We start from the raw sequence: 123,171 nt of genomic DNA, 5'->3' as shown, positions 1-123,171 counted from the left end.
ACTGCTGTAAAGCTATGGGAATGGAGATGTTGGGGCCAGAATTTTTCTTTTTTCTTTTTTGAGACTGAGTTTTGCTCTTGTTGCCCAGGCTGGAGTGCAATGGCGCGATCTTGGCTCACCGCAACTTCCGCCTCCTGGGTTCAAGCAATTCTCCTGCCTCAGCCTCCTGAGTAGCTGGGATTACAAGCATGTGCCACCACGCTCCGTTAATTTTGTATTTTTAGTGGAGACGGGGTTCTCCATGTTGGCCAGACTGGTCTCAACTCCTGACCTCAGGTGATCCACCCGCCTCGGCCTCCCAAAGTGCTGGGATTACAGGCGTGAGCCACTGTGCCTGGCCAATTTTATTTTATTTTTTTTGAGACAGAGTCTCACTCTGTTGCCCAGACTGGAGTGCAGTGGCGCGATCTCGGCTCACTGCAAGCTCCGCCTCCTGGGTTCACACCATTCTCCTGCCTCAGCCTCCCGAGTAGCTGGGACCACAGGTGCCCACCACCATGCCCGGCTAATTTTTTGTATTTTTTTTAGTAGAGACAGTGTTTCACCATGTTAGCCAGGATGGTCTCTATCTCCTGACCTCATGATCCACCCACCTCGGCCTCCCAAAGTGCTGGGATTACAGGCGTCAGCCACCGCGCCCGGCCAATTTTTTTGTTTTGTTTTGAGACAGAGTCTCAGTCTGTCACCCAGGCTGGAGTGCATTGGCACGATCTCGGCTCACTGCAACCTCCGCCTCCCGAGATCAAGTGATTTTCCTGTCTCAGCCTCTGGAGTAGCTGGGATTACAGGTGTGTGCCACCACACCCAGCTAATTTTTTGTATTTTTAGTAGAGATGAGGTTTCATCGTGTTGGCCAGGTTTGTCTCGAACTCCTGACCTCACATGATCTGCCTACTTGTGCCTCCCAAAGTGCTGGGATTACAGGTGTGAGCCACTGCGCCCGGCCTGGGGACAGAAATTTTATTTTTTTTGAGACAGAGTCTTGTTGTGTTGCCCAGGCTGGAGTGCAGTGGAGCTCATGGCTCACCACAGCTTCAACCTCCCAGGCTCAAACGTTCTGTAAAATGGGAAGGGGGCTGGTCCCAAATGGATGATGGACCTCAGGTAGTCCCAAGTTTCTGCATACCTTCAGTCTGGAAGGGACCCTGGGAAAGGTTGTTTTTATGGAATCCTGGCATTCTTAGTAATTCAGAATATCAGGGTTCACACACACACATCAGCACCATCAGTACAGATGAGGAAACGCAGGTCCTTCAGTGCCAGGAGCTTGACAAAGGACACTCAGAGAGTCAGAGTGGATACCAAAGAAGTCCAGAGCCCCGATTCTGTGTCCTGAGTGTATGTTTCCTCCTACACACCACTCCTCTGTTCCTGTTTTCTTTTCTTTTTTTTTTTTTGAGACAGAGTCTCGCTCTGTCGCCAAGACTGGAGTGCAGTGGTGTGATCTCGGCTCACTGCAACCTCTACCTCCCAGGTTCAAGCGATTCTCCTGCCTCAGCTTCCGGCGTACCTGGGATTACAGGTGCCTGCCACCATGCCCGGCTAAATATATATATATATTTTTTTAGTGGAGATGGGATTTCACCGTGTTGGCCAGGTTGGTCTCAAACTCCTGACCTCAAGTGATCCACCCTCCTCAGCCTCCCAAAGTGCTGGGATTACAGGCGTGAGCCATGGCAGCCAGTCCTCTGTTCCTGTTTTCTTCTGTCCCTCTGCCTCCCAGAATCTCTCAATTACCCATCAGCACTCCATCATCCAGGAATTTCTCTCAACCCCTTCCTGACATTGTTTATATGATTTTACTCCCTGCTGGGTAAGAAAGGACAGTCTGGGACATGTCCTTAAATTTATTTCTGAACTAGCTCCCTGGGGACCCTACCTCCTAATGAAGGAAGTTGGGTTGCTTGAGAACGGGTATGGTTTTATTGGCCAAGATGCCAGGCTATCAACCTCTACAGGAACCTTGTGCCACCCCCTGCCCCGCTCTGGGCCTCAGTTTCCTTGTCAGTTACTTGGGAAAGGGTTGGATTCGCTGCTTCTGGGGGTGAAATGCACCCTCAGGCTGGAGTTAGCAATAATAATGCAATCATTACCTGTATAGTAAGAAGGGCTATTTACTGAGCGCTTAACTATATGAATGGCACCATTCTAACCACTTCCCACGGTCCACTGTTTTACACTCAAGATTAGCATAGAAGCCTCACAACAACCCAAAGAGGCAAGTGCTATTAGGATTCCCATTTGGTAGACGGTAATACTGAAGTCCAGAGAGGTTATGCCACTCATCTAATATTACACAGCGAAGCAATGGCAGAGCTGGGATCCCAACTAAAGTCTACATGACCACGCGGCTTCCTCTTAATCCCAATGAGCGCCCTAGCTTGCAGAGGAAGGTGTATTTGGGGCTCATAGGACTAATTAGGACTAATTGGGGCTCACAGGACTAATTAAGACTAATTAAGAGCCTCCTTTGGGTGGGGACGCCAACTCGGAACGTGACATCACGAAGGAGCACAGTGACGTTGGCCAAGGCGGGCGTGGGAATCCACACGCCTTCCAGCATCCGTTTAACGGCACCACCCCGACCCGCCTCACTTCCGTGTATATTTGCATATTCAGCGAACGGACGTCGGCACGTCAGCGTCGACGGGGTGACGTCAGGATGTGCCTCTGAAGTTTCCCTCGAGCGTACGTACATACGTACTGACGCACGCATGGCCACGAGAGGGCGGGGGAGGAGTGAAGAGGTTGAGGCGCCCCGCCCAGTCAGCAGGGTTGCGCGTGCCCTGTGAGACCGCCAAGATGGTGGTGGGCGCGTTCCCTATGGCGAAGCTGCTATACTTGGGCATCCGGCAGGTCAGCAAGCCGCTTGCCAACCGTATTAAGGAGGCCGCCCGCCGAAGCGAGTTCTTCAAGACCTATATCTGCCTCCCGCCGGCTCAACGTGAGTCTGACCCGAATTCCCTCCAACCTTTTTCCTTTCTCCAACCCCTGTCAAGTGGTTGCTCAGGGGATGGACTTCTGTCTACGACCAATCACAGCCCGAACCGGCAAAGTCCAGTGGCCAATAGTGGGGGGCTTCTGATAGAGGGGCGTGCGGGTGGCCCAATAGTGAGGGTGGGGCGTGGCGTAAGGGGCGGGTCAAGGCGCCACCGCGCGAGTAGGAAATGCCAACCAATAAAGGAAGAGAGCGCTTGGAGACTGATGCCCTGTTAAACCAATAGTGTGAGGGATGGGAGAAATTTGGACGGGGCTTTCCAGGATAGAGGAGCTAGGGGAGGGGCTGAGGAGAAACCGGACGGGATCCTTTGCCCGGCCGTCCTTGGGCAACTTCATTTCAAAAGCGGCACCGTGTGCCTCAATTTCCCCACTGATCTAGGAGGTGCTTGTATACCCTCCGTTTAGGACGTCGACGTTCCTCAGTTTTACTATAGTCAATAAGTCTGGATTAGGGGCATGGTTCGGGGGTGAAGTCTGGGTTCTGGAGGCATGGCCTGGGAATCTGGAAAAGGACTTTGAACCAGAGAGGACATTCATCTGTGTACTCATTAATGCGCTCATACGCCGTCCTTTCATTCGGTTGACAGACTATGCGGCCTTTTTGCTCAGCACTGGGAGATACACTCCTGATCCATCACTGTCACCCCAGAGTGGTTGGGAAAGTGGGAGCCCCGGAGCTCAGAGGAGCTGGCTGACCCAGGGACCTGAGGCCAGCAGGGCTGCCTAGAGGGGGCCGCCTGAGCTCAGATCTAAAGGGCATAGTAAGATCCGGCGCGGTGGCTCACACCTGTAATACCAGCACTTTGGGAGGCCGAGGCGGGCGGATCACATGAGGCCAGGAGTTCGAGACCAGCCTGGCCAACATAGTGAAACCCCGTCTGTACTAAAAATACAAGAATTAGCTGGGTGTGGTGGCGCACACCTGTAATCCCAGCTACTTGGGAGGCTGAGGCAGGGGAATCACTTGAACCCGGTGGAGGCTGCAATGAGCCTAGATTGTGCCATTGCACTCCAGCCTGGGCGACACAGCAAGACTGTCTCAAAAAATAATAAATAGAAATAAAGGGCATAGTAAACACCCAAAATATAAACTACTTTAAAAAGGTGATCTTGCCGGGCGTGGTGGCTCACGCCTGTAATCCCAGCACTTTGGGAGGCCGAGGTGGGCAGATCACGAGGTCATGAGATGGAGACCATCCTGGCTAACACGGTGAAACGCCATCTCTACTAAAAATACAAAAAATTAGCCGGGCGTGGTGGCGGGCGCCTGTGGTCCCAGCTACTCAGGAGGCTGAGGCAGGAGAATGGCGTGAACCCAGGAGGCGGAGCTTGCAGTGAGCCGAGATTGTGCCACTGCATGCACTCCAGCCTGGGTGACAGAGCAAGACTCCGTCTCAAAAAAAAAAAAAAAAAAAAAAAAAGGTGATCTGTGTGCTACATGGGACATAAAATAAGGGAATTTAGCATAATTGGCTGGGTCAGAGAACCACTGAAACCGCCTTTGTAAAATTATGACTGACACAGTGAAACAGATCTAACTTAACTGACTCCATCTTGCTTCTAACCTCCAAGCTATCCTTGTTCATTCCTGGGCGAAGGCTGAACTAACTTTGGGAGAGATTTAGTTTGTAGTTTATAGTTTAAACAAACATGGTAACAGCCCTTTCCCAAAGCAGACCTCCTTCTTGTCTGGCGACTTAGATTGCCTTTGTAGGACTAACATTAGCCACAAGATTAGAAATTATGGTTTAGGAGTCATGCAGCTGGAGGATACAAGATTCTGACGCTCCCTAAACTGCTCCTAAGATCAGTGCTTGAGATATTTCACAGACCCTGCACTTGATGGATCAGCTGGCCTTACCCAGATCAATAAACTGGCTTATCTGATCTTGTGGCCCCCCCAACCCAGGAACTGACTGAGCGCAAGAAGACAGCTCCGACCCCCTATGATTTCATCTCTGACCAATCAGCCCTCCTGGCTCACTGACTTCCCCTCACCCATCAAGTTATCCTTAAAAACTCTGCTCCACCGAGATCGCGCCACTACACTCCAGCCTGGGTGACAGAGTGAGACTCCATCTCAAAACAAAAACAAAAACAAAAAACAAAAAAACTCTGCTCCAGCTGGGCCCATTGGCTCGCGCCTGTAATCCTAGCACTTTGGAAGGCTGAGGGAGGTGGATCACCTGAGGTCAGGAGTTTGTGACCAGCCTGACCAACATGGGGAAACCCCGTCTCTACTAAAAATAAAAAAGTTAGGCGGGCTTGGTGGCAGGCGCCTATAATCCCAGCTACTCGGGAGGCTGGGGCATGAGAATCGCTTGAACCTGGGGATGGAGGTTGCAGTGAGCCAAGATTGCGTCACTTCACTCCAGCCCAGGCGAAAGAGTGAAACTCCACCTCAAAAAAAAAATAAAATAAAAAATAAAATAAAAATAAAATCTCCCTGAATGCTCAGGGAGACTGATTTGAGTAATAGTAAGATTCCTGGCTGGGTGCGGTGGCTCACGCCTGTAATTCCTGCACTTTGGGAGGCCGAGGTGGGTGGATCATGAGGTCAGGAGTTCAAGACCAGCCTGACCAACATGGTGAAACCCCGTGTCTACTAAAAATACAAAAATTAGCCGGGTGTGGTGGCGCACATCTGTAATCTCATCTACTCAGGAGGCTGAGGCAGGAGAATTGCTTGAACTTGGGAGGCAGAGGTTGCAGTGAGCCGAGATTGTGTCACTGCCCTCCAGTCTGGACAACAGAGCAAGACTGTCTCAAACAAACAAACAAAAAACACTCCCGCACAGCCAGCTCTGCGTGAATTACTCTTTGTCTTGCAGTTCTCCTGTCTTGATGAATCAGCTCTGTCTAGGCAGTGGGCAAGGTGAACCCCTTGGGCGGTTACACACCATTCATCCCTCCATCCATTCATTACTTCCTTTAGCTGGTATTTTGTGAGCCTCTGCCCTGTGCCAGGCCTTGTGCTGGCAATGCTGGCGAAACAGCAGGGACCAAACCAGCACCAAACTGTGCCCTCAAGGAATTCCTAGTCCTGCGGGGGACAGATGTATCTCCCAACAGTGGGCAGAGCTGAGATGGGGGAGCCCACTGGGCACCTGACGTGGCATGGGGTTCAGGGAGGGCTTCCTGGCAGAGGAGACATCTGAATTGGGACCTGAAGGGTGAGGACAACACCGGGACAAGGAGCAACGAAAGTACTGGGGCAGAGGGAAGAGCACACACAAAGCCCACATGGTTAAGGGAGTGCACCATTTTTCCCCCTCTGTAAGTTTGGATGCTTAAAGTTTGCTTTCAAGGGCCCAGAATTCTTGGTTGTTCGGTGTTTGGTGGGGTCTTTGTTGGGGCTGCAGCTCTTAGAATGGGAAAGTATTAGATTTCACAGTTACCAAAGTGCTTTCCTGTTAGCCATCTCATTTGACCCCCACAACTGTTTTGTCCCCATGTCCGGAAAGAGGAATGACTTCCTCTGGTTTATAGAAGGGAAAATGGAGGCCTTGAGGGCAGCAGTTAATTGCTCAGGTCATACGCAGAGATTTGTGCCAGAGGCGAGACTTTGGACACTGAATTCCTAGACCCAGTTTGTTTCCTGTCTCTGCCTGTCTTCCAAACACTGTGACATTCTTAGCATTGTGGTTTAGAAAATGGCTTCTGGGGCTGGGCGCAGTGGTTCCTGACTGTAATCCCAGCACTTTGGAAGGCGGAGGTGGGTGGATCATGAGGTCAGGAGTTCAAGACCAGCCCGGACAACATGGTGAAACCCTGTCTCTACTCAACATACAAAATTAGGCAGGTGTGGTGGCACACACCTGTAGTCCCAGCTACTTGGGAGGCTGAGGTAGGAGAATTGCTTGAACCCGGGAGGCAGAGGTTGCAGTGAGCCAAGATCACGCCACTACACTCCAGCTTGGGTGACAGAGCGAGACTCTGTCTCAATAAATAAATAAATAAATAGGCTTCTGTGCCGGGCGTGGTGCCTCCCACCTATAATCCCAGCACTTTGGGAGGCTGAGGCGGGCGGATCACCTGAGGTCGGGAATTAGAGACCAGCCTGACCAACATGGAGAAACCCCGTCTCTACTAAAAATACAAAATTAGCCAGACGTGGTGCATGCCTGTAATCCCAGCTACTCGGGAAGCTGAGGCAGGAGAATCGCTTGAACCCAAGAGGCAGAGGTTGCAGTGAGCGGAGATTGCACCACTGCACTCCAGCCTGGGTGACAGAGTGAGACTCCATCTCAAAAAACAGTTAAAAGATGAAGTATATTAGATAGCAATAATTGCTCTAGGAAAAAAATCAGGGTTGTAGAACAAGGAGTATTTAAAGGAAGGCTATAAGCCTAGATAGGATTATCAGGGAGAACTCACTGAAAATATGCAAAGGAGGGAGGGAATGAGCAGCGTTGGTATCTGGGGGAAGAGACGTTCCAGTCCAGAGGATCCCACATGCACACAGGACCTGAGGCATGAGCGTGCCTGGCACACAGGACAGAGGAAACTGATGACGGGAAAGGGGGACAGTTTGTATGGGGCCTGTGGGTCACTGCAAATGCCTTGGCTTTACTCTGAGTGGAACAGGACTTACTGGAGGGTTCTGTGCAGCAGAGGGACAATATCAGAGTTCTGTTTTATTTTATTATTATTATTACTTTTTTTTTTTTTGAGACAGAGTCTCACTCCGACACCCAGGCTGGAGTGCAATGGTGTGATCTTGGCTCACCACAACCTCCGCCTCCCAGGTTCAAGTGATTCTCCTGCCTCGGCCTCCCGAGTAGCTGGGATTACAGGCATGCGCCACCACTCCTGGCTAATTTTGTATTTTAAGTAGAGGTGGGGTTTCTCCGTGTTGGTCAGGCTGGTCTCTAACTCCCAACCTCAGGAGATCTGCCCGCCTTGGCCTCCCAAAGTGCTGGGATTACAGGCATGAGCCACCGCACCTGGCCCGGGGAGCAGAGTTTTTAAGGATAACTTGGTGGGTGAGGGGAAGCCAGTGAGCCAGGAGTGCTGATTGGTCAGAGATGAAATCATAGGGAGTCAGAGCTGTCTTGTGCTCAGTTAGTTCCTGGGTGGCGGCGGGGGAGGGGGAGGGCGGGCACAAGATCAGATGAGCCAATTTATTGATCTGGGTGGGGCCAGGTGATCCATCAAGTGCAGAGTCTGCAGAATATCTCAAGCACTGATCTTAGGAGCAGTTTAGGGAGGGTCAGAATCTTGTATCCTCCAGCTGCATGACTCCTAAACCATAATTTCTAATCTTGTGGCTAATGTTAGTCCTACAAAGGCAATCTAGTCACCAGGCAAGAAGGAGGTCTGCTTTGGGAAAGGGCTGTTACCATGTTTGTTTAAACTATAAACTAAGTTTTTCCCAAAGTTAGTTCAGCCTTCACTCAGGAATGAACAAGGACAGCTTGGAGGTTGGAAGTAAGATGGAGTCAGTCAAGTTAGATCTCTTTCACTGTGTCAGTCATAATTTTGCAAAGGCAGTTTCAGGATTACAGGCGTGAGCCACCACGCCTGGCCTCAAAATCTAAAATATTTACTCTCTGCCCCTTTACAGGAAGAGTTTGCTGACCCTGCTCTAGAATAGTATCCCTGCCCTTGTTTTTTATGACATTGACATTGGAGCCAGTCCTCTGATGGATAGTGTGTCCCGCTGTCTGGAGTCTCCTGATTGCTTCCCCTGACTGGATTCATGTTGAACATGTTTGGCGGGAACACCACAGACTCGAGGTGCCTCCTAAGGACATCCCTTCAGGGGGCTCCTGAGGTCTATTTGTTCCGTCATTTGTGATGGTAATTTGGATCGCTTGGTTAAGGCGTAACCATGTCAAGAACCTTTCCTTTTCCTCTTAGTAATGAATAACCAGTAGATTTGTTTACAAGGTAGAGCCAGCAGGATTTCCCATGGATTGGGTGTGAGACAGCTGACTGGAGGAGGTGCAGGTTGGACAGAAAGACCTGGAGCTCCGTTAGGGACAGGTCGAGTTGGAGATGCTACCGGATATTGCAATGTACTGGCTTCTTACATTTACACCTTTTAATTACATCATTAGTGACTTCACACTGCTAATTGCCCTTTGCTCTGGCCCCCAGCCATGGCGATTGGAATTTCCCAGGGTGCACTGGTGGCCCTGCGTTCTCTCAGGTCAGGCTTCCTGAGCTGACCAATAAATCCAGTATCTGTACCTTTGGCTGAGATACTTTTGACTCAGCAGGCTGCGCCCAGCTGTCTCACAGGAGAGGCTGGAGCAGTAGCTGTGACTGCCTGAGGAGAGAACAGTACATGCTAGAAGCATAAATCATCGATGATGCACCCTGCTGGGGAGGCAAAGATCTTTTTAAACACAGAATTCCTTTGTTTAAATTATTTTAACCCAAAAGTAAAGGAGGTTGGTGATGCTAGGCAGGTTGAGGCCATGCCTGCAAAGTGCACTTTTGGTGCTCCCAGGGAGGCTGTGAGTTATCTCTGGGCAGTGGGAAAATTCCAGCTCATCTGTGTTTATTCCTTTGGAGTGCACTGGTCCTTTTTCTGGTTTATCACACATAGTAGGCAGTAGTGACTGGTCCCCCAAAGATGTGCACATCCTTATCCCAAGAACCTGTTGAATATGTTACCATGTACAGCAAAGGTGACTTTGCAGATGTGATCAAGTGAAGGATTTGGGGATGGGGAGATGATCCTGAATTATGCAGGTCAGGTCAGTGTGATCACCTTATAAGGGAAAGACGGAGGCAGGAGAGGGAATGATTTGAGGGATGCTGCCCCGCTGACCTTGAAGATGGAGGAAGGGAGGCATGAGCCAAGGAATGTGGGCAGCCTCTGGAAGCTGGAAAAGCCGAGGAGATGGATTCTCCATTGGAGACTTCAGAAAGGAACACAGCCCTGCGGACACCTTGAGATTAGCCTAGTGAAAGTCATTTTGGACTTTTTTTGGGGGGCGGGGGATGGAGTTTCACTTTTGTTACCCAGATTGCAGTGCAGTGGCACGATCTCAACTCACTGCAATCTCTGCCTCCTGGGTTCAAGCGATTCTCCTGCCTCAGTCCCCCGAGTAGCTGGGATTACAGGCACCCGCCACCACACCTGGCTAATTTTTTGTATTTTTAGTAGAGATAGGGTTTCACCATGTTGGCTAGGCTGGTCTTGAACTCCTGACCTCAGGTGATCCACCTGCCTTGGCCTCCCAAAGTGCTGGGATTACAGGCGTGAGCCACCGCGCCCAGTTTTTTGTTTTGTTTTGTTTTTTGAGAGGGGGTCTCACACGGTCGCCCAGGCTGGATTACAGTGGCGTGATCTCAGCTTCCTGCAACCTCTGCATCCCGGGTTCAAGAGATTCTCCTGCCTTGGCCTCCTGAGCAGCTGGGATTATAGGCGCCTGCCACCATGCCTGGCTAATTTTTGTATTTTCAGTAGAGACGGGGGTTTCACCATGTTGACCAGCTGGTCTTCAACTCCTGACCTCAGGTGATCCACCCGCCTTGGCCTCCCAAAGTGCTGGGATTACAGGCGTGAGCCACCACACCTGGCCCCCATTTCAGACTTCTGACTTCTGGAACTGTAAAATAATAAATTTAGGGCAGGTGCGGTGGTTCATGCCTGTTATCCCAGCACTTTAGAAGGTCGAGGCAGGAGGATCACTTGAACCCAGGGGTTCAAGACCAGTCTGGGCAACAAAGTGAGACCTTGTCTCTACTAAAAATGACAAACAATTATTGGGGCATGGTGATGCATGCTTATAGTTTTAGCCACTCAGGAGACTGCAGCAGGATTGCTTGAGCCCAGGAGAATGAGGCTGCAGTGAGCTGTGACCGCACCACTGCACTGCAGCCTGGGTGACAGAGCAAGACTCTGTCTCAAATAATAATAATAATAAATTTGTGTTGTTTTAAGCCACTGCATTTGTGGTAGTTTGTTATAGTGGCCATGGGAAATGGATACACCACGATCATTCATTCAGGTTGCTGAGGTCATTTTTTCAGAAGTGCTCAGCTCTGTGGCCATTCTTATGAATTTAGGCCATGGACTTGGTTTCAGTTTCTTTTTCTACATAGAAAAAGTTTTGTTTTTCTACATGTGATCCAAAGCTTGCTGGCTTAACATAGTAACTCTTAGCCAGGTGCAGTAGCTCATGCCTGTAATCTCAGCACTTTGGGAGGTTGAGGTGGGTGGATCACTTCAGGCCAGGAGTTCGCGACCAGCCTGGGCAACATGGCAAAACCCTTTTTTTTTTTTTTTACTGAAAATACAAAAATTTAGCGGGTGCCTGTGGTCCCAGCTTCTCGGGAGGCTGAGGCAGGAGAATCACTTGAACCCGAGAGAGGTGGAGGCTGCAGTGAGCCAAGATCGTGCCACAGCACTCCAGCCTGGGCAACAGAGCAAGACCCTGTCTCAAAAAGACAAACAAACAAAAAACCCATTCACTTTTAGTTTCTGTTACCTTTGTGGCTTGCCTGGGCTCAGCCAGACAGTTCTTTTGCTGGTTGCTGCTTGGCGGGCTCTCATCCAGGTGCAGGCGGAGGTGGCTGGGCTGGAGTCATCTGGAACTGGCGCTGGGACTGGGGAGTTGGTTCCCTCTCAGTGTAGCCTCTGGGTCTCTCTTCTCCACGTGGTCTCTCCTGCAGGGTAGCTGAATATCTCACATGGCTGCTCAGGACTCCCCAACAGCCAGATTTTCATGCGGGAAGAAGCAGAAGCTGCAGGTTATTTAAGGGCAAGGCTTGGAACCTTCCAGCGTCATTTCCACCACACTATTGGTCAAAGCAGCTCCAGGCACAGACCACAGTGAGCGTGGGAAAGAACTGCACAGGGTGTGATACGAAGGGGTCCCTGATGGCACAGTCTGCCACAGAGTAGGCACTCTTGGCTTTAGATCTTGGCACTGCCAATTATTAGCCGTGTGACTTTGAGCAGGCAGCTTGACCTGTATGAGCCTCCATTTCCATATTTATCAAATGGGATAATAATAGAACTTATCTCCCAGGATTCTTGTGAGGATGCAGCAGGATAGTGGATAGGCGAGCCCTGGCCCGGGACCTGCCCGTCTGGTTGCTACTACAGGCTACAGGGGGTATACATGGAATCCGTTTTTTTTTTTTTTGAGACGGAGTCTCGCTCTGTCGCCCAGGCTGGAGTGTAGTGGCACAATTTCGGCTCATTGCAAGGTCCGCCTCCCGGGTTCATGCCATTCTCCTGCCTCAGCCTCCCGAGTAGCTGGGACTACAGGCGCCCGCCACCACGCCCGGCTAATATTTTTTGTATTTTTAGTAGAGACGGGGTTTCACCATCTTAGCCAGGATGGTCTCGATCTCCTGACCTCGTGATCCACCCGCCTCAGCCTCCCAAAGTGCTGGGATTACAGGCGTGAGCCACTGTGCCCGGCCCTTTGTTTTTTTTGAGATGGAGTCTAACTTTGTTGCCCAGGTTTTTACCTTCCTGAGTAGCTGGGACTACAGGCGCCCGCCACCACGCCCAGCTAATTTTTGTATTTTTAGTAGAGATGGGGTTTCACCATGTTGGTCAGGCTGGTCTCCAACTCCTGACCTCAAGTGATCCGCCCGCTGTGGCCTCCCAAAATGCTGGGATTACAGGCGTGAGCCACCGCACCCAGCCGGAATCCCTTCTTGTCATTACTGCCCAAGTGCCAGAACCTCTGCGTCTAGATAAAGACTTCATGCACTCAGATCCTTGCCCTGCTGTTTACGTGGTATGTGTCCTGCATGAGTCCCTCTGCCTTTCTGTACCGAATAGCACTTACCTCATAGGTCTGATGTTCCCTCAGCACCATTCAGTAAACAGTGTTTACTGTTTACTGTTTACAGCCCGGCCTGGAACCAGGCTGCCTGCTTATCTGTCCCCGCTCTGCCACTTTCTGTGTGACCCCAGAGAGAGTTATTTAACCTCTCTGGGCCTCAGTTTTATGCTTGTAATTGGGTTGTTATGTGGATATTAAGATCCATAAAACATAGGACTGTACCTGGCCCTGAAGTACTCTGTACATGTTTATTTACTTATTTATTCATTTTATTTATTTATTTTTTGAGACAGAGTTTCGCTCTTGTTGCCCAGGCTGGAGTGCAATGGCGTGATCTCAGCTCACTGCAACCTCCGCCTCCTGGGTTCAAGTGATTCTCCTGTCTCAGCCTCCCAGGTAGCTGAGATTACAGGCATGTGCCACCATGCCTGGCTAATTTTTTGTATTTTTAGTGAGACGTGTGAATATAAGATGAGATTTGGGTGGGGACACAGCCACACCATATCACTTGGCCTGGGGGATGGGGACTATGCTGTGGGGGAATTGGGCAGGCAACAGCCTTGTGTAGAACCAGGTCTCCGGCAAGGTACCTGGTGAACTAGAAAAAAACCTCCTTCTGAAGGCACACAAGCCTTTGCCCTAGGTAGAGACTGATACATTCTCCTCTGAGAATTTGTAGCCACTGACTGTCCCTCATGTGGGCTTGGAGCCTCTTTGAAAGGTCCTGGAAGTTGCAGGCTGAGAGTGAACCCCTAGGGGTACCTAATTGTGTCTAAGCACCTGGAAAAGGCAAACATAAACTCTTCCTGCCTGTGCTCTCTCTGCCCAGGCCTTGGAGAAATCCTTCAGACAGAGTTCCAGCACATACAAGCTCACAGTAAAAAAAATATATATACATATATATCATATATATGTATGATATATATAGATATATATCTCATATATCAATATATGAGATATATAGATATATATCTCATATATCGATATATCATATATGTCTATATGATATATGTGATATATATCATATATCAATATACATATGATATATATCATATATACTGATATATATCATGATATATATTATATATACTCATATATATCATATATATGAGATATATATCTATATATATGAGATATATATATATCTCATATATATATCAGACCAACCTGACCAACATGGAGAAACCCCATCTCTGCTAAAAATACTAAAAATATATATATATATAAAAATATATATCGATATATATATACACACCACATGAAAAAAAGCAGCCACCATGAGTGAGAGCCAGCAGAAAAACATGGCAGGTCACAACCTGCAAACGTGGAATTATCAAATGTGGATATAAAATACCTAAGCTTATCTGTTAAAAGGATAAAAGAGAAGGATATTAAAACACAAGTAAAATGAAAAATTGCCAGGAAGCTGGAAAAAGAATTAAACAAAACTTCTAGAAAGGACAGCTACAACAGTTGGTGTTCAGCTCTCAATAGAAGGGCTAACTAACCACCAGATTAAACACAACTGCCAAGAGGATTGGGGAGCTGAAAGGTGCACAATATGGAGGAAAACTAGTGAGCTTTGTGGGGCGCTTCCAGTAGATGCCCAGGAGTGCTACCTGCAGGTCCTCATTTGGTGGACGTGGGGAAGGGGTGGACGTGTTTATTTTTAGCAGTCTCTAGAGTGCATTCTCACGCGCACCAGTGTTTGAAAATCACTTTGCTGGAGTCTATTTATAATCACCAGAGTGTCACATCAGTTATATTATATGGCAGCCAGGCTGCTGCTGGTGACCTCCAAACATTTATTATTATTTTCTCCTATCAAGGAAACAATTCTGAGGTTCCTTCCCTAGCATATATGTATGCATGTGTGTACACATATGTAAAATTATTTAGCAGTCAGCCGGGCACGGTGGCTCACGCCTGTAATCCCAGCACTTTGCGAGTCCAAGGCGAGTGGATCCCCTGAGGTGGGGAGTTCGAGACCAACCTGAACAACATGGAGAAACCCCGTCTCTACTAAAAATACAAAAAATTAGCTGGGCGTGGTGGCGCATGCCTGTAATCTCAGCTACTTGGGAGACTGAGGCAAGAGAATCACTTGAACCCGGGAGGTGGAGGTTGCGGTGTGCCAAGATCGCACCATTGCACTCCAGCCTGGGCAACAGAGCAAGACCCTGTCTCAAAAAAAAAAAAAAAAAACATAAATAAATGAAAATATTTAGCAGTCATGTATAGCGCTAACATATAATAGTATGGTTATATTATATGCATTTAAAAACATACACAAAAATTAGAGGGATGAAACGAACATGTAAAAATTTTTAAAATAAACTTATTTATTCATGCCCCCCCCCCCAAATATTTTTGCTCTCACTGAAAACATTTTCCTATGCAGACATTATTAAATAAATTTGGAAACTCTTGGTGAAACCCTCTGTGAGAGTCTGGCTTTGAATTTTTTTTTTTTTTTTTTTTTGAGACAGAGTCTCGCTCTGTCGCCCAGGCTGGAGAGTAGTGGCACAATCTCGGCTCACTACAACCTCCACCTCCCAGGTTCAAGTGATTATCCTGTTTCAGCCTCCCGAGCAGCTGGGATTACAGGCTTCTGCCACCACGCCCGGCTAATTTTGTTTTGTTTTTGTTTTTTTCCCCAAGACGGAGTCTCACTCTGTCGCCCAGGGTGTAGTGCAGTGGTGCAATCTCGGCTCACTGCAACCTCCACCTCCCAGGTTCAAGCAATTCTCCTGCCTCAGCCTCCCAAGTAGCTGGGATTACAGGGGTGTGCCATTATGCCCAGCTAATTTGTTTTTGTATTATTAGTGGAGATAGGGTTTCACCATATTGGCCAGGCTGGTCTCGAACTCCTGACCTCAGGTGATCTGCCCACCTCAGCCTCCCAAAGTGCTGGGATTACAGGCATGAGCCACCGCTCCCAGCCGGCTTTGACATTCTTTGTTTGTGGCTGTCACAGCTGGCAAAGACCTAAGGCACACAGTCTCAGATGGAAGAAGTGTGTCATTGGCTGCATTTAGTCTCGCTGCTCCTTTTTTAGTCCCACCCTTCATTATGCAGAGGCATTTGCTGGAATTTGCTCATGTACTCATGGCTAAATCTTCTGGCCGATTTCTGAACAGGGATCTTTTTCAGAAGCCCCTGTGTAGAGGGCTGGCTGATTTGCAACCTGAGTGCATCCCAGGGAATCTACTTGCCCTGGCCACAAGCAATATGCCAAGTGGACAGGAGAGGGCGCCCGTGTCAGCCTGGGGATGGCGCCTGCTTGAGAAAGCACCAGAGGCCATCTCGGTCATTGACCCCGCTGTATCTCTGTATTAGTTTGTGCTCATCTGTAATTAATTGAAAACCCAGCCAGTAAATGTCAATCAAACCTTAAATCAAAAGGGTGTTTTTTGCTGGCTTTTCAGTAAGGCCTCTTCGTGGTTGGTTTGGTGGCTCAGTGGTGTCATTGGGAACCTGAGGACTCCGTCTCTGCCGTGTTGGTGCTCAGGCAGTCCTCATGGCCTCAGTAGGTCTGTGGCGGCTCCAGGCATTGTGCCTTTATGTTTCATAAGGGAGGAAGTCTGTGCGTGTGTGTATGGAGGGGCGGGTGGTCAGGTAAATGAGGGTAACGCCTCAAGGAGGAAAATCCTTTTCCAGAAGCCCCCAGGAAACTCCCCTCACTGCCAGCTTACCACAACCGGGTCACCTCCCACTCCTTGGTGTATGGGAGGTTGCAGTGGTGAGTATCGGCTTCTAAACTCTAATGGAGGTGGGGAGGGTGGAATTACTAAGACAGTAGAGAATAATATAAAGTAGCACTGGTAATCAGAAGCACTAAAGTTGTTCTGAAATCTTTTTTTTTTAATTTTGAGACGGAGTCTTGCTCTGTCGCCCAGGCTGGAGTGCAGTGGCGCGATCTTGGCTCACTACAACCTCTGCCTCCTGGGTTCAAGTGATTCTCCTGCTTCAGCCTCCTGAGTAGCTGTGACTACAGGCGCCCGCCACCACGCCTGGCTAATTTTTGTATTTTTAGTAGACACGGGGTTTCACCATGTTGGCCAGGGAGATCTTGAACTCCTGACCTCAAGTAATCTGTCTGCCTTGGCCTTCCAAAGTGCTGGGATTACAGGCGTGAGCCACTGCGCTCGGCCCTAGCTTCTCTGTTAATTTCTTCCTCTGAGCCTTAGAAACTCCTGAGTGTCCTCTATACCAAGTTGAGTTGGTCTCTCCAGGCCTGGGAGGAGAGTAGAGGTGGGGATCGTTTTCTGGGGTGTGGCTGTGCTTCAGTCCATTAGGAGGCTGAGTAATTCATTCACTCAACAAATCTTTATTTAGTGCCTGCTGTGTGCCAGGAACTGTCCTAAGAGGCATGACTCAGTAGTCAACAGAACAAAGATCCCTGCTCTCATGGGGCACATTTGAGGGTATTAGTTACCTGCCTAGTGACCCCAGGGCACAGACGGGCGCTTCATCCCGGATTTCCCACCAAATTCCCAGGCTGAATCCAGTGGTCCACCCTGCATCGCATCCCCATCCCAGCACAGTCCCTGTGGCCCAGGGAAAGCAGTGCCCTAATTGGCCAGGCTCAAGAGTGGGGTTACCTCCTCCTGAATCCCTTGAACCAAAAGTTGGGGAGATAGGATCGCCCAAGATGCTGGGCAGATGGAACCAGTTATGCCCCTCTGGTAACTGGAGCACTGTGTGTTACTGCAGTCTCGGGTTGCTGTAATGGAAAGATCAAGCCAGGTCTGTGGGAGGAAGCACTGCCTATTGTGGCCTGCACAATTCTGTTAATACTTGGAGCACTGTTAGGGCAAGCTTAAAACTGGCTGGATTGGGCGGGGCACAGTGGCTCACACCTGTAATCCTAGCAATTTGGGAGGCCGAGATGGGCGGATCACCTGAGGTCAGGAGTTCGAGACCAGCCTGGCCAACATGGTGAAACCCCATCTCTACTAAAAATACAAAAATTAGCCAGGTGTGGTGGGGCATGCCTGTAATCCCAGCTACTCGGGAGGCTGAGGCAGGAGGATGGCTTGAAGCCAGGAGGCGGAGGTTGCAGTGAGCCGAGATCATGCCACTGCTCTCCAGCCTAGGTGGCAGAGCAAGACTCCATCTCAAAAAATAAATAAATAAATAACAAAATAAACTGACTGGATTGCCAGGTGGGGTGGCTAACACCCATAATCCCAGCATTTTGGGAGGCTAAAACTGGAGAATCACTTGACCTCTGGAGGCTCAGGTTGTAGTGAGCTGAGATCGCACCAGTGCACTCCAGCTTGTGTGATAGAGTGAGACCGTGTCTCAAAATAACAATAATAATCATCGTCATCATCATTATCATCTGACTGGATCACATCTGGGGAAGGGCAACCAGGGCAGAGAGTGGCTTGAAGCTATGTTTACCCTGAATAATAATTTATTGACTGATAATAACAGCTTTTATTTAATATGCTTTCCATCATCTCAGCAAATGATCTTAACCACCTTATTAGGGAGTTTATGACCATCCTGGTTTTATGAGTGAGGAAATCTCTCAAAGCGAGAGAAACGGGTTCCCTGAGGCAACACAGGATAAGAAGTCATATCCCACTGGCTCCCAAATTCCTCCTCTTATGTTTAATTATTGGCACTTGATTTTTTTGATATATTTTTTGTTGAGAAATAGTATCTATACAATGCAATGTACAGATCTAAAGGCTACAGTTCAATGAGTATTGGTAAATGCATATACCCATGTAACTAGTACCCAAGATATAAAACATCGTCATCACTCTAGAAAGGTCCCTCCTCCCCTGCTCTGTCGCCTTATCTGACTTCTCTCCTTATTGATTAGTTCTGCTTGTTGTTCAACTTGATGTAAATGGAATCATACACTATGAAATTTATGTTTAGCTTTTGTTCATTTGATACTTTTGAGATACTTGCTGCATGTATCAATAGTTCATTTCTTCTTCTTTTTTTTTTTTTTGACACAGGGTCTCCCTCTGTCACTTAGGCTGGAGGGCAGTGGCACAAACACAGCTCACTGCAGCCTCAACCTCCTGGGCTCAAGCTATCCTCCTACCTCAGCCTCCTGAGTAGCTGGGACCACAGGCACATGCTACCATGCCCGACTAATTTATTTTATTTTTTGTAGAGATGGATCTCACTAAATTGCCGATAGTGGTCTTGAACTCATGGGCTCAGGTGATCCTCACCGCTTGGCCTCCCAAAGTGCTGGGATACAAGTGTGAGCCACCATGCCTGGCCAGTTTATTTTGTTATTTTGTTTATTACTCTTAATAAAAGTGTATTCTTTTCTTGTATTTCATTATATGAATATGCCATGATTTGTTTAATAACTGTCCTAATGATGGGCATTTGGGTTGTTTCCAACTTATTGCAAGTAAAGGTGCTATGAACATTTGTGTACAAGCCTTTATATGGATGTTTTCATTTCTCTTGGTAGAAATGAAATTCTCCCAGTAATTATCTAGGAGTAAAATTTCTGGGATATATGGTAAGGGTATATTTAATTTTATAAGAAACTGGCTGAGCCAGGGGCGGTGGCTCACGCCTGTAATCCCAGCACTTTGGGAGGCTGAGGCAGGTGGATCACAAAGTCAGGATATCTAGACCAGCCTGGCCAACATGGTGAAACCCCATCTCTACTAAAAATACAAAAAAAAATTAGCTGGGCATGGTGGCGCCTGCCTATAGTCCCAGCTATCTGGGAAGCTGAGTCAGGAGAATCACTCGAATCCGGGAGGTGGAGGTTGCAGTGAGTTGAGATCGTGCCACTGCACTCCAGCCTGGGCGACAGAGTGAGACTCCGTCTCAAAAAAAAAAAAAAAAAAAAATCAGGTGGGTGGATCACCTAAGGGAGTGGTGGCTCACTCCTGTAATCCCAGCACATTGGGAGGCCAAGGCGGGTATATCATCTGAGGTCAGGAGTTAGAGACCAGCCTGGCCAACATGGCAAAGCCCTGACTCTACTAAAAATACAAAAATTAGCGGGGCACAGTGGTCTGCACCTGTAATCCCAGATACTCGGGAGGCTGAGGCAGGAGAATCACTTGAACCCTGGCAGCAGAGGTTGCAGTGAGCTGAGATTGCGCCTTTGCACTCCAGCCTGGGCGACAGAGCAAGACTCCGTCTCAAAAAAACAATAATAATAAAAAAAGAATATTAAACCAATCTTACATTCCTGCAGAAATCCCACTTGATTATGCTATATTATCTTTTTTATATATTGCTGGCTTTGGTTTGCTAATATTTTCCTAAAGATTTCATCTGTGGTCATCGGTGACATATTCTGTAATTTTATTTTCTTGTATGTCTTTGTCAGATTTGATTGATTGATTGATTGATTGATTTGATTAAGACCAAGTGTCACTCTGTCACCCAGGCTGGAGTACAGTGGCAGGATCATGGCTCACTGCACCCTTGAACCTGGGGGCTCAAGTGATCCTCCTAACTGAGCCTTCTGAGTAGCTGGGGCCACAGGCACACACCACCACGTACAGCTAATTTAAAAATCTTTTTGTGGCCGGGCGCGGTGGCTCACGGCTGTAATCCCAGCGTCTGGGAGGCCGAGGCAGGTGTATCACCTAAGGTCGGGAGTTCAAGACCAGCCTGACCAATATGGTGAAACCCCGTCTCTACTAGGATTATAAAAATTAGCCATAATTAGACTAAATACAAAAGTTAGTCTCACTCTGTCACCCAGGCTGGAGTGCAATGACATGATCTCAGCTCACTGCAACCTCCGCCTCCCAGGTTCAAGCGATTCTCCTGCCTTGGCCTCCTGAGTAGCTGGGATTACAGGGGCATGCCACCATGCCCAGCTAATTTTTGTATTTTTAGTAGAGATGGGGTTTTACCATGTTGGCCAGGCTGGTCTCGAACTCCTGACCTCAGGTGATCCACCCACCTCGGCCTCCCAAAGTGCTGAGATTACAGGCGTGAGCCACCACGCCCAGCCACTAGACATCAAATTATGTAATGCGTGCTGTTTTGGTCAGTGGTATACTAATAGAAATTGCGTGATAATACAATCCAAGAGAAAAGTTTTTTTTTTTTTTTTTTTTTTTTGAGACGGACTCTTGCTCTATCAGCAGGCTGCAGTGCAGTGGTGCAATCTCGGCTCACTGCAACCTCCGCCTCCCAGGTTCAAGCAATTCTCCTACCTCAGCCTCCCAAGTAGCTGGGACTACAGGCGCGTGCCACCACGCCCAGCTAATTTTTTTTTTTTCTTTATTTTTAGTAGAGATGGGGTTTCACCATGTTGGCCAGGATGGTCTCAATCTCTTGACCTTGTGATCCGCCCACCTCGGTCTCCCAAAGTGCTGGGATTACAGGCGTGAGCCACCACGCCCGGCCAAGAAAAGTTTTAACTAAAATCACAAAGAATGAAATTTTTAATTTTAATTTATAGATACATTTTTGTTTCAGAGACATATGATAGGACATTTGAGCATAAAAAAGTCACATTAGGATAAAACTTTATAGAGAAAGTAAAATGTAGGTGGAACTTCAAAGACAGCAGGGAACAATGCAAACTCTTAAAAAAGAGCTACTTGGTGTATTTTTAAATGGCTTTGGAGGGAGACAGAGAAGCAGGGGTCTGGGAGCCACTGGGATGTCTTTGACCCAGATCCTTCCCATCTTCATCACCTCATGGCCAGGCTCACAGCTAAGCAGAGCCCCTATCTGGACCTCAGTGGCAGGTGTGGTTTTGTCCCCAGCAACACCATGCAGGGTCACTGGAGTTCAAGGCCAAGGCTGAGTGGGCTCTTGACGTCTGCGTTGCCCACCAGGCCCATGCCATAGGAACAGGCTTGTTTTCAGTGTGGCACTTGCCCCCTGGGCTGTTCTCAGAGTCCTCCTGGTTTACCCCCAGTCAAGGAGGGATCCTGGGCTTAACCCCACCCTCAGTCACCTTGCACGTGTGGTCCTAGTCTCCAGTTCCTTCTGCTTCTTGCCACCGCCCTTTCCCTCCTCCTCTTCCTCCCTTACCTGCCCCCTTCCAGGGTGCCTAGGTCTCAGCAGCTTCCCTGCTGGCTCAGTTACCTCTCAGCCATCTGCTCCCGCCTCAAGGCTTGCATTGATTCCCTCCCCTTCTGCCTAGTCGCATACCCTCCCAACCCCCCCACCACCACCCCCACCCTGCTGCTTCCCTTTGTTCTTGTGGCTTCTGCTGTCTTTCCATCCAGGACTGCTATTTTATTGGGTCTTGAGGAGGGAGCAGAGGTGCAGAGGTATAGGCTTAACCTATGGAATTCTGGGGGCCAAGGTGGCTTGTTTGATTTTTTTGAAAAATGTTTTAATTATCTGTTTTCACCGGCACAGTGGCGCACACCGATAATCCCAGCACTTTGGGAGGCCAAGGCAGGCCGATTGCTTGAGCTCAGGAGTTCAAGACCAGCCTGGGCAACATGACAAAATCTCATCTGTATTTAAAAAAAAAAAAAAAAAAAAGACCAGGCACAGTGGCTCACACCTGTAATCCCAGCACTTTGGGAGGCCGAGGCAGGTGGATCATGAGGTCAGAAGTCTGAGACCAGCCTGGCCAACATGGTGAAACCCCGTCTCTACTAAAAGTACAAAAATTAGCAGGGCATGGTGGCGCGCGCCTGTAGTCCCAGCTACTCAGGAGGCTGAGGCAGGAGAATTGCTTGAACCCGGGAGGTGAAGGTTGCAGTGAGCCAAGATTGCATCATTGCACTCCAACTGGGGCAACAAGAGTCTCTGTCTCAAAAAAAAAAAAATTAGCCAGGCATGCTGGTTCTCGCCTGTAGTCCCAGCTACTTGGGAGGCTGAGGTGGGAGGACTGTTTGATCCCTGGGATTCCAGGCCACAGTGAGCCATGATCCTGCTACTGTACTCCAGTCTGGGTGACAGAGTGAAACCCTGTCTCAAAACAAAGACAAAAAACAAGACTTCCTTACTCTATTTCAGTTGCTGACAGAAATGCTGAAATTTGTGAGATTATAGTGTCAGAGGGTCTCTCTTGGCTTTTTAATTGTTATCATAGGCCGGGTGCGGTGGCTCACACCTGTAATCCCAGCACTTTGGGAGGCCGAGGCGGGTGGATCACGAGGTCAGGAGATTGAGACCATCCTGGCTAACACTGTGAAACCCCATCTCTACTAAAAATACAAACATTAGCCAGGTGTGGTGGCGGGCGCCTGTATTCCCAGCTACTCAGGAGGCTGAGGTAGGAGAACGGTGTGGACCTGGGAGGCAGAGCTTGCAGTGAGCCGAGATGGAGCCACTGCACTCCAGCCTGGGCAACAGAGCGAGACTCTGACTCTAAAACAAACAAACAAAAAAGTTGTTATCATACACTATGCTGCAGGATTAGGGAGCCCAGCAAGGCCTTTCGCACCTGGACAGGTGAACCTGGCATAAATGCCCAGAAGCAGAATGACTGACTCCAGGGTGTGCACAGATTTACACTTACACCAGCAAATGGGCGAGAAGGTCCATTTCCTCACAGTCGAGCCACCTGGGGGCTGTTTCTGTTTTTGTTTTTCTACTTTGAACTAATTTTAGAACCACAGAAGAGTTACAATAAAAGTACAGAGAGTTCCCACATACCTTTCACCCAGAGTCTCCGGATGATATGATAACATTTTACATAACCACAATGCAATGAGGCGACCCAGGAAATTAACACTGGTATAAAGCCTGCAGGCCTCATTCCTATCTCAGCAGTGTTTCCACTGGTGTCCTTTTCTGCCTGTTCCAGGATCTTCTCCAGAAACGCACGTTCATTTAGGTGTCATTTCTTTTATTTATTTATATATTTTTTGAGACTGAGTCTCGCTGTGTCACCCAGGCTGGGCAGTGGCGCGATCTCGGCTCACTGCAACCTCTGCCTCCCGGGTTCAAGCGATTCTCCTGCCTCAGCCTCCCGAGTAGCTGAGATTACAGGCATGCGCCATCACACCCAGCTAATTTTTGTATTTTTAGTAGAGATGGGGTTTCACCAGGCTGATCTCAAACTCCCGACCTCAGGTGATCTGTCCACCTAAGCTTCCCAAAGTGTTGGGATTACAGGCGTGAGCCACTGCGCCTGGCCTGGAGTATGGTTTCTACTGAATGCTTATTGCTTTCACACCCTCATAAAGTTGAAAAACTGCAAGTTGAACCATTATAAGTCAGGGACTGTATGTACTTAGGCTAAACAGTCTGATAGTTGTGTAGTTTATGATAGTAGAAAACCCAGCAGCTTCTTTTTCTTTTCTTTTTTTTTTTTTTTTTTTTTTTTTGAGATGGAGTCTTGCTCTGTCGCCCAGGCTGGAGTGCAGTGGCACAATCTTGGCTCACTGCAACCTCCGCCTCCTGGGTCCAGGTGATTCTCCTGCCAGCCTCCCGAGTAGCTGGGATTACAGGCAGGCGTCACCATACCCGGCTAATTTTTGTATTTTTAGTAGAGATGGGGTTTCACCATGCTGGCCAGGCTGGTCTCGAACACCTGACCTCGTGATCTGCCAGCCTCGGCCTCCTAAAGTGCTGGCATTACAGGTGTGAGCCACCGCGCCCGGCCCCCAGCTGCTTCTTTTTCTACCTCAATTTCTGCTTCCCCCAGGTAGCCACTGTAACTCTTTCAGCTATTTTTTTGGTATTTATCATATTTCTTTTTTTTGTTGTTGAGACGGAGTCTCGCCCTGTCACTCAGGCTGGAGTGCAGTGGTGCGATCTCAGCTCACTGCTACCTCCGCCTCCTGGGTTCAAGAGATTCTCCTGCCTCAGCCTCCTGAGTAGCTGGGATTACAGGCGTGCGCCACCACGCCCAGCTAATTTGTTTTTTTGTCTTTAGTAGAGACAGGGTTTCATCATGTTGGCCAGACTGGTCTTGAACTCCTGACCTCATGATCCACCCGCTTTGGCCTCCCAAAGTGCTGGGATTTCAGGTGTGAGCCACCGCCCCCGGCCTATCATATTTCTTAATAAGGGAATTTCTTTTTCCTTTTTCTTTTCTTTTCTTTTTTTTTTTTTTTTTTTTGAGATGGAGTCTCACTGTATCACCCAGGCTGGAGTGCAGCACCATCTCAGCTCACTGCAGCCTCTGCCTCCTGGATTCAAGCGATTCTCCTGCCTCAGCCTCCCGAGTAGCTGGGATTACAGGTGCGCATCACCACTGCCAGCTAATTTTTTATTTTTAGTAGAGATGGAGTTTCGCCATGTTGGCCAGGCTGGTCTTGAACTCCTGACCTCAAATGATCCGCTGCCTCGGCCTCTTAAGTGCTGGGATTATTATAGGCGTGAGCCATCATGCCTGGCTCTAATAAGAGAATTTCTAAACATTCCTCATTTGGAAATTTTTTTCTCATCTTTTATGATTTCTTCCCCATCTTTTATTTTTTTATTTTTATTTTATTTTATTATTTATTTATTTATTTATTTTTGAGATGGAGTGTCGCTCTGTTGCCCAGGCTGGAGTGCATTGGCATGGTCTCAGCTCACTGCAGCCTCTGCCTCCGGGGTTCAAACGATTCTCTTGCCTCAGCCTCCCGGGTAGCTGGGATTACAGACGCCTGCCACCACGCCCAGCTAATTTTTGTATTTTTAGTAGAGACGGGGTTTCACCATATTGGTCAGGCTGGTTGCGAACTCCTGACCTCAGGTGATCTGCCTGCCTCGGCCTCCCAAAGTGCTGGGATCTTCCCCATCTTTTATTATCAGCTGACTTCCTTGTATGGAAGATAAGGATTTGATGTTTTTCCTTTCCCTCTCCCATATTCAATAACCTCTCCCTCCTTACTAGTAAACCGTTCCGGTTACCGGTTCCACGGGATTTAGCCTCTCAGTAGCCTGCATGTTCATCATGGCCCTCTTGCCATCAGGGGCTCTAGCAGTCACTACTGTGTCCTTATGACGATCCTTCACCATCGCGTAGTGGACCCTATGAGGAATACCTTCCCTTCATTTTACGAGGAAGCAGCCATCGTGTGCAGGCGTGTTCCCAATAGTGGGGAAGAGGTGCTTTGTCCTTTTTTTTTTTTTCTTTTTTGAGATGGAGTTTTGCTCTTGTTGCCCAGGCTGGAGTGCAGTGACATGATCTCGGCTCACCGCAACCTCCACCTCCCAGGTTCAAGCGATTCTCCTGCCCCAGCCTCCCGAGTAGCTGGGATTACAGGCATGCGCCACCATGCCTGGCTAATTTTGTATTTTTAGCAGAGACAGGGTTTCTCCATGTTGGTCAGGCTGGTTTTGAACTCCCAACCTCAGGTGATCCACCCACCTCGGCCTCCCAAAGTGCTGGGATTACAGGCGAGAGCCACTGCGCCTGGCCTGTCCTATTTGTCCATAAGCTCCCGAGCCCCGGTCCCCCACCATGGAGGGAGCTGTTTCGTCTTAGCAGCACATTTCCTGAGGAAAGGGTTGCATTCCAGCCACCTGCAGTTTCATGCTCAGAAAAATCTTGAACAATAGTTAACTGTGGCCAAGTACGTCACTTTACTTGACTCCGTGGGTTAAGATATCCCTCCTTTCCCCGGGAAATCTCTCTGGGCTTGGTCAGCCACTGTGTTGTGACCTAGAGTGTCTGAAGTGCCTGTGGCCTGGAGCTCCGGGGCAGAGAGAGATCTGAGCATAGGAGTTTGGGTCCTGAAGTTCTGAGTGGCCCCTGGAAGTAGATGTGACAGTCAAGTGAGAAGAGGGCTTGGGAAATGGTACCCTGAGAAATGACAGCCACTGAGGCCGAGGAAAGGGTCTATATCAGAGACAGACGGGTGGAGGGGGGCTGGAGCCAATCCAGGAAATCCAGGAGGAGGGGCGATGCACAGTGCCACATTCTCGAAGGGACAGATAACACCAAAAGCATCAGGGGAGAGAGAAGGGGGACGGGGGAGCCAGAGACGGGGAGCCATACCCATTGTCCATGGCCACCTCCTGGGCACCTCCACAGATCAGCTTTCTCATTAAGTGCCTGCTCTGTGCCTATCTGGGGCTGGGGACAGTGCAGTGACCAAGTTAGCCTCAGGCTCTGCCTGCATCGGCCTCACAGTCCAGTTGGAGAGACAGACTTGTCACCATGCAGTGAGGACCCAGAGCAGTCAGAGCTTGGATAGAGGAGCTCAGGGGTCTGGAGGTCAGGGAAGGCTTCCTGGAGGAGGGGACATCTGAGTTGGGATTCTCCAGTATGGAAGACAGATGAAAGGGAATGAGTCTGGAGGGAGAGAGTTCAGGGAGGAGACAGAAAATGATTCTATGTAACCCAAGAGTAGATTCAGACCAGTGGGTAGGATGTACTTCCAGGAATAAAATTCCTAACAGGAGTCAGGAAGAGGATATTAGGTTAACATTTACAAACTGAGCATTTTCTCCCTTACTGTGTCATTGCCATTCTCCCAATCCTGCCAGTTGAGTATTTTGATCCCCAGTTTTGCTAAGGAAACACCAAGGCTCAGCTTGCATATCCAGAAAGTGACAGAACCAGGATTTGAGTCCATCCAGGTCTGTGTGACTCCAAAGTTCTTGCTGCCATTTATTAAGGCTGGCCTCGTGTTAAGCCCAGGGAGCTCTGAGAACCTTGAGAATGTGTCTGACGCAGCCTATGGTTCAGGAGGGCTTCCTGGAGGAAGGGACAGTCCAGCTGAGATCTAAAAGAAGAATTGGGAAAAGACAGGAAGAGAGAAATGGAGGGGGCCAGGTACGGTGGCTCACACCTGTAATCCCAGCGCTTTGGGAGGCTGAGGCGGGTGGATCACGTGAGGTCAGGAGTTCGAGACCAGCCTGGTCAACATGGTGAAACCCTGTTTCTACCAAAATATACAAAAATTAGCCAGGTGTGGTGGTATGTGTCTGTAGTCCCAGCTACATGGGAGGCTGAGGTGAGAGAATCACTTGAACCCGGGAAGTGGAGGTTGCAGTGAGCCGAGATCGTGCCACTGCAGTCCACCTGGGACAGCATGGCGAGACTCCATCTCAAAAAAAAAAAGAAAAAGAGGGAAAGGAAGAAAAAGAGAGAAGAGAAAGAAAGAAAAGAAAGAAAGAAAGAAAGACCATTGTCCAAATTCTTTTAAGTAATAGAGAAAGTAGGAATACTGACTTACTCATTTTATGAGTCCAATAGAATACTGATATCAAAGCCTGATAAAGTCATTACAGAAAAGGAAAATTATATTACAGAAAAGGAAAATTATAGGTTAAGATCTCTCATGAAGTTGGAGTTAGGCCAGACACGGTGGCTTATACCTGTAGTCCCAGTACTTTGGGAGGCCAAGGTGGACGGATCACTTGAGGTCAGGAGTTCAAGACCAGCCTGGCCAACATGGCAAAATCCTGTCTCTACTAAAAATACAAAAATTAGTCGGACATGGTGGTGGGCACCTGTAATCCCAGCTACTTGGGAGGCTCAGGCAGGAGAATCACTCGAACCCGGGAGGTGGAGGTTGCAGTGAGCCAAGATCGAGCCACTGCACTCCAGCCTGGGCAACAACAGCAAGACTCTGTATCAAAAAAAAAAAAAAAAGCACCAAAGTCTCATGAAGCAGCACTCAGAGGATCTCCTCTCTGCCTTAGTCACACCACACTGGAGAGTGTTTCCATGGCCACTGCATTGCAGAGCGGAGATCAAGCCACTGCACTCCAGCCTTGGGGACAAAGTGAGACTCCGTCTGAAACAAACAAACAAACAAAAAAACAGAACATAGAATAATAAAAACTGCATACAAATCCCCTGTAGAAATGGGGGAGTGGAGAAAGGGCAGGCCGTGTGGGGGCAGAGTGCTCACCTTTCATAGTGGGGCTGGATTATGAGTAGGTAAGGATGGTGTAGATCTGAACAAGCCTTCAGTTGAAGAGCTCAGAAATGAGTGAGGTATGCTTACTACGGGCTGTCCAGGAGATGGCGCTAGGGGAAAACAGGCTGGCGACCGCAGTAGTTGAGGGTTCCTCTGCGGAGGGAACTTTGACTTTACATTTTATAGTTTGAGTACTTTGTTTTCTTGCAATGTGTTACTTTTATTTGCGGTGGGGGTTGGGGGTGGGACAACCGGTAATGGTAGGTTTGTTGGGATTAAAGGCTTGAGCTACCGCACCCAGCCAGTTTGTTCTTTTCTTCTCACCAATTCCTTTTGATTGCTGCGTGGAGGACAATTACAGAAGGTGAGGCTGGGGCCGGCAGGTGGGAAGGAGGCTGGAGGCAGGACTCACTTATGTGTTAAGCTTAGATCTAATGAGCATCATGCATGTGCCTGGTCTGGCACTGGGCAGTGCTGGGGACACAGCAGTGACCGTGACAGCCCTGGGCCCCGCCCTTGTGAGGCTTACAGGACAGTGGGGAGACTGATTGCAGACAAGTAACTGGATAGCCACTATTCCTGGTTGTGATAGGCACTCAGAAGGGGATAGACAGGCTGTATTCCTCCTATTCAGGAGGTCAGGGAGGGGAACGTTGGTCAGAGCTGGGATGGATCCTGGACCAGGACAGCAGAAGGGAATCCACTGGGAGAGATGTTCAAGATGCAGAATGGACCCAACACGCAGCTGAGAGGCCGTGGGAGAAGGGGAACAGCTGGGATGAGGCCCCCATCTCTAGCCGGGGGACAGGTGTGGGGCCAGGTGCTGGGTTCAGGTTTGGACGTGCTGAGTGTGAGAGGTCTAGGAGACACCTGGAGCATGTTGACCCCCGCAAGTCTGGTAAGTCCTCCAGCTTACCCTGTCCTGGCCCCTCACAGCTATCCCTTCTAGAATCACAGCCCTGTGATTCATCCCCACTTGGGCCTTGTTTCCTGAACCCCACATCTGACCGCTGGCCTGAGGGAGGATGCTGTCGGCCCCTGCTCTGAAAGCCCTGCAAGCCCATGCCTGCGCGTGCATACATACACACACACACACACCCCCTCTTGATTTGATTTCCTGTGGCCTGTGTATGTGCCCACTCCCACTGGCACACGTAGACCCACCTGCTGGCCCAGATCCCCATGCTTGGTCTGCACTGAGACACTTGCATTTCCATGCTGGGAACCTCACCCAGGAAGGCTAGAGGAGCTGGAACCCTCACCCCTCACCACTCTCTGGCCACTGTGCTAGGTGTCCCTGACATGAAGGAGGCAGTGACAGTTACGGGCCTAGCTCTGGGCCACCACCAGGGCTGGCGAGTGTCATTGTCAGGATGATGCTGTCCTTCCTGTGTTACAGAGGGGCCTCGGGGCAGGCTGTCATTGCCCAGGCAGCAGGTGGCGGAGCCCCGGGGGGACCCCAGATCAGCCTGACCCTAAGACCTCAGTGTGGGAGGGGTCTCCACAGCCTGGACCCCAGGAACCCACAAGCCCAGGGCCTAAGCCACAGTCAGCTGTAACAGTCACTGCAGCAGCTGACAGTGACAGTGACTTCTCGGGCCCTAAGCTCGCGCCTCAGGTCTTCCCTCCAGCTCCAGCAGAGCTCCCCAAGCCTTCCTGCCACCCCACCCCTTTGAAGATGAAAAATGTGTAGTGGCTGGGCACAGTGGCTCTCTCCTGTCGTCCCAGTACTTTGGGAGGCTGAGGCGGGATGATTGCTTGAGCCCAGGAGTTCAAGACCCACTTTGGCAACATAGCAAGACCCAGTTTCTACCAAAAAAAAATTTAAAAACAGCCAGGCATGGTGGGGCACCTATAGTTCTAGCTGCTCCAGAGGCTGAGGCGGGAGGATTGCTTGAGTCTAGGTGTTCGAGGTTGCAGTGAACTGTGATGGAGCCGCTGCCTTCCATCCTGGACCACAGAGTGAGAGCCCATCTGTTAAATAAATAAGTAAATAAATAAATAAGATGGAATATGGCAAGACCCCGTCTCCACCCAAAAAAATAAAATTAGCCAGGCATGGTGGCATGCACCTGTTGTCTCAGCTACTCAGGAGGCTGAGGTGGGAAGACGACTCGAGCCTGGGAGGCGGAGGTTGCAGTGAGCCGAGATTGTTCCACGGCACTCCAGCCTGGGCGACAGAACGAGATCCTGTCTCAGAAAAAGAAAAAAAAAATTGTGTGCCCTCTAGTGCATTTTCAAGTTGACAAGTAAAACTTTTCTTCATAACCTTAAGTAGTTGTGAAGGATGGAATTTCTGGTTCTGGTGTGTTATGACACTGACATGTTCAAACAGCTGGTGCCTCCTTCCCTTCATATTTATTACAGTTCACATACAGTAATAATGATTTGATGCCTACCAATGTCTGGTTTAAAGATACATATATATATATAAAGGCCAGGCATAGTGGCTCACGACTGCAATCCCAGCACTTTGGGAGGCCGAGGCAGCCAGATCACTTGAGCCCAGGAGTTCAAGACCAGCCTAGGCAGCATACTGATAACCCCCATCTCTATTTTAAAAAAAATACAAAAATGACCAGGCGCAGTGGCTCACGCCTGTAATCCCAATACTTTGGGAGGCCGAGGTGGGCGGATCACGAGGTCAGGAGATCGAGACCATCCTGGCTAACACGGTGAAACCCCATCTCTACTAAAAATACAAAAAAATTAGCTGGGCGTGGTAGCGGGCGCCTGTAGTCCCAGCTACTCAGGAGGCTGAGGCAGGAGAATGGTGTGAACCCGGGTGCGGAGCTTGCAGTGAGCCGAGATCGCGCCACTGCACTCCAGCCTGGGCGACAGAGTGCGACTCCATCTCAAAAAAAAAAAAAAAAAAAATTAGCCAGGCATACCTGTAGTCCCAGCTACTCAAAGGACTGAGGTGGGAGGATCATTTGAGCCTGGAAGGTCGAGGCTGCAGTGAGCCATGATTGTGCCACTACACTCCAGCCTGGGTGACAAAGCAAGACCCCGTCTCGAAAATAATACAAATAAAAACAAGCTCTTCTTTTTCAGTCAGAAATTTCACATGGTTTCTTTTTGTTCATGTACTTTTGTATTTACAGTCCACATACCCATAGAATTCCATCTAATGATTTATATGTCGGCAACCAAAATACATACACAAATTTACATGTTAATTTCCTGTGAACATAAGGTTCTAAATGCTAAGTTATTTTCTTCTGGATTGAGTTAATTTTGAAATTATTAGTACGCAGTTACTTTAAAATGTTCATCTTTTGGATGGGCATGGTGGCTCACGGCTGTAATCCCAGCAGTTTGAGAGGCCAAGGCAGGTGGATCACGAGGTCAGACGATCGAGACCAGCCTGGCCAACATGGTGAAACCCCTTCTCTACTAAAAATACAAAAAATTAGACGGGCATGGTGGCACATGCCTGTAGTCCCAGCTACTCAGGAGGCTGAGGCAGGGGAATTGCTTGAACCTGGGAGGCGGAGGTTGCAGTGAGCCAAGACTGTGCCACTGCACTCCAGCCTGGCAACAGAGCGAGACTCCGTCTCTAAAACAACAACAACAAAAAGTTCATCTTTTATACATTTTCATGAATAATTTCTAAACCTTAAAAGTAAAAGGAGATGTTGCAAATGAGTCTGCAAAGGCACCAGACAAGGGTTCCCTCTGTGGTTTCATGTGCCCTTGGATGAATATTAATTGTTGCAGGAGTGAGTCAGGGTGCAGCATCAATTCTGCATTGGTTTTAAAGACTCAAGTGCTGAGAATCTTCCTTCATAAAGAAGCAGCTAGGCAAGGAAGGAGTTTTTGTTCCAGCAGCACCACTCACCTCTTGAGCTCCCACCAAGGTATGTGCCCAAAACCTCACTGTGAAGAGCTCGCAGCTCTTAGCTGCACCTTCAGGGCTGATGAAATTCTAGGATTGGAGCCATCAGACTTGCAAAAATGATTGATTATTACAAGTGTATCTAAGTGTTCAGAGGCACTTAGCATCGACTGCCACCTTAAGCTGCCCTTTGGAGCCAGAAGCCCCCTCCCCCACATCTGTAGCCCCAACTTTGCACTTTGGGAAAATAAGGCAAGAAAGGGGGTTGGTCTTTCTCCTGGGAAGTGGGTGGGGCGACAGTGCCCGGGCAGGACAGCCAGGATGGCAGTGGCTTAAGGGAGGAACACAGGGAACTAAGCATCTAGCAACTGGACCTTTACACCGTCCATGAACTTGGCGCTGTGGAAGCTCCTGGTGTCTCTCTTGGGGCGTGGCCCCTCAAGTCCGAGGACCTCCCTTCTGGGGCAGTGTTTCTTATTCCTGGCTGCTCGCTAGAATCGTCTGGTCTTTTAAAAGACCCCTGGGTTACCCAGGCTAGGTGACTGCATTCCCTGGGTGAGAGGGGTGGGGCTTGCAGGGGGCTCCCAGAGCGCAGCCTGACCCCTCTCTTCCCCCGCAGTGTACCACTGGGTGGAGATGCGGACCAAGATGCGCATCATGGGCTTCCGGGGCACGGTCATCAAGCCGCTGAACGAGGAGGCGGCAGCCGAGCTGGGCGCAGAGCTGCTGGGCGAAGCCACCATCTTCATCGTGGGCGGCGGCTGCCTAGTGCTGGAGTACTGGCGCCACCAGGCGCAGCAGCGCCACAAGGAGGAGGAGCAGCGTGCCGCCTGGAACGCGCTGCGGGACGAGGTGGGCCACCTGGCGCTGGCGCTGGAAGCGCTGCAGGCGCAGGTGCAGGCGGCGCCGCCACAGGGCGCCCTGGAGGAACTGCGCACAGAGCTGCAAGAGGTGCGCGCCCAGCTCTGCAGTCCCGGCCGGTCCGCGTCCCAGGCAGTGCCTGCGTCCAAGAAATAGGAGCTTGCTGGAACCTGAATTTGGACATGGCCTATGTACCTAACGTGGCCTTCTTCCCGCACCACCCTTGCCTGCGCTGGCCCAGTGGAAACCACCAGGATCTTGATGCAACTTGGCATTTGGTTACCCCTGCTGATGAGAGCAGCCGTTACCTGCCACTGGAACCAGCAGGTGAAGCGTTGCAACATAGCCCCCTCCATCATCCTTCACCCCCTATCCCCCACTCCAAACCAGGACGACCTGCAAGGTCCCAGCCAGCAGGACACCGTGGGCACTCTGGCAAATGAAAAAATGGAACCTGGTCTTGAGCTGAATCGATGTGTTATTGTTACCCCCACCCCCGGTTTACCTGATCAGTGTTAACCTTTACTGGGACACTCATCTGTTACACTGGAACACCCCCTTCTTTTTGTCAATCGGTAGACCACTGTAAGGAAATGCAGTGTGTTGCAGTGGCCTTTTCTCCCCCTCACCTTCTAAGGTCAGCTGTAGCTGAGCATCAATGCTTTCTTAAGGTGGAAAAAAAAGGTGCGGCTGGGAGCCTTGGCTCACGCCTGTAATCCTAGCACCTTGGGAGGCCGAGGCGGGCAGATCACTTGAGGTCAGGAGTTCCAGACCAGCCTGGCCAACATGGTGAAACCCCATCTCTACTAAAAATACAAAAATTAGCCGGGTGTGGTGGGGTGCGCCTGTAATCCCAGCTATTCGGGAGGCTGAGGCAGGAGAATTGCTTGAACCCATGAGGTGGAGGTTGCAGTGAGCCAAGATGGCACCACTGCACTCTAGCCTGGGCAACAGAGCAAGACACCGTCTTAAAACCAAAAGTTAACCGGGCGTGGTGGTGGGTGCCTGTAATCCTAGCTACTTGGGAGGCTGAGGCAGGAGAATTGCTTGAACTTGGGAGATGGAGGCCGAGATTGTACCACTGTATTCCAGCCCGGGTAACAGAGCAAGACTGTGTCTGAAAAAAAAAAAAAAATCCTGGCTGGGCATGGTGGCTCACACCTGCAATCCCAGCACTTTGGAAGGTCGAGGTGGGCGGGTCACTTGAGATCGGGAGGTCGGGAGCTCGAGACCAGCCTGACCAATATGATGAAACCCCGTCTCTACTAAAAATACAAAAATTAGCTGGGCATGGTGGCATGCACCTGTAATCCCAGCTACTTGGGAGGCTGAGACAGGAGAATTGCTTGAACCCGGGAGGCGGAGGTTGCAGTGAGCCGAGATTGTGCAGTTGCATGCCAGCCTGGGCAACGAGCAAAACTCCATCTTAAAAAAACCCACAAAAGGTCCTGGCCTGCAGTCAATCCATGGAATCATTGTACCTTCCCTTGAGACCCGAAGTGGACTATTCCAACAGAACCCCCTCATCCTTGAGTCTATGGCACAACGCACTGGAATGGCGCTACAGGATCTTTTCTGTGAATGTCCTCCAACCCCCTTTCCGTGGTGGGAAATTTGATCCTAACCAGGGCTAATCTAGCCTGTCCTTCAGCCTCAGCCTCCTATTTTCTTGTCCTCAGAGTCCCTGGAGCTTGTACTGTGTGGCATGTCCTTTCTTGCCTTCCCCACCTTGCCCAGTAGCATTTCTCAGGGCCCCAGTCGAATCCAAGCCCATGGATTCAATTGTCACATCCTTCATCTTCCATCCACGTCTCCTAATCTGTGTGCTTTTGCTTTCTTTCCTCGGAGCTGTGGACTGACCCTACAGCCCGTCTTCATGTAGCAGTACCCTCCCGCCTCCATAGCCCCCGGTCCCACCCCCATCCTACCAATTAGGCCACCAGGTGGCCTTAACTCCTTGATTAATTTCCTCCGGCTGCCATAACAGATCACCACTGGGTGGTGAACTTGATGGCTTAAGTCCAACAGGAATTTAATTCATACGGTTCTGGGGTCCAGAAGTCTGAAACCAAGGTGCTGACAGGGACACGCTCCCTCTTCCAGCTCCTGGTGATTCCAGGCCTTCCTTGGCTCTGCCTGGCCTTTTCCCTCTTCTATTTTGTCTCTTCCAAGAACACCTGTCATTGCATTTAGGGCCTATCTTAAGTTCAGGATGATCCCACCTCAAGACCTTTAATTACATCTTAAAAAACACTTTTTCCAAATAAACTGTCATAAGCACAGGTCCTGGGGGTTAGTATGTGGACTTGTCTGTTGGGGGCACACCATTGAAGCCATTCAGCCCACTATTCCTCATCCCAAGAGTATGCTGGCGTCCAGGTGCAGTGGCTCACACCTGTAATCCCAGCACTTTGGGAGACCAAGGCAGGAGGGATCTCTTTGAGCCCAGGAGCTGAAGACCAGCCTGGGCAACATAGTGAGACCCCATCTCTGCAAAAATAAAATAAAAAATTAGCCAGGTGCGGTGGTGCATGCCTGTAGTCCCAGCTACTTGGGAGGCTGAGGCAGGAGGATCACCTGAGCCCTGGAGGTCGAGGCTGCATCGAGCCGTGATCGCGCCACCACACTCTGGCCTGGATGACAGAGTGAGGCCCTTTCTCAGAAAAAAAGTACCCTGAGACTCCTGCCAACCCCGCGGGCCATTTGGCCTTCCTGCTAGCTGAGAGGAACAGTCTAGGAACCACCCTTTTCTACTGGGTTTCTCTTCCAGGATCTGCCACTTAAGCCGAAGGTGGTTGGGTCCCACTAGCCTGCAGTCTGTCCTTCCGACTATAGCTGTCTCCTCATTAGAGGAGCTGCAAGGTGATGAACAGCTGCTGAGGCTGTATCTGAGAACCATCATGTGGATCTCCACAATGGGTACAGAGCTTATTAAAATCAGGAGGGAAACTGGGAGGGTTCTGATGGGGAGAGGCCCAAGAGTCACCCTATGAGGTGGGGAAACTAAGGCCAGGGATAAGCAAAGGGACTTGCCAGAGATGCCACAGCCAGTGAGGGGCTGACTGCCCAGGGTGGTGAAGTAGTAGGGGCAGAGTGAGGGGCTTGGATTACCCCAGCTGCAGAGTGAGGAGGGAGAGGCGATGGCTGAGCAGAGGCTGGGAGGGTGGCGATCTCTACACAGAGACCCAGACCATCCCAGAGGTGGCGCTGACAGTGGGAGACCCTCTCTATCCCCTCTCAGAGCAGCCCCGAATCACACCTGAGATCATAGCATTGTGTAAACGGGGCGACCATTCCACCTGGGCCGCTCTTGGGAAGCTGCAGGCAAAAGTGGGAGGGCCGGGCTTCCCCCGACTTCCATCCTCACCTCCCTTCTCTAAAGAGGTAAAAATAGCCTGGACCAAGATCCGCCCAGATAGAAAGCCAAGAAACAGGTTCTGAAACCTTTTCTTTTCTTGTCTTCTCTTCTTTTTTCTTTTCTTTTCTTTCGGAGACAGAGTCTAGCTCCGTCACCCAGACTGGAGTGCAGTGGTGCAATCTCGGCTCACTGCAACTTCCACCTCCCAGGCTCAACTAATGCTCCTACCTCAGCTTCCAAAGTAGCTGGGATTACATGCGCCCACCACCCATGCCTGGCTAATTTTTGTATTTTAGTGGAGACGGGGTTTCTCCAGGTTGCCCAGGCTGGTCTTGAACTCCTGACCTCAGGTAATCCGCCCACCTCAGCCTCCCAAAGTTCTGGGAGTACAGGCATGAGCCACTGTGCCTGGCCTGAAACAGCATTTCAGTTCCTTCTGGAAGAGGGGGAGAAGCTGGAGCAGAGGGAACTGACTGAGTGGGTCCTTAGTGGGGCTGTGTTTAAAACTGGGAGTGACCCAGGCCGGCTCACGCCTGTCATCCCAGCACTTTGAGAGGCCAAGGCGGACTGATCGCATGATGTTAGGAGATCGAGACCAGCCTGGTCAACATGGCAAAACCCCGTCTCTACTAAAAATACAAAAATTAGCTAGGCGTGGTGGCACATTCCTGAATCCCAGCTACTCGGGAGGCTGAGGCACGAGAATTGCTTGAACCCAGGGGGCGGAGGTTGCAGTGAGCTGAGATGGTGCCACTGCACTCCAGCCTGGGTGACAGAGTGAGACTCTGTCTCACCAAAAAACAAACAAAAAAACAGGTGGGAATGTGAAGACAGGCAGGAGCTCCAATTCCTGACCCCAGTGCTGTTCTGACCCGGATGGAGTGCTGCTCTCACATCTCAGAGACTTCACACTCAGCCCTGCCCTGCCCTGACAGGCAGCCAGTCCTCGTGGGCAGCAGGGCCATCTACTTCCCCCACTGCGGTGTCGGGGTGGCCAGGGTGTGTGGAAATGGAAAGAACGTCCTCTCAAAATGCAAGAGGCCAGAGGATGGTTCACTGCTCGTGTGTTCTACTAGCTAAAATTCTGTGTACCTTGCAATTTGGGGAGAGGGGTTAGAATAAATTTGTAAATGAAGCTGATTGTCTTCAAGTTGATGCATTCTTTTTTCATATTTAAAAAGTCCTTGGGGCTGGGCGCAGTGGCTCACGCCTGTAATCCCAGCACTTTGGGAGGCCAAGGCGGGTGGATCACCTGAGGTCAGGAGTTCAAGACCAACCTGACCAACATGGTGAAACCTCGTCTCTACTAAAAATACAAAAATTAGGCAGGCATGGTGGTGCGCACCTGTAATCCCACCTACTCGGGAGGCTGAGGCAGGAGAATCGCTTGAACCCGGGAGGCGGAGGTTGCAGTGAGCCGAGATCATGCCATTATACTCCAGCCTGGGCGACAGAGCGAGACTTCGTCTCTAAATAAATAAATAAAGATCCATGTCAACCTTAGGAAAAATATCCTTTATTTATCCTTTCACTCAAAAAACTCACTGAGGTGGTCCCGCACTGGGACATGGACCCAGTGCCTTGGTAGGGCGTCTCCTGCAAAAAACAAACAAACAAAAAAACACTCACTGAGTTACCCACTCTCTGCCCCACCCTATGCTGGGGTCACAGCGGTGACAGAGACAGCCCCAGCCCTGCCCTCACCGGGTCTTACTTACAGATGCTCACACGTACATTTCTTTTCCAGTGTTCCCTACCCCACCCCATAGTTGTTTAGGAAGCAGGGGCTGTGCTGAATCCGGAATCCTCCCCTCTGGAGTGACTCAGGACTATAAACCCATTCATCGCAGCTCACAAAACCCTGGGAGGTGCCCTGAGGGCTGTGCCCTTCCCATCTCCTGGCAGGCCGTGCTGTCCCCCTTGTTGGTTTCTCTGCAGGGCAGGCCGTGCTGTCCCCCTTGTTGGTTTCTCTGTAGGGCAGGCCGTGCTGTCCCCCTTGTTGGTTTCTCTGTAGGGCAGGCCATTGCCTGGAGGGAGGCAAAATGGCTGAGAGCCACCCCAGGAGAAAATGGGCTTTACATAAGCCCCAACCTGATCTATTGGCCCACGGAGCCGCTCCTGGGCCGGTCGCTGTGTTGCTGAGTGGCGGGCTTGGGTCCCCCAGTGGCAATGGCTTGTAGCTGGAGTCGATGTGGATAGAGAGAGGAGAAGCATGGCAACTCTGAGTGTACTGAGGATCAACTGCACCAGGCTCCGTTCTAGTAGCTGGGAACCAGTTGGGAGCAAGCAGAGTCCCTCACTGGAGCTGACATTCTAGTGCAAGAGACCGGCAATAAAGAAGGAAAGAGTGGCCGGGCACAGTGGCTCACACCTATAATCCCAGCACTTTGGGAGGCCGAGGTGGGCTGATCACCTGAGGTTGGGAGTTCGAGACCAGCCTGACCAACATGGAGAAACCCCATCTCTACTAAAAACACAAAATTAGCAGGGCATGGTGGCACATGCCTGTAATCCCAGCCACCCAGGAGGCTGAGGCAGGAGAATCGCTTGATCCCAGGAGGCGGAGGTTGCGGTGAACCAAGATTGCACCATTGCACTCCAGCCTGGGCAACAAGAACGAGACTCCGTCTCAAAAAAAAAGGAAAGAGCTAATCCAGCATGGGGTGATGAGGACTGAGAGGAATGGAGCCAGGGGAGGAGTTCCGGACTTATGTACGGGCACCGCTGATCTAGACACAGGGCAGGGAGGAGGCAGCGCTTCAGATGGAGGGAGATAGAAAGAGAGCTGTCAGTATCTGTGAAAGTCCTAGGACAGATGTGGTGTTGGCCTGTTCCTGGAACAGCAAGAGGTTCTGGCTGTCACAATAGAGCAGAGGCTCACTGACCAAGGCCTTTGGGCCAAATCAAGGGGACCCTTGCTACCTGTCTTTGTAAATAAAGACTTACTGGAACCCAGGCGCTCATTCATTTACGTATTGTCCACAGTTGCTTTTGCAGTACAGTGACAGAGCTGAGTATTTGCACAGAGATCCTAGGGCTCTTGTACTATCTGGCCCTTTACAGAAAAAGTTTACCATCCCCTGGAATAGAGTAAGCGAGGGGAGAAGTTGGGTGATGGGGCCAGGCAAGCAAAGGCTGCCCCTTGCCTTGACTGGCACAACTGTGGAGGTCATCCCAGCTCTGGAGCCCCCGCAGGATCGCTCAGGCCTCTGCTTCCACCGCATTTGGCTTCAGCTTCCCCCTCTGCAGACTCCTCCCTCCCTTCCTCCTTCCCTATAGGAAATATCCCCAGTGCTCAGCAGTAACCCCCACTGCGCGCAGATCTCAGAACCTCCACCTCAATCTACAGCCACGTGCCACAATAAGAAGCAGAGTTTTAGGCCAGGCGCGGTGGCTCACGCCTGTAATCTCAGTACTTTGGAAGACCAAGGTGGGAGGATCACTTGAAGTCAGGAGTTCGAGACCAGCCTGGCCAACATGGTGAAACCCTGTCTCTAATAAGAATACAAAAATTAGCCGGGTGTGGTGGTGCACATCTGTAATCCCAGCTACTTGAGAGGCTGACATAGGAGAATTGCTTGAGCCCAGGAGGTGGACATTGCAGTGAGCCAAGATTGCACCACTGCACTCCAGCCTAGGTGCCAGAGTGAGACTTGGTCTCAAAACAAAACAAAACAAAAAATTAGCTAGGCATGGTGGCACACACCTGTAGTCCCAGCTACTTGGGGGGCTGAGGCAGGAGGATCGCTTGAACCCGGGTGGTTGAGGCTGCAGTAAACTGAGATCAGGCCACAGCACCTCAACTTGGGGGACAAAGTGAGACCCTGTCTCCAAAAAAAAAAAAAAAAAAAGGAAGCAGAGTTTATATAATCCATTGTGTGCATATTTATACAATAATTTACAATTCTATGTATTTTTAAAGTGTATAATTCATATATTATGTGATACAATATATAATGGAATATAAAATATATATTTTGTGTCATGTATAACATAACATCATCTATTATATGTAGTGTATATGCTTATGTACATATCATTGGAATGAAAGTTTCATTAAATAATTACCCTTAATATTTGCAGTCCAGTTTAATATTTCCTATTTTATTGTATTCCATTTCATGAAGAATAACTACAGATATATATGCATTCTATATACTTAATATATATTATAAACATATGAAACCCATTATGTGTGTTCCATAACACATTGGATGATATGTTAATATCATACATTATATATTATATGTCTTGTTAGAACAAGTTTCTCTGAATAATAATTGTTCTTATGTGTGATGGGCAACTTTGTTACTTTTTATTCTCCTTTATTTTATTTCTTAAAGAAAAGCATGGCCTGTCACACCTGTAATCCCAGCACTTAGGGAGGCCGAGGTGGGAGGATTGCTTAATCTCAGGAGTTCAAGACCAGCCTGGGCAACATGGTGAAACCCTGTCTCTACTAAAAATACAAAAAATTAGCTGGGCGTGGTGGCACACACCAGTAGTCCCAGCTCCTTGGGAGGCTGAGGCAGAAGAATTACTTGAACCCAGGAGGCGGAGGTTGCAGTGAGCCAAGATCGCACCACTGCACTCCAGCCTGGGCGACAGAGTGAGACTCCATCTCAAAAAAAAAAAAAAAAGAAAAGCATGTACATATGATGTATGTATTACACAAACCTGTATAATGTGGGCTGCCTTGGGCCAGCATGAAAACTAACTTTTACTCTGGGAAGAGACTTTTAAGCTGGGATTACAGGTGTGAGCCACTGTGCTCAGCCTCTGGTTGTTGTTGTTGTTGTTGTTTTTCCATTTGTTTGTTTCATTTTGGACAGGGTCTTGCTCTGTCACCCAGGCTGGAGTGCGATGGCGCAATCACGGCTCCCTGCAGCCTCAGCCCCCCAGGCTCAAGCAATCCTCCCATGTCAGCCTCCAGAGTAGCTGGGAATATAGGTGTGCCACCACTACACTCAGCTAATTTCTTAATTTTTTGTAGAGATGGGGGTCTCTTTATGTTGCCCAGGCTGGTCATGAACTCCTGGGCTCATGCCATCCACTCGCCTCAGCTCCCAAAGTGCTAGGATTACAGGTGTGAGCCACCACATCCAGCCCCTTTTTTCTCTGTTTTGAAGTAGATGCCCATCCTGCCTTGTCTTGATTTCCTTTTTTTTGTTTTTTTTTTTGAGACGGTGTCTCGCTCTGTCGCCCAGGCTGGAGTGCAGTGGCTCCATCTCAGCTCACTACAACCTCCGCCTCCCAGGTTCAAGTGATTCTCCTGCCTCAGCCTCCTGAGTAGCTGGGATTACAGGCGCCTGCCACCATGCCTGGCTAATTTTTGTTTTTTTTTTTCGTTTTTGTTTTTTTGAGATGGAATTTTCCTCTTGTTGCCCAGGCTGGAGTGCAATGACATGATCTTGGCTCACTACAACCTCTGCCTCCTGGGTTCAAACAATTCTCCTGCCTCAGCCTCCCGAGTAGCTGGGATTACAGGCATGGGCCACCATGCCCAGTTAATTTCCTATTTATTTATTTATTTATTTATTTATTTATTTATTTTGAGACGGAGTTTTGCTCTTGTTGCCCAGGCTGGAGTGCAATGGCACGATCTCAGCTCACTGTAACCTCCAGCTCCCGGGTTCAAGTGATTTTCCTGCCTCAGCCTCCCGAGTAGCTGGGATCACAGGTGTGTGCCACCATGCCTGGCTAATTTTGTATTTTTGGTAGAGACAGGGTTTCTCCATGTTGCTCAGGCTGGTCTCGAACTCCTGACCCCAGGTGATCCGCCCACCTCGGCCTCCCAAAGTGCTGGGATTACAGGCGTGAGCCACTGGGCCCAGCTAAATTTTGTATTTTTAGTAGAGACGGGGTTTCATCGTGTTGGCCAGGCTGGTCTCGAACTCCCGACCTCACGTGATCTGCCTGCCTTGCCCTCCCAAAGTGCTGGGATTACAGGCGTGAGCGACCGTGCCCGGCCCCCATCATCCCTTTTTATGGCTGAATAATAGTCCATTGTGAGGCTAGATCACAATTTGTTTATTCATACATCTGTTGAACGTTGGGGTTGTTTCCTCTGCGTGGTGGCTATGAATAGGGCTGCTATGAAAGTGCATGTAGCTCGCAGTCTTTTTAGGCTTAGATCATTTGTCTCGAGAGCAGCGAAGCATCATGGGAAGGGCATGGGCTCTGATCCCAAAATGCCTGGAGTCAATCCCTAGCTCTGCCTCATACCAGTTGGATGCGCTTGGGCAAGTCACTGGGTATCTTGTGCCTGATAACAGAACTTCCTTTGTAAGTTTATTATGAAAGTGAATCAATTAATACATGCAAAACACTTAGGAAGTTGCTTAGCACAGAGTAAACAGTTGCAAAATGACTCTGCATTGCCAGCAACAGGAACCTTCCTGGGCTAACTGAAGCAGAAAAAGAACTTACTGGAAGGATATCAGGTAGCTCACTGGAGGCTAAGAAAACCAGCAGGAACCTTGAGAGGTTTATAGTTAGAGATGCCGATGCTGTAACAGAGACCCAATATGTGTAATGATATTGAGTGAATGGAGTTTACTTCTTGCTCCTAAAATAGTAACGTCGGCCAGTTGCAGTGCTCATGCCTGTAATCCCAGCGCTTTGGGAGGCTTAGGCAGGAGGATTGCTTGAGCTCAGGAGTTGGAGAACAGCCTGGGCAACATAGCAAGACTCCTCCTCTACAGATAAAAATAAATTATAAAAATTAAAATACAGCTGGGCGCAGTGGCTCACGCCTGTAATCCCAGTACTTTGGGAGGCCAAGGCGGGCAGATCACTTGAGGTCAGGAGTTCGAGACTAGCCTGATCAACATGGTGAAACTCCATCTCTACTAAAAATACAAAAATTAGGCGTGGTAGCGTGTGCCTGTAACTCCAGGTACTCCTGGGGCTGAGGCAGGAGTATCACTTAAACCCAGGAGTTGGAGGCTGCAGTGAGCCAAGATTGCGTCACTGCACTCCAGCCTGGGCAACAGAGTGAGACTCCGTCTCAAAAACAAAAAAAAAAATTAAAAATAAAAATAGGCCAGTCGTGGTTGCTCATGCCTGTATTCCCAGCACTTAGGGAGGCCAAAGCTGGAGGATCGCATGAGCCCAGGAGTTTGAGACCAGCCCCTGGGCAATATACAGAGACGCTATCTCTACAAAAATACAAAAGTTAGTCAGGCGTGGTGGCATGCTCCTGTAGTCCCAGCTACTAGAGAGGCTGAGGTGGGTGGGTTGCTTGAGCCAGAGAGTTGCAGGTTGCAGTGAGCCAAGATCATGCCACTGCACTCCAGCCTGGGCGACAGAGTAAGACCCTGTCTCAAAAATAAATAAATAAACAAACAAACAAAATAAAACAAAACAGTGAAGTCATGGGCCGGGTGCGGTAGCTCACACCTGTAATCCCAGCACTTTGAGAAACCAAGGTGGGCAGATTGCGAGGTCAGGAGATCAAGACCATCCTGGCCAGCATGGTGAAACCTGTCTCTACTAAAAATACTAAAATTAGCCGGGCATGGTGGCAGGCGCCTGTAGTCTCAGCTACTCGGGAGGCTGGGGCAGGAGAATCGCTTGAACCAGGGAGTTGGAGGTTGCAGTGAGCCAGGATCGCACCACTGCCCTCCAGCCTCCTGGCGACAGAGCAAGACTACATCTCAAAAAAAAAAAAAAAAAACCAAAACAGTGAAATAATGTACCACATAATGAGGTTGCTGTCAACAACAAACCGCATATACAACAGTGGTCTTGTAAAATGATACCACTGTATCTTTACTGTACCTTTTCTATGTTTAGATATGTCTAGACACGCAAATACTTACCATTGTGTTATAACTCCCGCAATTTTCAGTACAGTCACATGCTGTTTAGGTTTATGGCCTAGGAGCAGAAAGCTCTACCACATAGCCTAGGTGTGTAGCAGGCTACACTATCTAGGTTCGTGTAAGCCCACTCTGTGATGTTTGCACAATGACGAAATCACCAAACAATGCATTTCTCAGAATGTGTCCCTGTCATTAAGCAATGCACGGCTGTACTAGCTGGGAACAGGTTGGCAGGGCAGCCCTCCTCCTCCACACAGTCATTCAGGGACTCAGGCTGTTGCAGCTCTGCCATCTTCAGTGTGTTTATTTCAAGGTCACCCTGGGGATGGTCTTCATGAGGACCACAGCATGGCTGGTATGGACCAGGGCTGGAAGTAGCCCACTTCACTTGGCTGGCTTATTTTTCCTAGAACTTGGTGCCCTGACCACACCTAACTGCACCTAACTATAGTCCCTGGCTGGGCAGCCACTTCCCAACAAGGAGCCTGTCTGTTGGGTTGCAGTGAGCATGAAGCACTCAGGGACTCCAAGGTCAGAGGGCTGTCAGCACCATGGGTACCACCCCCGACCACTGCCCTGGACCTACCCCACACCATAACATGGATCCTAGGGGTCTCTTCGTATCCTTGAAGCCTTCCCCAAGATTTCAGGTTCAGGCCGGGTGCGGTGGCTCACACCTGTAATATCAGCACTTTGGGAGGCCGAGGTGGGAGGATGGCTTGAGCCCAGGAGTTCAAGACCAGCCTGGGAAACATAGTGAGACCCTGTTTCTATAAAATGTTTTAAAATGCGCCAGGTGTGGTAGTGCGTGCCTATAGTCCCAGCTACTCAGGAGGCTGAGGCCGGAGGTTTGCTTGAGCCCAGGAGGTCAAGGCTGCAATGAACTGTCATTGCACCACTGCACTCTAGCCTGGCTAACAGACTGAGACGCTTTCTCTAAAAAAAAATTATCTTATTTATTTTGTTTTATTTTTTAGTAGAGACCAGGTCTCCCTGTGTTGCCCAGGCTAGTCTCACACTTCTGGACTCAGATGATCCTCCTGCCTCAGCCTCCCAAAGTGCTGGGATTACAAGCCTGAGCCGCTACACCAGGCCCCAATTAAATGAGGGGTGAACTCTGTATCCAGTCAAGAACAATGGACCTCCCAGACCCCCCTATAGTACAGGATGGCTATGTGGCATGCGGATTTTGTAAAATCTAGTGGCTTTTCCATAAAAAGTGACAGATTAGACACATACTTCCTCTGACACCCCCTGCCCCCGCCTCCTGTGTGGAAGGAGGCTGTGATGCCGAGGGGCAGCAGGCATCTTTTGGGCATGTGGCTAAGAGCCCCGTAATGAGAAAGGTAGGGCTGAACGAGAAGGAGCCTGGGTTCCCAGTGACATCGTATGGCAGCCTTCTGGTTGTGGGAGAACAGTCCTCATATGGGGAAGCCATGGGTTTCTCCAGTTTCTGTTGCAGGCTGTTCCTGACTCAGACTCACAGCAATGGCGCTTCCCCAATCCAACAGAGGGGTTTAGATTCTGGAAAATCAAAAACCTCAGAAGTACAGACATTCATTCCCGAGGTCTCTGAGTTTGGTGGGATCCACTTGGGCCCAGCATAGAGACTGTGAACCCCCACCCCGCCGCCTACCATTCATGACAGCATTTGCCAATTCCAGTGAGAGAGGTCCTGGACCCCGGTGTTCTGGCTTTTTTGCTTGTTTGTTTTTTGAGACGGAGTCTCTCTCTGTCACCCAGGCTGGAGTGCAGTGGCACAATCTTGGCTCACTGCAACTTCCGCCTCCCAGGTTCAAGTGATTCTCCTGCCTCAACCTCCCAAGTAGCTGGGACTACAGGCGCCCGTCACCACGCCCACCTGACCTCAGGTGATCCGCCTGCCTTGGCCTCCCAAAGTGCTGGGATTACACGTGTGAGCCACTGTGCCTGGCTTTTTTTTTTCTTTCTGAGACAGGGTCTCACTCAGTCACCCAGGCTGCAGTGCAGTGGTGCAGTCACAGCTCACTGCAGCCTCAACCTCCCAGGCTCAAGCGATCTTCCCACTTCAATCCCCCAAGTAGCTGGGACTACAGGCGTGAGCCACCGTGCCCTGGCCTGTTTTGTTTGTTTAAACAGCTTTATCAAGGTATAATCTACACACCATGAAACTCACCCTTTGTTTTCTTTTATTTTTTTATTTTTTATTTTTTATTTTTTTTTGAGACAGAGTCTTGCTCTGGCACCCAGGCTGGAGTGCAGTGGCGCGATCTCGACTCACTGCAACTTCTGCCTCCTGGGTTCAAGTGATTCTCCTGCCTCAGCCTCCCGAGTAGCTGGGACTACAGGTGCACGCCACCACACCCGGCTAATTTTTGTATTTTTAGTAGAGACACGGTTCCACCATGTTGGCCACGATGGTCTCAATCTCCTGAACTCGTGATCCACCTGCCTTGGCCTCCCAAAGTGCTGGGATTACAGGCATGAGCCACTGCGCCTGGCTGAAACTTACCCATTTTAAGAGTACGATTTGATGATTTTCAGTAACTGACATGGTTATGCAACCATCTCCACATACCAATTTCAGAACATTTCCATCAACTCCAAAAGATCCCTCACGTTCATTTGCAGTGACTCTCCATTCTCCTCCTTCCTTTAGCCCCTAAAAATCACTGATCTACTTTCTGCCTCAATAGATTGCATTATTTGGGACATTTAATATAAATGGAGTCATACAATGCATGGTCCACTTTATTGCATGAATATCTCATTCATTTTTTGTTTTTTTTTGAGACCCGGTCTGGCTCTGTTGCCCAGGCTGGAGTGCAGTGATGTGCTCTCTGCTCACTGCAACCTCAGCCCCACCCCCACCCAGTAGCTGGGACTACAGACATGCGCCACCACACCCGGCTAATTTTTGTGTTTTTTTGGCTGGGTGCAGTGTTCATGCCTGTAATCCCAGCACTTTGGGAGACAGAAATGGGTGAATAGCTTGAGGTCAGGAGTTTGAGACCAGCCTGGGCAACATAGTGAGAACTCATCTCTACAAAACATACAGAAATTAGCTGAGCGTGGCAGAAAATATAAAAATATTAAAATTTTTTTGTGATATTTTTGTACAGAAGAGGTTTCACCATGTTGCCCAGGTTGGTCTTGAACTCCTGGGTTCAAGCGATGAGTAGCCTCCCAGAGTGCTGGGAATACAGGTGTGTAAGCCACTGCACCTGGCCTATGTTTAACTTTTTAAGAAACTGCTAAACTACTTTCCAAAGTGGCTGCACCATTTTACATTTCCGCCAGTGACATGCAAGAGTTTCGTTACCCTACAACTGATATAGTTTGGCTGTGTCCCAACCCAAATCTCATCTCGAGTTGTCATCCTCATGTGTTGAGGGAGGGAAGTGATCATGGGGGTGGTTTCCTCTATGCTGTTCTCCTGATAATGAGTGAATTCTCATGAGATCTAATGAGTTTTAAAGGGGCAGTTTTTTCCTGCCCTTTCACTTCTCCCTCCTGCTGCCTTGTGAGGAGGTGCCTGCTTCCCCTTTGCCTTCTGCCATGATTGTAAGTTTCCTGAGGCCCCCCAGCCATTCAGAACTGTGAGTCAACTAAACCTCTTTCCTTTATAATTACCCATTCTCAGGAATTTCTTTATAGCTATGTGAAAACTGACTAATACAGCAGCTGTGGAAGCATTAGTGGTTGTTCGCTGTTTTGACTATAGCCATTCTAGTGGCTGGGAAATGGCATCTCATTGTGAATTTGACTTGTATTTCTCTGCTAACTAATGTGTTGAGCATCTTTTCTTTTCTTTTTTTTTTTTTTTGAGACGGAGTCTCACTTTTTCGCACAGGCTGGAGTGCAGTGGCACAATTTTGGCTCACTGCAACCTCCGCCTCCCAGGTTCAAGGAATTCTCTTGCCTCAGCCTCCCAAGTAACTGGAATTACAGGCACATGCCACCACACCTGGCTAATTTTTGTATTTTTAGTAGAGACAGGGTTTCACCATGTTGGCCAGCCTGGTCTCGAACTCCTGACCTCAAGTGATCTGCCCACCTCGGCCTCCCACAAATGCTGGGATTACAAGTGTAAGACACTGTGCCTGGCCTCATTTTCTTTTTTCTTGAGATAGGGACTCACTCTTTTGCCCAGGATGTAGTGCAGTAGTGCAATCACAGCTCACTGCAGTTTTGATCTTCCAGGCTCAAGCAATCCTCCCCCATCAGCCTCCTGATGAGCTGGGACCACAGGCATACGCCACCACACCCAGCTATTTTGTGTGCATGTGTGAAGATGGGGTTTCACTATGTTGCCCTCAAATTCCTGGTCTCAAGCAATCCTCTTACCTTGATCTCCCAAAGTGCTGGGATTACAGGTGTGAGACTCCATAGCTAGCTAGAATCTTTTTTTTTTTCAGGTGGCATTTTTTTTTTTTTTTTTTTCGATATGGAGCCTAGCTCTGTCCTCCAGGCTGGAGTGCAGTGGTACCATCTCAGCTCACTGCAACCTGCAACCTGCGCTTCCTGAATTCAAGCAGTCTTCCCGCCTCAGCCTCCTGAGTAGCTGGGACTACAGGCGCACACCACCACACTCAGCTAATTTTTATTGAAAACACATATATTATGAAATATTGCAGACATACAGAAAACAATATAATGAATACCCTTGTACCCACCACTTAGAATTAATAGAAATGAACATTTTGTCCTCTTTGCTTTGGTTTTTAAAGAGAGAAAGCTGAAGCTACAGTTTAGCCTCGTCATTCTCTCTCCCTGCTCTGGCACTCTGGAGGCTGAGGCAGGAGAATCGCTTGAAACCGGAGGGTGGAGGTTGCAGTGAGCCGAGATCGTGCCACTGCACTCCAGCCTGGGCAACAAGAGCGAAACTCCATCTCAAAAAAAGAAAAGAAAAGAAAAAGATACCATCCTCTTTTGTGAGTCAAGTCCTTCTCCACTGGGTTCTCTACCTTTCCCCTTTTGATTGGCAGGAGGTCTCTGTATGTCCTAAATTTGAGTTATTTGTCAGATTGATGTATTGCAAATGGCTTCTTCCAGTCTATGATTTGCCTTTTCCCTCTCTTGCTGGTGTCTTTTGAAGAATGAAAGTTCTTTTCTTGTTTTTTTTTCTTGTTTTTTTTTTTTTTTTTTTGAGACAGAGTCTTGCTCTATCGTCCAGGCTGGAGTGCAGTGGCACCATGACAACTCACTACAGCCTTCAACTCTCAGGCTTAAGTGATCCTCCTAGCTCAGCCTGCTGAGTAGCTGGGAGGAAGAGGTTGCAGTGAGCCGAGGTTGCGCCATTGCACTCCAGCCTGGGCGACAGAGCAAGACTCCATTTCAAAAAACAAACAAACAAAAAACAAGTTCGAGACAAGCCTGACCAACATGGTGAAACCCCATCTCTACTAAAATTTTTTTTTTTAAATTAGCCTGGCATGGTGGCGGGTGCACCACCATACCCGGCTAATTTTTTAATTTTTTGTAGAGATGGGGTTTCACCATGTTGCTCGGTAAGGTCTTGAACCCCTTCTCTGAAGCAGTCCTCCCACCTTGGCCTTCCAAAGCACAGAGTTTATAGGTATGAGCCAGTACACCCAGCCTCCTACTTTTTTTTTCTAAAAGTGTTATTTTTGTGTCTATCATATTTTGATCTACAATCCCTGTGGAATTAATTTTTGTGTATTATGTGAGGTAGATGTTAAGGTTCATTTTTTTCTCTGTGCATATTCAGGTGATCCAACAACGTGTCTTGAAAAGGCCATTCTTTTCCCACTGCACCACAGTGTCACTTTCGTCACAAGTCATATGACTTTGCATGTGTGAATATTTCTGGATTCTCTACACTTTACCATTGGCCTGTCTATTCATGTGGAAATGCCACCCTGTTTTGATGATTATAGCTTTATGATAGCTTTATATCTGGTAGTGTGAGGTCTCCAGTTTTTCTCTTCAGTATTACTATTCTTGGCCCTTTGTGTTTCCATACACTTATTTTTTTTTTTTTTTTTTTGAGACGGAGTTTCACTCTTGTCGCCAAGGCTGGAGTGCAGTGGCACGATCTTGACTTACTGCAACCTCTGCCTCCCAAGTTCAAGCAATTTTCCTGCCTCAGCCTCCCTAGTAGCTGGGATTATAGGCGCCTGTCACCATGCCTGGCTAATTTTTTTTTGTATTTTTAGTAGAGACGGGGTTTTGCCATGTTGGCCAGGCTGGTCTCAAACTCCTGACCTCATGTGATCTGCCTGCCTCAGCCTCCGAAAGTGCTGGGATTACAGGCATGAGCCACTGTGCCCGGCCCACATTTTTTTTAGTTTTTTTTTTAATTTTTTTTTTTTTTTTGAGATAGAGTCTCGCTGTGTCACCCAGCTGGAGTGCAGTGGTGTGATCTCGGCTCACTGCAACCTCCACCTCCTGGGTTCATGCAATTCTCCTTCCTAAGCCTCCTGAGTAGCTGAGATTACAGGTTCATGCCACCACGCCTGGCTAATTTTTTAATTTTTTCTGTAGAGACAGGGTTTCACCATGTTGGCCAGGCTGGTCTCGAACTCCTGACCTCAGATAATCCACCTACCTTGGCCTCTCGACGTACTGGGATTGCAGGTGTAAGCCATCACACCCCGGAAGAAAACCAGTTTCTATCAGGGTGTGGCAGCAGGCACCTTTAGTCCCAGCTACTCAGGAGGCTGAGGTGTGAGAATCTCTTGAGCTCAGGAGATCAAGGCTATAGTGAGCTATAATTTTGCTATTGCAGTCCAGCCTGGGTGACAGGGTGAGACCTCAACTCTTAAAAAGAAAAGAAAAAAACAGTTACTACATTCAAACAATTAAAGTGTAGATGTACAATTAAAATAATTTATAAACAAACTATATGACTGAGAATAAGAACTAATTAGGCTGGGCATGGCGGTTCATGCCTGTAATCCCAGCACTTTGGGAGGCCAAGGCAGGTGGATCGCTTGAGCCCAGGAGTTCAAGACCAGCCTGAACAACATGGTGAAACCCTGTCTTTACAGAAAATTACAAAAATTAGCCAGGCATGGTGTTGCGTCCTTGCAGTCCCAGCTACTCAGGAGGCTGAGGTAGGTTGTTGCGGGAAGTCAGGGACCCCAAACGGAGGGACTGGCTGAAGCCATGGCAGAAGAACATGGGTTGTGAAGATTTCATGGACATTTATTAGTTCCCCAAATTAATACTTTTATGATTTCTTATGCCTCTTTACTGCAGTCTCTAAACATAAATTGTAAAGATTTCGTGGACACTTATCACTTCCCCAATCAATACCCTTGTGATTTCCTATGCCTGTCTTTACTTTAATCTCTCAATCCTGTCAGCTGAGGAGGATGTATATCACCTGAGGACCCTGTAATAGTTGCATTAACTGCACAAATTGTACAGCATGTGTGTTTGAGTAATATGAAATGTGGGCACCTTGAAAAAAGAACAGGATAACAGCAATTGTTCAGGGAATAAGAGGGATAACCTGAAACTCTGACTGCCAGTGAGCCGGGCGGAACAGAGCCATATTTCTCTTCTTTCAAAAGCAAATGGGAGAAATATCACTGAATTCTTTTTCTCAGCATGGAACATCCCTGAGAAAGAGAATGTGCACCTGGGGGTAGGTCTCTAAACTGGCCCCCCTGGGTGTGGTCGTCTCTTATGGGCGAGACTGCAGAGGTGAGATAGACTCCAGTCTCCCATAGCGCTCCCAGGCTTATTAGGAAGAGGAAATTCCCACCTAATAAATTTTGGTCAGACCGGTTGATCTCAAAACCCTGTCTCCTGATAAGATGTTATCAATGACAATGGTGCCCGAAACTTCATTAGCAATTTTAATTTTGGGTCGGTCCTGTGGTCCTGTGATCTCGCCCTGCCTCCACTTGCCTTGTGATATTCTATTACCTTGTAAAGTACTTGATGTCTGTCACCCACACCTATTTGCACACTCCCTCCCCTTTTGAAACTCCCTAATAAAAACTTGCTGGTTTTTGTGGCTTGTGGGGCATCACGGATCCTACCAATGTGTGATGTCTTCCCCGGACGCCCAGCTTTAAAAAATTTATCTCTTTTGCACTCTGTCCCTTTATTTCTCAAGCTGGCTGACGCTTAGGGAAAATAGAAAAGAACCTACGTGAATATCAGGGCAGGTTCCCCGATAGTAGGTGGATCACTTGAGGCTGCAGTAAGCTATGATTGCACCACTGCACTCCAGCCTGGGTGACAGAATGAGATCTTGTCTCAAAAAAAAAAAAAAAAAAAAGTAATAATTTATCAAGATCACTGCATATAAGGTACAGAAATCAATTTATTCCTATCATCAGTACCAGCAACAAACAAATAGAAAATGAAATTTGAAATGTTGTCATCAAAATAGTATCAAAATATCTAATACATAGGAATAAACTGAATTTATATGCAAGATATCTATTCTGTAAACTACAAAACGTTATTGAGATAAATTTCTTAAAGACCTAAATGAAGAGAATACCATGTTCATGGATTGCATTGACAGGAAAATCTTTTCCTCTACCAATCTAGATCCCTGTTGTTGGGAACCTGCAAATTAATTAACAATAGACAGATCAACAGGTGGAAAGAAAAACTTTATTTACACATTAGGCAAAGGGAACTCTGTAATGAGTAACTCATTGAATAGCTGGAAGTAAAGGTTTATTTACCAACTTAAGAAAAAGGGGTTCTTGGTCGGGCGCGGTGGCTCACGCCTGTAATCCCAGCACTTTGGGAGGCCGAGGCGGGCGGATCACAAGGTCAGGAGATCGAGACCATCCTGGCTAACACGGTGAAACTCCGTCTCTACTAAAAAATACAAAAAAATTAGCTGGGCGTCGTGGTAGGCGCCTGTAGTCCCAGCTACTCGGGAGGCTGAGGCAGGAGAATGGCGTGAGCCCGGGAGGCGGAGCTTGCAGTGAGCCGAGATGGCGCCACTGCACTCCAGCCTGGGCGACAGAGCGAGACTCTGCCTCAAAAAAAAAAAAAAAAAAAAAGAAAAAGGGGTTCAGGCTAGATGCAGTGGCTCACACCTGTAATCCCAGCATTTTGAAAGGCCGAGGCTGGGGGATCACGAGGTCAGGAGTTCAAGACCAGCCTGACCAACATAGTGAAACCCCGTCTCTACTAAAAATACAAAAATTAGCCAGGCATGGTGGCGCGTGCCTGTAGTCCCAGCTACTTGGGAGGCTGAGGCAGGAGAATCGCTTGAACCTGGGAGGCAGAGGTTGTGGTGAGCTGAGATCACGCCACTGCACTCCAGCCTGGGCAACAGAGCAAGATTCCATCTCAAAAAAAAAGAAAAAGAAAAAGGGGTTCAGTGGAAAAGTATGGATAGTTCTTTTGTTTTCTTTTTTTTGAGACAGAGTTTCACTCTTGTCACCAAGCTGGAGTGTGATGGCATGATCTCGGCTCACTACAACCTCCACTTCCCAGGTTCAAGCGATTCTCCTGCTTCAGCCTCGCAAGTACTGGGATTACAGGTACCCACCACCATGCCTGGCTAAGTTTTGTATTTTTAGTAGAGATGGGGTTTAATTAGGTTGGCCAGGCTGGTTTGGAACTCCTGACCTCAGGTCATCCATCCCCCTCAGCCTCCCAAAGTGCTGGGATTACAGGCATGAGCCACAGCGCCTCGCCTCTATTGCTTTCCTGTGTGATTTTTAACACTAAAAGAGATGGACAGTCTGTCTCCTCCCTGAAATTCGCAGAAAACTCCCTCGGAGGGGGTTAATGGCAGTTGTATTTTCAGGAGGCTCTCCTTTAGTCCAATAAGAGAAGTGTAGATAACATTTCAAGTGTTTTCACTGTAAAATAATCTTTGTGCCAAAGCTGTGGATTCCTTCAATTGGAAAATTCAATATTGTAAAGATATCGTCTTATAAACTGATTTATAGATTCAAATCAATCCCAATTCTATGCCAAAAGGTGTGTGTTTGTATATTGGTGCATGTGTATGTGCGTGCACACTGACCAGTTGATTCTAGAATTCACATGGACTGAACTGACTTGTCTCCAGGCCAGAGTCAGAGGCGACAACCTGCCCACTGCTTAACGGTGGCTATGGTGCCTTCTTTCAGGGAGAAGCATGGAGCCTGCCCAGCACGGAGCCACTTGTTCAACCTTGTGAAACCAGTTCCTGGGTTTTCACCTTGACCCTGCCCATCCAGGGCCACCAAGAGGGCCCCTCCCACAGGAGACTGAAGTGAATTCACACACCTCACCATGCTTTGCATTCAACCAACAGAAGCTTGGCCTGGCCTGGCCTGGAGTACGGACTTCCTGGTGAACTGACCTCTCCTGGATTAGGATCCGGCTGATGTTTAAGTACTGGCCTCAAGGGTATAGGGTAAAAGGAAACAACGTACATCTGCAGCACAAGGTGTCTCCTGATTATTTAAAAATTAGCTACATTCAGCCGGGTGCGGTGGCTTACGCCTGTAATCCCAGCACTCTGGGAGGCCAAGGCAGGCGGATCATGAGTTCAGGAGATCGAGACCATTCTGGCTAACACGGTGAAACCCCATCTCTACTAAAAATACAAAAAATTAGCCGGGCATAGTGGCGAACGCCTGTAGTCCCAGCTACTCGGGAGACTGAGGCAGGAGAATGGCTTGAACCCAGGAGGCGGAGCTTGTAGTGAGCAGAGATGCGCCACTGCACTCCAGCCTGGGTGTCAGAGCGAGACTCCGCCTTAAAAAAAAAAAAAGAAAAATCATCCTGGCCAGATGCAGTAGCTCATGCCTGTAATCTCAGCACTTTGGGAGGCCAAGGCAGGTGGATCATTTGAGGTTGGGAGTTCGAGACCAGCCTGACCAACATGGTGAAACCCCATGTCTACTAAAAATACAAAAATTATCCGGGCATGGTGGTGCACGCCGGTAATCTCAGCTACTTGGGAGGCTGAGGCAGGAGAATCGCTTGAGCCTGGGAGGCGGAGGTTGCAGTGAGCTGAGATGGTGTCATTGCACTCCAGCCTGGGGGAGAAGAGTAAAACTCCATCTCAAAAAAAATAAAAATAAATAAAAATCATTCTAGGGCTGGGCATAGTGGCTCATGCCTGCAATCAGCACTTTAGGAGGCTGAGGTAGGAGGATTGCTTGAGGCTGGGAGTTTGAGACAAGGCTGGACAACATAGTGAGACCCCATCTCTATTAAAAAATAAAATAAAATAAAAAAATTGTAAAGCCAAATGGACACTAAACTTCCCTGTATGTTTGGATATTTTATAATCAAATTTTAAATAAAGACTGAAAATTAGGGGGAAAAAATAAGTTCTGAAAGTCAACAAAACCTCCCAGTGGTGTAACAAAAAGGAGCAATGAAAAAAACAGGAAGGGAAAGTGAGGAGATCAGTGCAGGGTGGCGTTCCAGACTGGGAAGGAGTAGGAGAAGGGTAGGAGAAAATGGAGAGGAGGCAACAGATAAGACACACATTTAGGGGGTCACCAAGACCACCCTCACTTTTGTCATTGACTGCAAGTTCAGGAGTCTCTAAGACCACCATCAGTTTCAGTAATTTGCTAGAAAGACTCACAGCACTCACTAGGATCAGTTATTCTCATGGTTGTGGCTCATTACAGTGAAAAGAATCAGATTAAAATCAGCCCAGGGAAGAGGTCCATGGGTCCAGGAGAGTTCCAAGTGCCAATTTAATACCTGGTACAGTTGTGGACAGCACTAACTTCTCCCAGCAATGATAAGTGACATGATGTCACCCATCAGGGAAGCCTACCCGAGCCTCAGTGTCCAGGGTTTTTAATAGGGATCAGCATGTGGATAAGGCTGACCACTTGTGTGGCTCCCCTTAGATTCTAGCCCCTCCGGAGGTTAAGCTGATACCACATGGCCCAAAGTCTCCACCATAAATCACCACTGTTAGCACAAACCATTTGGTGTGGCCCAAGGCTCCATGTAAACTCAGGCTGGACATTCCAAGAACTAAAAAATTACCTCCCAGGAGTAAAAGGCAAAGGTCAGATCTCTATTTGGATGAAGTTAATACTTTACTGAGCAGACAAGAAAAATTCGAAGGGCTAAAGAGAGAAATGGGATTTGGACAGAAGATAGAAGAGTTTAAGGGGAATAAGAAAAACATTCATCTTGGTGCAATGTCAGTGTCACAGGGATGACAACAAGCCCCTCTGCCTTTACACATTGTGGAACCAGGCCACCAAACTGCTGAGAAATAGGATTTCGAACTAGTCATTCTGGGGCTAGAATTTATCATCTCATCTAATGTGAAGGTGGAAAAAGATATTTCAGATATTCAAGGATTCAAAACACTGAGATACCAAACACCCTTTCTGCAAAAGGTATCTAGGGATATACTCCAGGAAAACTAGAATGAAATTCAACAAAGAGGATGCAAGTTCCTTAAAAGAGGAGGAGCAGTATGAAGGAGGACAGTCCTGCAGCAGCCCAGAGAACAGCCAGTGTGTCCACGACTATTTATTTAATAAACAGAATAGGAGCAAACATCTGGATGATCTTGGTCCCATGGTAAATTTTTGTGGGTCACATAGTTAGTTTGAGAATCATCATTCTAGGAAAAACTAAAACCTTCATACAGTAACGTCAAAGTTGAAATAAAAGAAAACAAAAATGTGGCATGATACAAAGCAGTGAGTCCAGCTGGCATTTAATGATAATGCTTCACACGCCACTGGTTTAGTGAAATAAAAATACATCTTCATTATGGATCTACAGGATTAATATTTCCATAACCTCCATATTTTACATGGTCTATATTTTCAATTTCAGGCAGCACAAAGCATTGCACAAAGCAATTACATAGGTTACCAATAAACAGTTTAAAAAAATAGGCTGAGTGTGGTAGCTCATGCCTGTAATCCCAGCACTTTGGGAGGCTGAGGCGGGTGGATCACTTGAGGCCAGGAGTTCGAGACCACCCTGACCAACATAGTGAAACCCTGTCTCTACTAAAAATGCAAAAAAAAAAAAAAAAAAAAAGTAGGTGACATGGTGGCACATACCATTGAACCAAGCTACTTGGGAGGCTAAGGCACCAGAATGGCTTGAATCTGGGAGGCAGAGGCTGCAGCGAGCTGAAATCACATCACTGCGCTCCAGCCTGGGGGACAGACCGAGACTCTGTCTCAAAAATAAATAAATAAATAAATAAATAAAGGCTGGGCGTGGTGGCTCAGGCTTGTAATCCTAGCACTTTGGGAGGCTGAGGCAGGCGGATCACTTGAGGTCAGGAGTTCGAGACCAGCCTGGCCAAGATGGTGAAAACCCGTCTCTAGTAAAAATACAAAAATTAATTGGAAATCACTTGAACCTGGGAGGTGGAGGTTGCAGTGAGCTGAGATGGTGTCACTGCACTACAGCCTGGGCAACAGAGCAAGACCCCGTCTCAATAAAAAAAAAAACATACATACATAAATAAAAATAAACAGTAAAAAAATAAAAAACCACTTGTAAAAATTGGGAGAGGAGAGGGAAGGAGATACAATATGTGATGAATTCCATATAGTTCATGGGGTTGAGGGGGAGTGCAGTGAAAAATCAAGTTACTTTTTTTTTTTTTTTTTTTTTTTTGAGATGGAGTCTCGCTCTGTCTCCCAGGCTGGAGTACAGTGGCATGATCTCGGCTCACTGCAGCCTCCGCCTCCCGGTTTCAAGCGATTCTCCTGCTTCAACCTCCAGAGTAGCTGGTATTAGAGGCACGCGCCATCACGCCCGGCTAATTTTTGTATTTTTAGTAAAGACGGGGTTTCACCATCTTGGCCAGGCTGGTCTCAAACTCCTGACCTCAACTGAGCCACCCGCCTCGGCCTCTCAAAGTGCTGGGATTACAGGCGTGAGCCACCGCGCCCAGCGAAGTATGAATTATTGATGGAATTAAAAGTTAGCCTCAGGGCCGGGCACCGTGGCTCACACCTGTAGTCCCAGCACTTTGGGAGGCTTTGGCAGGAGGGTCGCTTGAGCCCAGGAGTTCGAGACCAGCCTGGGCAACGCAAGGAGACCCCATTTCTACAAAAAATTTAAAAATTAGCCAGGCATGATGGCGCGCACACGTTGTCCCACCTACTCTGGAGGCTGAGGCGGGAGGAGGATCGCTTGAGCCCAGGAATTTGAGGCTGCAGTAAGCCGTGATCTCGGCAGTGCACTCCAGCCTGGACGATAGAGCGAAACCCTGGCTCAAAAAAAGAAAAATTAAAGAAAAAAAAAAAGAGCATCAGTATCTTCTGTGTTTATAACGATGCAAAAGCTGACACTCCACCTTCACATGAGTAAGTCATTAGTTAAGGAAGTTTTCCCTACAGGATTCTGGGTGTGAGGCCTGCGCTTGTCTTCGTTAAGGCGCCCCCTCCAGCACGCGTCCGATTGTGGTGACCACATCCCCATTGCTACAACGGGGACATCGAAGCACAGAGGGTCGGGGCTTGCAGGAGGCTGCCCTGCAAAAGATCCCTGACTCCTGTCTTTTCTTGCAGTGTACCACTGGCTGGAGATGCGGACCAAAATGCGCATCATGGGTTTCAATGCCGCTGCCATCAAGCCGCTGAACGAGGGGGCAGCCGCCGAGCTGGGCGCGGAGCTGCTGGGCGAGGGCATCATCTTCATCACCGCTTGCAGCTGCCTGATGCTGGAGTACTGGCGCCACCAGTTGCAGCAGCGCCGCAAGGAAAAGGAGCGACGCGTTGCCAGGGAGGCGCTGCGGGGCGAGGTGGGCCAGTTGGGGCTGGCGCTCGAGGAGTTGCAGGCGCAGGTGCAGGCGACGTCGACGCAGCTCGCCCTGGAGGAGCTGCGCGCTCAGCTGCAAGAGGTGCGAGCCCACCTCTGCCTCCGAGACCTGCCGCCTGCACCCCCAGTTGCGCCGGCGTCGGAGAAATAGGAGGTCTCGGGGCCCTGGTCTTGGACGTGACTGCTGCCTGCACTGCGAAGTCTCTGTTTTGGCCTATTCTCCGCACTGTCCCATCCTGGACCGGCCCAGCTGACACCACCCAGTCCTTCGAGGGCGCCGGAGAGATCCTGGGCTGGAGCTGATCCAACCTCCCTACTAACCTGCCCAGTGGTACCTTCCACTGGGACTCCCCGCCTCCTGCAGGTGGAACGTTCCAAGAAGGACCCCGCCCTATCCCACCCCGCCCCTGCCAGCGCATTGGTTGAGCACTTTGGAAAGACAGCGTCGTTTATCAGACCCCACCTCCCTACCGCGAGGTAGGCCAGCAGGACGTCCACCTCTTTTGGCAAAACAAAATTGGATTCTGCACTTGGATTTAGCCACCTCTCATTCTGTCACCCGCACCCTCACTCACCTGAGTGGACCCTTCCCCTAGGACGCTCATCCTTTGCACCGAACACCACCTACCTCCTCCTCATTGGTACAGACCATTGTAAAGATGCACAAAGTTCCTACGGACTTCCCGACCCACCCCCTTGCATCTACGTCAGTCTTAGGGGGAAAGGTGGGGGTGAATGAATCCTGGACTACGTTAGCTCCAATGAGTCACCACCCTGTGGCTCCTGACCTTAATCCATCTTAGTACCTGTCATTGACATCCTCCCCTCCCTGAGTGGATCGATCCAACAGAACCCCCCTCTTCTTCCACCTATGGCGCACCCCACTGGCATGGCTATGCTGGGTCTTCCAGGGCAACGCCTCCTAGCCCGGCATTCTGTGGGCTGTTCCAGCAGGACGTGGCCTTTTGGGAGGAAAAACTGGTCTTGACCGGGGCTAGTCCATTCTGGCTTTCAGTCTCAGTCACTTGGTCACCAGTCCCCAGTCCTGGACCTACTGCTACTGTCCTTTTATCCGGTCCTCCCTCGCTGTCCTCCTCAGTTGCCTTTGCTAGGGACCGGCCTGTCCCTTTACTACCCGTCATCGTCAGTTCGCCCAACTTCCCTCCAAATCTGCCCCTCACAGTACTCAGGGATCGCCCTTCCTGCCTGCCTTTGGACTGGCCCAGGTCCTCCTCCGCCCTCCTTCACGCAAAGGCCTCCTCCAGGGGTACTACCTGTCCCTCAGCCCAGATGTCCCCCTGTCCAAGCAGGGTATTCCACCAGGCCGTATGACCTACCCACCCGACAACTGAAGGGGGCGTGGATGAGCTCTGTGACTCTGAATGCTACTTTTTAAATAGACCGTCAGCGTTTTATAATTAAAGCAGCTCTGGGGTAAAGATCTTAAGAACGTGTCTGAGAACCATGATGTGCGTCTGCAAAATGTCACTGAAATTAGGAAAAAAGGCCGGACACAGTGGCTCACGCCTGTAATTCCAGCACTTTAGGAGGCCAAAGCAGGAGGACTGCTCGAGGCCAGGAGTTAGAGACCAGCCTGGGCAACATAGCAAGACCGCATCTCTACGAAAAATGAGAATATTAGCTGGGCGTCATAGCAAATGCCTGTAGTCCCAGCTACTTGGGAGGCTGAGGCAGGAGGATCCCTTGAGCCCAGGAGTTCAAGGCTGCAGTGAGCTGTGATCCTGCCACTACACTCCAGCAAGACCCCAACTCATTAAAAAAAAAAAACAAAAGAGGAAAGAAGCTGGGAGAGTGGTAGAGTGGGGGCAGAGAATCATCTTATGAGCCCTTTCCCAAATCAGAAACTGAGGCCTGGGGTAAGCAAATGGACTTGCTCAAGGCTACACAAAGTGAGGCTGCTTCTGGCCTCTCCTAGGGTGCTGAAGGGCAGGGTGGGGTGGGGAGGAAGTGGCCTCCTAAGGGGCATGGGGAGGGAGGCTGGAGGGGGCAGAGATCATCCTGGCTGCGGGCCTGAGGATGAGTGAGCAGGCGCAATGTGCAGAGTGGGAAGATGAGGGGAAGGTGGATTCCTGGGCGGAGGCAGGGGTTCTCAGCAGAGGACCAAATCTTCCTGGAGGGGCACTGGGGGCCGAGCACGCCTCCATCCCCATCAGAACAGGCCTTCAAATCACTCCAGAGATCTTAGCATTTATAAAAACTGGCAGATTTATTCTGCAGGGGCCCATTTTCAAGAAGCTAAAGGTGAAGGTGGGAGGGGAGAAGTTTCCTCCCCTTTTCCTTTCTCCCTCATCTTATTTCCTCCTAGGGGTAAAAAAAAAAAATGGTCTGGACCCCCAAAACCTACCCAAATAAAAAATCAAAAAACTGAGGTTCCAAAAAGTTACAGCATCTTGTTTCCTCATAGAAAAGGGGGAGGAGCCAGAGGGAAGGGGAGTCCCTGGGGTGGGGGGATGTCTCACCCCCAGCCTGGTGAGACATCCCCTCCCCTTAAATAGCTGCCCCAAATGGGGCAAGCCTGGGGCTATAGTATTTAAAAACTCCCACACCCCATTTTATCAAAACCAAAGAGAAAAAAAAATTTCCCTTTTCCCTCAAAACCCAAATATATATATATTTTTTTCTTAAAAAAACAAAACTTTGAAGGCATTAAGCGTTAAAGTGAATCTAGAACAAGGGAATGTGAAATTCCCTCCTTCCTTCCCCCTTCCTGTGGGGTTCATTGGTGCATCCCCAGCAGAGGGACCGGCCCCAAGGGGATGGCAGAGGGGAAGGACCAAAGGGAGAAAGGGGCGGGGGCCTCCCCAGCCAATCAGCAGCCAGTGTGGGTGTGAGCAGGGAAGCCACACCCCCTTGGAGTTTTCCAAGTGGGATGGGGAGTGGGAACGATGCATTCCTGTGTAGTCTTCAGCCAATTCCAAGTCAAGTAGAGGCAGGGAAAGCAGGGTGACAGGCGGGGTGTGCGGAAAGGAGAAGCGGGTCTTCTGGGTCCCTGTGGTCAGGGAGAACCCCGCTTCCTCAGCTCCTGGACGAAGGCTGGAAGGAAACAAGAAGCAGAGGTCAGGGGCAGAGTCTCTGCCTCCTCCCTTCCAAAACAGGGCTCTTGCCCAGGGACATGATGCCTCCGAAATAAGTAAATGTTTAAGAACAAAACCAAACCAAACCAAAACACCTCACCTTCAATGATTTCCTCTTTCACTTTCTGCAATTCCTTCTTCACCTCTTCCAGAAGCTCCTAAAATTAATGGGGTAAAACTAATCAGGAGGGGGTACCGGGACTTGCAGGAAAGAATCCCCCTTCTTTTATTTTTTGAGAAGGGACCTTGCTCTGTTGCCCAGGCTAGGGTGCAATGGCACGATCACAGCTCATTGCAGGAAAGAATCCCCCTTCTTTTATTTTTTGAGAAGGGACCTTGCTCTGTTGCCCAGGCTAGGGTGCAATGGCACGATCACAGCTCATTGCAGCCTCAACTTCCCAGGCTTAGGTAATCCTCCTGCCTTAGCCTCCCAAGTAGCTGGGACCACAGGCATCTACTGCCACAATCAGGTAACTTTTTCTTCTTTTTTTTTTTTAAACAGAGTCTCCCTGTCGCCCAGACTGGAGTGCAGTGGCCCAATCTCAGCTCACTGCAATCTCTGGCTCCCGGGTTCAAGCGATTCTCCTGCCTCAGCCACCCAAATAACTGGATTACAGGTGCCCCCCACAAGGCCCAGCTAATTTTTGTATTTTTAGTAGAGACAGGGTTTTGCCATGTTGGCCAGGCTGGTCTCGAACTTTTGACTTCAGGTGATCCGTCCCCATCAGCCTTCCAAACTGCCGGGATTATGGCTGTGAGCCACCATTCCCGGCCTAATTTTTGTATTTTTAGTAGCGATGGGTTTCACCATGTTGGCCAGGCTGGTCTTGAACCCCTGACCTCAGGTGATCCACCCACTTCGGCCTCCCAAAGTGCTGGGATTACAGGCATAAGCCACCGCACCTGGCCTTCTCAGGTAACTTTTAAAAGTTATTTTTAGAGATGGGGTCTCCCGATGTTGCCCCAGGCTGGTCTCAAACTCCTGGCCTCAAGCAAAGCTCCCACCTCAGCCTCGCAATGTGCTGAAATTACACACATGAGCCACCGTGCCCTGCCAGAGTCCCCTCTTTCTTGTTGATGGAAAAGCCAGAGGGAGTAGGTTTGAGGCCTACCCCTACCTCGACACCATGACATCGCTGTCAAGGTCGCAGAGTGACTGGAGGATTCTAGGGGAGAATTCTGGATCCTTGGAGCCGGAAAAGTACTGGAGAACATCCAGTACCAAGGCTGGCAAGTGCGTTCCAGCCTCCTGCCAACTCCAATTGGTGATGGACAGCTGGGTCAATGTGCGGAAAGAATTCAAGGCACTCATCGGGAATGAGCGCGGTGATAGATTAATAATGTCTGTCACAGGCGCCAGAAAAGGGGGTGTGGAGTCTGGGTCATCCTTGACCCAATCCAGTTTCTCCATTTGTCAGATTGGAAACCTGAGGTTTCTGAGATGTTATCTAGGATCATACAGCATGCCAGTGGCAGGGGCCAGACCTAGATCTCTCTTGCTGTGGTCCCCAACCTCCCCGCCAAGTTACCTGTTTCACCCTCTGTAGGTCCGAGTAATCACTGGAGCTGGGCGTGCAGGGTTGGGTCTCGGAAGTGGTCACCGAAGAAGACGACTTCATCCTGGGGGAGTTGGTGTGGTTTGGGACAGCAACGAGATTAAAGAGAGGACCTGCTTCCCCACCTCCTATTCCAGGGATCACATTGAGCTCTGCCTTATAAATTGGGCAAGTCCAGGTATTTTTGGGGCCCCAGCTTTTTTTCTGTTTTTTTGTTTTGTTTTGTTTTGTTTTGTTTTGAGACAGTCACATTCTGTTTCCCAGGCTGGAGTGCAGGCACGATGATGGCTCGCTGAGGCCTCGACTTCCTGGGCTCAAGTAATCCTCCCACCTCAGCCTCCCGAGTAGCTGGGACCACAGGTAAGTGCCACCATGCCTGGCTAATTTTTGTAGAGATGGGGTGTCGCCATGTTGCCCAGGCTGGTCCTGACCTCCTGGGCTCAAGCGATCTGCCCGCCTTGACCTCCCCAAGGGCCCCAGGACCAATGGCCTACCTTGGCAAGGTTGTGCTGTTCTTCTCCCAGGGTCTCCGCACAGATTCTGGGGATAGGCAAGAAATCAGAAAGATCAGGGACAAAAGACTGCCCCCCAATCAATCTTACTCCCCCAACCTCATCAGCCCCTGGTCAAAGCCCCATCTCAGGAGACTACAATCCCCAGCACCATTCGCCCTGACTCTCCTGTAAGGGTGCTTAACATGTGAGAACAGGGCATTCTGGGATTTGTAGTTCCTGTGGCTGGACTGGGCACTCACTCACCACTCTGAGCCGGGACTCTGGCCTCTGGCTCCTCCTGCTGGTAGGAAATAAAACTGCCATGAGCCAGCCCCTGCCACACCTCTGCCCGTTTCCTCTCTCAGGTTCAAACCCCACACATCCCAGTATCCCTACCCTCATGGTACGGCCTAAGAGGTGTAGGGCAAGAAGAGCCCCTGACTTACATTGGCAGATTCATCCTTGGGGGTTTTCTCCCCAACCTGCGTGGCTTTCCTTCTGCAGGAGAGAAAAGCAAAAACACATGCTTCCGTCACCCAACCCATCCGCTTCCGAGGGGAGTACTAGAAATGTAGATCCTAGCGCATAGAATTCTGGAACTCAGAAAACCTAAGGAAACTCTAGTTTTAGAAATTCAAGAGATTGTGCTGGGCGCAGTGGCTCCTGCCTGTAATGCCAGCACTTTGAGAGGCTGAAGCAGGTGGATCTCTTGAGGTCAAGAGTTCAAGACCAGCCTGGCCAACATGGTGAAACCCTGTGTCTACTAAAAATACAAAAATTAGCCGGGCGTAGTGACTCCTGCCTGTAATCCCAGCTACTCAGGAGGCTGAGGCAGAAGAACTGCTTGAACCCAGGAGGCGGAGGTTGCAGTGGGCCGAGATTGTACCACTGCACTTCAGCCTGGGTGACACAGTGAGACTCCATCTCAAAAAAAAAAATAAAAAAAAAAGAAAGAAAGAAAAAAAAAATTTCAAGAGATTGTGGTTTTAGAATCAGGGTGGAGGAGGTTCTATGATTCTTATATTAGGGAATAGTAAGATTCAGAGGGTGGAGCGGTGCTGTGTTAGAACACTGAGATTGCAGGAACCTGAGTTCCCAGAATTCTGAGGCAGGATCTCCTATGGTTCTAGAATTCTGGGTTTTAGAACATTCTACAGGCTACCTAGGTGGTTGCAAGCCTCAGCCATTTCATGACAAACCCCACCATTATATCCCAAACCTGGTTATCAAAGGGGGAACATTCACCAAAAGAAACAAACTAAACAGGAATTGGAGCCCTCCCCTGACTGGGCCCTACTGAACTGGAACTCTAGGTGACTCGGGGGTCCAGGCCCAGGCTCACCTCCGGGCCAGCATGGCGTTCATCTCTTCCATGAGTCCCCCACCTCCGCTTCGACCGCTCTCAGCTTTGGGGGCTGTGGGCCCCCCTGAGGCCTCCTCCTGCTGGAGAAATTTAAAAGGGGCAAGAGCTTTAGGGGCAGGCCTTTTGGCCTTCCAGCCCTATGACACCGCCGGCAGCCCTGGCCTCATCCCCCATAAAAGCCCTGTTGCCCCCTGCCCACCTCTCCCGGCCCCTCACCTTGCTGACTTTCCTGAGTTTGGCTCCAGCAATAGCTGCGGCCAGGCCTGGGGCCCCAGCTCCCCCACCACCAGGGCCCTGTGCTGCTGGGAGAGGGGGTGCAGGGGGCGGTCCTCCCCCTGCTCCGTGCGCTGCAGCTGGGACCCCCGAGGAGGGCAAACCTGGGGGTGGGGGGGGACCTGGAGGAGGGGGAGGTCCTGGTGGTGGGGGTGGACCCCCAGCGGGGGGAGCAGGTGGGCCTCCTGAAACAAACACGGAAAAGGGGGCAGTTGAGAGAGAGAAGCCTCATTCTTTACTGTCCAGCTGGCTGGCCACTTCCTCCAGGGAGGCCCCCTCCCAACTCCAGAAGCCATCTTAGCATCACCTGCATTGGAGACCCGGCGCTCTATGTGCTCCGACGGGCCAGGCTGCTGCCTGTGGGGGAAGGCGAGGGAGCTGCCGTCAATCAGGGCCCTAAGGATGGCCAGTGAAGGGGCCAGTGACCTCCGTCCCCTCTCTCAGAGGTCTCCAGGGAGGCTGGCTCCTAATCCTCACCCAAGCCTTCCTCCCCTAGGGAACCAAGAAGGGGGCTGGGTGAGAGTAGGGGGAATGGAGGGCAGGGCAGCGACAGGGAGAGATTAGGATGCGAGATCCCAGTCACTGAACTGTCAGGAACACCCGAATTACAAAATGCCCAAGATGCTTTTTTTTTTTTTTTTTTGAGACTCTGTCACCCAGGCTGGAGTGCAGTGGCTCAATCTTGGCTCACTGCAACCTCTGCCTCCCGGGTTCAAGCGATTCTCCTGCCTCAGCCTCCCGAGCTGGGATTACAGGCACGGGCGCCACCATGCCCGGCTAATTTTTGTTATCTTCAGTACAGACGGGATTTCACCATGTTGGTCAGGCTGGTCTCAAACTCCTGACCTCAGGTGATCTGCCTGCCTCGGCCTCCCAGAGTGCTGGGATTACAGGCGTGAGCCACCACGCCCAGCCACAAGATTCTTTCAACCACCGTATCTGATTTCCAGGAATCTGCAGGGACCAGGAGGTTCTGCAACTCTTGAGTGTCAGAAGTTTCTTGAACATTCTGAAAACTGCAAGTTGGCTGGGTTCTGAACTCTAGGAGTCAAGGGTTCCAGCTAAGGTTCCCCACCCAGGGCCCAGCCCCACCTTTTCTGCTGCTCCACCTCCTCCGGGGAGGGGCCGTTCGGGACCGACCAGGTGGGAAGTGCTGGGGGTGGAGGGGGCCCACCTCCTGGAAGGTGAGAGAGAAAGGGCCATGAGTCAGTCGCGGAACTCTCCTCAGTCCTTGGCGCTTCCCTTGCTCTCCCAGGCCTCCCAGGAATCCTGCCCAGAGGCGCTCACTTCCTCTTTCCAGAGGCCCCGAGGCTCCAGGCCCAGGAGGACGCACATTGGGAGGTGAGGCAGCACCAACTTCCCCGGCCTGAGTTGCCCTAAGGTAGGTGCTGTTGTGATATCCCAGTGACAGGAGAAGCTAAGGCCCAGGGGACAGTCACTTGCCCCAAATTTCTCCAGGGTGGAATGTGCAGGAACAAGACTTGAATTCAGGCTGATTCCAGCAGCCAGGCTCTTAACCACTGTTGGTTTGTTTCGAGACAGAGTCTCACTCTGTCACCCAGGCTGGAGTGCAGCGGCGCAATCACGGCTCACCACAGCCTCTGCCTCCCGGGTTCAAGAGATTCTCCTGCCTCAGCCTCCTGAGTAGCTGGGATTACAGGCGCCTGCCACCATGCCTGGCTGATTTTTGTATTTTTAGTAGAGACGGGATTTCACCATGTTGGCTAGGCTGGTCTCAAACTCCTGACCTCAAGTGATCCACTCACCTCGGCCTCCCAAAGTGCTGAGATTACAGGCGTGAGCCACCGCGCCTGGCCCCTGGTTAGCTCTTAACCACTGTTACAGCCACTTGGACCTTACCTAAGAACCTGGAAAGGTAAAGAGCTTCTTCCTCACCTACGTCCAGGCCTCTAGCCCTCGCACCTGAATTGAATTGGTTACGAATTAACAATGAATTAGCCCCAATTTACAGATGACTAAACTGAAGCCCACTGTATTTTTCTGTGTGCCCCAGAGGAGCAAGCCCCTTCCGCACTAGCACAGAAGTTGTCCCACGAAGCAAACACCCCTGCATTTGGTGACTTTCAGTTCTACAGCAGTGATTCCAGGCCAGATGCACGGCAGTCACCTAAAACCTCGCTACTCAGTCACGTCCGCAGACCAGCAGCCTGGGTATCACCAGGGCACTTGTGAGAATGTGGAGTCTGAGTCCGCCCAGCCCACCTGCACCAGAGCCTGCACTTTAACCAGATCCCCAGGTGATTCATGTGCACGTTAAGGTTTAAGAAATAGCAACTGGGCTGGGCGCGTGACTCGCGCCTGTAATCTCAGCACTTTGGGAGGCCGAGGCGAGTGGATCACCTGAGGTCAGGAGTTCGAGACCAGCCTGGCCAACATTGCGAAACCCCGTCTCTACTAAAACTACAACAATTAGACAGGCATGTTGGTGCGCACCTATAGTTCCATCTACTTGGGAGGCTGAGGCAGAATTGCTTAAAGCCAGGAGGCGGAGGCTGCAGTGAACTGAGATCACACCACTGGACTCCAGCCTGAGAGACAGAGTGAGACTCCATATTAAAAAAAAAAAAAAAAAAAAAAGGCCGGGCGCAGTGGCTCACGCCTGTAATCCCAGCACTTTGGGAGGCCGAGGCGGGCAGATCACGAGGTCAGGAGATCAAGACCATCCTGGCTAACACGGTGAAACCCTGTCTCTACTAAAAATACAAAAAATTAGCCGGATGTGGTGGTGGGCGCCTGTAGTCCCAGCTACTCGGGAGGCTGAGGCAGGAGAATGGCATTTACCCGGGAGGCGGAGCTTGCAGTGCGCAGAGATCGCGCCACTGCACTCCAGCCTGGGGACAGAGCGAGACTCCGTCTCCAAAAAAAAAAAAAAAAAAAAGCAACTGGGCTGGGTGTAGTGGCTCATGCCTGTAATCCCAGCACTTTAGGAGGCTGAAGTGGGAGGATCACTTGTGCCCAGGAGTTCAAAACCAGCCTGTAGACCATCTCTACAAAAAGTTAAAAAAAAAGAAAAATTGAAATGATCCAGGTGGCCAGACATGGTGGCTCACACTTATAATCCCAGCACTTTGGGAGGCAGAGGCAGGTGGATCACTTGAGGCCAGGAGTTTGAAACCAGCCTGGCCAATATGGTGAAACCCCTTCTCTACTAAAATACAAGGGCCGGGCATGGTGGCTCATGCCTGTAATCCCAGCACTCTGGGAGGCCTAGGCGGCTGGATCACAAGGTCAAGAGACAGAGACCATCCTGGCTAACACGGTGAAACCTTGTCTCTACTAAAGATACAAAAAATTACCCGGGCATGGTGGCTCATGCCTATAGTCCCAGCTACTCGGGAGGCTAGGGCAGGAGAATCGCTTGAACCCGGGAGGTGGAGGTTGCAGTGAGGCAAGATCGTGCCACTGTACTCCAGCCTGGGCGACAGAGTGAGACTCTGTCTCAAAAAAATAAATAAATAAAAATAAAAACAAAATACAAAAAAATAGCTTGGGCATGGTGGCACATGCCTGTAATCCCAGCTACTCAGGAGGCTGAGGCACGAGAATCACGTGAACCCGGGAGGTGGAGGTTGCAGTGAGCTGAGGTTGCACCACTGCACTCCAGCTTGGGTGACAGAGCAAGACTCTGTCTCAAAAAACAAACAAAAGAGCCAAGTATGGTGGTGCAAATGCAAACCTGTATTCCCAGCTACTTAGGAGGCTGAGGCAAGAGGATCACTTGAGCCCAGGAGGTGAAGGCTGCAGAGAGCCATGATTGTGCCAGTGCACACCAGCCTGGGCAACAGAGCAAGATCCTGTTTCTGGAGCGGGACCTACCTATGTCTTGATCTGGGAGGTGGTTTCCCGGGAGTGTGCCTGTGTAAAGTTCATGGAGTACTGATCCCTGAGTAATCGTGCATTTTTTTGTGTGTTTGTTTTCTTTCTGAGACGGAATCTTGCTCTGTCGCCAGGCTGAAGTGCAGTGATCTCGGCTCACTGCAACCTCCACCTCCTCAGTTCAAGCACTTCTCGTGCCTCAGCCTCCCGAATAGCTGGGATTACAGGCGCGCACCACCACGCCCAGCTGATTTTTGTATTTTAATAGAGACGCAATTTCACCATGTTGGGCATGGTGAAACTCCTGACCTCAGGTAATCCGCCTGCCTCCACCTCCCAAAGTGCTGAGATTACAGGCATGAGCCATGGCGCCGGGCCAATGGTACATTTTATACATAGGTGCACATGGTCACACTGGAATGCACAAAATCCTCGTGATAATTTTCCATGATAACAATGAATTCGCTCCATTTTACCGACGAGTAAACCAAGTCCCAGAGGGGTAAAGCGGCAGCCCCAGGCCACACAGCCGCATTCAGTGGTCCCCTTTGCCCACCCACTGCCGGCCACCATCTCTGACCTTCCAACGCCTCTAGGGCACTGGCCATGCCGGCGGCAAACTGGGCCGCATCCTCCTTGCTGCCGAAGTTGAGGCCCCAGACCTGGCGAGCGTCGCGCCACTGATGGAAGTTGGGGGTGGCCTGGTTATACTTGACGCCCCGGACGATGGCACAGTTGATGACCACCTGGTGGGAGGGGAAAGGGGGGTGAGGGGTGGCGGGCGCGGGGGTGGGGCGGGTAGGGGTTCAGCCCGCAGAGAGGGGGCTGGCGGGAAGCTGCACCTGCTGGTCGGGCTGCATCTTCCGGCCCACGACGCGAAAGGAATTGGCCGTGGGGTTGTGGTAGATCTGGACGCGGCTGAAGGCCTGGGGACCCGTGCCAGCAGGGAGCCATCGCTTGTTGCCATCATCATAAAGCATCACAGTGGCCCGGCTGGAACAGATGACCGTCTCACTGCAAGCGGGAGGAAAAGGGAGAGGGGCCGGTCACCTTCTTATCTGGGTCTCTCCTGGGAGATTCCAAGGGACAAAGACAGAGTGTGGAAGGAAGAGAGTGACACAGAGGGAGGCAGGAGCCAGGTGGACAGAAAGAGACGGGGGAGACAGATCAGGAGAGAAAATCAGATCAGGAGAGACAGGCAAACACACAAACGAGATGCAAGAGACAGACAGGCAGACACGGGGAGGGAGAAACTGGAAGTGGAAGAGACAGACGCAGAGAGAGGTGGGAAAGGGAGAGTCGGGTTGACAAAGGGGAGAGAGACAGACTGAAAGGCAGACAGACAGATGAACAGATGGGGGAGGGGTAGGGAAAAAGGATGGGCAGACAGGGGACCTGGAGGAAGAGGCAGAAAGACACAGAAAGAGATAAAGATGGTCTCGGCGTGGTGTCTCACACCTGTAATCCCAGCACTTTGGAGGTTGAGGCAGGAGGATCACTTGAGCCCAAGCATTTCAGACCAGCCTGGGCAACATAGTGAGATCCCATCTCTAATAATAATAATTACTATTTTATTTTTATTTTTGTTTTTGAGACAGAGTCTTGCTCTGTCACCCAGGTTGGAATGTGGCCTCGACCTCCTGAGCTCAAGCGATCCTCCCACTTCAGCCTCCCAAGTAGCTGGGACTACAAGTATGCACCACCACACCCGACTAATCTTTTTTTTTTTTTTTTTTTGAGACAGAGTCTCACTCTGTCACCCGGGCTATAATAGAGTGGCACGATCTCGGCTCACCGCAACCTCTGCCTCCCAGGTTCAAGCCATTCTCCTGCCTCAGCCTCCTGAGTAGCTGGAATCACAGGCATGCACCACCAAGCCCAGCTAATTTTTTGTATTTTTAGTAGAGACGGGGTTTCACCATGTTGGCCAGACTGGTCTCGAACTCCTGGGCTCAAGTGATCCATTTGCCTCAGCCCCACAAAGTGCTGGGATTACAGGGGTGAGCCACCATACCCAGTCTACAAAAAAACTTTTTAAATGAAAAATAAACACAACAAAACTAACAAGAAGGAAAAGATAAAGATGGAGAGACAGGCTGAGGGGTGTAAGAGGCCAAGGCCAACGCCAGCTGGGGGGATGCAGGTTAGCAGAGCAGAGCAGAGGGCAGAAGGGAAGACAGAGGGGCCAGAAGGAGGCCAAGAGCCCAGAGCTGCACTAGGGACCAGCCCCTGCCTGACCTCAGTTTCCCTATCTCTACCAGAGGCTTGGACACGCACCCCCCACCACCACTGCCTGCTCAGGAAGAAGCTGAAGCTTGGGAGGGGAAGTGTGAGGCCTGCAGCAGGTTGGGGACCCATCCCAGACCTCTGAGCTCTTCCTCCAAAGGGACTTCCCACTGCCCACCCATCGCCTGGCTCCCCAGGGCACTAGCGGCCATTCCCCAGATACTCCCTGCTCTGTATCTGGCCTGTATTGGGTGGGGCTGGGGATGAAGAGACAGCAGTGACCCAGACAGCCCCGGCACCACCCTCCTGGGGCTCACAGTCCAGTGTGGGAGACACAGCTGTCCCCAGACGGTACCAACCCAGGGATAGGACCAAGGAGGCCAGGGTCTGGGGGTGCCCTGAAGGAACGCCTGCCCTAGCCTGGAGAGTCAGGCAGGACTTCCTGGAAAAGGCAACGTCTGACTCAGCCTAGGTGGGAGGTGTCAGTAAACTGGTGCAGAGTTCAGGAGCTGATATCCCCAGACCTGGGTTCAAATCCCTACTGAGCCACCTACTTCATGTGACTCAGGCATGTGACCTTCCCACTCAAGACCTCTTCTTGCCTGTGAACTGGGAAAATGACAGTCCCCACCTCCAGGGCAGTGGGGGAGGGGCACATGAATCTGGGCACCTAAAGGGCTTGGTACAGCCGGGTGTGGTGGCTCACGCCTGTAATTACGGCACTTTGGGAAGCCGAGGTGAATGGATCGCTTGAGCTCAGGTGTTCAAGACCAGCCTGGGCAACATGGTGAAATCCCGTCTCTACAAAAACGTACAAAGATTAGCTGGGCGTGGTGGTGTGCACCTGTAGTCTGAGCTACTCAGGAGGCTGACGCAGGAGAATTGCTTGAACCCAGGAGGTGGAGGTTGCAGTGAGCTGAGATCACGCCATTGCACTCCAGCCTGGGCGACAGAGCGAAACTCTGTTTCAAAAAAAAGAAAAAAAGCTAAGTGCTTGGTACAGCGTCCAGCACACGCCGAGAGTTCAGTAACTGTCTACATCCGTCTCATGGGCACCACTGGGGACTGGGACAGCTACAACCCTCAGGACCCTCCCACCAGCCCCTCTGGGAGGTTCAATCCCCTCTCCCCCAGTGAGGAAACTCAGGCCTAGACAGGAACTCAAACAGGAAGTGACTTGCCCAAGGTCACACAGGGGAAGGGGAAGCACTGGTCTCCTCTCCACCCCACCCACACTGGGCTTTTTCCTGAAATGGGGAAGTTGGTGGTCAGAGGTTTCCGGGGACAGAAATTAGACACCCCCCCCCACAAAGCCTCTGTCTCTAGGAGGGCTGAGGGCTGGGTGTGACACTGACGCTGGGAAGTCAGGGCAGGGAAAGTCCTTAGGCAGACTCAGCTGTGGGTAGGGACCCTCAAATTTACCTAATTGTGCCATCTCCCTCTTACTAGGCATTTCAGGTGGATCAGGGGCCTTAAGCCCCTCCCCCAAAGTCACTCATTTTATTCTCACTGCAGCTTATCCAGAGAGCCACTCTTTCATCCTAATTTTGCAGGTGAGGACTAGAAGCCCAGACAGGTTGAGTGACTTGCCCACAGTCACACAGCTAGTGAGGAACAGAGTGAAGATGTGAATTCAGGCTCCCAAGCCTTAACCACGGGAAACTGTGTGGGCCCCACCCAAACACCAGGTGCCCTTTCCAGACAAGCACAGCCTCGGGGGCTGTTTCTGGCTCCTGCTGCCCCTGGCAGGGCAGGGTTAAGGCCTCGGCCTCACCCACACCTGCCACCCACACCCAGGGCCGACTCTGGCCAGGAGCCCAGGGCTGCTGCTGCCCCGCCCTGGCTGCACTTTGCTCTCCCAGGCAGCCCTGCCCTGCTGAGGCTCTGGACTGGCCGGAGAACAGGGCGCCTGCTGGGTGACCAAGGGGTGGTCTTGCCCCTCTCCAGGGCACACTATCCCCATTGTAACAGAAGGATCCTATTAAAACACAAGGTGGGGTGGGGAACGGTGGCTCGTGCTTGTAATCCCAGCACTTTGAGAGGCCGAGGCGGGAGGATTGCTTGAGTCCAGAAGTGCAAGACCAGCCTGGGCAACATAGCGAGACCCCATCTCTAAAAAACAAAACAAACTAACAAAAACCCACAAGGTGGAATGTCCCTTCCTCTTCTTGAAAGCTCCAGGCTCCTACGGAATCAATGCCAAGTTCTCTCCAGGGCCTCCGTGATCTGTGTGTCCTCAGATCTCATTTCTTCCCGCTCCACTGTCCCTTGGGGACTCTTCCAGACCCTAGGCCTCCTACCCCCACGCTGCTCTTCCCGCAGGCCAGACACATTCCTGCCTCGGGCCTGTGTGCTGCTGCTTCCTCAGGCCTAGCCTCTTCCCACTTTCAGGTCTCTCCTTAGATGTCACCCCTTCCAAGAAGCCGTCCCTCACTCCCTTAGCTGGAAACGCTTCTCTCCTTTTCATCTCCTGCTGCACGTTTCATAGCAGTGACCCCTGCCCAACACAATATTTGTCTGTCTCCACTATCAAAAAGGCAGAAATTTGCGTCCCAATTGTTCACTGCTGTGTCCCCAGAACCTAGAATGGCATCCAACACATAGTAGGGACTCAATAGTTACGAAACATCTGTAAAAAAAGGCAAACTTTGGCCAGGGGAGGTGGCTCATGCCTGTAATCCCAGCACTTTGGGAGGCTGAGGCAGGAGGATCACTTGAGCCCAAGAGTTCGAGATTGGCTTGGGAAGGCTGGGTGTGGTGGCTCATGCCTGCAATCCCAGCACTTTGGGAGGCCGAAGCAGGCGGATCTCTTGAGGTCAAGAGTTTGAGACCAGCCTGGCCAATATGGTGAAACCCTATGCCTACTAAAAATACAAAAATTAGCCAGGCGTGGTGGCTCATGCCTGTAATCCCAGCTACCCGGGAGGCTGAGGCAGGGGAATCACTTGAACCCAGGAGGCGGTTGCAGTGAGCCGATCTCGGACCACTGCACTCCAGCCTGGGAGACAGAGCGAGACTCTGTCTCAAAAAAAAAAAAAAAAAAAGAGAGGAGAGAGACTGGCTTGGGCAAGATGGTGACCTCTGTCTGTACAAAAAATTTTAAAAATTAGCTGGGCGTGGTGGCGCTTGCCTGTAGTCCCAGCTACTCAGGAGGGTGAGGCAGGAGGATCATTTGAGTCCAAGAGGATGAGGCTGCAGTGAGCCATGTTCAGGTCACTTGCACTCCAGCCTAGGCGACAGAGCAAGACTCTCAAAAAAGGGCAAACTTTTACCAAGGGCACCTAACATTTCTCAGTCAGCTTGGGTCCCAGACACTCTTCTTGTTGCTTGACACCAATTTCCCTGCTGCACGACTCTACAACCTCAGGGGATAGGCTCTGACGCTCACCCTTTTGACAAGGGGGACCTGCAGGCACAGAGGAGTGAAGGCACTTGCCCCAGATCACACAGCAAGTAAGCAGAGGGGCTCATAGTTGAAACGAAGTTCCCACAAGTTCTTAATCTCATTTAAAGATGAAGAAGCAGGGCTAACTGAAATTTTTAAAAGCCAAAGTACAAGGTAGTGTTGATCAGAGGCTTTATAAAAAAAAAAAAAAAAGGGTCAAGTGCGGTGGCTCATGCCTGTAATCCCAGCACTTTGGGAGGCCAAGGCGGGCGGATCACAAGGTCAGGAGTTTGAGACCAGTCTGGGCAACACAGTGAAACCCCGTCTCTACTAAAAATACAAAAAATTAGCTAGGCGTGGCGGCGGGCGCCTGTAATCCCAGCTACTTGGGAGGTTGAGGCAGGAGAATCACGTGAACCCGGGAGGCAGAGGTTGCAGTGAGCCAAGATCACGCCACTGCACCCCAGCCTAGGGTACAGAGCAAGACTCTGTCTCAAAAACAAAAACAAACAAACAAAAAAGGTAGGCTAGGCGCAGTGGCTCATGCCTGTAATCCCAGCACTTTGGGAGGCCGAAGCAGGCGGATCTCTTGACGTCAGGAGTTTGAGACCAGCCTGACCAACATGGTGAAACCCCGTCTCTACTAAAAATACAAAAATTTGCTGGGCGTGGTGGCGCGTGCCTGTAATTCCAGCTACTCAGGAGGCTGAGGCAGGAGAATCGCTTGAACCTGGGAGGTGGAGGTTGCAGTGACCTGAGATTGCGCCACTGCACTCCAGCCTGGGCGACAGAGCAAGACTCTATCTCAAAAAAAAAAACAAAAAAACAACAAAAAAAAAAACAGTGAGGCGCATATATAAATATATCTGTACCCAGAGTGGTGATATATGCAGAGACTATTTCCCAAGACACTAACTGTGGCTGCCTCCATTGAGGGGAACTCAGGGACTGGGGAGGGAGGAAACAAATATTTTGTACCATTTATCTTTTGAGACAGAGTCTCTCACTCTGCACCCAGGCTGGCAGTGGCGTAATCTCAGCTTACTGCAGGCTCCACCTCCCAGGTTCAAGCAATTCTCCTGCCTCAGCCTCCCAGCCTCCACTTCCCGGGTTCAGGTGATTCTCCTGCCTCAGCCTCCTGAGTATCTGGGATTACAAACGTGTGCCACCACGCCAGGCTAATGTTTGTATTTTTAGTAGAGATGGGGTTTGGGCATTTGCTACATTGGCCAGGCTGGCCTCAAACTCCTGACCTCAGGTGATCTGCCTGCCTGGACCTCCCAAAGTGCTAGGATTACAGGCATGAGCCACCAGGCCCAGCCACCATTTCAATAATTTCAATAAGTATTTCAAACTGCTTATTTCTTATCATGGGTTGAAATTACCTATAAAAACCTAACTCACTACTTAAGTTCAATAAATAAAACTGTAAACTACACAAAAGCCGGAACAGAAAATCCCATAGCCATAAAACAGGGGTGCGGGGGCTGTGAGATGGAAATGAGGTCTGCCCGTTTCCAGTGTGTTCTCCCGAAGTCTAGAACCCTCCATTGGACATGAGAGCACTTTAATTTTCCAGCCAGCCCAGGACCCACTCCTCCCTGCAAGTCCCCACATTTTGGAAAATTCTAGCACATGGCGGATGAAAAGACGGTTCAAGTTGCCTCCTTGTTGTGTGGCTTTGCCTCTCTGAAACTCAGTTTCCAGCCCTGGAAACAATAGCTCACTGGGTTCATTGTAAGGATTAAAAGAGATAATGGACAAAAAGCCCTAAGGGCAGGAACTGTAACTTGGTACACGCTCCACATGAAGGAGAGAGCTTCCCATCACCAGAGGTAATCAAGCATGGTGAATCCGGTTTTCACAAAACTTCCAGACTACAGTCTTACCATTCCCTTCACTGCCCCCTGAACCCAAGACTTACCCCATACCCTCCTTATACCATAAAACCTATGATACATATACACCACCCTTCCAAATGACAAATCTTTTGTCGGGGAAGGGGCTACTCTAGTCCCTTCCTCCTGGTGGGCCTCAGTTTCCCATAAGTGAACAGGAAGATAAATGTTGCAGCTTCGGTTTCATTTGGCTTATCTAAATTATCTTAAGTGTTTTCACAGTGAAAGCATGTTCCTTTTTTTTTCTCTTTTTCTTCATTGAGAACACGGAAAGCATGTTATCTGTATTTTTTTTTTTTTTTTTGAGACAGGGTCTCACTTTGTCACCTAGGCTGGAGAGCAGTGGCAAGAATATGACTCATTGCGGCCTCAACCTCCCCAGCTCAAGCGATCCTCTCACCTCAGCCTCCAGAGTAGCTGGAACTACAGGCACATGCCACCACACCCAGCTAATTTTTGTATATTTTGTAGAGACGGGGTTACACCATATTGCCCAGGCTGTTCTCAAACTCCTGGGCTCAAGCAATCCTTCTGGCTTGGCCTCCCAAAGTGTTAGGATTACAGGCATAAGCCCCAGTGCCTGGCCCTGTTTGACTTTAATAGGCACCTTGCCTAACTTTCCCGTGCCTCAGTTTCCCCATCTATAAACTGAGTACCGGGGTGGGGAGGCCACAAGGTTGTAATAGTATCATTGTTAGAACTGCCATGAGGGGCCAGGTGTGGTGGCTGACGTCTGTAGTAATAGCACTTTAGGAGGTCGAGGCGGGTGGATCACCTGAGGTTAAGAGTTCGAGACCAGCCTGGCCATCACGGTGAAACCCTATCTCTACTAAAAATATAAAAATTAGCCTGGCATGGTGGCAGGCACCTGTAGTCCCAGCTACTCGGAAGGTTGAGGCAGGAGAATCGCTTGAACCCAGAAGGCGGAGGTTGCAGTGAGCCAAGACCATGCCATTTCACTCCAGCCTGGGCAACAAGAACAAAATTTCTGTCTCCAAAAAAAAAAAAAAGCCAGAATTGCTGTCAGGCACAAAAATGCCCCACATAAAATAGATGCTTGATCAAATGGTCTCTTATTTTTAAAAAATAAAAATAGCTATTATTGGAAGAAGAAAGAAATGGACCCCAGTTCTCCCCAAGTCCCTTCTGCCCTGAGATTCTAGACCTCTGCCTCACTTCTCTGTCTTCCCAGCACCCCAGCTCCAGTCCCGGACACAGCCAACACTCAACAAATATTTGTCAAACTGGGAGAAAAAGAACTATATCTTGTAATTTTCCATCTTAACATCCTCTCTTCCAACTGCCCCCAGGACTGTCCCCAGCCAAACCAGCCAGAAATCAGAGGATCCTAGGCTCCTCCACCCCTCCAACATTGCCTAGGAATTTCTGAGGGATCTTGGCCATGTCTTTTTCTCTTTGAGCCTCAGTTTCCCCAGCTGGGTAATAGGGGCATGGGTTTTGAATCCTGGCTGTCCTTGGAGAAGAGGCACAGCCCAGGAAGTCGGGTGTGACCACCTGCAGGCGAGACTCCCTGGGAAGGTGGGAGTGGCCTTCTGGTGGGACAGGCATCTGGTCACTTCTGCAATGCACCCCACCCCAGCACCCCCACAAGACAGGATGCTTGGCCACCACCACAGCAAGAGGTGGGCCTTGTGGGAGGGCCAGGGCTTCCAGGGCTGGTGCTGGTGGTAGTGGTGGTGGTGGGGAGGACAGGGGGCTGGCCCAGACACCGCTCCTGCCCTTTTACGGTTGCAGTGAGTGAGGCAGCACTAACTCGGACATCCGCCATCCGCCTTCCACCGAGCCTGGGACCGGAAACGCGAGGGGGGGTGGAGGGGCGGGGCTGGGGGGCAAGGGGAGAGAAGAGTCCCGGAGGAAGAGGGCGAAGGAAGAGAGCGACGCTCCCTAAACTGACCCCTCTCCAGGGCGGACTTGGAAGGGATGTTGCTATAATGGGGAGCGGATAGGCAGGAAGTCTTGAGGGTATCTGTGGGTGTCCTCCTTGCTCCAAATTTTCCAGCCATGCCTTTCACATCAGAAGGAACAAACGCGGGAGGGGGATTCTCTAGTGGTCATAAAAAGGAATGCCACGCCACTCCGATGTCAAAGGGCAGGGGTTCAGGAAATGCGGGGGATGTGGGCACCACGGGGTTAATCCCCAGCCGTCCCCAGGGGCCTCCCTGCTCAGGCTGGGGGCTTTGGGGCAGGAAGTCCCAGAGAGAGTGGAGGAAGGGAGATAGTATTGTCAGGCTCTGGCCCCATGGGAGAGATTATGGGGGGCCAGGGGAGGGGAGAATAGGGGGGATGGTTGGGCCCCCCTGCCCACACTGGCCCTGCCCTCAGGTGAGCCCAGGAGTTCGGGGGAGGCCCCGGCCAGACCAAATCCCTGGGTCCCTTGGGCCGCCACCCCCAGGATTAAATTCCTGGGAAGATAGCTGGAATTATCTGGGAAGCCTGGGTCCCTAGGGAAGAGGGCTATGACCTTGAAGCTTTCCAGCTCCCCCTCCTCCAACCCCAAGGCTCCGGATGGATAGGGGGGCGGTGAGCAAAGGGGGAGGGGCCGTGGTGGGGAAGGCAGCCGGCCTACTGCGCTGGGTGCCCGCCCCCCACACCAGCTGTCTCGACAGGTGAGTCAGGAAGACAAAGGCCCCCTTCCCCCAGCTGCCGCGCCCCCTCCCTCCCCAGGGCCGCGCAGGTTGGGGAGCCGGGCCACCCTTATGGCCCGGGGCGGGGAGCCGCCCTCTGCTCCGAGCGCCCGCTCGGTCCTAGGCACGGCCTGTTAAGCAGATTGTGTGCGGAGCGACGGGGAAGGGGGGGTCCCAACAGACTCCGGAGGCTGCGTCCGGGTCCCTGGATCGGTTCACACCAGCCTCCTCCACAGGAAGACCTAAGTGACCCCCAAAATCCAAGGTATTAAGAAGTACCCCCGAAGTTAAGGAGTGCGGTCCCACTTGGGGAGACTTTTTCCAGCACCACGTAAACGGGGGACCTGCACACCCAGGGTCTGAGTCTCAGTCTCTCTTCCAAATACCAGGGTCTCCCAAATCGGTCCCCCACAATCCTTCCCGGACCTCGAGCTGAAGTTTGGGGGGAGGGGGAGGAGAGTCTGAGCCCTGCCTCAATCCTGGCATCCCTGCGGGGAGTCGCTGCCAACTTTGAGGTCCTCTAAAAAAAGTCTTAACAATTCGGGAGTCCTCCGAGCGCCCCCAAATCTTGAGGGCTCCCAGGAGAACCTCACTTCCACCACTCCCCGAGCTTGGGGAGTCAGTCGTGGAGAAGTGATCGACGGTTTTGGAGCTCGTCCAAGGGGATTCAGCCCAAATCCGAGGCTCCCAAGGATCTGTCCCCAAATTCCAGCCCGGAGCTAGCTGGGGGGGAGGGGGACAAAGGCGGGGCGCGGAACCCGCCCGGGCGGGGACGGGTCGGGGGGCAGGTCTGGCTCACCTCATGGCTGCTCGGCGGGCGGGCGGCTCGCCCACGGGCTGGCTGCTCCCGGGGCGCCCCTGGCTGGAGGTTCAGGGGTTCGGGGCTGGCTCCGGGCTCGGCTCAGGCTCCCCCAGGGTCCCGCCCCATAGAGTCCGGCTTTCTGGGGAGAATGTGGACCGGGCCGGGGCGGGTCTCCGGGCGCCGCTTCCCTCAGGCGGTCTGATGAGAGGTCCCTGCGGCAGAAAGGGGATGCAGCGTCCGCTCCCCGGCGCGCACCCCTTGCCGGTGGCGGCTACAGTGTTACTCTTACTACTGTACTTCTCTTCGTTACATTTCGTTCCAAAATTCCACTCCCCGCACCCACAATGCCCCGCGCCTTAAAGGGGCCGCGCGCGCCTCCAGGCGAGGGGGTGGAGGGCGCTTAAAAGGGCAACTCTTCACCCTCCGCTTCCGCGATCTCGCTCCTCTCCCCAACCTTGTAGCCCAGGGGTGCACCCTGGGAGTCACCCCCACCTGGAGGGGCAAGCTTGGTGAAGGGGAAGGGGACCTCCCTTGCTCCCTAGTTCGCTCCCACTGTGGGAATTCTGAGGAGCGTCTTGGAAGGGGCGCGATTTCTTGCCCCATCGACTTCTCCATCTCGTACTCCGCTCAATTTTGGGGGTCGAGGAGGACCCTCAGTTAAGCAAGTGGTCTCAGATTTTCTCCCTGAAATCCCATCTTCGGAACCCCGCCCCTCCCCAGCGTCTCTCTTCTGTCAATTTCGGAGAGGTTACTAAGGGGGCGAGCCCCCCACCCGCACGGGAGTGGAGGTGGGGGCAGTGGGGCCCCACCCCTCTCACCCCACCCCGCCCGCCCCGGGAAGGTGAGGAGGAAGTGGGCCAAGGGGGCGCGGTCGGTCGCTGACTCACAGCCGCAGGGTCGGGGGTGGGGTGGGGGTGGAGGTGGGGACTGGCGAGGAGTGCGGGAGTGGGGGGCCTGGCATTCGCCCGGGGTGGGCAGGAGGCGCCGGCTTCTTGGATGTGTAAAGCCTCCGACCCACGCACGCCCCGCTCTGACTCAATTTCGCCTGCGGAGGACAGCAGGATCATCCCAGCCCTCAGGAGGGCCCGGAGGTGAGGAGACCCTCCCGGCAGCCCCCGCCCCCGCCCCTGCCCCCACACGCCGGCTCCGGGCTGAGCCCAGACACCCTTTGAGGCTTCCGCAGCGTGTCTTGCCGGCCCCGCCCCGAGTGACGTCACTGATGTGGTCGCGCCCCTTGGGTAGAGCGCCACCTGGCCCGGGTGAGGCGCCCGAGTCCTGGGAAATCAGTTAGTTCCACATTCACACATGGGTAAACTGAGGCCTGGAGACAGGGAATGAATCTGGCCTATGGCCCTCTTGCCTGAGCCCCCAGAACCCGGAAAGCCACCAAGGTCTGAGTGTAAAACCAACAATTCTCAGGGCCAGCTGACTATCTGAGAGAATCCACTTTTCCAGCGTATGTCCAAGCCGAGTCCCATGTCCGGATGTTGATGTTGTCCTGACCTCCTTTACCTGGGGAGCACGTCATCCTTCCAGGCCAAGCTTTGACATTAATTCCCCTCCCCTTCTCCACCCCACTCTGGGAGACCTTGAACCCTGTTCCCCGGAGGTTATTGTTTCTCAGTGTGTCTCCTCAGGCTGAGTTGTCTGGGAGAATGGGTAGACTTAATTTCTTTTTTCTTTTCTTTTTTTTTTTTTTTTTTTTTGAGATGTAGTCTCCCTCTGTCACCCAGGCTGGAGGGCACTGGCTCGATCCCTGCTTACTGCAACCTCCCCCTCCTGGGTTCAAACAATTCTCCTGCCTCAGCCTCCTAAGTAGCTGGGATTACAGGCACGGGCCACCAAGCCCAGCTTATTTTTGTATTTTTAGTAGAGATGAGATTTCACCATGTTGGCCAGGCTGGTCTCAAACTTATGACCTCAGGTGATCCGCCTGCCTCAGTCTCCCAAAGTGCTAGGCTTACAGGCATGAGCCACTGCACCCAGTTGACTTAATCAATTTCTGGACCTCACTCACCCCAGCCAGGCCCGGCTCAGCAGCTCAACAAACTTACCTAGTTGAATGAGTTACCAGTTCTGTGTGACCTTAGGTAACTGTGTTCTCCTCTCTGGGTCTCAGCTTTCCCATCTGTAACATAGGAGGGGTGGCATTTCTGGGTGCCACCTACACTACAACAACAGTCGGCAAACATGGTTTTTTGTTTGTTTGTTTGTTTGTTTGTTTGTTTGTTGGAGACAGGGTCTTTCTTTGTTGCCCATGCCGGAGTGCAGTAGCATAACCAGGGCTCATTCGATCCTCCAACCTCAGCCCACTGAGTAGCTGGGACTGTAGGTCCACACCACCATGCCAGGCTAATTTTTTGTAGAGACAGGGTTTAGCTATGTTGCCCAGGCTGGTCTCAAACTCCTGGGCTAAAGTGATCTGCCTGGCTCAGCCTCCCAAAGTGCTGGGATTGGAGGTGTGAGTAACCAAGCCCAGCGGGCAAACATTTTCTGTAAAAGTTCAAATAGGAAATCTTAGATATGCTAGACATAGGGTCTGGTTTACACACTCTTCAGTTTTTGTTTTTTCTTACGATCCTTAAAAACTGTAAAAAAACTCTTCTTAGCTTAAGTGCTGTACAAAACAGTTAGCAAGACCCCTGCATAAGAGAACGCTTGCATATGTACATAACGATCTTTACGGCAGCAGTGATGTGAGAGCAAGAAATTGGAAATAGCTTAAATATCCATCAAGAGGACAGGGGAGGCTGGGCACAGTGGCTCACGCCTGTAATCCCTGCACTTTGGGAGGCCGAGGCGGGTGGATCACTTGAGGTCAGGAGTTCAAGACCAGCCTGGCAACATGGTGAAACCCCGTTTCTACCAAAAACAAAAAATTAACCAGGTGTGGTGGCACACACCTGTAATCCCAGCTACTTGGGTGGCTGAGGGGCTGAGGTGGAAGGATCACTTGAACCCTGGAGGCGGAGGGTGCAGTGAGCCAAGATCGTGACACTACACTCCAGCCTGGGAAACAGAGCAAGACTCCTCAAAAAAAAATTAAACAAAACAAAACAAAAGACGAGGGCAGGGAATAGTGAAACTCTTGGACATCCTTTTCTGAAGCACGGAGTGAGCAGCAACTTAAGGAGGTGTGGACTAGGCAAGGTGTGTCATGCCTGTAATCCCAGTGCTTTGGTGCTTTGAGAAGCCAAGGCGGGAGGATCACTTGAGGTCAGAAGTTTGAGACCAGCCTGGACAACATAGTGAGGCCCATTTCTCTTTTTTTTTGGAGACAGAGTTTCATTCTTGTTTCCCAGGCTACAGTTCAATGGCGCAATCTCAGTTCACTGCAACCTCCACCTCCTGGGTTCAAGGGATTCTCCTGCCTCAGCCTCCCAAGTAGCTGGGATTACAGGCATGCACCACCACGCCCAGCTAATTTTTGCATTTTTTAGTAGAGACGGGGTTTCTCCATGTTGGTCAGGCTGGTCTCGAACTCCTGACCTCAGATGATCTGCCCACCTCGGCCTCCCAAAGTGCTGGGATTACACATGTGAGCCACTGCGCCTGGCCGAGACCCCATCTTTAAAAAAAAAAAAAAAATTAACTGGGTGTGGTATCATCCATCTGTGGTCCCAGCTACTTGGGAAGATGAGGTAGGAGGATTGCTTGAGCCCAGGAGTTCGAGGCTGTGGTGAGCAATGATTGCACCATTATACTCCAGCTTGGGATAGAGACTTAGACCTTGTCTCTTAAAAAAATGGGTGGCATGAAGTGTGTAAATGACATGGGTGACATAGAATGAAAACATCCATTGAGTGGATAAAAAGTTGCCAAAGATACAAAGGGAATGAAAAAAATCAAGGAAACACCCAAAATACCATATATTAATACATGTAAAAAGTCCACTTTAAACTCCTTGCAAGGGTTACCAGTGAGATAGAGAGTGTGGGATTCTAGGGAATTTGGTGGTCACGGAGATCTTTTTTTTTTTTTTTTTTTTTTTGTAGAGACAAGATTTCGCTATGTTGCCCATGCTGGTCTCGAATTCTTGGAATCAAGCTGCCTCGGCCTCCCAAAGTGCTGAGATTACAGGCGTGAGCCACCGTACTTGAGAGGTCTCAAGTCTGTCTTGAAAAAGCCAAATTTGGCCAGACCTGGTGGCTCATGCCTGTAATCCCAACATTTTGGGAGGCCGAGGTGGGTGGATCACCTAAGGTCAGGAGTTCGAGACCAGCCTGACTAACATGGTGAAACCCCGTCTGTAGTAAATACAAAAAGTTAGCCGGGTGTGGTGGCATGTGCCTGTAATCCCAGCTACTTGGGAGGCTGAGGCAGGAGAATCACTTGAACCCAGGAGGCGGAAGTTGCAGTGAGCTGAGATTGCACCATTGCACTCCTGCCTGGGCAACAAGAGTGAAAACTCTGTCTCAAAAAAAAAAAAGGGGGCAAATTCTATCCTGCTTCTAAACCTTCACACTGGTTGTTCCCTCTGCCTTAGAACACTCTTTGGGGTATTTGCAGAGCTGACTCTTCTCTGTCAGGTCTCTGCTCAATTGTCCCCTCCTCAGAGACCTTTCCTGATCCCCTTGTTTCTAAAGCTACCTCCCCCACCATGGAAAATTGAGTGGCTGAAGTGTGAGAGGGATGGAGAAAGACTTCATTGTATGCCATCTTGCACTCTTTGCATTTCAAACCAAGTGAATTTATTACCCATTCAAAACTACCTGAATTAAATAAATTTAAATTTTAAAAATAGAAAAAAAGTTAAAAACCCGAAGTAGCTCCCCTAGTCATTTTCTTAACACATCCTCCTGTTTTATTTTCTTTGTGACACTTGTCAGTGTGCAAGATGACTTTTTTTTTTAGTATTAATTACAGACTGGGCGGGAGAATGGCATGAACCCAGGAGGCAGAGCTTGCAGTGAGCCGAGAGAGCACCCTTGCACTCCAGCCTCGGTGACAGAGCGAGACTCCGTCTCAAAAAAAAAAAAAAATTACAGATTGTGTCTTGCTATGTTGCCCAGGCTGGTCTCGAACTCTTGGGCTCAAGTGATCCTTCCACCTCAGCCTCCCCAAGTGCTGAGATTACAGATGTGAGCCACTGCGCCTGGTGAGATGACTTTATTTATTGATTCCCTTGTTTGCTGTGTCTCCTGACCAAGAGGTCAGCCCCACGGTGGCAAGGATCTTGGTGGGTCAGCCTGGTTCATGGCTGTGAGGCTAAGGCCTGGCACACAGCAGGTGCCCTATAACGTATTTGCTAACAGACTAGGCAAAACATGTTTTTTTTGTTTTTTACAAGAAAATGTATTTGGAATCACTTATGTAAATAAAGTTTAATAATCAAAACTCTACTTCCCCTCAAAAACAGATGAATAATAAGAAGGAAAGAGGTTATTGGACTGGGTTATCTCTCAGAATCTGTTCGGCTCTGAATATTTCAAAAACATTTGGTTGGGTTTTTTTTTTTTTTTCGTTATGGGCTTTTTTCTTTTTGGTCTGGATGTTGGTGGAATTTCCCCTCTCGTAAGACTTTTCTGTGAGAGGGAAGTAAGAGAAGAAGAAATAAGCATTTTGGGTTCCTACATTGGCCTTCCTTCCTTCCGCTGGTACATGTAGCTGGGGAAAGGGTCGGTTTTCTTCTTTAGTTCTGTTGAGGCCCCAGAGAAGCAAAGGATCCCCAAAGGGCAACAGCTGTCAGCCCTCCGTGTCCAAGGCTGAGCCCAAATGCGTGGGGGTGGACTTCCCAGCCCCATCCTGCCCCTTCTGTAACACAAAATGTGGGAGAAGGTAATTAGAAATCCTGTCTTGTCTCCTGGCACCTCTTCCTTTTCCTTTGAGGGACCACCATACCCCATCTCACAATCCATTAAGGTTTGAAAGGAGTGGACCCCAACCCCAAGTGCGACCCCAGCCTGGCCAATCGGACACAGTGACTGGTCAGGCATGTGACCTGGTGTGGCCAATGAGAACCAGCCCCCAAAGACCACTGCTGCAACTCCTGGGAAATTGGCAAACTCTCTCCACTGGGGAGGACAGGCTGCTGGGGTGTAAGCCTGGAGCTGCAAGTCTCCGCTACCTCAGGAGGAGACCCTGAAAGGTAATGAAGCCAGCTCGGAGAAAATAAAAAGAGCCCATTCATGATGACATCATCTGACAACTGGATGCAGCCATGCCTTAAGACTCTAAACTCTTCAATTACATGGCCCAGTAAATTCCCTGTTTTGTTTTCCCAGCTTGAATTGGGCTTCCATCTCTCACGACTCAAAGAAAACTGACAAATACCTCCTTCAGCTACTGAGAAATTATCAACAATCCTCCCTCATCAACATGATAATAACCAAACTCCCATCTCTGCCATGCAAAGGCCTTGGGGCTCTAAACCCAGCTTCCTCCCTCCCATTTCCTCCCTGATCCCACTCCATGCCTTGGTCTACCACTACCTCTTTGGATATCTCCAAATTCTCCTTAGCTATCTGGGCCCCATTACAGCTTCTCTTGTCTAAGACCTGGATCATACTCATATACGTCCTGATGGTATCTGCTGTGCGTCCAGGCCTTAGAATTAGTCATTAGCATTCCCTGAATGTTTCCATCTTATTCTTGGATGTGGGAAGCACTTGGGCTGACGGGGCAATGTAGAGCATTGCAGGCTCACGTTTCTTGGAGGGGAATCACAGCCTCTTCTCTGCATCTGCGTCTCCCTCCTCATGCCTTGTACAATGCTTCAGGGCTGGGAGTAGGAATGTATTAATATAGCAAGCTGGCTGGGTTGCAGTGGCTCCCGCCTGTAATCCCAGCACTTTGGGAGGCCAAAGCAGGAGGATCCCTTGAGCCCAGGAGTTTGAGACCAGCCTGGGCAACATAGTGAGACCCAGTCTAAAAAAAAGGGGGAGAGAGAAAAGAAAAGAAGGAAAAAAAGAAGAGAAGGAAAAGAAGAGAAAAGAGGAATAAAATACATCAGGCAAATCCCTTATCCTCACTGGCTTCAATTTCCCTGTCACTAAGAGGGGTGGTGGGGGGGTCCTCTCCTAAGAGAAACATTGGAGAACACAGGATCCTTACCTCTCTGCACTCTTCTGAGACCTGGCAGATCTGAGAATAAACTTCAGCAATGACAGTGGCCCTGGAGAGCACAGGAAGGCCCTCAGGAGGGGGACTCTCCTCCTTCCACCCCACCCTCATTCCACCCCACCCTTCCTCACCCCAACTCACTTGCAGTCCAGCCCTCCCCCAGGAGGTAAATCTGGGATGTCCTCTGAGGCTAGAGTCCTGAAAACTGTGTTCAGGCTGGGGGGCTCCTGAGCAGAGGCACACAGTTCTGAGAAAGAGTCAAGAGTTAGGCTGCACACAGTGGCGCACGCCTGTAATCCCAGCACTTTGGGAGACCAAGGCGGGCGGATCACTTGAGGCCAGGAGTTTGAGACCAGCCTGGACAACATAGTGAAACCCCGTCTCTACTAAAAATACAAAAATTAGCTGGGTGTGGTGGTGCATGCCTGTAATCCCAGCTACTCAGGAGGCTGAGGCAGGAGAATCGCTTGAACCCGGAAGGCGGAGGTTGCAGTGAGCCAAGATCACGCCACTGCACTCCAGCCTAGGCGACAGAGCAAGACTCCATCTCAAAAAAAAAAGAAAAAAAGAAAAAGTTATGGCAGAGCTTTTCACTGGCCAACCACCCCTCCAGCTGGGCCCCCAGAGCCTGCTCACCAGCGATTCTGCGGCCCAGGGCTGCGTCCAGTGCTAGCTCCCTCCTGATCGCCTCCTCAGAAGGCCTAGGGGCCCCAGGGAAGCAGACCAAGATGCAGGTCATGTTGTCCAGGCTGCCCTGAAGCCGGTGGAGAAAATGGAGCCCGGTGGGGGAGAGTCGAAGGCAGAACTTCCCAACAATCCCCAGGTTCAAGTCCCCCACTTCATTATACTTATGCCCGTTTCTTTCACGTCCCACCTACCTGCCAATCCTCTCCTACTGGGACCAACCCGGTCCTAGGCCCTCCCAATTGAGAGAACAATGCCCTTTCCCTAAAGCTCCGCCCGCTCTGATGTTTACCTGCTCTTCCACCTTCCAGCACTAATCAATACTTCAGGCCCGGCTCCTACGACCCAGAATCTCCCCATTCCAAAAGACCATACCCTTTCTCTTAAATCCCTTCCACTAACTCTCCCCTCGTGCCTCAAAGCATCCCTCAGGCTCCGCATCTGTATTTTGGCCCTGCCTACTTCAGGCCACGCCCTTCGCTTGAGCCCCATCCCCTCCTTCTCTAGCTTTATTTACTCTTGCCTCTCCATCAAAGCCCTCCTCCCCAAAACCCCGAGGCTCTCTCCCTCTGCTGCACCAAGCCTCAAAGATACTACGCCACGCCCCCAGGACCTTGCACAGACATGTGTCCAACAGCTGCGCGCAGAGAAGCTCTGGGGCCAGTCCCAAGCGGAGGCGCGAAGCCACCAGTCCCGCCAGGGCAGCACCAGACACAGTGTCCCAGACGCCATCAGAGGCCAGGAGCATGAACTCGTCCTCAGCCTGGCGTGCCAGTGCGGCCACCTCAGGCTCCGCAGAAACGAGCTGTAGCTCGGGGGGCCTCCCCGGAGCCTCCTTGTAGGCAAAGTCGCCCAACGCTCGCGACACGGCCAGAGAGCCCTCGACGCGGCGGCGGCGGATGGTGCCGCCAGCGGCGTGGATGCGCTCGCGTTCCCGGGGTCGAAGAGGCCGGTGGTCCTCTGTGCTGAAGGCCACGGCGCCAGCGCGGCTCAGCACCGCGCGGGAGTCACCGCAGTGCGCCAGGTACAGAAACCGCGGGGAGACCAGCAACGTCACCGCCGTGGAGCCGCCCGTTTCCACGCGGGGCCAGAGGGAGCGCAGGCGCTCGTCGGTGCTCAAGAAGGCTCGGCGCAGCGCCTCGCGCACGCCCTCGGGCTCGCTAGGCTCTGGGCCCAGCTCCTCGAGCACATGGCTTGGCAAATGGCGTGCACCGAAGCGGGCAGCTCGAGCCCCACCGTGGCCGTCGAGAACGGCAAACAAGGCCCAGCCTGGGGGCAGACCAGGTAACGAAAGCCAAGTGCAGTGAGCATCCTCCATGCGCGCGCGCCAGCCTTGCGCTGCGCTGGCCCCGAAGCGCAGGCCCCCAGACGCCTCGGCACCCCCGTGCGGCCGCTGGGCGCGGCGCGGCGCTGTCAACAGAGACCGAAGCCCATCGGGGGCCCTGCGCCCCGCCTCCTCCTCCTTCTCTTCCTCTTCCCCCTCCTTCTCCCTCTCCTTTTTCTTGCAAGCGGTCCAGAGAAGACGCTGCAGCTGGCGGGCCAGGGCCGCCATCCTTCAGCCCTGGGATCAGGAAGGCTCCACCCTGTACACCTGCCCGCCCCCTCCGTTAATCCCCTCCGCTGTGAGATTTTAAACCATCTAAATCTCCTTCCTGTCCTTTGACCTGCTCTTTAGGCGGGTCACTAGAAGGAATTACACTTCTGGGTCTCCTCTCTCCTGCACCTACAAAGCGGGGTTTGGGATCTGAATCAGGAAAAAAAAGAAAAAAGATAATACTGGACCAGTGGCAAACTATTACATAGTACTAATGTGTCACACACTGTTATACATCATCATCTCCAGTTTACAGATGGAAGAAGAAACAGAGTCACAGAAGTAACCGGTGTTCCAGGGAAACTAATTCTGTTCTCAACACAACACTCAGTCCAAGCTCCTCCCGCCTCAGTGGTACAGCCCCCAGCCTCAAAACCTGTAAATACCATACTTGGCCGGGAGCAGTGGCTCACGCCTATAACCCCAACACTTAGGGAGGCCGAGGCAGGCGGATCGCTTAAGCCCAGAAGTTTGAGACCAGCCTGGGAAACATAGCGAGATCGCGTCTCTACAAAAATTAAAATTTAGCCAGGCGCGGTGGAACACACCTGTGATCCCAGCTACTCAGGAGGCTTAGGTGGGAGGATCACCTGAGCCCGGGAGGTCGAGGCTGCAGTGAGCCGTGATCGTACCACTGCACTCCAGCCTGGGCGACAGAAGGAGACCCTGTCTCGAAAAGCTATATATATGTATTTTTTTCTTTACTTTTTTTAGTTCGACCCCTCCCCTCTGGGGCTTCGGTTATTTTCTCTTCCAGGCCCCGCCCATCGAGGATTCACGCACACAGCTCCAGACCCTTCTAATTTTCGCAGACCTGGAATCGCCTGGAATCCGACCCCACCCAGTTATATTTGAATAATTCCCTGTTGCTTTAGCCCTGCCCACGTTTGAGCTCCTCCGCGTGCCCCAAAAGTTTCTGAATCGTTTCTTTCGGCCCCCTTTCTCGCTCCCTCTGCAAATCTAGGCTCGGACCCTACCTCAGAGCATTAGAATCTTTCCACCCCCTCCTCAGTGGCACCCCGAGCTCCACCCCAACCCACTCAGGGATCCACGCTCTCATCCTCTCTGCCAAGGCTCGTTCACCATCCCCTCCCAAGTCCCTCGCCCGACTCCAGGCCTCCTTCCCTCTTCCCCTAAAGGCTGCGCCCTCTGCGCTCTAGGCCCCGCCCTTCGGGCCTCTTTCCCCTCCTTCCTGGCGCCGTAGCCCACCCTTTTGGCTCCGCCCCTTTAGTAAGAAGGCCACGCCCCTCCGCCTGATCCTCGGCGTTTCCCCGCCCCTCACCCTCCCTCTGGTACCGCCCCGCCCGTCGTCTGGCCCCGCCCCCGGCCGCGCGCTGCAGTGCCTTCCCCACCTCGGCCCCGCCCGCCCCCGCCGAGCCGAGCACAGGGCGGCGGCGGCGGCGGCGGCGGCGGCGGCGGTGGCTGCTGAAGCAGCCCGGGAGGAGGAGGCGGCGAGGATGGCAGCGGCGTCGTGGGCGCGGCGGAGATGAGCGCCCGCGACCCCGGGCCCAGGGCGGCACAGCCGGAGTGGGCGGGGGTCCCGATGCAGGCCCGAGGGGGGCCATGGGGCAGGTCCTGCCGGTCTTCGCCCACTGCAGTGAGTAGAGGAAGGCTGGGGCCTGGTGTGGGCCTCAGAGGTCCAGGTGGGGTACTCCCCGGTGTCCCCCTCGGCGCTTGCCCGCAGGAGAGCCGGGATGGGGGGAGGAGGCATAGGAGACAAAGGAAGCTCTCCCCTCCCCCGCGCTCTGGCGGCGACGGGGGCAGCCTGACCCGGAGGACCTGGACGAAACAGGGCGGAGGTGAGGGGGCACTGAGACAGCAGGCGGGAGGCGCGCTGCGCTCTGGGATGTACCGCCCGGCCCCGCCCGGGAACCGGGACTCGCGCGGGGAGCTGTCCCCTGGCTCTGGTGCTGGCCGCAGCTGGCGGGGAGGGGGTTGAACGGAGGGTAAAGCCAGGATGGAAAACAGGGGTCTGGCTCCCAATCACTTGTCTTCGCATCCCACCCCCGTTTTCTGTCCAAGAGGCAGCCCCGACCTCGCCCAAACTGTCCAACCCCCTGTCCCGGGAAAACAGCCATCCGTGGTTTGGGGGCAAGGACTCATGGGTCCTTAGCGGTCTTTACCACTGATTAATGGTAATCCTGGGGAAGACCCACACCATTCCAGGCCTCCCATTCCCCAGCTGAGGAAACGAGGTGAGAGCACAGGGCGTCAGATTTCAATTTCCAAACCGCATTGAGCATCATCTATGTGCAAAGCTCTGAACTAGCTCTAAGGGGCTGGGTTCCCAGCTGAAAACGCCTAGCCTGATCCTCACAATCTCTGAGCTCACAGCTATAACAGTCCATGTCTACCGTTCTCTGTCCCACACATGGGGGTTCTGACAGCTGGGGATTTCAACACCCTTAGATCTAGCCACTTCCATGTCTTGTGTGTCCAGATGTCAAAATTCTAAGAATTGGTGATTTCAGCATTTTCAAGTATCATCCCAACATTCTAAGATCTTGTTAACTTCAGATTACAAAGGGAGGACCATCTCATCTGTCTGTCCCCACCGCTCTTACCTCTCTGTTCTCACCTCCCACCCCTCTCCTCCTCAGTCACTCTTCTCCAGTCATATCTTCGCACCTCTCTGTTCCTCAGATGCCAAGCATGGTGCCTGGCTCAGGGCCTTTGCACTGGCTTCCTTCTCTACCTGGAAGACGTCCCTGAACATCTGCATGGCTTCCTCACTTCCTTCAGATCTCTGCTCAAACGTCATCTTATCAGAGAAGCCTTCTTGACCACCCTATGAGAAACAGCACCCCTTCACTTTCTTCACTTTCTCTTCCCCTACCCTTCTTTACTTTGCTCCATATGCTCATCTGCACCCGACATCATATATTCACTTGTTTATTGTTTGTCTATCCCAAAGAGTGTCAGCTCTAGGAGGGCAGGAATTTTGTCTGTTTTCTTCACAGCTGTATCCCCAGGACCTAGAACAGTGCCTGGCACATAGTAGGTGCTCAATAAGTGGTTGTTGAACGAATGAATGAATTGAAACCTCCTAAGATTCCTACTTTGAAGACTCTAAGATTAAGATTCCTGGATTTGGACTTCTAAGACTCTGAGCTTCATCAGGCAGTGATGCTAGGTTTTAGAGTCTGTGTGCAGAATGTTCTAAAAGTCCCGTGATTCAAATATTCTAAGATTCCAGGACTGAGACACTTCTGTGATTCGGACAGTCTAACTTCTAAGAGTTTTCGATTCTTTCCCTCTCGCAGAAGAAGCTCCGTCTACAGCCTCCTCAACTCCTGATTCCACAGAAGGTAAGTGGAGGGGAGCATGTGAAGGGGCTCAGGGCTGGGCAGTTCAGGGACCTACTGAGGGAAACAAGGCTCTCCTTCACCCACTGCAGGAGGGAACGACGACTCCGATTTTCGGGAGTTGCACACAGCCCGGGAATTCTCAGAGGAGGACGAGGAGGAGACCACATCGCAGGACTGGGGCACCCCCCGGGAGCTGACCTTCTCCTACATCGCCTTTGATGGTGTAGTGGGCTCCGGGGGCCGCAGGGATTCAACTGCCCGCCGCCCCCGCCCCCAGGGCCGCTCAGTCTCGGAACCACGAGACCAGCACCCTCAGCCCAGCCTGGGCGACAGCTTGGAGAGCATCCCCAGCCTGAGCCAATCCCCGGAGCCTGGACGCCGGGGTGATCCTGACACCGCCCCTCCATCCGAGCGCCCTCTGGAAGACCTGAGGCTTCGCTTGGACCATCTGGGCTGGGTGGCCCGGGGAACGGGATCCGGGGAGGACTCTTCCACCAGCAGCTCCACCCCGCTGGAAGACGAAGAACCGGAAGAACCTAACAGATTGGAGGCAGGAGAAGCTGGGGAAGGTGAGATGTCCGAGGTGCTGGGACCGAAGCCAAGAGGGGTGGGTGGTTTCTCCTTGGGGCACCTCCAAGAAGAAAGCTCATGGCCTTCTCTCTCTACCGTGTCAGAACTGGACCTACGACTCCGACTTGCTCAGCCCTCATCGCCCGAGGTCTTGACACCCCAGCTCAGTCCGGGCTCTGGGACACCCCAGGCCCGTACTCCGTCCCCATCCCGATCTCGAGATTCGAACTCTGGGCCTGAAGAGCCCTTGCTGGAAGAGGAAGAAAAGCAGTGGGGGCCACTGGAGCGAGAGCCAATAAGGGGACAGTGCCTCGATAGCACGGACCAATTAGAATTCACGGTGGAGCCACGCCTTCTAGGTAAGCAAGGTGTATGAAGATACTGCATTGGCCCACAGAAGGCAAAGGGTGAGAGGATTTTGAATTAAAGGGACCAATCTCGCAAAGGAACAGCAGATAGTGGAAAAGGGAAGAGGTATTGCTACTGGCTAGACGTGATAAACTCCGCTCTTTTAAAAAATTTCCCTGGCCGGGCGCAGTGGCTCACCCCTGTAATCCCAGCACTTTGGGAGGCCGAGGCGGGCGGATCACTTGTGAGGAGTTCGAGACCAGCCTGGCCAACATGGTGAAACCCTGTCTGTACTCGGGAAGCTGAGGCAGGAGAATCGCTTGAACCTGGAAGGCAGACGTTGCAGTGAGCCGAGATCGCGCCACTGAACTCCAGCCTGGGCAACAGAGCGAGACTCCGTCTCAAAAAATAAAAATAAAATAAAATAATCCTCCCTCTTCTGGAGTGCTCCTCCTAGTGGCTGATTTTGGACAGGCCAAATCCCTGAAAAAATACAGTTCTCTCCTTATTTAGATGTGGCCGTAGAATATTTATAAGTAAACTCTGTGCCTTTTAAACTCTTCTTTTTGGCCGGGCGCAGGGGCTCATGCCTGTAATCCTAACACTTTGGGAGGCCGAGGTGGGAGGATCCTTTGAAGCCAAGAGTGCAAGACCAGCCTGGGCAACACAGGGAGACTCGATCTCTATTTGAAAAAAAACAAAAACCCTCTTTTTCCCGACCACATCTATTGGCCAGTTGTAAAACGACCCAGCCTTACTTTAAAATATGCTCCGCCTCCAGGAACAGCTATGGAATGGTTAAAGACATCTTTGCTTTTGGCTGTTTACAAGACGGTTCCAATTTTGGAATTGTCCCCACCTCTATGGACAGCCATTGGCTGGGTCCAAAGGGGCCCCACCCCCCCTACTCCTGTCCTCCGGGTTCTACTGAAGTGGGCAAAATCCCCGAGAAGCAGCGGTGTCCCCAGCCTCTCACTCGGAGCCGATATGGGGAGTAAAGGTGGGCTTGCGGAACGGGCTGGACGGGGGCTGAGGTCGGCGGAACGGGGTCCAAACTCGCCCTTATCTCCTGCACATCTGGAGCATTTTTATTACTGGTCTGCTTCCGCAGCGCTGCAGACTGGGGCTAGGGGGCCGAGGGGCAGTATAGGGAGGACCTAGAGGGAGAATGGGGTCCCTTCTCCTTCAAGCCAGCACTCTGGGGCCCAGGAGCAGGGAGGACCCCCTCCCCCAGCCTCGGCCCCAGGCAGCGCTGTCACTCAGGGGCCGGACGGGCCAGAACAGCTGCGGGGAGGCCCCCTCCCCCCAGCGTGCCTAAACTTAGCCCCCGCCTCAGGCGACCTGGCCCCTCCCCCATCCACTGGCGCCGGCCACTAGGAGCCTGCCTGGGAGGGCCCTGCTATGGGGAGGGAGGGGGCTGCCCTATTTGGAGGTAAATGAGAGGAGATGCATTGGAAGGATACGGAAATGAGGGGTGAGCCTCTAAGAGGGACCGGTCGGAGGGGTCAGTTAGAGGGAGGGTGGGAGGATAGAGAGGATCTGGAAAGAAATAGAAAGGTACTGAGTTCCTGGTTTTCAGGACTCAAATGAAAGCAGACTACTAAAGTTTCTTTTTCTTTTTAAGCCACAGAGTCTCCCTCTGTTGCCCTTTCTGGAGTGCAGTGGTGGGATCATAGCTCATTGCAGCCTCGAACTCCTGGGCTCAAGTGATCCTCCCACCTCAGCCTCCCGAGTAGTTGGGACTACAGCGACAGGTCACCAAGCCCTGCTAATTTTCTTATTTTGTTTGTAGAGACAGAGTCTTACTATGTTGTCCAGGCCTCAGGTGATCCTCCCGCCTCGGCGTCCCAAAGTGTTGGGATTACAGGAGTGAGCCTAAAGTTTAGACAGATGAGATGAAGGTTGGAGTATAAAGGTCAGGGCTGAGGTTGGGTTTAGGAGGTGTGTTTTAGGGTCTCAGAAAGGGGTCAGAAATTTGAGTTAGGCCCTGGAAAGGAGTATGGCGTTATTAATACATTTAGGACTTAGAAACATGTGTTGCTAAGGGTATCAAGGGGATATCACTTTACACCTGACAGATTGGCAAAAGTTAAAAAGAACTACAACCCATTGCAGGGCAGGATGCTGGGAAAAGATCTTTCTCTTGCTTCTTGTGGAAATAAGAACTGTTACGGTCTTACTGGTAAGCAGTGTTTCAAAATTTATGACATTAAAAAAATACATATGACCGGGTGCGGTGGCTCATGCCTGTAATCCCAACACTTTGGGAGGCCGAGGTGGGAGGATCACTTGAAGCCAGGAATTCAATCTGGGCAACATAGCGAGACCATATCTCTACAAAATGTTTAAAAATTAGCCAAGCTTAGGAGGCTGAGGCGGGCAGATCAAAAGGTCAGGAGATCGAGACCATCCTGGCTAATATGGTGAAACCCCGTCTCTACTAAAAATGTAAAAAATTAGCCGGGCGTGGTGGCGGGCGCCTGTAGTCCCAGCTACTCAGGAGGCTGAGGCAGGAGAATGGCATGAACCCAGAAGGCAGAGCTTGCAGTGAGCTGAGATCGCGCCACTGCACTCCAGCTTGGGCAACAGAGCGAGACTCTGTCTCAAAAAACAAACAAAAAAAAACTAGCCAGGCCAGGCATGGAGGCTCATGCCTGTAATCCCAGCTACTTGGGAGGCTGAGGCACAAGAATCTCTTGAACTCGGGAGGCAGAGGCTGCAGTGAGCTGAGATCATGCCACTGTACTCCAGCCTGGGTGACAGAGGAAGACTTTGTCCAAAAAAAAAAAATTAGCACGATATGGTGGTGCCACCTGTAGCCCCAGCTGCTAGGAGGCAGAGGTAGGAGGATTGCTTGACTCTGGGAGGTAGAGGCTGTAGTGAGCCATGATCATGCCACTGCACTCCAGACAGGGTGACAGAGTGAGACTCTGCCTCTAAAAATTAAAATTAAAAATAAAAATGAAAAAATGCGGCCGGGCGTGGTGGCTCATGCCTGTAATCCCAGCACTTTTGGAGGCCAAGGCGGGTGGATCACCTGAGGTCAGGAGATCAGTGAAACCCCATCTGTAACTAAAAATAACAAAAAATTAGCCAGGCGTGATGGCACATGCCTGTAATCCCAGCTACTCGGGAGGCTGAGGCAGGAGAATCGCTTGAACCCGGGAGGTGGAGGTTGCAGTGAGCCGAGATTGCACAATTGCACTCCAGCCTGGGCAACAAAAGCGAAACTCTGTCTCAAAAGAAAAAAAAACAAAAAACCAAGGCCAGGGGTGGTGGCTCACGCTTGTAATCCCAACACTTTGGGTTGGGAGGCCGAGGTGGGAGGATTAGTTGAGGTCAGGAGTTCGAGACCAGCCTGGCCAACATGGTGAAACCCCATCTCTACCAAAGTATAAAAAATTAGCCAGGTGTTGTAGAGCCCTCCTGTAATCTCAGCTACTTAGGAGGCTGAGGCAGGAGAATTGCTTGAACCTGGGAAGTGGAGGTTGCAGTGAGCCAAGATTGTGCCATTGCACTCCAGCCTGGGCAATAGAGCGAGCCTCTGTCTCAAACACACCCACACACACACACACACACACACACACACACACACACATAACCAGTCCACCCAGAAATTCCACCCTGGGAATCTATCTCAGAAATAGTCACTCCAGAAGGTGAGAATATCTGTTGGAGGATGTTGCTTGCAGCCCTGCTTGCGGTGAAGGGGTTAGGAAACAAACTGAATGACCCAGCAATAGGTACATGGTTAAACAAAATGAATGACAGCACAGGAGCACAGCCACAACATAGAATACTGTGCAGCTCTTTAAAAGAATGAATTAAGGCCAGGCATGGTAGCACATGCCTGTAATCCCAGCACTTTGGGAGGCTGAGGCAGGTGAAATGCTTGAGGCCAAGTGTTTGAGACCAACCTAGCAAACATAGCAAAACCCCATCTCTACTGAAAATACGAAAATTAGCCAAGCATGGTGGCATGTGCCTGTAGTCCTAGCTACTCAGGAGGCTAAGGTGGGAGGATAGCTTGAACCCAGGAGGCTGAGTTTGTAGTGAACCAAGATCACGCCACAGCACTCCAGTCTTGGCAACAGAGTGAGACTCTGTCAAAAAAACAAAAAAGAATGAATGAATTAAAAGCTAATCAGGGATGGTGGATCACATCTGTTATTCCAGTGCTTTGGGAGGCCAAAGGTGGAGGATCACTTGAGACCAGAAGTTCGAGGCTGAAGTGAATTATGACCATACCACTGCACTCCAGTCTGGGCAATAGAGCGAGACCCTGTCTTTGGAACAAAATGGGGAGAGGGAGCTATTTCAGTTGATTAGGAGGAAAAGTGGAGTGAAGTATGCATGATGCAGAAAAGTGTGTATATAATTCCATTTGTCTTTTTTCTTTTCTTTTTTTTTTGGGGGCGGGGGGAGAGAGTCTTGCTCTGTCTCCCAGGCTGGAGTGCAGTGTCGTAATCTTGACTCACTGTAACCTCTGCCTCCCAGGTTCAAGTGATTCTCGTGCCTCAGCCTCTCAAGTAGCTGGGGTTACAGGCGCCTGCCACCAAGCCCGGCTAATTTTTGTATTTTTAGTAGAGATGGGATTTCAGCATGTTGGCCAGGCTGGCTTTGAACTCCTGACCTCAGGTGATCTGCCTGCCTCGGCCTCCCAAATTGCTAGGATTACAGGTGTGCGCCACTGCACCCAGCATAATTCCATTTTTCATAAGAAATGACCAAGAAGCATCAGTTTGTATTTCTTTGTCCACACATAATTATATGGGGAGGAGTAAGATTAATGGGACTTCCTAGATGGTTAACTTGGGTTTTCCAGAGGGAGAAGACGGGAGGTAAGCATGGAAGAAAAGAGGCCGCTAAAAATTTGCAGCTTAGCGTGGTGGCTCACGCCTGTAATCCCAGCACTTTGGGAGGCCAAGGCAGGTGGACCATGAGGTCGGGAGTTCGAGACCAGCCTGACCAACATGGTGAAACCCTGTCTCTACTAAAAATACAAAAATTAGCCGAGAATGGTGGCACATGCCTGTAATCCCAGCTACTTAGGAGGCTGAGGCAGGAGAATCGCTTGAACCAGGGAGGCGGAGGTTGCAGTGAGTCGAGATTGCGCCACTGCACTCCAGCCTGGGCAATAGAGAAAAAAAAAATTAAATTAAATTAAAAAATTAAAAAAATAAAATTGCAAATTGGGCTGTGTGCTGTGCCTCACACCTATAATCCCAGCACTTTGGAAGGCTGGTGTGGGAGGATAACTTGAGGCCAGGAGTTCGAGACCAGCCTGGGCAACACAGCGAGACCTCCCCCACCTCTAAAAACAGAAACAAAAACAAAAATTAGCTGAGTGGTGGTGCACGCCTGTAGTCCCAGCTACTGAGGAGGCTGAGGTGGGAGGATCACTTGAGCCCAGGAGATCGAGGCTGCCGTGAGCTATGATTGCACCACTGCCCTCCAACCTGGGCGACAGAGACCTTGTCTCTCAAAAAAAAAAAAAAAAAAAAAAAAAGGAAATCAGGTTATGCTCAAACAGGTGTGTGGAGAAGTCATTTTTCAGCTGTAGGACAGGGAGGAAAGGGAGGTGTGTGGAGAGCAGCCAGGTCAGGTACAAGCCCTGATGCCCCCCCCACCACCCCTCCACAGTGGCGGACCTGCTGTACTGGAAGGACACGAGGACGTCAGGAGTGGTCTTCACAGGCCTGATGGTCTCCCTCCTCTGCCTCCTGCACTTTAGCATCGTGTCCGTGGCCGCGCACGTGGCTCTGTTGCTGCTCTGCGGCACCATCTCTCTCAGGGTTTACCGCAAAGTGCTGCAGGCCGTGCACCGGGGGGATGGAGCCAACCCTTTCCAGTGAGAACCCCTGGCCCCTGACCTGAGCCCCTGTCCTGACCCTAAAGCATGACCCATGACCTCAAATCAGGCACTAACTCCCACCCAGACCCCGACTCATCTTGATCATTTTTCATCCTGATCCCCTAACCTACCCTTCAATCCTAATCTCTGATCCTAACCTGGTACCCTTCATCCTCGATCCCTTCCCCTGACCGTGACCCCGACCCTGACCCCAGCCCTCTACACGTGGTTCCTCTGAGCTGCCCCTCAGTCCTAACTCTGGTCTTCTCCCAACCGCCATTCCTCTCCCTTGTTTCAGCTGCCCCGGCACCAGTCTGAGCTGGTCACCCACTGAGTCGCCCCACACTCCTTTGTCCCCACAGGGCCTACCTGGATGTGGACCTCACCCTGACTCGGGAGCAGACGGAACGTTTGTCCCAGCAGATCACCTCCCGCGTGGTCTCGGCGGCCACGCAGCTGCGGCATTTCTTCCTGGTAGAAGACCTCGTGGATTCCTTCAAGGTGGCCTGGAGCTCTCAGCCCCTCCTGGGTTCCCCCATTCACCTCTGCACGGCTAGGGGGTGGGAGGGCGACTGTTGGGTAAATTCACAGCATGGGAGGGAATTCCTGGTGGGCTCTGCTGACCCTGACCTTCACCCCCAGCTGGCCCTCCTCTTCTACATCTTGACCTTCGTGGGTGCCATCTTCAATGGTTTGACTCTTCTCATTCTGGGTGAGCTGGGAAGGCCGTGAGGGGCAAATGGGGACTTGGAGTCTGGTGGGGGACAGGGCTCCAGGTGGAACTGTTCATCTCTTGGGAACACCCTGACGCCCCCGTCTCTGTACCCACAGGAGTGATTGGTCTATTCACCATCCCCCTGCTGTACCGGCAGCACCAGGTGAGTGTGACACCCTCAGTTGTCAGCACCCCAACTAAACATGGGGGTCTGACCATCTCCTTACAGAACCGGGGTCCCATTGACAGATGTCCCAGCCAGACACAGGTGTCCTGGCTGCAGCACCTTCTCAATACAACCAGAGTCTAACTAACATGTCTTATCAGCATCAGCCAGGGACAGGCTTTTTGTTCGTTTGTTTTTGTTTTGTTTTGCGTTTTCTTTGAGACAGAGTCTTGCTCCCTTGCCAAGGCTGGAGTGCAGTGGTGTGATATCGGCTCACTGCAACCTCCATTTCCTGGGCTCAAGCAAGTCTCCTGCCTCAATCTCTGAGTAGCTGGGATTACAGGCATATGGCCACCGTGCCCAGCTAATTTTTGTATTTTTAGCAGAGATGGAGTATTGCTATGTTGGCCAGGCTGGTCTCAAACTCCTAACCTCAAGTGATCTGCCCACCTTGGCCTCCCAAAGTGCTGGGATTACTGGTGTGAGCCACTGTGCCCAGACTTTGCTGCCTTTTTTTTTTTTTTTTTTGAGATGGAGTCTCTCTCTGTTGCCCAGACTGGAGTGCAATGGCACGATCTTGGCTCACTGCAGCCTCTGCCTCCCAGGTTCAAGCGATTCTCCTGCCTCAGCTTCCCGAGTAGCTGGGATCACAAGTGCCTGCCACCATGCCCGGCTAATTTTTTGTAGTTTTAGTAGAGACTGGGTTTCACCATGCTGGCCAGGCTGGTCTCGAACTCCCGACCTCAGGTGATCCGCCCTCATTGGCCTCCCAAAGTGCTGAGATTGGCCTTCAGTCTTGATTTTAACTGACATGTCAGTTAAATGCCACTGCATTCCAGCCTGGGTGACAGAGCAAGAGTCTGTCTCAAAAAAAAAACACCACCAAAAAAAATAATAAAAAATCAAAATAAAATCAAGAGTGGGATGGCTGTTGCCCACAAGACTGACATTAGCAGGACCGCTGACATCCATCCTATCCAGAGACAGGCGGATGGACTGACAGCCCCTTCTCCAGCACAGCTGGGAGCCACATGATTATATGCCCTGCCGGTTAGTCCTAACTCTGTCCTTCAAAGGCTGGAATCACCAAAATTCACAATGAAACTGTATTTAAATCACGCCAGGCACAGTGGCTCACAACTGTAATCCCAGCACTTTGGGAGGTTGAGACAGGAGAAATTGCTTGAGGCCAGGAGTTCAAGACCAGCCTCGGCAACATAGTAAGACCTCCCCATCTCTACAAAAAGGTTAAAAATTAGCCAGGTGTGGTGGCATACGCCTATACTCCCAGCTACTCTGAAAGCTGAGGCAAGAGGATGGGTTGAACCCTAGGAGGTCGAGGCTGCAATGAGCTGTGATCATGCCACTGCACTCCAGCCTGGGCAACAGAACAAGATCCTATCTAAAAAAAAAAAAAAAAAGACTGGGCATGGTGGCTCACGCTTATGAGCCCAGCTTTGGGAGGCTGAGGCAGGCGGATCACTTGAGGTCAGGAATTCGAGACTAGCCTGGCCAGCATGGTAAAACCCTGTCTGTATTAAAAATCCAAAAATTAGCAAGGCTTGGTGGTGTGCACCTGTAATCCCAGCTACTCAGGAGGCTGAGGCAGGAGAATCACTTGAACCCGGGAGGCGGGGGTGGCAGTGAGCTGAGATTGCACCACTGCAGTCCAGCCTGGGCCACAGAGCAAGACTCCGTCTCAGGAAAAAAAAAAAAAAAAAGAACAAGAAAAAAAGAAAAAAAAATCCAAAAATTAGCCAGGCATGTTGGTGCACACCTGTAATCCCAGCTATTCAGGAGGCTGAGGCAGGAGAATCGCTTGAGCCCAGGAGGCTGAGGTTGCAGTGAACCAAGATCATGCCACTGCACTCCAGGCTGGGTGACAGAGTGAGACCCTGTCTCAAAAAAATAAAAATAAATAAATAAATAAGTTTTTAAAAAACAGGAGTATATAAATCAATCCACTCAGGGACTCAGTGACCAATACCAATGCCTTCTGTTCTCACCCTACCCCACAACACACACGTATGCAAACTCACTCAAAGATTAACCATCGTGCCCAGGACACGGCTTCACTGCCAGATACTTGTGTGTTCCACCTGACATCACTCTCCATATAGAGTATGGCCCAACTCGCTGACCCTATAACTGGCATCTAATGTATTCTATGAAGTTTAGAGCCGGGGGTGGCATGGTGGGCCACACCTCACAACTCCTGATTTGGAGGTTGGGGAGGAAGCAGCCTCCTATGTGACTAAAGAGAAGAAACCCCTCCAATCCCTTCTTTCACCTTTTTTTGGTCTCCCCAGGCTCAGATCGACCAGTATGTGGGGTTGGTGACCAATCAGTTGAGCCACATCAAAGCTAAGTAAGAGCATGGGGCGGAGGTCGATGGGAGGGGGAAGTCGGGGAGCTTGGGAACCTTTCCTTTCTACTCTCGCTGTCCGTAAATCTCCTAGGGTAATGTCCCCTTGAAAAGGCTGAGGAGGCAATTCCAATGTAGGCCACTAGGTGGAGGGCAGGAGCTGGCTTCGGGCTCTTGGTCAGTTTCCCACCCAGCTTTCCCCGTTGTCCCCAGATGCCCACCCCCCGTCTCTTGCCCCACCGCGTGATCCCACCTGTTTCTCCTTCAGGATCCGAGCTAAAATCCCAGGGACCGGAGCCCTGGCCTCTGCAGCAGCCGCAGTCTCCGGATCCAAAGCCAAAGCCGAATGAGAACGGTGTCTCTGCCCGCAGGACGCCTGCCCCCACCCCCCTCAGCCCTCTGCCCCCCTCCATGTCCCGTCCGTTCCCACCCACCCCCCTCCTCGGCCCGAGCCTTTTCCCGGTGGGTGTCAGGATCACTCCCACTAGGGACTCTGCGCTAATTACCTGAGCGACCAGGACTACATTTCCCAAGAGGCTCTGCTCCAGGGGTCCAGGAAAGACGAGGCACCTTGGCCGCGGGGCCTGCTGGGACTTGTAGTTGCCTAGACAGGGCACCACCCTGCACTTCCGGACCCGCCGCTGGTGGCGCCGTGAGGCGCTGGTGTCTCCTGGTACTAGCCCCAACGCCGGGGCTTTGCATGGGGCCCAGGGGAGGCCTGAGCTTGGATTTACACTGTAATAAAGACTCCTGTGGAAAACCCGAGGCCTCTTGTGCTTCCAGAACCCTCCAGTTGTTCACCTTTCTGCACTGAAAAGCACTTAAGTGACACTCCAGGAGAACCTTCCCCATCTCTGGGGAAGAAGCTCCCTCTGCCATCTGTGTAGGTTATGAAATGATTAAGGGGAGGCCGGGCGCAGTGGCTCACGCCTGTAATCCCAGCACTTTGGGAGGCCGTGGAGGGCGGATCACTTGAGGCCAGAAGTTCAAGACCAGCCTGGCCAACTTGGTGAAACCCCATCTCTACTAAAAATACAAAATTTAGCCGGGTGTGGTGGTGCATGCCTGTAATCACAGCTACTCGGGAGGCTGAGGCATGAGAATCGCTTGAATCTGGGAGATGGAGGTTGTAGTGAGCCGAGATTGCACCACTGCACTCCAGCCTTGGCGACAGAGCGAGATTCTGTCTCAAAAAAAAAAAAAGAAATTATTGAGGGGAAGATGCTGACAGATCTTCCATTCCAGAGTTAGCCAAGCCTTGGTAGCCACGTCCCATGCCTGTGCTCAAGGCAGACGTCACTAACGGATCCCACACCCTGCCTACTGTGCAGCCACCTCAACTGAGCCCAACCCACGTGTCCAACGGCCTCTGGATGCCCCTTCCCCCCTAAATCTAACCAAACGTCTTCTTCATCCTACCTGATTTCCAACTCAGGGATGTCTTCACTGCCCACAGTGTCACCAGGCCAGACACCCAGGTATGGCTCTGGACCTCTACACACTCACCTCCCACAAATAATCAGTCACAATGCTGTGTCTATCCTGCCTCCCAAATTCTCTCATCCACCCACTTCTCCCCATCCTGATTGCCTCGGGAACAAATACAGGGTCTCCCTGGACTTCCAGTTTCAACACTGTAATCCGAGGCCTAGCATGATGATGCACATCTGTAATCCCAACACTTTGGGAGGCCAATGTGGGAGGATCACTTGAGGCCAAAAGTTTGAGAGCACCCTGAGCAACATAACAAGACCACCATCTCTAAAAAAAAAAAAAATTAGCTGGGCATGGTGGTGCATGCCTGTTAGTCCCAGGTACTCAGGAGGCTAAGACAGGAAAATTGCTTGAGCCCAGGAGTTCGAGGTTACAGAGAGCTATGATCACACCATTGCACTTCAACCTGAGTTACAGAGGGAGAACCTGTCTCTAAAAAAAAAACAAAAAAAAAACTACAGACTGGGTGTAGTGGCTCACGCCTGTAATCCCAACACTTTGGGAGGCCAAGGTGGGCAGATCACTGAGGTCAGGAGTTCCAGACCAGCCTGACCAACATGATGAAACTCCATCTCTACTAAAAATACTAAAATTAGCTGGGTGTGGCGGCGCATACCTGTAATCCCAGCTACTCAGTAGCCTGAGGCAGGAGAATCGCTTGAACCCAGGAGGTAGAGGTTGCAGTGAACCAGGATCATGCCACTGCACTCCAGCCTGGGCAACAGGGCGAGACTCTATCAAACAACAACAACAACAACAACAACAACAAACAACTAAACTGGGAAAGGATGAAGCAAAGGGACCCATGGGGAGACTGGGAGGACACTGTGGTCTAAAGATCCACAGACCTGGGTTTGAATCCTGGCTCTGCTACCCCTTCGCTGTGTGACCTTCAGCACATGACTTCACCTATCAAAGCCTCAGTTTCCTCAAATGGAAAACTTATTAGGCTGGGCACGATGGCTCACATCTGCAATCCCAGCACTTCGGAAGGCCAAGGAGGGAGGATCACTTAAGGCCAGGAGTTTGAGACAAGTTTGGGCAACATAGCAAGACCTCATCTCTACAAAAAAATTAAGTAAGAAAAAAAGAGGCCAGGCACAGTGGCTCACACCTCTAATCCCAGCACTTTGTGAGGCCAAGGAAGGCGGATCACCTGAGGTCAGGAGTTCAAGACAAGCCTGGCCATCATGGTGAAACCCCATCTCTACTAAAAATACAAAAATTAGCCGGGTGTGGTGGTGGGCGCCTGTAATCCCAGCTACTCGGGAGGCTGAGGCAGGAGAATCGCTTGAACTCGGGAGATGGAGGTTGTAGTGAGCTGAAATTGCGTCACTGCACACCAGACAGGGTGACAGAGCAAGACCCTGTTTCAAAAAAAAAAGAAAATAAAAAGAAGAAAACTGTCAACCATAACTATACCTACATGTAAAGCCCTTGGCATGGGGCCTGGCATATAATAAATGCACAGTAAGCAGTTATAATATTGTTTCCCAAACCTCAGTCATTCCCCACATGACCTTCATCATCTTTCTACAACCTGTTCTGCTATTTATCTAATATTTTTCTTGAAAATTGGTTTAATATTTAATAATATAATAACAAATGTATTTCAAGAAGAAAGGTTACCTTGCCACCAGAAACCAGTATTGCTTGCCAGAAATAGAAGACAATAGTAAAAATAAACACAAAAATATTGACATTTAAAATGTTTGTGCAGCCAGGCGCAGTGGCTCATGCCTGTAATCTCAGCACTTTGGGAGGCCAAGGCAGGTGGATCACCTGAGGTCGGGAGTTGGAGATCAGCCTGACCAACATGGAGAAACCACGTCTCTACTAAACATACAAAATTAGCCGGGCATGGTGGTGCATGCCTGTAATCCCAGCTACTCAGGAGGCTGAGGCAGGAAAATCGCTTGAACCCGGAAGGCAGAAGTTGCGGTGAGCCGAGATCACACCACTGCACTCCAGCCTGGGCAACAAGAGGGAAACTCCATCTCCAAAAAAAAAAAAAGGCCGGGTGCGGTGGCTTACGCCTGTAACCCCAGCACTTTGGGAGGCCGAGGTAGGAGGATCACGAGGTCAGGAGATCCAGACCATCCTGGCTAACACGGTGAAACCCCGTCTCTACTAAATACAAAAAAATTAGCCGGGAGTGGTGGCAGGAGCCTGTAGTTCCAGCTACTAGGGAGGCTGAGGGAGGAGAATGGCGTGAACCCGGGAGGCAGAGCTTGCAGTGAGCCAAGATCGCGACACTGCACTCCAGCCTGGGCGACAGAGTGAGACTGCGTCTCAAAAAAAAAAAAAAAAAAAAAAAAAAACTCACTTGTTCGTCATGACACATGTCACATATTAGGAGACAGATAATGGTGTTCCAAGGAGTCCTTACAGCCTCAGAATTTGTATACAGAGGTGCCTAGCAGCAACTATCTAATTAAAACAGAGGGTTTAGGGGATGTATCTTGAATCTGGATTTGCCAAGCAGAGGCAACACTTTTTCTTTTTTTCTTTTCTTTTCTTTTTCTTTTTTGTTTTTTTTTTTTTTTTGAGACGGAGTCTCACTATGTTGCCCAGGCTTGTCTCGAACTCCTGGGCTCAAGCTATCCACTCATCTCAGCCTCCCAAAGTGCTGGGATTACAGCGCCTGTCCAAAACTTTCTAAAGATACCCTTAGTTAAACTTCCCATAAGACAAAATGTTTATTGATCTATCACAAAAAGTGGTGGAAGAGGGTCTGATTGAGATTTTGGGTCCGGGAATGACCAAAGCCTCCAAGCTCAAAACAGATTGAAGATTGAAACAGCCTTTATTGGCCAGGTGTAGTGGCTCACGCCTGTAATCTCAGCACTTTGGGAAGCTGAGGCAGGTGGATTACCTGAGGTCAGGAGTTCAAGACCAGTCTAAAAAAACAAAAAACAAAAATTAGCCGGGTGTGGGGGCAGGCGCCTGTAATCCCAGCCAAAAAAAAACAACTTTTTTTTTTTTTTTTTTTTTTTTTTTTTAGGCAGAGTCTCACTCTGTTGCCCAGGCTGGAGTGCAGTGGCACAATCTCGGCTCACTGCAACCTCAGCCTCCTGGGTTCAAGGGATTCTCCTGCCTTAGCCTCCCAAGTAGCTGGGATCACAAGTGTGAGCCACCATGCCTGGCTACTTTTTGTATTTTTAGTAGAGACGGGGTTTTACCATGCTTGCCAGCTGGTCTGGAACTTCTAATCTCCTGTGATCCACCCACCTCGGCCTCCCAAAGTGCTGGGATTACAGGTGTGAGCCACCGCGCCCGGCAGAAACAGCCTTTACTGAGCTCCTCCCAGTTGCCTCATCCAGTGTCAGAATTTTACATCATGATTTCTCCAGTGAGATCAGTTGTACTAGTCTGGTTATACAAATGAGAAAACTGAGGCTGAAAGAAGGATAGTGAGGCCAGGTGCTGTGGCTCACGCGTGAAATTCCAGCACTTTCGGAGCCCAAGGCAGAAGCATCACTTGAGGTCAGGAGTTCAAGGCCAGTCTGGGCAACAAAGTGAGGCCCCTGTTTCTACAAAAAAAATTAAAATTAGCTGGGTGTGATGGCATATGCCTGTCATCCCAGGGAGGCTGAGGCAAGAGGATCACTTGAGCTTGGGAGGTCGAGGCTGCAGTGAGCCGTTTTCGTGCCACTGCGTTCCAGCCTGGGTGACAAAGTAAGATCCTGTCTGGAAGAAGAAGGAAAAAAAGACAGTGATAATATTCTTTTATTCATTCCACAAACATTTACTGAACATCTGCTATGTTTTCAAGCACTTTTTAGGCACTAGAGATACAGCGATGATCAAAAATAAAGTGCATAGTTTCATGGCGCTGATATTCTACAGAAGCAGACAGACAATAAGCAAATAGACACAGAAAATGGCAGGTGGTGATCAGAGTGATGGGGAAATGTCTAGCAGCATAAGGGGGTAGAGTGACAGAGCTCGCTGTTTTTTTATTTTTATTTTTATTTTTTTTTAATTTGGAGATGGAGTTTTGCTCTTTTCACCAAGGCTGGAGTATGATGGCACCATCTCAGCTCACTGCAACCTCCGCCTCCCGGGTTCAAGCGGTTCTCATGCCTCAAACTCCCGAGTGGCTGGGATTACAGGAGTGAGCCACTATGCCTGGCTAATTTTTCTATCATTAGTGGAGACGGGGCTTCACCGTGTTGGCCAGGCTGGTCTCGAACTCCTGATCTCAGGTGATCCACCCGCCTTGGCCTCCCAAAGTGCTGGGATTACAGGCATGAGCCACCTGGGCCCAGCCACTTCCTATTTTATTTATTTATTTATTGAGACGGAGTCCCACTCTGACACCCAGGCTGGAGTGCAGTGGTGCAATCTCAGCTCACTGCAAGCTCCGCCTCCCGGGTTCACTCCATTCTCCTGCCTCAGGCTCCCGAGTAGCTGGGACTACAGGCGCCCGCCATCACTCCCAGCTAATGTTTTGTATTTTTAGTAGAGACGAGGTTTCACCGTGTTAGCCAGGATGGTCTCCATCTCCTGATCTCGTAATCCACCCGCTTTGGCATCCCAAAGTGCTGGGATTACAGGCGTGAGCCACCGCGCCCGGCCGCCACTCGCTATTTTAAACTGGGTGGTCAGGGAAGGCACCACTGAGTGCTGGTCACTCAGTGAGTTTTTGGTATTGACATTTGATCAGATGACAGAGTGAAGGGAGGCGATGGGCCATGGAAACATGTGAAGAGGAGATCCAGGCTAGGGGATCAGCAAGCACAGAGTCCCTGTGGTGGTAGCGTGATCCATGTGTGCAGCAAGACATCTGTATGCCCAAAGCCAGTAATATCCAAGGGAAGAGGAGTATGTGAGACAGGGTCAGAGGGACCAAAGGGGCTGGATTACAGGGATTTGTAAAGCAGGGTGAGAACTTCGACTTTTACTCTGAAATGGAAGTCATGGGAGAGTTTCATGCAGGAGAATGGTATTGTCAAAGAATCACTGACTTAGAATGTTGAATAATTTTTCGTGATGAGTACACCTGAAAGCCCAGATTTCACCACGATGCACTCAACATATGCATGTAGAAATCGGCACCTGTGCCTCCTAAATATATAAAAATTTAAGAAAAAAGAATCATCTTTTTTGTAATAAAAATTGTAACACAAGTTCGATTTCCCTAAGTGGATGGGCTGTTTTAACCGGAATATGGTAGTATCCGTTTCTGAGTCTGTCTCAGTTTCCCCAACCATAAAACGCAAGTGCAGAAATTGGTTATGTCTAGTGTTTAAACTCAATCGGGACAGGATGTCTGTCGTCACCATCACCGAGACAGTCCCTGGGACTCAGTAGACGCTCAATAAACGTTTGAATGAACGCGGAGCTCCATCGGCCTACGCAATTCCATAAAAGAACAGCAGGTGTCGCACCAGCCCTATAGCCGCCTGCTCAGAGCCTTTGGGGCCAGGGTGAATCAGACTCTAACAGGAACCCACTCACCACTCCTCCGCAGAAGGAGAATTCGGAATTTTCCGAGAAGGAGCTTCTGAATGCCGAATCATGAATCTCTCCTCTTAAAAAGCTGACTTTTCATTTTGGAAAAAGGGGGTCCTGGGCCCTTTAACAGCTTGCCAGGTGCTCAGACGCTGCTTCCCAGAATGCGTGGCGCTATGTAAATGAGACGGTTTTGGGAGCGAGGATGATTCATACTATAAGAAGTGAAGGCAACATTTTACAAGGACATCTTTCGTGATAAATGAGTGGGGAGAATTTATAGCCCTTGAAGTCAACCATCTCACACCTTCCCAAAGGACGCGACCATAACTCTAAAAGGTAAGCATTTGCGACCCTTATATAGGTGCGTAGAAAAGCAGTTATCTCGCCCGGATGATCCTCAGTGGTCTGGGGTGCAGGCTTCAAACCTGTAGCTGTCTAGCGACAGAGTGGTTCAATTCCACCTTTCGGGCGATGGTAGCAAGTGTCCTAACTTTTCTTTATCGAACCGGACTTATTTTGCTTGTTCCCCTGGAGGCGCTTCTCCAGCCTGCACCTGGAGAGGCCGCTGCGGCCATCCGCATCGCAAACTATATTCTCTGTCACTCCGATCTCTGACTGTCGTTACTTATTTCCCCCTCCGGAGTATCAAAAATCACTCCAAAAGATGGAGAAAAACTCATCTACACAGTTCTGGGATATTGGCAGTTAGGAAATTATCCTAGATCTCTCCTCTTCAATTGCTTACTCATTCAGTCATTTGCTCACTCATTTATTTAATCACGCATGCAGTGATTAATCAGTCAAATACTTGCCCATTTGTTCATCTGTCATTCACTCATCAAACAAGCATTTGCTGAGAACGCAGCGGTGGTGACAGCCCTGGCCTTGGTCTCCTGGTGCAGTCAGCCCAGTGGGGGAGACAAACATTAAGCCGTCATATAATTACACACTTAATTAACAACTACAAAGGGGATAACGGCTGCAAAGGAAATAGAAAAGTGAGGCCCTCTCATAAGGAGAGCTGAGCTGGTAGGGTGTCACGGGAACATTAGGGCAGACACTTGAAGGATGAGAGGGGGGAATATTATGGGATATCGAGGGATCAGGATGACCCCAATAAAGATGATGGGGGTAATGATAATTGCACCGTCACTCTGCACTTAGCGCTAGCATGCACAAGCCTTGCAACTCCTCTTAACAGCCCCCATTCTACAGATGAGGAAATGGAGGCTCAGGGAGATGAAGTCTCTTGCCCAAGGCAACCCAGCCTTTTTTCTTTTTTCTCTCTCTTTCTTTCCTTTTTTTTTTTTTTTTTTTAATTTTACTTTAAAAACTGCTCCTTGTAGAGCAGAGTTAACTCATAGGCAGTGTCTTTTTTCTTTTCTTTTCTTTTCTTTTTTTGAGACAGGGTCTTACTCTGTCACCGAAAGTGGAGTGCAGCGGTACGATCATAGCTCACTGCAGCCTCAAACTTCCAGGCTCAAGCAATCCTCCCACCTCAGCCTCCTGAGTAGCTGGGACCACAGGTGCATGCCACTACTCCCAGCCTCACTCGGACCACTTGGCCCATGCTATTTATTACTGCCCTGTATTTTCCTTCCCAAGCCGGCTGATCACCAAGCCCCAACTGTCCTGCCTCCCGAATGTCTCCTGAATCCTTCCCCTCCTGTCTGTCCCATGTCCCTGGCCCTGTTCTGGGCTCCTCCTCACCCCACCCTGCAGGGTCCTCACCCCACTTCCTCCCTGGTCTCCTGCTCAGTCTCACTCCTCTCCCTTCCAGTCACCCTCAGTCTGGGGCCAGAGGGGTCTTTCCTAAATCACAAACCTGCCCCTGCCCCTCTCATGTTCAAAACCTGCAATAGCTCCCCAGTGCCCTGAAGAAAAGATCTAAACTCCTTAGCCTGGGAATGTCATTATAACCTGCAGAATCTGGTCTCTACTAACCCCTCTCTACACACTCGTGGTTCCAGTTTCCACGAATCTCTAAGTTTTCTCTCTCTTTTTTTTTTTTTTTAAGACGGAGTCTCGCTCTGTTGCCCAGGCTGGAGTGCAGTGGCGCAATCTCAGCCCACTGCAATGTCCACTTTCCAGGTTCAAGCGATTCTCCTGCCTCAGCCTCCCGAGTAGCTGGGATCACAGGTGCCCACCATCACGCCTGGCTAATTTATTGTTTTTTGTTGTTGTTGTTGTTTTTTAGTAGAGACAGGGTTTCGCCACGTTGGCCAGGCTGGTCTTGAACTCCTGACCTCAGGTGATCCACCCACCTCGGCCTCCCAAAGTGCTGGGATTACAGGCGTGAGCCATCGCACCTGACCCTCTAAGCGTTCTCAATGTATCAAGCCTTCTCCCCACCAACAGATCTTTGGCTGTGCTATTTTCTTGGCCTCGGCCTTTTTCTAGTTCTTTCTATACTCTCTATCCTCCTCTAGGACTCAGCTCAGCTGTCCCCTTCTCCAGGAAGTTTTTCCCGACTCCCAGTCCAAGCTAGGTGTCCCTGCTGTGCTTCCCTAGCCCCATGGGCTTCCCAAACCCAATCCACTTTAGGTTGTCCCTGACTGGCAACGGTGTGTGTCCCCCAATGGACTGTGAGCCCCAGGAGGGCAAGACCTGAGGCTCAGTCCCTATAGTGCCCCCAACTCCCAGCACAGTTGGGTAGGTGCTTAGCACATTTTTTTGAGTGAATTAATAAATGGGTTCCACCACGACAAATTCCCTTGCTTATTGATTTACCAAAGCGTCTGAGCGACCCCTAGACCCTCACCTCAATTCCCAGAGGACTTGCTGTTATGCAAATAAGAGACGGCTAGGATTTTGCGATGGGGATGGCTCCACTCTATCTGTAAACAAAAAAATGGTCATATATGTGCTTCGGTCGGTCTTGGGTTGGCCCCAATAGTGGTCATATGGAAAACAAAAGGAAACACATCTTCAGTGTAAAATAATCGTCTTTTTGTAGTTGCAGTTTGTAAAAAATCCAAGATGACTCCTCATTCCTAGCCTGAGTGGTCTTTAGTAGTTTGCTGTGCAAGTTTCTCAAGATCCTCTTTTTTTTTTTTCTCAACATAGTGAGATGGGTTGGGGTTGGGGGGTGTCTCACTATGTTGCCCCAGGCTGGTCTCGAACTCCTAGCCTCCTACCTCAGCCTCCGAAAGAGCTGGGATTACAAGTTCGAGCCACTGTGCACAGCCCATTAAGCTTCTTCTGTGTATAGTTTATCTCCTTAGCGTCTGTTTTTAACCCATAGAGCATACAAGCTCCATCACTAGACCTCTGTGACCCCACACCTGCAGGCTAACCTTCTGACCCCTTACTTTTTTTTTTTTTTTTTTTTTTTTGACAGAGTTTCACTCTGTCACCCAGGCTGGAGTGCAGTGGTGCGATCCTGGATCACTGCAACTTCCACCTCCTAGGTTAAAGCGATTCTCCTGCTTCAACCTCCCAAGTAGCTGGGATTACAGGCGTGCACCACCACACCAGGCTAATTTTTGTATTTTTTGTAGAGACAGGGTTTCACCATCTTGGCAAGGCTGGTCTCAAACTCCTGACCTCAAGTGATCCGCCCATTTTGGTCTCCCAAAATGCTGGGATTACAGGCGTGAGCCACGGCGCCCGGCTGTGGCCCCTTACTTTTTCTAGTAGGAGGTACTGCCTGTGCGTACAGGAAGTCCTCCTGACTGTCTGCCTTTTATCCTGCTGTAGACCCATTGACTAGAAGGAGTTCCTGCATAGGTGTGTGTCTGTGTGCGTGTGTGCATGTGTGTATGATCTCTGTGTGTGTGTAGTGCTTCGACAATCTAACCTAACCCTCTCTTACTAAAAGGAAGCCAGGCAATGGGTGTTAGGAGGAAATAAACACTGTAGCCTGGCGAATGCGTTTTTAAGAGCTTTTTATTGGCAACAGTGCAGAACCAAGGGGAGAGGGGACGGCCCATCGCCAATCTGCCCCAGACCCCCGGGGTCAGGTGCAAAATACAAAAACAGAACCACAAATACAGCATGGGGTGGGGGGGTCAGGGATTCATTGAATTGTGGTTGGCAGGGGCAAGCCCTGCTCACGCTCTCACACTCGCACCCAGAATTGTCAAAGATACAGATTGTAAAAATCTACGATCCCTCAGGCTTACTCACAAAAAATAAAATCTCATGTCCCCAACGAACCCAGAGTCAGACGACAGCTGGAGCATCGGCAGGGACAGTCAGAAAGGAGACAAGTGAAAACGGTCAGATGGACACAGGCGGAGGAGAAAAGACAGAGGGAGAGAGACCATCAGGAACAATCAGAGGGGTCGAGACGATCAGAAAAGGGTCAGCCCGAGAGAGGCTGAGCCAGAGTTTCTAGAAGCAGTTTCCAATTCAACGGCTTGCTTTGAGGGCCAACGTGACCTAGGCCGAGGCTGCAGAAGCGCTCACACACTCACGCGCACGCACACACACACATCCATATATAATATATTTACTTATACATAATAGATATAATTGCCTTTCGGAAACCAGGAAAGGGATAAATAGCTACGGAATGGGTCTGGGATCAGGACGGGAGACGCGCGACAAGGGGCACGTGGAATGTTTTTCATGCAGCACGGATGGAGGGCGGCGTGGTCCACCCCCCGATATTAAAAAATATAAATTTGCCTCATAAAGAAATCCTCATGAGATGAAGCGCAGGGAACGGCGGGGTGGGAGAGCCAAAACCAGGGTCGGGGCTGGGGGGACTCGGGCATGGAATCATGAGATTCCAACCCCTTGAGTCTGCCAGTCCAAAAATATTGGGGGTTTGGGGGTACCAAAGCCTCAGCTCTGAAATCTTCTCCAGAAAAATGTCACAACCCCTCACTCCCTTCCTAGAGAGGATGTGAGGGGCCAAGGGGTGGGAGAAGTTGGCGTCCTAGGCTGGGGATTGGTCGGGGGACCTTAAAGAAAAAGGCCAGGGCTGACGGTCCTGAGGAGAGAGAGAGAGGCCACGTGGATGGAGGACTGTCACCCCCTTCTCGGTTCTGTCACCCCCTTGAGTCTAACTCACTGTTGAGGGGAGGAAGAAGGAGGATGGACGGAAGGGAGACCGAGGAAAGGCTTTCGGGAGTGGGGGCATTATCCCTCCAGAGGGGTGCTGCCCCACCCAGCTGCACCCCACAATCTGGCCAACTCATTTCACAGTATAAATCACTCCAGCAGGACAGCATCACAGCACCCCCTGCTGCCTGAAATCAGAGCGGCCCAACGAGGAAGGCCAGGTGGGTCGGCTGGCAGCGGGCAGGGTCTTGGGATAACACTGTCATCAGAAACAGGGCTGGGGGCTTATTTCGGGGTAGGGAGCCTTAGGAGGCCAGAAATTCCAATCAGAGCCAGTTTTTCTGGGAGGGAGTGGCTAGACAGTCAAGGAAGGACGTTCACATTTCAAAAGAAGTCTGGTGGGGGGATGAGATTATTCTAGGGGGGCATCGAATTCCCTTTAAGGGGGGGCTCACTTCTGCCCAGAGTAAAGAGGATCTCACCCCATGGAAATGTGGGATCGATAAGCTAAGGTCGGGAGTGCAGGGGAAACCAACCTAGGCACCCCCAAAAAAGGGTGGGTGTGGGAGACATTGGGTGGGGGGTGGCATTTTTCCTTGTTGAGCCTCTCTGGAGAGGACTCCAGCCCACCTCACAGCCTACCTCCCACCCCCGTCCCTTCATCCTCACACAGGACTGCCCGAAGGTGGGCGTCACCCCACCCCCCTCCCCACCCATCCCCAGAGCTTGGGTTGACGTCAGAGAGCCAACAGGCAGCTGGGGGTGTCCATCCCCTTCCCACCCCCTGTCCCCAAAGTCACCAGCTCTCCGGCCTCGCCGGGGCACAGAAACAAGAGGCAGGACAAAACACAAGGAATCCTCCTGTCCGATGGCAGTGGCGCAGTGGCCGCAGAGGGTCAGACGGAGGAGCCAGGGAGGCCGCACACCCACTTTGTCTCTTCCCCTCTCTCTCCTCCTTCTCCTCCTCCTCCTCCTCTTCCAAGTCTCTCTCCCCCGTGTGTTTGTTTGTTTTGTGTGTCTAAAGAGTTCACAGAGCGAGGAGGGAGGGCGAGTTCAGGGGATCGGAAGGCTGGTCACTGCCGCTGGTGCGTTGGGCGCCGGCGAACGCGGAGACCTCCGGGCAGGTGAGGACAAACGAAGAAGTGTACGAAGGGTTAACAACGGGGAAGGGGTCGCCGAGGACTTGAACTTCACTGTGTGTAAAGAGAGAAGCCGTCAGGTTGGGGGGTGCGTCTTGGCTGGTCTGGAAGGGCAGGGGCGGTGGTGGCGGGGGCGGCAGCAGCCAGCTGAAGCCATCTTCCTTAGCCGGTGCTGAGCCCGGCAAATCTCTCACCTCCGCCAGCGGGCCCGGCCCGGGCCCCTCTTCGTAGGGAATCTTGCAGCCCGGTTTGTGGGCCACCAGCACAAACTCCAGACGTTCCTTCTCCTTTTGGAGCTCGGCGATCTCCGACTCCAGCTCTGCTTTTTCTTCCTCCAACTGATCTGTCTCCTGAGGCCAGGGAGGCCAGGTCACAGAAGAGAGAGGAAGGAGAAAAAAGCATGTCAGTGACCGGGAAACTCGGGTCATGGCTCCCTTGGACTTGCTGCTGGAAGGCAGCCCCGGGCTGAGAAAAAACACCTCCTGAGATGGAGTCCTGGTGGCCATGGGAGTTGGGGCAAGGGACCTGCCTTCCAGGAGCCTCAGTTTCCCCCATCTGTCCAAAGGATGGTACGGAAGGGGCCAGGTTTATGGGGAAGTTTCTGGTGTGCAGGAGGCACTCAGAGGTTTGTTGAATGAATGAACAATCGTTATGTGGTTGGTTTTGTTTTGCTTTTGAGACAGAGTCTCGCTCTGTCCCCCAGGCTGGAGTGCAATGGTGCAATCATGGCTCACTGCAGCCTGGACCTCCTGGGCTCAAGCGATCCTCCCACCAAAGTCTCCATAGTAGCTGGGACCACAGTGGTGTGCACCACCATGCCCAGCTAATTTTTCTCTTTTTTTTTTTGGTAGAGACAAGTCCTCCGTATGTTTCCCAGGCTGGTCTCAAACTCCTGGGCTCGAGCAATCCTCCTGCCTTGGCCTCTCAAAGTGCTGGGATCACAGGCATGAGCCACTGTTATGTGTTTTTAATGTGTTCCCTTCTATTACCCCTCCCTCTCTACCTCCCAGGGAAGAGATAAAGTAGAGAAGGAAAGTTGACAATTCCCTTGTTCCCTCAAGGAGTAACAGCTCACCCTGCAGGCATCCAGCAGGGAACTCTCAGACCAAGGGAGGAGGTAGGAAGGGAGTGGGTTTTGGGGGATGCCACCAGCACCAGGAGAGCTGTAGGTGGCTAGGACAGGAGGTGGAATAATTTCATTTCACAGGCTTTCCAGAGTGTTACGGGTAGAAAGAGCCCAGGAGATTTGATGAGGGTTTGCAGAGATGGAGAAACTGAGGCAAAATGGGTTGTTACTTGCTGAAGACCACATGGGAGAAATGATGGGAGAGCCCCTCTCCCCAGGGGCCCCATGTGGCCCCTCGGGATGAAATGAAGGCTAGGAGAGTAGTGCGTGGGGTCAGGAAATGGGGGGGACCAGGAGTTGACTTAAGTCCATGGGGGTCTGTGTTTGTGCCCTGGGCTACCCCGTCTGGCCACACCAGTACCTAGTTCCATGTGTGGAACGTCTAGTTCTCAACCCAGGATAAGGGTACAGGTGGAGAGGGGGCAGAGAATGGGGAGAGAGCTCCCCTCAGCATCCCCTCTCCCACCCCAGGGCCTGTCCTCACCGCCTGGAGTCGGTCGGTCAGCTCTCTCCGCCGGTTCCTGCATTTAGCTGCTGCTAGTTTATTTCGTTCCCGGCGCACCCTTCGCTTCTCCTCTTCCTCTGGGGTGAGCTGAGTCAGGGAGATAGAGACAATGAGATTTGGGGATACAGCACTCCTCCACCCATCCCGAACCTCTACTTCTTTCAGAACCCCCAAGAGCCAAAAAACAAGCCTCCAGTCCTCGTTCGAGTAGCAAGGATCTTGGGGTTTCTGTAACACTGAGGCCTTAGTGGAGCCCCCCTCCATTCACAAGAAACTTCCTGCCTCTCTTGCTTCCCCCGACCCAGGCCAAGTTCTGATGTCCCTTACTCACCGTCTCCTCTCGGGGTCTCCTAGGCCGGGCTCGGGCTGGGCGGGCAGGCCCAGGCCCACTGGTAGTTCCGCTGGTGGAAGGCCCACCACTGCCACTCGCTCCGCCACTGTTGTAGCCACTCATGCCTGGCGTGGAGTAGCTGGTTCCCGGCATGTCGTAGGGGTCGACGACCGGGGGCTGGGAGGCCAGTGGCTGCCCCTGGGACTGGGCCATGGAAGAGATGAGGGTGGGTTGCACAAGCCACTGGAGGTCCTGGCTGGTTGTGATCGCGGTGACCGTGGGCACGAAGGAACCGGGCATTTCCCCGAGACCGGCGCACTCCTACGGGGTGACACATACACACACAGGCGTAGACACACAAACAAAGACACCGACACACACACACCCAACACACATAACACACACCGACCCCGTGAGTGAGCACAGGGTGAGCGAGTGTGGATGTGTGTGTCACAGGGAAAAAGCCACAACACCCACCCTTCCACTACACCGTGACGCAGTGGTTAATGAGAGGATTTCTGCTCAACTGGCTTCTACCTCCTCCTTCTTCCTCGGGGAAAGGTTGCACGGTTCCAGCGGGTGGTGAATCACACCCCGGGTTGGTGACTCTTAGGTGTGGGGGGTGGAGAGGAGGCTGGACACAGCCGGGTGACAGAACCCCCGGGACGGAGCCACAGCCACACACACAGCCACAACACCCCACCCCCACCCCAGAGGCAAGGGGAGGGAGAAGGAGAGGCCTTAGGCCAAGCCTTCCTCTACACTCACACACACACACCCCCCCCTCTGCGCGAGGTCCCATGCAGGGGCGGGGGTCCCAGTCAAAAGGGTGTTTGGGGAACGGGCCTAGGAGTTTAGAACAACGTTTCAAGTTACTGTCTCTTTTCAGAGTGAGACTGACGAGTGACAGTTTAGGATGAACGGACAGGTAGAGAAAAGTAACCACTGGGGCTCTCTCAGATGTCGAGGAGGGGGAATGGTGCGGGACCTGAGCCCCCAAGCCTCAGCAGCGCTCATCTCCCCCCTCCCGTAAATGGACTCCTGGAACTGCTCTGAAGGCTTAACTACTCTCTCGGGGGGCGTGGTGAGGGAAGGGCTGGCTCGTCGACCAATCAGAGTCCTGGGAACCCGGAGGGGGCGGAGCTCCTGGAGACCACCTGGCTGGTTGCCCTTCGGTTCGCGGTTCTAGTCCTGTCTTGGGACACACCGGAGGAACCGGGCATGAGGAGCAGAGGGAGTGGGAATGTGTCTGTGTGTGCCTGGAGAAGAGGGGACAGCCACCGTATCTCTCCAAGAAACGCCGGCACACAAGCAGACATCCCCTGCTCCTGAGAGCCCAGGGACCAGATCCCGGTAAGGGCCTCGCAGATCCATTGGGTCGCAGAGAGCCGCTCTTGTCACGACAGGGATCCCCTCCCTCTGCCTCTAGAGGCGCGGAAAAGAGACCCAGCCGGCAAGGAACCACGGGTTCCGGGGACAAAGAGGGGGAAGGAAAATGCACCCTACAAATAGGAAGGGAAAGCTGATTGGCCAAAGCGTGCGCCCCGGCGGCCAATCGAAACGCCGGGCTGCCCCCTCCCTTAGCAACGTGGCCCCGGCGTTCCAAAATAGAACGCTCCCGGGACGTCAGGGGCGGGGCGGACGAAGGGGGCGCCGCGCGCCGTGCGTGCCCCGCGTCAGACGGAGGATTCCAGCGCGTCAGCCGTTACGCACGGGTCCCCCGTTACGTCTCCGCGCAGGAGGCGGAGGCAGCGCGGCTGAGGGTTCGAGGCCCCTCTTCCCGATGGGTGGAGGGCGACCCGGCACCGAAGTGGGCGCTCCGAAGGAGGAGGAAAGGAAAAGAGACTACTGGAAGCTTCCCCGGGATTTCCCCCACCTGCCTAACTGCGCTAGCTTCAGGTCTGGGACCCGAGCAGGGGGCAGTCCCGGGGCCGGGCCAGCTCAAAGTTCTCAGCCCCGCTACCGCATACACGTTGCACTGAGCGGCGCATTACCCACCCCACCCCCACCCCGCCCCAAAGCCTACCCTCCCTGCCGCGTTCCCTCCTTGCGCTCCACGCACGCAACCAATTGCAAACATCTCCCGACTCTTTGCAGTTTGCAAAGTGCGCTGTGAGCCTTTTCCATCTCAGATCTAGGGTTCTGATGCGTCTTTATGTGGGGGTTGGGGGTTATTCTTTTCACCCTTGACTTAAAAAATAAAACCTACAAAGCAGCACCCCTACTATCAAAAACTTACCTGGGAGGCGGCGGCGGTGGGTGGACTGCCGAAGGAGTCCACCGAAGACAGATATTGAGACTCGGCAGAGGGTGAGGAGCTGCACCGGGAGCCGGAGTCGTAGTCTCCGGGGAAAGCCTGAAACATTTCCCTGGGCACAGGGGGGCCCCTGTGACCACGCTGAGGTCGCCGGGAAGCCAAGGCTATGGCCGGGTTGGGGAAGTAAGGTGCGAGTCCGGGGTGAGCCGTGGGAGTCCCGGGTGAGCTGAGGGAGTCCTCAAAGTACGCTGTCCGGGGAAGCTCGGGGAAGGAGCAACGTCCCGTTCCAACAATGGCAAAGTTTCTGTGCAGTCTTCCTGCGGTGCCCAGGCCCCCACAGGATGCCGCTGTACCTCCTGAAAGTGCAGGCTCCGTAGGACCCAGGGGCGAGGGAGGGGTTGCTCCCCCAGGGGCAGAAAGCGCTGTCCCGCTGTACAGAATCAGCTTCAGCTACGGTCTCCTCCACGCGTTCGGCGGGTCCCACGGGGGGAGGGGAGTAATAAAGAAGACGAAAAAAGTAAGTCGGTCCTCCAAAAGAAAATGAAGAAATATCTAGAAGAATCTTTCCAAAAACTTTCTCCCCGGAAAAAAAGATTAACGAAATTTCATAACCCCCAAGAAGAACCACAATAATCAAGTTTCCAAGTCTTGGTTCCGCGTGTCCCTGCCGTGGCCGTAGCTCTGAGTCTTATGAATGAAGCACAGACCCGCCAGCCTGTATTTATATGCCCGGGACCCGCCCCCCTGCTTACGTCACCCGCCCCTTGCTGGACAAACTTCCCCAAATCTCCGGCCCCGCCAAATCGAGTCCCGCACTGTCCAGCAAGAGGTCTGTTCTAGACTCGATCTGGTCACTTGCATGACCCTCGGGGCCCTGGGGGTCTCGGGGGTTGCGTTCCGGGCCACTCGGCAGGTGGGGATCCCGGCCCCGCCTTCCCGGAGTTCCTGTGACGCAATTAGCCATATAAGGAGCTCGGCCGGCGCGGCGGAGTGTTTGTTTGGTATCCTAGCAATGACGTCAGAGGGAATCCCTCGCTCGCTCGCTCGCGCGCGCCCGCGCCCCGCCCGCGCCTGCGCAGTGCCACGCCGCCCCTGGGGCTGGTAATAATAGGCGCTTAGACTAGCCCCGCAGGGCCCCCGCTGACCCGGGCGGGGAAGACCCCAGCCTGCAGGTCCCCTTCACCTCTGGCGCCCCCACCCACCCTGTTCTACCGCTGGTGCAGCGCCCCCATTCGAGAAGAAGAGCAGATCTCCAAAAGGAGACCCTGATTAGTGTGGTGTGGTCACGTAGTTGGGGAAACTGAGTCCCGAGCGGGCTGTGATGCTCAGGTGAAAGTGGAGGTAATGGAGGGATTCCTAGGCTCGTCCTGGTTTCTGTCCTGATTCGCTGTGCGAGCTTAGGAAATATTTTCCCTCTCTGAGCTTTAGCTTTAATCTTCCCCGCTGGGCAAAGGATGTGTGTCTTGGACCCTGCTGGCCTTCCAGGTCCGGCGTTTGGGAGGGATGCGGATTTGGAGGGGATGGGAAATGAAACTTAGAGAGAAGCCTCTCTTCTGATGGTGTTGGTAGTCTCTCCTTCCACCTTTTAATCCACCCGGGGACAAAGAATGTGTAAGAGGGAGGGGATATTATTATTAATTCTAATAATAATAATTAATGCCTTGTATTTGGCACTTGCCAAGCACAGCTCCTGTGCTACGCCTTTCAGTACAAGATTTGTAATCCTTAAAACAGCTCTGGAAGGTTAACAGAGAAAAATCTTCATTTTATAAAAGAAAAAAATGATACTCAGGGAGATTAAATGACTTGCCCAAGATCCCATCACAAGAAATTCAAACTCAAAATTGTCAAACTCCAGATTTCCTACCCTTTCCATTTCTTTTCTGATTTCTGAGACCCGCCTGGTTGGATGAAACTCCCTGAAAAACCTGTGTCTGGGGTTTGTTTAAATGATAATGGCAATATTAGTAGCTTCCACTTGTCAGGTCTTTTTTTATTTTTATTTTTTTTGTTTGAGACAGAGTCTTGCTCTGCCGCCAGGCTGGAGTGCAGTGGCGATCTCGGCTCACTGCAACCTCCGCCTCACCTTAGCCTCTCGAGTAGCTGGACTACAGGCGCGGGCCACCACGTCAAGCTAATTTTTATATGTTTAGTACAGACGGGGTTTCACCATATTGGTCAGGATGGTCTTGAACTCCTGACCTCATGATCCACCCGCCTCGGCCTCCCGAAGTGTCGAGATTACAGGCGTGAGCCACTGCGCCTGGCCTGTCAGGTCGTTCTAAGCTTTACAAAATCCTTCTCACTGCTCGTAGCGTGTACTGTTGCAATCTCAGCTCAGAGGGGTACAGCTGACTCCCTGAGCAAATCTACTTAGCAAATGGGGTTCATGAATCTGACTTTTTTTTTTTTGACAGTCTTACTCTGTTGCCCAGGCTGGAGTGCAGTGGCACAGTCTCGGCTCACTGCAGCCTCCATCTCCCGGGTTCAAGTGATTCTCCTGCCTCAGCCTCCCAAGTAGCTGGGAT

General features: G+C 51.1%; 5 protein-coding genes and 1 non-coding gene across 15 annotated transcripts; 3 read left to right on the top strand and 3 right to left on the bottom strand.

Moving 5' to 3' along the window:
- Positions 1-2,569: 2,569 nt before the first annotated feature.
- Positions 2,570-60,857, top strand: OPA3 (outer mitochondrial membrane lipid metabolism regulator OPA3). 2 transcript variants are annotated; one of them, XM_054463703.2, is made up of 2 exons: positions 2,570-2,944; positions 32,959-37,693. In XM_054463703.2, the coding sequence occupies exons 1-2, from the start codon at positions 2,803-2,805 to the stop codon at positions 33,354-33,356; spliced, it is 540 nt and encodes a 179-aa protein (XP_054319678.1). In that variant the 5' UTR covers positions 2,570-2,802; the 3' UTR covers positions 33,357-37,693. The 2 variants fall into 2 exon arrangements, with proteins under 2 accessions (XP_054319678.1, XP_054319676.1); XM_054463701.2 differs by lacking the exon at positions 32,959-37,693 and adding an exon at positions 58,832-60,857 and having other exon boundaries at positions 2,712-2,944.
- A 426-nt stretch (positions 60,858-61,283) lies between these two features.
- Positions 61,284-81,800, bottom strand: VASP (vasodilator stimulated phosphoprotein). 5 transcript variants are annotated; one of them, XM_054463697.2, is made up of 13 exons: positions 80,653-81,800; positions 70,542-70,713; positions 70,280-70,445; positions 66,955-67,039; positions 66,170-66,219; positions 65,806-66,047; positions 65,569-65,669; positions 64,673-64,724; positions 64,491-64,527; positions 64,227-64,272; positions 63,706-63,796; positions 62,277-62,334; positions 61,284-62,135 (listed from the first exon to the last, which is right to left on the bottom strand). In XM_054463697.2, exons 1-13 carry the CDS (start codon positions 80,655-80,657, stop codon positions 62,098-62,100), a joined length of 1,143 nt encoding a protein of 380 aa, XP_054319672.1. In that variant the 5' UTR covers positions 80,658-81,800; the 3' UTR covers positions 61,284-62,097. The 5 variants fall into 5 exon arrangements, 4 of the variants coding, with proteins under 4 accessions (XP_054319672.1, XP_054319673.1, XP_054319675.1 ...); XM_054463698.2 differs by having other exon boundaries at positions 65,569-65,666; positions 80,653-81,685; XM_054463700.2 differs by having other exon boundaries at positions 64,491-64,524; positions 65,569-65,666; positions 80,653-81,015.
- A 950-nt stretch (positions 81,801-82,750) lies between these two features.
- Positions 82,751-89,983, bottom strand: PPM1N (protein phosphatase, Mg2+/Mn2+ dependent 1N (putative)). 2 transcript variants are annotated; one of them, XR_008495746.2, is made up of 6 exons: positions 89,015-89,953; positions 88,354-88,471; positions 87,859-87,964; positions 87,709-87,769; positions 86,230-86,409; positions 82,751-82,783 (listed from the first exon to the last, which is right to left on the bottom strand). XR_008495746.2 is itself a non-coding variant. In XM_054463696.2 (5 exons), exons 1-5 carry the CDS (start codon positions 89,951-89,953, stop codon positions 86,341-86,343), a joined length of 1,293 nt encoding a protein of 430 aa, XP_054319671.1. In that variant the 5' UTR covers positions 89,954-89,983; the 3' UTR covers positions 85,932-86,340. The 2 variants fall into 2 exon arrangements, 1 of the variants encoding a protein (XP_054319671.1); XM_054463696.2 differs by lacking the exon at positions 82,751-82,783 and having other exon boundaries at positions 85,932-86,409; positions 89,015-89,983.
- Positions 89,984-91,331: 1,348 nt separating this feature from the next.
- On the top strand, positions 91,332-104,081 carry RTN2 (reticulon 2). Of its 3 annotated transcripts, XM_063658158.1 has the most exons (11): positions 91,350-91,592; positions 93,259-93,303; positions 93,393-93,872; positions 93,978-94,232; positions 95,003-95,221; positions 99,865-100,072; positions 100,438-100,576; positions 100,718-100,787; positions 100,907-100,953; positions 103,266-103,324; positions 103,590-104,081. In XM_063658158.1, exons 1-11 carry the CDS (start codon positions 91,559-91,561, stop codon positions 103,669-103,671), a joined length of 1,638 nt encoding a protein of 545 aa, XP_063514228.1. In that variant the 5' UTR covers positions 91,350-91,558; the 3' UTR covers positions 103,672-104,081. The 3 variants fall into 3 exon arrangements, with proteins under 3 accessions (XP_054319669.1, XP_063514228.1, XP_054319670.2); XM_054463694.2 differs by lacking the exon at positions 95,003-95,221 and having other exon boundaries at positions 91,332-91,592; XM_054463695.2 differs by lacking the exons at positions 91,350-91,592; positions 93,259-93,303; positions 93,393-93,872; positions 93,978-94,232 and having other exon boundaries at positions 95,001-95,221.
- Positions 104,082-110,659: 6,578 nt separating this feature from the next.
- Positions 110,660-110,746, top strand: TRNASTOP-UCA (transfer RNA opal suppressor (anticodon UCA)). The gene has a single exon. It is a non-coding gene; the product is annotated as a tRNA-Sec (tRNA).
- A 3,399-nt stretch (positions 110,747-114,145) lies between these two features.
- On the bottom strand, positions 114,146-121,339 carry FOSB (FosB proto-oncogene, AP-1 transcription factor subunit). 2 transcript variants are annotated; one of them, XM_054463692.2, is made up of 5 exons: positions 120,626-121,339; positions 118,387-118,707; positions 118,035-118,142; positions 116,619-116,774; positions 114,146-116,478 (listed from the first exon to the last, which is right to left on the bottom strand). In XM_054463692.2, exons 1-5 carry the CDS (start codon positions 120,749-120,751, stop codon positions 116,476-116,478), a joined length of 714 nt encoding a protein of 237 aa, XP_054319667.2. In that variant the 5' UTR covers positions 120,752-121,339; the 3' UTR covers positions 114,146-116,475. The 2 variants fall into 2 exon arrangements, with proteins under 2 accessions (XP_054319667.2, XP_054319666.2); XM_054463691.2 differs by having other exon boundaries at positions 114,146-116,774.
- Positions 121,340-123,171: the final 1,832 nt, after the last annotated feature.

The sequence above is a fragment of the Pongo pygmaeus genome, chromosome 20 (genome assembly GCF_028885625.2).
Source record: "Pongo pygmaeus isolate AG05252 chromosome 20, NHGRI_mPonPyg2-v2.0_pri, whole genome shotgun sequence".
Lineage (NCBI taxonomy): Eukaryota > Metazoa > Chordata > Mammalia > Primates > Hominidae > Pongo > Pongo pygmaeus.
This window is presented reverse-complemented; position numbering and strand designations above follow the sequence as displayed.

What these genes read in the sequence shown, in the direction of transcription:
- OPA3 (XM_054463701.2), top strand. Translation starts at nt 2,803, where the DNA reads ATGGTGGTGGGCGCGTTCCCTATGGCGAAGCTGCTATACTTGGGCATC. An exon ending in CTGCCTCCCGCCGGCTCAAC is followed by an intron (nt 2,945 to 58,831) that starts GTGAGTCTGACC and finishes CTTTTCTTGCAG; the next exon opens with TGTACCACTGGCTGGAGATG.
- VASP (XM_054463697.2), bottom strand. An exon ending in TGCCCTAGAGGCGTTGGAAG is followed by an intron (nt 67,040 to 70,279) that starts GTCAGAGATGGT and finishes CTCACCTTCCAG; the next exon opens with GAGGTGGGCCCCCTCCACCC. An exon ending in AACAGCACAACCTTGCCAAG is followed by an intron (nt 63,797 to 64,226) that starts GTAGGCCATTGG and finishes CAACTCCCCCAG; the next exon opens with GATGAAGTCGTCTTCTTCGG.
- PPM1N (XM_054463696.2), bottom strand. Translation starts at nt 89,953, where the DNA reads ATGGCGGCCCTGGCCCGCCAGCTGCAGCGTCTTCTCTGGACCGCTTGC. An exon ending in TGGACACATGTCTGTGCAAG is followed by an intron (nt 88,472 to 89,014) that starts GTCCTGGGGGCG and finishes CACCGGCTTCAG; the next exon opens with GGCAGCCTGGACAACATGAC. An exon ending in CCTGGGCCGCAGAATCGCTG is followed by an intron (nt 87,965 to 88,353) that starts GTGAGCAGGCTC and finishes ACTCTTTCTCAG; the next exon opens with AACTGTGTGCCTCTGCTCAG.
- RTN2 (XM_063658158.1), top strand. Translation starts at nt 91,559, where the DNA reads ATGGGGCAGGTCCTGCCGGTCTTCGCCCACTGCA. An exon ending in AGCCGATATGGGGAGTAAAG is followed by an intron (nt 95,222 to 99,864) that starts GTGGGCTTGCGG and finishes ACCCCTCCACAG; the next exon opens with TGGCGGACCTGCTGTACTGG. An exon ending in ACCTCGTGGATTCCTTCAAG is followed by an intron (nt 100,577 to 100,717) that starts GTGGCCTGGAGC and finishes CTTCACCCCCAG; the next exon opens with CTGGCCCTCCTCTTCTACAT.
- FOSB (XM_054463691.2), bottom strand. Translation starts at nt 120,751, where the DNA reads ATGTTTCAGGCTTTCCCCGGAGACTACGACTCCGGCTCCCGGTGCAGC. An exon ending in CCACCGCCGCCGCCTCCCAG is followed by an intron (nt 118,708 to 120,625) that starts GTAAGTTTTTGA and finishes GTCACCCCGTAG; the next exon opens with GAGTGCGCCGGTCTCGGGGA. An exon ending in TGACCGACCGACTCCAGGCG is followed by an intron (nt 116,775 to 118,034) that starts GTGAGGACAGGC and finishes CCCTGGCCTCAG; the next exon opens with GAGACAGATCAGTTGGAGGA.